Below are 143,725 nucleotides of genomic sequence, written 5' to 3'. Positions count from 1 at the left end.
TACTTTAATACTAAAGATAGATTCAGTGGTTGTGACTTCATTAAGATTTAGGATGGTGTGGCTTGTCATTCATGTACGCAGGGGTAGCACATGGTCCAGTATCCAGTAGGCTCTCCCTCAGAATTTACTGAGTGGAAAGACTGAAGAAATAGTTTTTCTCTTTGGAAAATTAAAAGATGAAAGAGACAGAACATAAAACCTGGCACCAAACCACATGTTAAGATACATAATTTGAGTGTACAAATGGATAGATGCCTAACATACTGTAATAACTATAACGCTCATATCTTTGCTATGCAATTTCTTAACCCAAGGCAGGAATTCCTGAGTGTAAGAAATGTAGATATGGGCCTCAAAATCATTTCCAAGGAGCTTATTTTTCCTCAGCCACAGATTGTGCTTTAATTTTGAAGGAAAAGGAGCAAGTCCTGTCCAACTTGGTCATACATCCGTCCTGCTGGATTTCTCAGGGGGGTGACTTCATGATTTCTCAGAGCCTTCTTGTCTCATTTTTCAGAGGCACATTTATAGTTTTCACATAAATTTTAATGGCTGGAAACATCTGTCCCCACCCGTCACGATCTTTTACATTTGTATAGATGGTGGCTGAGCACAACCACGTTAGCTGTGTCTTGGATGCTTAGAAAAATAGTGTAGATCAAGGACAAAGAAGCAGAGAGGACAGACGGGGTTGGAGAGGAGAAAGGAGAGTGCCCACAAGTTGGGTGTCTGAGCAGGGCTCTCTCCCTGAGTCGGCTAAGGTTTGGGGACAGCTTCCTGGCTGCTCCTGCTGCATCTCAGGCTCCCCTGCGATCCTGCACCCTGGAAAGAAAGCAGTCAGTGGCTCTCATGAGCCTCTTAGCTCCATGTATGGAGCTGCTTCCTCATAAAAATTGTGAGTACGTCCTGGCCCTTGTATGGGAAAGGGTGGCTGTGTACTTGTGCGTTCTGATTCCCGCACCCACTGAATCTTAAGACCGACACAGCTGCTTGTCCCTGTTTGCTTCCGACCACCCATTGCTTCGGCTCTTGCTGGAACTTTGAGTCACTGGTGTGGGACTAGACAGAGCTCAGGATTTTCCTTCTATACCTCCGTGTTCGTTTCTGGCTCTCTTTCTCTCGTTTCCCCACACTTGACCCTGTTCTCCTGCCATCCGGAATAGACTTTGCGGGTACTACTGCAGCTCCTGTCCGCGTGGTGGTGTGTGAACAGGCATAGGACAACACGGACACATACAACACCTCCAGCACATGCACACGCAAGCACGCTCCCCTGCCGGTTTCTACGTATAAAAACACAGGAGTGACTCAAGTTTCTCTGTGAACTTTCCTCCGTCTCCCTGAAGCGGTTAATCATCCCTCTCTTGCTGCCTACACTACTGTGATACACCCATCTGTGATAGGATCTGTCGTGTCACTCTGCAATGGTGGCTTTGGATATAATAGCTCCCACTCTGAAGTCAAATTGCTTGCACACAAATTGTGACTCTGTCACCGAGCTTTGAGACCCTGGATCACAGACTTAGTATCTCTGTGTATTGATTTCCTGATTTATAAAACAAACATAGTCATTATTAAATGATCAAAATTATTGAGACAATTAAAAACAGATGATACAAGTACATAACTTAGTGAAATTCTGAGAAAGGACACCTATGAGTATTATTAATTGCTCAGTTTCTTCCCCAGTCATCTGTACTGGGACTGTCTCTTGTGTATCCTTATATTCCTAAAGACGAGCAAGTCATGAGTGTTTGACATCTGTTTGTCAAATTTAATTGTTGAATTGATGGCTCCCAGCAGCCTATTAACACCAGGCTTTCTGGAATTAAAAAAACTGAGGTTCAAATTACCATTTTATGCCTGTGACTTCCTATGTTTCAGTTTACTCATGTATAAAATGTCAAATATGATGACATCCAGCTCACAGGATAGTTGTAAAGCCTGAAAAAGATGAACCACTTTCATAGTATCTGAAGTAACAAGTTGTATTTACTTTTCAAGGTAAGGAAAGAAAATCTCAAGGAAAGTTAGTTATGATTCTTATTAACAACATAAGTAATTTAAGACTCAACTACCACTGAAGCATTTTTCTTCTAGCTGAAACAATCTTATGCTACATTTCATCATTCAAAATAATTATTAAATATCAATTATAAGCCAACCAGTATGCTATACACTGCCAGTGCTGTGGAAATAAGTTATGTATGAGCCATACTCTCTTTCTTTCTTTTTTTTTTTTTTTGGTGCCAGGAATTGAACTCAGGACCTCAGGAAGGTTCTGTGCCACTGAGTATATTCCCAGTTCGCACTCTGCTTTCATAGAAGTTGGAGTCTGAGGGAGGGAAACTCAGAGTTCTTAACCCATACTTCGGAAGAGAGAGGAAGGTAAGGCTGTAAAAGATATTTTATTTTATTAGTGAGGAAATTGTTGTCTAGGAGCTTTCAAAGAGACACCTGTGGTGGTCAAAACAGGATCATGTGCCCTTGGCAAGGGGGGTGGGTTTACCTTGGCTGGCTCAGACCAACGGTGACCCATTCTCTGATGCTGCCCGTTCTCCATCTACCTCTTAGAGGGAGAGGCGGGGAGAAAGGACTCTGGAAGGCTGCCGTGGAGACAGCCACACTGTTCCTACAGAGCACACTGCAGGGCTCTCCCCACCACGGCTGTGTGCTGCTGGGGAGAACAGCAGCAGCCAAAGGAATCAGCCATCCGAGAGGCACCCTGGCCCCAGGAAGGCGGAAGGAAGGGGCCTGATTTCACCCATTCAGTGGTGCCCTGCTGTCTCCAATCAGAAGCAGTGTGTATGGGGAGGGGAGCGGGCAGGTGGTTTTCAAGCTGATTTTCCCAAGGAAAAGGAGATTACGCCATGCCAGAGGGCAGGCACGGCTGTCCTGCAGGAGGGGGAGCCATGTGGTCCACCACTTTCTGTCATTCCCTGTGTCACATCTGGCATAACATCTCACCTCAGGCTGCGTCAGAACACCTGCTGGGTGTACACATCGCTGTCCTCTGGATCCTGCACCCCCTCCGGATCGGGCCTTACAGCCCCGCTGTGTGCCTGCGTGGCAGCTCCCACACATCCTGGCACACAGTGAGGGCCCAGCACACGGGTGCTGCATCGCTTAGCTCTACGGTGTGGGATGGGAGCACACAGCTTCCACAGAGACTCAGCTGCTGCAGGCCACTGTGCAATACCGGACCAGGGAATTTGCCAGAACTGATGCCATGAGCTGGGGTGCATGCTGCTCATTTATTTAGTCTTCAGCAGACACACTGAGAGCTCAGTGTGTACCAGTTTACTCCCAGGAGCTGGGATCTGGAGGGGCACACGGTATAGTCCTTCTTGCCAGTGGCTCCCTGTCTCGGGAAGGAGGGCGACCTTTATGTGCTACGTCTGTGTTTACAAATGCAGTTTTCTGATTTCCCCCTGACTTCCTGTGCCCATAGGGTGAAAGCAGTGCAAGTCTTTGACTTTAGGAGCTGTAGACATCTTCGCATCTGGCCAGAGCCAGAGGTAAGAGACAGAATCTGCCAATTCCTGGCCACCTTTCAAATAATCTATTTCTGAATCTGTAAAAAGGGAGCATTAGTGGCAAATACTGTGTAGGTGAGTGTGAGGGTGAAGTTAGATAACGCACGTCAGCGCTGGCACACGTGTCCTCACGGCTTTTACTCCACCTCTTACCTTCCTGACTACCAATAAACGCTCCATTCTGGGAAGACGACCACATTGTGCAGGCAGAGAACACATAACACAGCATGTTAGCCAACGACTGTTGCTAGATTATAAACAGACTGTAAATAAATCTCTAAAACAATGAGCTTAGACTTCCAACATTTCATCAACTAAGGTTTTGATTAATTTTTATTAAAACATTTTGTATGATATTTGGTTGAGGAGTTAAGCACATTATTATACCAAAACCAAAAATTTTGTTGCCTATTGGGTATTGGAGAAACCATGTAATCATTTAAATATTCAGAAATCAGGAAATGAATAAGATGAAGGGAAAATAACAGGCAAAGGGAAACATTAATGACCATGTATGAAAGGTGTCATCAGTCCAGTTGTTCATTCCGTTGGCCTTTCTATATCTGTCCCTGAAGAATCTTTGTATCATGATAATTTGCAAAATCAAAGCCTTTGTTTTTGATTTTAGCCTCAATTTTGGTTCCATTCTGAAGTCAGTGTGTATTTTTCTCATCCACATTATTATACTCTAAATACGTATTTAACCATAAAATAGTGTGGCATTTTAAAAGATAATATAAATCTTAGAGAGAGACTCAATTTATAAACCCAACTTATAACCTGCAATTTATTTTTTCTTCAGACCACCTTTATGGTCTTGGTATTTATCTGTAGTAATACAAAGTAGGTCTATGCCGCTGATCTTCACTGCTGTGTTATATTTTGTTGTATAAGTGCACCACCGTGTATTTACTCACTGATGATCACTGGATGGTTTCTGATTGCCACTTTTCCCAGGAGTGCTTTCATGAATATCCTTGTTTTCTTGTGCATTATATGAGGCATATTTAGAAGTGGAATTTCTGGGGTCACAAAGGATTGATGATTGACCTCTAATGTAGCCATGTAAGTTTATTCTCCCACAGCTGGGTACAAGAGCTTCTTTTCTTTAAATTTTCACTCAACAGACTTCTCCAGTGTTTCTATCTCCTTTTTTGCTGCTGCTGAAACTAAGGCTGAAAGGTGGCATGCCCAGAGAAAGTGACTGAATGAATGGAGACATGCGGTGATGGTTTAACTAAGTAATCATTTCTTCCACTGGAACAGAAGTTCCATGAGTCTTAGGGCCTTACTCCCAGCGCCCAGAACAGGTCCTTGAGTAAACTGGATGCTCCACAGTTTTCTTCTTATTGAATGGGTGGACGAAGTGGGGGGTGGGGATGAGGGGAGGAAATGTTTGCTTTCTCCAGGAGGCTCTGCTCTCCGGTCTGAGGCACGTTCTGCACTCACCCTGCAGGACTGCAGAAGGCAGGCTCGGGCTATTCCTGCTGCTGTAGCTGTGGAGGTCTGCAGCAGGCTTGGCTAACGGGAGGGTGATGGGGTGCGAGCTACGCACTTTTTCAATGGGAAATTAAATCTGCTCAGCGGGAGTCTGGTGAGAAGCTGGGGGCTGGTCTGAAGCAGTAGGCAGCTGGAGGAGCTGCCCATCTGGCTCTTGCAGGCCTCGGGTTCTTGAGAGGTTATTCTTAGCCTTCTTTTTCCAGTCTTTATATTCTCTTAATCAGGGCTCCCTTACTTTGCAATTGGAGCCTCCGCCTTTCCTTCTGTAAAGCATTGATTTTCCATATAGTAATTGTTTCCCTCTTTAGACTTTCAGAATGAGTGGGTGGTTCCTTTTGTGCTCACACACTTTGCACACTGCTTCCCACCCAGCTCCTTTCTCCAGTATTTTTGAGGCTGTTGGGGACCTATTATATGCGCTGGGAATGTGGCCCCCATCTCCTTGTTTGTTTACAAAGAACTTAACCATACCTCTCTCCTTGCTAATTATTTTTTCCTAGTAACATCTAACGCGAGTACATTTGCTGCCCTTCCTCCTCCCACCTCATGTTGTGAATTCTGCTGGATTGATTTTACCTGAGCCTGAAGAGGCAACAAAACCAAGGGCAGGTGACTGAACTCCAATTCTTGGCTGCTGCATCAGAGTCACAATCCCTCCCATCAGTGCTGTTCTCTGTGGTTAACAAGCTCACCTACATCCAGGAGGTCTTTAGTTCCCAGAACAATGGAAGCCAAGGCGTCAGGAATGCAGTAACACTCTCAGCATCACAGAGCTAAGAAGAGACAAGGTCTAGGTTTGAATTTGATTTTTTTTGATGTTAAGTCCCCTATCTTTTTTTTCAGCCCATGTTGGGATCAAAAGAAAGGGCAGGTAGAGAATATAAAAAGAGAGGTATCATTGGAGTAGAAGTGTTAGTTATTAGGAAGAACTGTGGGGAAGTGGAAGGTGTATTAGTTGGGTTTCCTATTGCTGAGACACAACACCCAAACCCACAATTTAAAGGAGGAGAGATTTATTTTGGCTCACAGTTTCAGAGGTGTTAGTCCATGGTAAGCGGGCTCCAAAGCAGGAACATCATGGTGGAAGACCTTGCTGTTGTGAAGCTGCTCACTTCTAGTTGGCTGAGGAGCACAGCACAGGAGAAAGAGTGCCAGTGAGTGATGCACCCTCTAAAGGCACACCCCCAGCGACCCGCCTCCTGCCTGGCCCATCGGAGCAGTGCATGCAGCAAAAATGTCAGTGGATTAACCCACTGATGAGTGTAACTATCTGACGATCCTCTCCAGGAGTCTCAATCCAGCAAGTTGACAAATAAGGTTAACTGGTGCAGAGGACATGTCTTGCCTAAAGGTATTAGTGCAAAACATCTTGCACTACAGTTTGGAAGTTGCAACTCTTCCTAAGGTCCAGGTGGTAGAGGTTTGGTTCTCAGGGTGGTACTATCAGGAGATGGTGAAGATCTTTGAGTAGGTAGGTAGTGGGAGGTCCTTAGACCAGTAGGGGCGCTGGTGAACTCTGCATCTTGCCTCCTGCCTCATGTAGGTAGGTTTTGCTCTCCATATGCTCTACCATGATGGGCTGCCTTGCTAGTAGGCAAAAGCAAATGGGGCCACCAAAACTTGGGACTGGAACTTCCAGAACTATGAGCCAAAACAACCTTTTTCTCTTTGTAAGTTAATAGCCTCAGGTATTTCGTTATAGGGACATAATATTGACAATAAAACATTTAAAAAGCAACAGGAAAAGAGAAAACCAATGCCCAACCTGTAATCTACCTCTTTATTGTTGGAAAGTGGAGAGCATTAGCATAGTGCCATTGCCATTGAGTGGCTTTCCCTGATGGCATTGGAAAGCACCACCTTGGTTGTAGTACAGTAATTCTGTGGCGCGAGGCAATAGAATACATTAAAGATAAATAAGTGAATGTTTCTGTTGCTTTTAGGATAGAATTAGAACTTTTAGAACAGAATTACAAGTCCAGGCATAGGAGGCTCCTGGGCCTACCCACCTCTCTCCCCCCTAGAGTTTCTAAAGGGTGGTATTCAAAGTGACATGGTTGTGCAAGCCCCTGACACCTTTTCCACAACCTGGTCAAATGTTCTTCTCTCACCTCACCTATTTCCTCTCCCTGGCATTCCAGTGGTGGTTATGCAAACGGGCTGCTCATGTCACCATGCTGAAAGGCAGCGATCCTGGCAGTGAGCTGGGCAGCCACCTTCCCCAACATGGGGCCCCAAATTTGCCTCCTCACCCAGGGCTGGGCCTGTAGGACAGAGAGGGAAAAGAGTGGCCCATGCCTCTCTACGGAAGTGTGGCCCAGTGAAGGTTATGAGATGTGGTCAGTCTGGGAAGAAGACCTCGGATTCCTGGGGCCAATGTGGGAGTAGCGGCTGAAATGTGACGTCCTCTACACAGACCTGGGAGGTCTGTAATCCCGAGAGCACAGCTCTGTCGCTACCACCTGTTATTTACCATCATCCCGCAGCAGTGTCACCTGTAAGCTATGAGTAACTGCAGTGGGGTGAGGATTACTCGCAGTAAGGATGTGTATTGCTCAGTGCGAGGTATCTTTCTTGTTCTGCCTCCTTAAGCCGCTCAGTTTAGTGAGGACCTGAGGAAGCCTCCAAATGTTGGCAGAAAGATTAGGGAGAAAGCAATTCGTAGAACAAGAATTGACAACAGTCTGCCAATTTTTCCTCTTCAGAACTTGCCATTTGCCCAGATGCCCTGATTTTACCTTTTTTTTTTTCCTTCTGTCCACTTTCACATCCTCAGGTAGTTCTAGGCTGCTGGAATCCTGGACGACGTGGCTGGGATTCTGCTGGGTAGAATCTGGCTCTCAAATGTGCTCCTGGTGTGGTACAACTATGATTTCACTCTAACTCAACAGTTATTCGGTTGAGATTCTCTGTCTCTCTGTTTCTTCTCAGTTGGAGAATGAAGCCAGCCCTTTTAATTTTTATTTTGAGACGGGCTCTCACTAAGTGACTAAGTTGCCTAGGCTGGGCTTGCACTTGCCACCCTCCTGCCTCAGCCTCCCAGAGAGCTAGGGCAGTCCAGACTCTCCTTCAGTACTCATTTGCTCATATATCTTCATCTGGTTTCTTGTGGGACAAAAAATTTAAAATGTATTCAAACAGCATTGCAGTGGCACTTTCCTCTCGCCAGTCTTTACGTTCATTTCCTTTAGCATGTTTTACAAAAGGCAGTGAAAACCAGATCGTAGTAGGTATTTCCTAGACACAGAATTACACTCTTATTAATGCGAGATTCTTATCAACATGAAAAAATAGAGCTGACAGATAATGTGGTAGGCTATAAACACTGATTTATTCTTAGGTTTCACCCCCATTAATGTTTTTGGTGAGACCCATTGATAGGATAAAGGCTCAGCAAGGTAAAAGCAGGAACAGGTCTGAAAAAGCAGGTGATTTACAAATTTATCTCTCCTTTTTTTCCTCCACATCTTCAGCCATTTCTTCCTGGTTAAACCCAGAAGGAAGACTTGACAGAGGTGAAGGGCATTTTCCAGGAAATTATGACTCTGGATTCTAGCCCCAGCTCTGTATCCCTTTGCCGACTGATCACCAACGCTGGGCATGGCTTTCTATGTAGAGAATGAGTAGGTGGCTGGGCTGGACCTCGGAGACCACGGGGCTGTAAGGGTCATTGCTCTGCTGGCTGGGGGTCTGCAGGTCGCAGCAGCTGGTCACCCGGATAATCCCTGAAGCACACGTCCTGCAGTAGAAGAGCCTTAACTCAGTCACGCACAGTCTAGCCACTGTAATGGTCACCGGTGCCTTTGGCTGCTTCTGGAAGCCACCAGCCAACCCTGGGGTGAAGCTGGCCAGCAAAGCAGATGCGCATGTCTCCGAACAGGCCAACACTGTCTCCAAACACAGCGTCTTGGAAATGCCCATGTCCCCAGGAAGAGGTCACTGCGCCCATTTGCTTGGTGGTGCAGAGCAGGTGTCAGACACACCAGGTTTCGAAGACTGACCCGGCTGCGCACAGCAGCTCTTTGACCCTGGGCAGTCCTCCAGCATGTGCCTCACCGTCCTCATCCATGCAGTGAGGACAGCAGTCCGTCCACTTCGTGTGAGTAGGGTGTCTGCAGGCCTAACAACCCTGACAAGTGGGTCCCCGGGAGTGCTTAGTAAATGGCAAGCCCGAAGAGCAGCGATGAGTGTGTGCCCTTGTTCCCTGGGGCCTCTGTGGACTTGTGCTCGAGCTCCCCCTCCGCGGCTGGGCGGCCCGGGCACCAGGCCGGAGACCCAGCCGTGCCAGGGCGCCTGCTTCGGAGCTGCTGCTGCCAGGGATGTGATTAAACTTCCCGATGAGCAGCCTCAGTGCTCTGGCCCCGCGCCGGAGGGCTGGCGATGTTTGGCGCACTGCTTGGATCCCTAATTCAGTTATTTTTCAAAACTGCCCTTTTCAAGGTCTCGTCCCCTTTTCTCACCACTTTCTGGCCCCTTCTCTCTGGGTCCTGCCAGAGCAGGCGCCCCGCCTTCCCGCCCGGGGCGCAGGGGGCGCGCTCACAGCCCGGTCGCCGGGAGGCTGCGGCACCCTGCGGGGCACCGTCTGCGCCCGCCGCGGGTTCTGAGTCCTCGGCAAAGCCGTACGCAAACCTGTGCGAGTCTTCCTCTTTTATCCAGACAGCTCGCAAGCGCTCTCCCGGGAAGCGCAATTAAATCACATTGTGTGTGTTTTTTTTTTTTTTTTTTTTCATTTTCCGGTGTCCACCTGGTAAAAATAAAGTAAATAAAATAAAATAAAATAAAATAAAATAAAATAAAATAAAATAAAATAAAATAAAATAGTAAACCCAGGACCGAACTGCCATCTGTTTGGTGGAGGGGAGCGGGGTCACGTGACTGCGAGTAACCCTCCCCCCAGCTCGCCCCCGCCCGCCCCGCAGGGCCGCCCCGCCCGCGGCGTGACGTCACGGAAAAGCCCGGCGCGGCCCCGGCGCTCGCTATAAACCGCGGGCTGAGCGGTGCCCGCCAGCTCGGACGGCAGCTCCCGGAGCTCCAGGCGGTCGGCGTCCGCTTCCCCGCGCGCAGGAGCCCACCGGCAGGCCCGGCCAAGCCGAGTAAGGGGGCGTCGGGGGGGGGGGCGTGCCCGGCCCGCGGAACTTTCCAAGTTGAGCCTGGGGTCTCAGGAGCGCGCGCCCTGCGCCCGGAGCAGCAGGCTTCTAGGGAAGGATGCGCACCCCACCTGCAGACTCCCGGCTCGGCTCAGCTCGGGGAGGCCCCTGGTCCGCCCTCTGTGGCACTGTGTTAACCTGGTTTGCTGCACGTTGGCCAGCGAAGGGGCTACTTTGCGGTCTCCAAACTCGGTTGGGGTCCTTGATTCGGGTGCGGGGTGTGGGAGTGAGGTCTGTGTGTTCTTCGCTGCCACACGCGGATCTTGCTGATTCAAGTGTGAGTGATTCCACTGCATGTCAGACAGTCTGGGAGCACAGACTTCTGTGCCCGGTGAGGTGGTCTTGCAAGGCGAAAGTTGAAGCGAGTTGTTGAGTGTCATTTTTAGGAGAGTCTTTGGTCTTCTGGTTTGCTTTGAGGAGCTGGAGCTCTGAGTTGAAGTTACCCAGAGTAGATGTGGTGCGCCGAGAGTGAAGGCTTTCCCTGTAAATCTGACGGGTCTGCATGGGAGCAGGTCATTTTCCTGCCAGAATGACGGGGCGTGGGCCAGGGTGTTTTCAATGAAGTACCTGTGCACAGGAAGCCAGAACTGAGGCATGAACCCCCCACTGAAGTCACCCCCACTTCTCACATAATGGTCTCTTTGGGCAGCCTGAGAGTATCAGGAACAACTTTACTAAACATGGAAGTTGTTTTAAGTACTGTCCAGTTCAGGCAGGGCAGTGATGTAATTGCCACGTGTTTCCAACTGAGGCACAAAAGCCCGCAGGACGCTGGCACATGTAAGAGCCATGTTTAGACAAGAGCAGCTAACCTGGCCAGTGGGTTCCAGTGGCGCTGACTTGTTGCTCCTCCAGCTGACTCTGCAGGCTGTGGGCCCCTTCCGGCTGCCCCTGTGCCAGCTCTGAGTGGGGAGCCTGAGGCTTATTTGAGGATGAAGCAAGCTTATGGCAAGTGGGCGATATTAGCGGTATTTTTCTCTATGCAAATGATACTTTGCCAAATGCACTGGTTACTAAGAGTGTGTTCATGTTGTGTGTGTTCAGTTGAAAGCCTGGCTTGTTGGGGTTTGGGGGCTTTGATCGTTGCTTTGGTTCTGATACATCTAATAAGACAGATGCTAAGATGGATAATGGACCGTGTATTTGAGTCTCCTGAGCTCTCCCTCAAAGTTACTAATGATGGCATCTTGGTTGCTCTGTTCTCTAGGATCCCACGATGACTCTGAATAACGTCACCATGCGCCAGGGCACTGTGGGCATGCAGCCACAGCAGCAGCGCTGGAGCATCCCAGCTGATGGCAGGCATCTGATGGTCCAGAAAGAGCCTCACCCATACAACCATCACAACCGCCACTCGGCCATGCCCGAAGACCACTGCCGCCGGAGCTGGTCCTCGGACTCCACAGACTCGGTCATCTCCTCCGAGTCGGGGAACACTTACTACCGAGTGGTGCTCATAGGGGAGCAGGGGGTGGGCAAGTCCACCCTGGCCAACATCTTTGCAGGTGTGCATGACAGCATGGACAGCGACTGTGAGGTGCTGGGAGGTAGGTGGCCCAGCCCCGAGGGGCTTCTAACCTTGGCAGTGATCCAGGCAGTGACAACGAGGTCATTTCTCTGCAGAGTTGGGGGCTGAGGTTGTGAATTCTAAGCACTGGGTGGGCAGGTGGAGTCCCCAGAAAATCCTGCCACAGGCTCCAGGACAAGAACATGGAAATGTCTGTAGACCAGACCAAAATCTGTTGAACCTGGGCCATAAAGGGAATTTCTGAGACTTTCAGTCCAGAGCTTCCAGAGGAGGCTGCTTAAGGAGAACAGAACTGGAGGGAAGGATCCCACCCCTGGCTTTGGCCAGCTCTGACCTGGATCCTATTCCAGGAGCTCAGTGTAGATGTAGCCTTTTCCATGGTTGGTCTTAGAACCAAACCAATTGAAAAAACTGTTAGGAGAGTTTAATGGTTTATTTCTATTAAATATATCAATATTAGATGCTTTTTTTTTTTTTTTTTGCCTTTTTCCTTTTTACCGGTACCAGGGCTGGAACTCAGGACCACCTGCTTATATGGCAGGCACTTATGCCGCTGAGCTAAATCCCCAGCAATATTAGATGCTTTTATGGATATGTTAGTTCAACATCTGCATTTGAAATAGTACAATAATTTTTAAAAAATTTGAAATGAAACGATAAATACTTTGTGTAGAATACTTGTGTATGGTTTTTTAAAGATAATTTTCCCTCAATTCAATAAATGACTTATGCCATTTATTTATTGACGGCTTCCCTATTTTCAAAGCTGTCTTGAGGTGACATTATCTCTTGATATATTCCTCAACAACAAGTGAAGTACAGCCTTCTATCTATGACTGATATGAGGACCTTAGAAGCCAATAGATCCATTCAGTATCCACCTGTCCTATCATATGTGAGCAGGGTGGCCAGGTGTTCCCTTTACAGCTGTGAACATGAAGGGAGCACTGTCCAGTGCTCCCCTAAGTCACATGGTCTGTCTGTGCTCTCAGAGGTAACACATGGCTGAATCACAAACCTCAGAGTAGGAAGATGACTTAGTGGTGACTCACTTGTCCCCACTCAGTGCATGAATCCTGTCTTGACAGTAGCCCATTTCACCAAAAGGTTTTATTCTTCTTCAGTGTCTCAGTGTCAGGGGTTCAGTATTTCAGAAGCAGCTCAGGAGCTGAGCTATAAATCATGACTCATTGATGTAACATTAATTTCTCTTCTCACTTCTAAAATCCCAGGAGCCATAGCTAAGCAAGAGTTAAGGGAGAAGTAGGACCAAGTGTGGAATGTTCGAGTGTCTTTGTGAAGGCTGGTAGATGGCTGTGGCTAGAAGAGAAGGAAAATCTAACATTTGGGAGAAACATTTGTAATGGACATTAGCAATGGGGACACTTTGTGTGTCTTATATTTGCTGTTGTTTACTTTGATCCTCACAAAACTCCGGTACTCATGAATGAATGGAGTTTCAGGGAGACCAGTTGGCTGACATAGAATCACCTGATGGGGCAGCAGCTTTCGAGTTTAGGATTTTATGACTTTAGTTAAGTGCTATTCCCATCTGTGGGACATCCATTCTCGCATTTTCCCATTTATGGAACACCTGCTATGTGCTTTATTCGCCGCATATATTTTTGGTAATGTAAGAATGGAACCAATATTTTACAAGTGATGGATTGGATGTTTACAAAGTCCAGAGACTTTCCCAGGGTGAAAAACCTATCCATAGTATGGTTGAGAGTCAAACTCAAGTCCCCTTGTAGTGGATTTAAGTTCCAAGTACTATTAGGTACACAGCACAGCAGTTGGTGTAGCTCTGGAGATCTGGAGGTGGACAGAGTGCGCTGTCCTCCCAGTAAGAAACTCAGTGTCAGTGGCTCAGTGTCAGAGCAGGGTGCAAGTAAGGAACACCTAAGTAAGAAGAAAGTGCCTTGAGGATTGACATAAAGAAGAGATGAACTGTGAGTCTAGAGGTTGTTCTTTATCCTTTCATTTTCTCCAGGCCTTTGTGCTGAGCTATACCCCAGCCCTTTTTATTTTTTATTTTGAGACACTAAATTCAAGGTTGGGCTCAGATTTGTAATCCTGCAGTCTTCCTGCCTCAACCTCCAGAGCGCTGGGATTACAGGCATGTGCCACCATGCCTGGACTTTTGTTTGTTTTTAAGAAAGAGGAAACACAGTTAGAGATAGTACACTTTTAGAAACTTTGGTCCATTAGAATGGGCTGGTGTGTATCCAAAGGGTGGTATCTCGTAGAGATTGTAGAGAATTAAGACCAATTCATATCTGGAATTTGAGAAGTAGGCTTCTCTATTTGGGACAGCTTTTTGTCGAAAGACAGGGAGAGGAGAGAGTAAGGATCTTTGCCTTACCTGCTTAAACTGAATCTCTGGCAATGAGAAACATCTCGAGTGACCCATCTGTGCCCTAATTTATACCATATCGAATCATATCCCTTATATTGTAGGTACTGTTTAGAATCATGAGTTGGCTTTATGTTTCCCTAGAGGAAGATTTTCAAGTTAACACCCCTGCATTGTCTTTTTTTTTTTCCAGCATTAATCATAAGAAAAAATCTACACAATATTTTCATCATTGTCTCTAATAAAAATGGATGTTGTTACCATTACTATCGCGATAATCTTATGACTCTCCGTACACACTTAATGCCATCCACTCATCCATGCATACATTCACTCATCCATCCATTTGTTCCTGTGCAGACACTGAGCATACACTACTGAACTTGGTGAGGTCCTGTGGGCTGTGCAGAGTCCTGGGCCATGTCCTTAGAGGGGCTCATAGTGCAAGGAGGTCAGACAGACGCCATGTATAGATCAAGCGAGGACGTGATGAGTGTCTTGAAAGAGTAATGGAGAAAGTGGAATTCGGAGGAGAAAAGAGTTCTGGGTGTGGAAATCAGAGAAAGCCTCATGGAAGCAGTGAGGTGTGAGTTGCACTCTGTGGACAAGCGGAGTTTGGAATCTTGAGCGAGGCCAAAAGGGGGTCTGAACTTACACAGGGCAGTACAGGAAAGAGCATTGCTCTTGGGCCCGTCTTGTCGACTTAGACCTGCCGTCTAAGAAAGACGCAGACTTTCTTGGATGCTCTAGCCCGTGCCACTTAGCCCCCTGAGGCTTCCTCACGAGTACAGCTGGGGTGACTCTAGGCTGTTACAGGGATTAAACATTAAGCGTGTGAACAGCAGTGTTGGCTCATAGGAACTTGCAGAATAGACATTGCTTACTGCCAGTTGGAGAGGCACCATTTCCCTTCCATGAGCTTAACTACCAGAACTGTGGTTTTATTTCTCTTGGCCCCTGCCCTGTCTCCATTCCCCTTCCCAGCCCATCACTATTACTTGGACCCTTTCAGAGGAGATCTGAGTGAGGAGAGAAGAGGATAGTATCTTAGTGGATGCATTTCTTCCAGGGACCCCCTGAGGCCTGCAAGCTGAAACCAGGTGAAAGGGTTTGGGGGTGGGTGGATGATGCTGGAGCTTCAGCCTCCCAGTGCTGCAGGAGACAGTCCCAGCGTGAGACACTTGTGCAGGTTCCCCCTCACATGAGCCAGGTTTGGATCTGAGAGGCCTCCAGGCACAAGGAGAATCAAGGAGAGATTCTGGGGTAGGAAGACTTTATTCAGGGTGCATGCAGTAGGCATCAGGGCTATTGCAATAGGAGAGAGATTGGGCTCAGCTCCAAATACAATAAGAACAAGTGGTGATTTACAGCCAAGGAGCAGGTTGGGAAGATCTGAGGATGGAAAATTACTAACACAGGACATCAAGGTTAGGGGGATTCTTGCTAAACCAACAATAGGAGTCTTGTTGAAGTCAGGCCAAGGACTGAGACCTCAAAGGTGGGAGATGAGGAATTGGATCAGATATCATTGCAAGAGTGGGGAATTCTCTCTACACTGACTCAGCAGGGTTCTGGCAGGATTCACTAACCTGGATGGTCCAAGGGCAGACATGGAACTCAAGGTGAAGCTGAGTGCAGGAGACAGCTTGTCCCGAGGCTGATGCAGGTTTGGTCAGGGAGATAAACCTAGTGCTCTAGCTCCCCACATCTCACACAGTGGCTTGTGTGCAGAGGTCAGGTCAGATAGAATGACCCCATCAGGAAATTCCAGAATATAGAGCATCTTGTTTCTACTTTCACAGCTGACTCCTTAGACTTTTTCTCTAGACTTTTCTTATCTCTGTTATATTAAGAGAAAGTAGAGTTCACCTTGCGCCTCAGCTGTTGAAACAGCGTGTTGCTATGTGAACTGTGGGTCTCTTCAGCAAATCCCCTGCACGCATGTTTTGAGTGAAGAGTGGTGGCTGAGGGCAGAGGAGGTGTTCTCGTGAGACTTCTGGGTGCAGAGAAGGGTTTTAGCCAAAAGGATGAAACTCTGGTAGCCCCGGGCAGTCAGTCCTGCCAGGCTCGGCCTGTGTAAGTCTGCGCGCTGAGGCCCGGCCCTGCCCCTGGGAGTGCGTCCCCCTGTGGCCTCCGTCACGCAGCATACTCTGTTGTGGACACAGAAGCAGGATGGACACCGTAGGCTTCTAATCCCGCGGGCAAGCAGTTTCCTCTGCAGAGAAGAATGACACTTCAGGAGGTGGGGAAACGGATGGATACAGAGAGGGCCACCTCTGGCTAACGTTCTTCTCCTCTGTCTGTGTTCCTTTCCTTTTCCTCTCCTGATTGGTTTCTTGGTGAGGAAACACTGAACTAGCAGCATTGTTCCCACGAACCCCTCACTGTTGCAAAGGCCCCCTCTGCCTGGTTCTCCTCCCCCAGCACCTAGAAGCTAGGATTTCCCTGGAGAAGGAACGGGAGGATGGCAAGGGCCAGTGTCTCATCTAGCAAGTGAGGGCAGCAGCCAACATGAAATTTCTACTGTGTGCCCAGGCTCCAGATGTGTGGGTGGCACTCAGCTCTGAGGGGTGGGTACTGTCACCAGTTCCATCTCACAGACCAAGAAAACTGAGCTGCAGGGACATGAGATAAGTGGGCCTGTGCCACATGATTAATAAGGGGTGGAACCCGGCTTCTGAGTCACATTGGCTGTGGTCGCAGCCACACGCTGTGTTTGTCATTCCTTGGTTCATTCATTCATTCACTGGGCACATTTTAAATTAGCGGTTAAACTGTTTCAGGTACTGTCGTGATTCCTGGGGGCCATAGTGCACAGCGCAGATGCAAATGTCTGCACTAACATTTTGGGAAACAGGAGAAGCAAATAATAAAATAACTTTCATGACAATAGGTGCAAAGTTTTGAATCGATGGCCAGGGGACACCTTCCCCAGAAAGCAGAAAGGGAACAGTCCTTGCGGATATCTGAGGGAAGAGATTCTAAGGCAAAAGGACCAAGAAGAAAAATGATAAATCACTAAGAAAGTCATCACTTTTAAATATTCAAAACAGGAAACCTCACTTTGAAAACACAGTAGGACAGGGTTCAGTGGTTTGGGGTTGATGGGAATCCTGCTTGTAGAAATCCCAGGACACTCTGTTACCCCCACATCCCCCCCAGTTTTCCAAGCCGCAGCTGGGGCCCCCTGCACTATGCTAACCCTTCACCTCCACTCACTATGAGCTCAGATGCAGGGAAGAAAGTTTCCATTGCTGTGGATGGTAGGGATGGGGGTGGGGTGCACTACCTTGCTACTCAAGATGGAAAAACAAGCCCAGGTAGTCCTAGGGAACCATGTTAATGTTTATTCCAAAGGAAGAAAAGTAAGCCTGATGAGAGGTAGGCACAGGATGTTTTTCTTGTTCTGCCCCAAAGAGGGGACTTAGCTCTGCACTCAGAGCTCCTGAAATTAGCGGTGAGTGTTCAGGAAGCTCCTGCTGAGAGGCACAATGGATTTCCAGGTAAAGGACATGAAAACGGAGCTCGCAATTAGGGCTTACTCAGAGCCTCATCTGTTGAATGAGTCAAAAGCTCTTAAGTGAGTTTCTCCTCATAAATAGTTTTCCTGCATAAAAGCTGCAAGAATGGTGGCAATGAGTAACTTTGATTCAAGCAATTTGAGAGGTTAGTACTGGAGGAATATGCATCATATTTGTTGAAGATGACAAGACTAGTAAGTTGTCTTTATAAATATCTGTATCTCTGCATAATTAGTTGCATAGTTAGTAAGTTTATTTTCTGGTGTAACTTTCTCTGTGACATTCTTATGTCAAAGTGTCCACTATTCGCCTGACTGTCACATCAATGTTCTTTCTTTTCTAGAAGATACATACGAGCGCACCCTGATTGTTGATGGGGAAAGTGCCACAATTATCCTCCTGGACATGTGGGAAAATAAGGTACGCAGAGCTGGCGTTCTTGGAGAATATTTGTAGGGCTTGCCTTTCCACAGGCTGGTGCCAGGGGGACCTTGTTTACATAGTGGCTGTTGCAGGTGTCCGGGGTTCCTTTCCTGGGTTAAAAGCATCTACTTCTGAAAAACAGGTCTGTTCTAAAGAGTGGGTCATTCACAGATGAGCTCTGAGTGGCAAGCAAGTTACAGTGCTTTGCCCTTTGTTCTTCTGGAAAAAAAAAAAAAACACAAAAAGTGTATTTGTTTTAGGGAAGGTTCAAATAGGTGGTATTTTCAGCCACATCAAACCATCGAGAATGAAGCTGACATTCTCAACACTAGTCTTCAACATTTGCTTTTGGATGTCTGAGCGTATATGCTAGACTTTCTGTTTACTGAGAACTCTGCTATCCTCGCAAAAGGATTCTTAATTTTATCCCTTGGGAAAGGCAAAAGGGAGTTTTTAGAAAGTCAGAAGAGGCCCATTTGGGGGTAGCTTAGACAGAAACGCTGTTAGTAGGCAGAGTAACTATGTAATTTTTCAACTCAAGCTGTAGAGGGAATTGGAAGGAAAAAAAAATTTGAGCATAGATACGATGCAGACTCACAGTCTTTATGTCCCTTGGACATCCTGTAGGCGTGAAGACCATGCATTTTGGGGAGCTCTAGGTGGCTCTCTTCCTTTCTATCCACCTCGTTTCCCAGGCTGACTTGAGCTCACGGAAGATCTTTCCGTCCCTTAGGGAGAGAATGAGTGGCTCCAGGAGCACTGCATGCAGGTTGGGGACGCCTACCTGATTGTCTACTCCATCACCGACCGGGCGAGCTTTGAGAAGGCTTCGGAGCTGCGGATCCAGCTCCGAAGGGCTCGGCAGACAGAGGACATTCCTATCATTTTGGTTGGCAACAAAAGCGACCTGGTGCGGTGCCGGGAAGTGTCTGTATCAGGTAATGTGCTTGGTGCCACACCGTGGCACGGGATCACATGTACTGGCCTGCACACAGGCGCGCTTCCCTTCTTTCCCAAAGCTGTAACCAGGGCCTTAAATATCGCTGCAGGGAGCTGTGTGGACAGTCTAACACCGTGCAGTCCTGGACTCCCTGCTGGTCGCCCTACCTTATCCATCTGGTCCCTATGGGATTTCAGTCTTCTGGCTCCCAAGGGGAGCTTTCCCAGAATTCTTTCCTAGAATTCTTTTAGGAAAAGATCACATGCAGGGATTTACTGGCCACCCCCAGGCTTTTCTTTGTCTTTTTATTCTACGAGAAGACCTTAAGAGTTTAGAAAGAGAGCAGAGGGACTATGTAAGAAGGATGGGGACCTATGATTTAGGGGAATTGCGGGAAGAGTTTCTCAACACCAGCTACCATCGATCCCTCTAGAGCCTGGACGTAGTGAACCCTCCTACTCTGCTCCCCGCCACCCCTTGTTTCCTAAATTTCAGTTACATCATCAATCACATGGTGTCATATTGTGTCATACTAGCTCAAGATTAATTGCTGTTTGCTTAATGGACCACCAAGTGATTTTAAGGCCCTTGAGATTTTATTGACCTAATACAGATACTGTCCCTGCTACAGTTGTAAAAATAAAGTCCAGCACTGCCAGGCCCTGTTCAGGAGGAAAGACGCCCAGTCAAGACTGCGTGCTTAACTAGTGGGGAATGTCTTACTGCTGGGACATCACTGTACAGTCTCCTCGGCTTCATCTTCATCTTCGTCTGTTTGAGACAGGTTCTCACTATGCAGTTTGGGCTGGCCTGGAACTCACTTTGTAGCTCAGGTTGATGTCAAACTTGCAATGATTCTCCTGCCTCAGCCTCCTGAGTGCTGGGATTACAGGCATGTGCCACCCCAGGTGGGCCTGGCTGGACAGTTAACTTCTTAAACACAAATGAATGTTCAAAATTAGGACTTTCCTGGAAAAGCTTGAATAATTTGATATAACTGCATTTGTAAAATTCGCGTTTTTTTCCCCAAAATATCTTACTGCAGCTTTAAAAAAACTTTTTTTTTTTATCGGTACCAGGGATCGAACTCACAGCTGCCTGCTTGCAAGGCAGGTGCTTATGCCGCTGAGCTAAATCCCCAGCCCCAGCTTTTTTTTTTTTTTTTTTTTAATTTGAATAGAGGAAAGCCAAGTAGTAGAATTCTAAATTCTTACTGAGGAAACTGAGTCAGGAGAAAGAGTTGGGCTTGAGAATTAAAGAGGCATGGATTCACTATCACATTTAGGCTGTGTGGAGGCCCCTCAAGTTTTTAAAAGGCCCCCCATTTTCCTCATCTATTAGAATGAGGGTCATAATTTATTTTCCATGATTGTTATGAACATTGAAAATAAAGAGCTTAGCCTAGTTCTGGCCCATAGTAAGTCTGTTATCAGTGAAGTTAAGGGTATAGCTTTACTGTTATAATTGATAACACTGTATTTGAAGACATTGGATCCTGCCACAGGGAATTAGTGATGGACCAGATCTATAGTCCATCTCTCCTGTTTCCAGGGTCCTCCTGGAAGACTTGTGCCCCGGGAGGGTGTGCGTGCTAGTGGGCTCCTCCACCCGCAGTGTATCCGACTGGGCTAGCGGTGCTTCAGTGCAGCCTTACACAGCAGTCACCCCGCATGGCCACGTGTGCCGTGCCGCCATACTCTGCATCCCCTCTGAGCCTCCTCTGTCCTTTCCCTCACCAGAAGGGCGAGCGTGTGCGGTGGTGTTCGACTGCAAATTCATTGAGACCTCGGCGGCCGTGCAGCACAACGTGAAGGAGCTGTTTGAGGGCATCGTGCGGCAGGTCCGCCTTCGTCGGGACAGCAAGGAGAAGAACGAGCGGCGGCTGGCCTACCAGAAGCGCAGGGAGAGCATCCCCAGGAAAGCCAGGCGCTTCTGGGGCAAGATCGTGGCCAAGAACAACAAGAACATGGCCTTCAAGCTCAAGTCCAAATCTTGCCACGACCTGTCTGTGCTCTAGGCACCCGGCACCACCCAGATGTCCTCTGATGGGCGTCGTCGAAGGCCACTGGGACCAGTAATCTATATTAGATTGGATACCTAAGTATTGTTAGATGTGGCTTCCCCCGTTGCAGCCAAGAACTAACACGTCAGCCTCATGGGCACCAAAATGCATGGGAAATGAAAGATGTTCGCAGAGTCAGTATTTATTTATAGGGTGGCTATCTGGACACCCACATTTTATTACCGGATCTATGGGTGTTCACAAGAATTTTCTCCTTTGGATAGTAAAGAATGGGAGCCTAGGAAGGAATGCCCAGGAGAGGAATTTCATCACTGAAATTTTACCCGGGGGTCTTCTGTGTGCATCGGAGGCCACTGGGTCATAAAGAGGCGGAGGAAAGCTGTCCTAGGCCTTGCTCAGCAGAGGATAGAGCTTCCTGCGTACGTTGTTTCCTGGAGCTGGAACTGCAGAGCTCGGCTCATCGTGGTTTCAAATATTATTGCTCCATCAAACTGTGAAAAGAAACGATGGACCGTGCTGGAAACTAAAGCTTCGCTAATAATTGTTCAGTCCCCACAGGGATTTGTAGGATTGGGAACCAGTATGTGTACCCCTTAGAGGTTCGAAACTGTATCTTATGTGTCTAATAATTTTTTATCTGCAGAGTATTATTCTCATCAAATCCTACTTAGTCAAACCACCTTTTATGTTTTGTTATTTTTGAGATCGTGGAGCCATCTGAATATATTTTAAAAGTCTGAATTATTCATAACCTGAAGTAAAAAATGCCAAATTTTTAAGGCTTGAATTTTTATAAAAACATGTAACATAAAAACTTCCAGTACTTTTGAGTTGACCCTTGTACATCACAGCTCTGCTCTATTTATTATTATTTGCAAAATAACCATTTTAACATTTGATAAAACATATTTATGAACATATTTCTTAATAAGGAAAATGTCCATTTTATTACCATTTTCTATCTTTTTCAAAATATGCAAGTTTTTATCTATATGTCTTACAATAAAAGAAATAAAATCTTTGAAAACAAAGACATTCTGTCTTCCTCCTTGAACACGATGGTTATGATTATTTTTATGTAGTTTTTAGAAAAAGCATATTCCAAAGAGACAGACCCATTATTTCATTTTTTCATCAGTAGCAATGCAGTCGTGATCTGGTTTACAGAGCATTCCTGACATTTCTCCTTTGGAGTCATGAGCACAGTAATGCAGTTATTTTTGGCTCATTCAGTTGGGAAGTACTTAGGGCCATCTAAATGCTATGCTATCGTCAGAGCCAAATTGACCTTTTACTTTGGTCTGGCAAATTCTTGCCTGAACAGATGGGCCTCACTTTGCTCCCTGAAAGCTCATGGTCTTTAGCTTGGTTAAGGCTTTAGGGGGAGTGAAGAAAGATTAGGGAGAGAAAAAATAAAAATCAAAAAGCAAAGTAGTGTTTTTCTGTCTGAGCTCTAGCCAGGCCAAGCTTTCTCCATTCTCTCTGACACTAATGCTGTCTGACATTACTCAGTGGGCATCTCCCCAGGGGCTGTGTGCAGGGACAGGGCCCCCTGCTGTTTACTGTCACATCTTCTTGCCTCTGTGTGCCTCTGTTTCACTTTTGCATCCCTGTCTGAGTCCATGGTCAGACACGCACCAATAATAACCATGGGACTTTGCACATTGTCTAAAGTGACAGTTTTAGAAATGATCTATTTTTTGGCCACTTCCTTTCTGAGTTGGGGGCAAAAGTTCCATCTCTGTGCACTTCACATCTTGGGTCTCTCAAGGAAACAGTACAGGTAATAGGACAGACAGGCATGAGGTTAAGCTTGGCTGTGCCATTTAGCATTGATGTGCCTTTGAGGGAAAGATTAAATATTCCTCATCTGCAAAATGGGCTTGCTAATACCATATAAAGTTTGAGATGAACATCTTTTGGTCTGCTGTGTAGTATGGAGCTCAAGAAGGGCTGTTTTTCATTATTCTTGTGCATCTTTCCTTCTGCATAAATTAGAGCTAGTTTTATATGTCTGCTTCTCCCATGCAAACTTCTCATGAGTGATGACCACTTTTCCTTCTTACTCCTGTACTCGTCAGTGTGGTGAAGACTTCCAGAGACTTTAGGAACAATTTCTTCTTGAATTGCATGGTTCTTCCCAGTTCCTTTAGGAGGGCAAAAGAATCTCATTTCGTAACAAACTAGTGCAAGCCCATAAGTGACTTAGTGACATTTGTTCAGGTGCTAAGAGCTGGGCCAGACGGGTCACCATGGAACTCCTGGTCATTGCATATTCTAGTTTCCAAAATGTTCTTAATGAGCATAGCCTTTTGCTTCCCACGTCACCCACGCAGTGCACACACACGCCACACACACATGTACCCTACACAGGCACATTATTTGCACTATTGTCTGTTTTCAGACCCAACTCTCCCCACTTGTGTTTCACACTCTGCTGCCAGTGGCCCAGGGATCCCAGGCCTCCTGGGCCGAGGTCTGTTCCAGTCACCATAGCTCAGCTCCTGGCTTGACCCATGTGTGACAATGCAGGCTGCTCTGCATCTGAAATGTCTCTTGGTTAGTAGCTGCAGCTCTGGGGTCAGACCTGGCCTTCAGCCCTCTCCGGGAGTGTGACCAAGAGTGAAGATCCGTGTCCCCTCCCAGCCTCGGCTTCCCCTCCACAGTGGGTGGACAACAGTAACGCCCGTCTCCTGGGGCTGGGCTCAGGGTGACGTGAGACCCGCCCTCGCACAGGCCATCTTCGGGGAGAACAGTGGCCGCTGCTACTCTAACGCAGTGTCTGAACGTTCACTTCCTCCTGCTTCTACAGATGGCGTTGGGCACCCAGGCGCTGACAGGTGTGGGGAATCAACGGTGACCAAGACATCACCCTTGGCCTCAGAAGCCTGAGAGCAGTAGATTTGTCCCCCAAAGCCAAAGATTGGAACTGGAATGAATTTTGTTTTTTTAATTTTGTGGAAGTATTATATTTAGAAGAGATAGATTAGTCATTAGATCAAATTCAAATAAAGGGAAAAATTAAAATTAGATACAGAAAAGTAAATTGGGCTTTAAAAATTCCATCTTTGGAGCTGGGATTGGGTAGTACACCGAACTTTTGAACCAATGGACTTGTCTACAAAATGTCCATCCCATGACATCAGGATATTTACTTTATTTTCTTTTATTTTAAAAAGAAAAAAAATCAAGAAATGAACAATTAAAAAACAACAAAGCAAAATGATAACACCACCAACAAAAAATAATAGGGATATAGGATCTCAGAACAAGGTGATAGGAATTTACTAATGGCCGTTATATTGCAGAATATGTAATCTTCTCAGCTGCATGCAGGACGTTCTCCAAAACAGACCAGAGAGCATGCTTAAATAAATGCAAGGGAACTAAAATTATTCCATGTGTATCATCAGACTATAGTGCCCCATGAAATTAGAAATCAATGACAAAAGAAACCACAAGAACCTCCTAAACATGGACATTAAATAGCATCCTCCTGAATAACCAATAGATCACAAATGAAATTAAAGAAGAAATTAGACTTCACCTATGAGTGTAATCTCAGGTTGTATCCATTTACCTACAAGTCTTTACTTTATCCTTCTTTATGGCTAAGTAGTGCTCCACCTTATAAAAAGACTACATCTTTTTTTATCCAATCCTCATTTGATGGGCATTTGGATTGGATCTGGCTATTACAAATTGTGCTGCTGTAAACATGGGTGCACATATTTCATTGTGGTGTGATGTTTTTAATTCTTCTAGAAGATGTCCAGAAGGGGAATAGCTGGGTTAAATGAGACCTCCAATCCTAGTTTTTGGAGGAATCTCCACACTGATTTCCACAGTGGTTGCACCAGTCTACACTCACACCAACAGTGGGGAAGGGTTCCTTTTCCCCTTCAGTCCCTCCAGCATTTGTTATTGGTCGATTTCTTAAAATAATAGCCAAATTCTTTCCAGTGATGGAATTTCAGAGTTCTTTAATTTGTGTTTCTTGAATGACCAGTGATGTTGAAAATTTCTTCATGTATTTATTTGCCATTTGTGTTTCTTCATCTGAGAAGTATGTGTATTCATCTCAGATGCCCATTTTTGGTTTGGGTCTTTTATTTGAGGGATCTGATTTTTTTGAGTTCTTTATATATTCTTGATATTAATCCTTTTTCTGAGGGACAGCAAGCAAATATTTTTTCCCACATTGTGGGTTTTTTCTTCATTCTGTTGGTGGTTTCTCTTGCTGTGCAAAAGCTTTAATAAGATGGGACCCCGGTTGTTGCTTCTTTATGACAGTTCTTATGCAACCAGGGTTTTATTCATAAAGTCTTTGCCTACACCAATGTCTTTAAGAGTTTTACCTATTCTGTCTTCCAGCAGATTTAATGTTTGTATTTTAATATTTAGATCTTTGATTTACTTCGTTTAGTTTAGTGCATAGTGAAAATATAGGTTTTAATCTTTGTTATGTAGAGTCAATTTTTCCAGTACCATTTATAAGAAAGGCTATCTTCCTTCCAGTGAGTGTGTTTGGCACTTTTGTCAAAGATAAGGTGGCTTAGTGTGTCTGGAGTTGTTTCCACATCTTCTAATCCGTTTCATTGACCTTTGGGTCTGTTTTTTGGCCAGTACCATGCTGTTTTTATCACTGTAGCTTTGTAGTATAATTTCAAGTTAGGGATTGTGGTGCCCCCTGCCTTGCCTTTATTGTCCTGAATTGCCTTTGCTATTCTAAGTCTCTTTGAGTTCCAAATGAATTTTAGGATTGTCTTCTCTCATTCTGGAAAATTCTCTGTTAAAATTTTGCTCAGAATTGCATTAAATCTGTATAACAGTATTGGAACAATGGCCATTTTCACTATATTGGTTCTTCCTACCTAAGAGCAAGGGATAGCCATCTATTTTCTGATGTGTTCTTCAGTCTTTTTCAGAGTACTGTCGTTTACATCCTTTGTTAGATTGATACCTAGGCATTTCATTTTTTTGGATGCAATTGTGAAAGGTGTTGTTTCCCTAATTTCTCTCAGTGGGTTTGTTATTTGTGTATAGGAAGGCTACTGATTTTTGAGTGTTGACTTTATATCTGTCTATGCTGCTGAATTTTCTTATTAAATCTAGCAGTTTTTAGTGGAGTTTTTGGGTGTTATGTCATCTGTAAATAATGATAATTTAACTTCTTTTTTTTCCTATCACTATTCCTTTTATGTCTTTATTTTGTATATTTGCTCTGGCTAAAGTTTCCAGAGTCATGTTGAATAAGAATGGAGACAGTGGACATTCTTGTCTTGTTCCTGACTTTAAGAGAGACAGCTTTCAGTTTTGGTCCATTTAGTATGATATTGGGGGTTGGTTGTCATAGATGGATTTTACTGGATTGAGATATAGATCACCTATTCCAATTTTAAAAATCATCAATTGGTGCTAGACTTTGTCAAAAGCTTTTTCTGTATCCATTGAGATGATTTTTGTCCTTAGCTCTGTTAATATGGTGTATTATATTTATTGATTTACCCATGTTGACCATTCCTGCATCACTAGGATGAATCCCACTTGATCATGGTGTATGATCTTCTTGATGATTTGCTGTATTCTATTTGCCAGTGTGTTATTGAGGAGTTTTACATCTATGTTCACTAGGGAGATTGCTTTGTAGTTCTCTTTATTGTTGGATCTTTTGGTATCAGGGTAATGCTTGCTTCCAGGAATGAATTTGCGAGTATTGCTTCCCTTTCAATTTCATCAAAGAGTTTGAGAAGTAGTGGTGTTAGGCCTTCTCTAAATTTCTTGTAGGATTCAGCAGCGAATCCATCAGGGCTTGGGCTTATATTTGTTAGAAAGTTATTAATTACATCTTCATGGATGGATATTGGTTTATTTAGAGTTTTTATATCTTCTTGAGTCAGCTTTGGTAGTTCATATGTATTCAAGAATCTGTCTATTTCTTCTGTCTTATTAGAATTTTCCATCTCACTAGAATGTAAATTTTCACAATAGGTGTAGATGATCTTTTGGGTTTCTGCAGGGTTCGTTGTGATTTTGCCTTTTTCATTCCTAATTGTGTGGATCTGAATCTTTTCTTTCCTTTTTTTATAAGATGGATAAAAGTTTGTTGATTTTATTTAATTCTTCAAAGAACCAACTCTTTGATCCATTGATTCTGTGCATTGTTTTAATCTCCAATGCATTCATGTCATCTCTGATCTTTCTAATTTCCTTCCTTGTATGAGCTTTTGGCTTAGTCTGCTCTTCTTTTTCTAGAAATTTGAGGTTGACTATTAAATAGTTTATTTGTGCTTGCTGTGTCTTCCTGACAGGGTACTTACTGCTATAAATTTTCCTGAGAACTGCTTCCACCGTAGCCCATAAGTTCCAGTATATTTACTGTCATTATCATTCTATTGTAGAAACTGTCTAATTTATTCTTTAATTTCATCTGTGACCCACTGGTTGTTCAGGAGGATGCTATTTAATTTCTATGCGTTCATGAACTACTCGTGGTTCCTTTTGCAAACATCAGAAAATGGGCCCGGAATTCTGAGGCCTGCAACTCAAGCAGTCGGTTAGCTTTTATTTGGCAAAAAACACAGTTAGGTATATTTAAAAGTAGTCATTTCTTTTTTTGTCAACATCAGGCCAGACAAGGCAATGAGGTAGGAGTAGAAATCCTATTAAACAAATCTAAAGGAAATGGCCTCATGATTCATCTATTTGATTATAAGATGGAGCTGGTGGCCTGCCATAATGTGTTTCAATATTTGGAAACAGCTTGCGAGGAACCTGGATTATCTGAGGAATGATTGGGCAAAAGTATTCTGAGCTGGAGTGGGAAAATAAAAATAAGAGAAAGCAGGGTCTTCAGATATCATCAGGATAGAATTACAGCAAAGGGACTGTGGAAGCCAAAGGGGGCAGACCCGTGCCCGGCCAGCCCCACACCTTCATGCAGTGCTGTATGAAGGGCTCATTCCGGTTGTCATGTGGAATGATCTGGGTCACAGCCAAGATGATGACATCGATGAGGGTGGAAGTGCCTAATGTTTAGTCAGCTCTTTGTCACATGGCAGCACATGCATGGGCTCTAAAGGATGACTCAAGCTTAGAGCCTGAGGGGTCCCGGCTCTCAGGCCCTCCTGTTCCTTACACAGAGAGGTATTGAGGCTCTGAAATGGAATGTGATTTGCATCAAGTGACTCAGTGGCTGAGCTGGTCTAGAATGCAGGGTTCCAGGTCCAGCTCATGACTCATCTCTCAGGAACACGCTGGCGTGTCACCTGGGTCCACACCATGGCATCATCGAGGAGCTGTGGTCACCTTGCGTAGGCCTGTGTGCCTTCTTCCTGGTGCATCTCCTGAACCTCACTTGTCCTAGGCTTTTGGCTTCGGCTGTCAGAGATGCTGACCTGTCCTGTATCCAGGGAGCACTGGCCCTGGAGTAGAGAGCTCTAGATGCCAGCCTTGCCTTTGCTAATGATTTGTGAGCTGTAAAATGCTCACATATAAAATAAGAATAATGGTCCCCACCTCGAGATGACAGATGGGGATAGGTAAAAGTGATTTGTAACCTCTGGGCACTGGAACCTCTGCAGGGTCATTAGCGTGCTGTGCACACAGGAGAGGGTACAGGGGTGTCTGCATCTCAGCATCTCAGCAATGTGAGGGAGAATCACAGGCTCCTTTCTGACCAAGCTGTGAAAAGACCTCCGGGAGTAGGCGGGTCTGTCAATGTCCACTGACCCCCTCCTCGTTCCAGGATGCGACAGACACTCACCTACTGTGCTCCATATTGGACTGGCCTTGATCACTGTCCCCTGCCAGCAAAAGACATTAGCACTTGGAGAAAAGCCAACACTCTCCTGGCAGCAAAAGAAGCAGGCTCTAATTTGATTTCCTTTATTGTCTTTTAGAATCTCCGAGCAGCCTGGGCCATGAGAAATGCCTTTTAGGTGCTGAAAACTCAGACTGAGGGTGAGCTGGTCCACTCCCCTGCTGGGCTGTCTGCTCTCACAGGTGTGTCTGGCTGGCACCGAGTATGGCAGCTGCAGAGAATCCACCTGCTTGGTGTCTGTGAGGAAGCTGCAGGCTGCGCAGCTGTGGAAGGGCGGCTGCAAAGCCGAGCTGAAGTGGCTGGGAAGGCAGTGTGTACCGGAATCCAGCTGCCAGGTTTTGAATCCTGTCTTTAAGAGTTCCCAGCTGGATAGCAGCGGTTACTTCATCTTCTTAAAGCTTTGGGGCTCTCTTCTCCCTCCTCCCCTCCCCTTCTCTTCCCTCTATGCCACCCCATCCCTCTCCCTATTTCCCGAGCCCTCTTCCTCTGTCTCCTTCTCCCTCTGTCTCTCCCTCTCTCCCTCCCTCCCCCTCTCTCCCCTGCTTTGCCCCCCATCTGAATGACAACACTGAGTAAAGGAATTTAAGCAGTTATCTACTTGAAGTCACGGTGGCACATGCCTGTAAACCACAGCACTTAAGAGGCCGAGGCAGGAGGATGAGTTCTAGGTCAGCCTGGGCAATTAAATGGGAAACTGTCTTCTCAGATTTTCCTGGGGAACAGACTCCCTGGCCAAAGGAGCTCCCCCAGAGCAGCTGAGAATGGCGTGAAAATTTCCAAAACTCTTTCTTAAATTCTGAGTTAGCAAAGCAACCCGTATTCTGTATGTACACAGTGTAGGTGTTATTAGCCTCCATCCTACCAAGGCATAAGTTTGGGGGAATATTGTCTCAGTTGCATTACCTGAATTTCTTAAGTCCAAATTTCTGAGCCTCCATGGGAGGGTTCCTACTGGAGCCCTATTCTGGAGCACCTCAAAAATGTCTTTATTTTTTTGAAGGTCTCACTCTGTAATTCAGGCTGTCTTTGAGCTCACTTTGTACCCCAGACTGGCTTCAAACTCATGGTGATCCTCCCGCCTCAGCCTCCCAAGTGCTAGGATTGCAGATGTGCACCACCACGCCCAGCAGTAGATGTCTTCTTCAGTGTGTGGCTGGGACTGGGGACTTGGCATCAGGACCCAGGGAACCGATGCCTCTCAGCCCCCCACACTCCCAGTCCACCTCTCTGGATCGTGGTTTGCCGAGGGAGACGCAGGCATCATTTTTCCCTCAGCAACCGGCCCAGCGTGTTCCTTCTCACCCTGGTGAGAGCCTCACCCAACTCCACCATGGGACTGTGTGTGCTTGAAGGTCCACTCAAAGGCCGCCTGGCAAACTGTCCCAAAGTGTGTTCTCTGGGACCCTTGCTGTGTGCTATTAACACGTGTTCTCCTGAAAAGGGGGACTCTCATGTCAAATATGTCCAGGGAAAATTAGGTTCAGTAGGAAATTGTATTGTGGTAAAATGTACCTAATATTAACATTTACCTCTTAAGCCTTTTCAACACATCTTTGGTATTAAGTGTATTCAACTGATATATAATCATCACTCTGTGGATTTTTTCATCATACTAAACTCTGTTGCTCTTAAACAGTAATACCCTGTCCTCTTCTCTTGCCAGCCTCTGGCAGCCACTATTCTGCTTTCTGCCTCTCTGAATGTGACAGCTCCAGGTTGATCATATAAGTGGGATTTTTTACCATTTGTCCTTTTATGACTCACTTCTTTCACCTAGAAGAGTGTCCTCAAGGTTTATCCATCTTGGACCATGGGTCAGAAGTCCCTTCCTTTTTCTGGCTGAATAATATTCCACTATATGTGCATACCACAGTTTGTTTACCCATTTGTTGGTAATGAATGTTTAGATTGCATCTGCCTTTTGGATATTACAAATAATGCTGCTATGAATATAGGTATAGAATACTTGTTTGAGTTCCTACTTTCAGTTCTTTTGAGGATATACTCAGAAGTAGAAATGCTCAATCATATAAATCTCCTTTTAATTTCCTGAAGAAGTACCATATTGTTTTTTATAGTGACACCATTTTATATTCCTGCCAGAAAGTACAAGAATTCCAATTTCTCTACATCTTCACCAAAACTTTCTATTTTGTTTGTTTTTAATTGTGCAATAACTGTTCATACTGTGTGTGAGGTGATACATCATTGTGTACGTGCACATGTGCGTTTGCACACTGGATTTGAACCCAGGGCCTTGCACACGCTAGGCAGGTGCATTATGACTATGGTACATCCTTATCCCTTTAAAGACTTTAAGATAAAATCTCACAAAGTTGCTAGACTGACCTCCAGCTTGTGATCCTCCTGCCTCAGCCTATTCAGTAGCTGGGAAAACAGGCTGGTGCCAACATGATAGGCTCTCCGTGGCTTTGAGTTGCATTTCCCTAGTGACTAGTGATTGGAACATCTTTTCATGTGTGTACTGGTCATGTATGCTCTTTGGAGAATTGCCTATTCCAGCGCTTTGTCCATTTAGAACTTTTGTTGGTCAGTTGTACTAGTTCTTTTCTTTTTTTTTTTTCTTTTTCCTTTTTATTGGTACCAGGGATCGAACTCACGACCGCCTGCTTGCAAGGCAGGCGCTTATGCCACTGAGCTAAATCCCCAGCCCCACTAGTTCTTTGTATGTTCTGAGTATTCATCCCTTAATGAATATATGATTTGCAAATGTCTTCACCTGTTCTCTGTGCTTCTCTTTTTCACTCTGTGGACAATGCCATCTGATGCATAGCAGCTTTTAATTCCATTTGCTAGTTTTTATTTTTACTAGTACATATTTGTAGTATATAATGATTACATTCCTCTTGGCACAGGTACATAACACATTTTAGTTCTTTCCCATCCTTTCCTCACCTCTTGGCCCCCTTCCCTTGGGTAAAGTCTTGTCTCCCAATTCCTACTATCTGGCTTTTATTTATATTTTGGGTTTCTCATATAAAAGAAACCATGCAACATTTAAGCTTGTGTGTCTGACTTAACATTATTGTCTCAAGATGCATTCATCTGCCTACAAATTACTCAAATTTATCCTTTTCTTTTGGAGATAGCATCTTGCTTTGTAGCTTAGGCTGGCCTCGAACTCACGGCAACCCTCCTGTCTCGGCTTCACTAGTGCTGGGATTGCAGGCATGCGCCACCATGACCTGAAAATTTATCCTTCTTTATGGCAGAGTGATCAGAATTTTTTTTTTCTGGAACCTTGTCAGCGTTTGTTGTTTGTGTCTGCTCTAACATTGCTAAGCATGCTGTGTATTTCGATAATCTCTGTAGTTATTTTGAGAGATTATTTCTGATTTCATTTTCTCCAGAGCCTCATTCAATTGCTTTGTTGTTCCTACTTCTGAGGGATCTGGTGGGGGCTTTCGGATTGTCCCATCTCATGGCCCCTGGGTTTGCCTCTGGTGAACTGGGTGTCTGGGGTTGTCTCTTGTTTAAATGTCTTCTCATTTCTTTGTTTTTTTTTTTTTTTTTTTTTTTTGTTTAACTCCTAGGGTGATGCTTGTGAACTGCCCATGGTGGGTTGCTTTATTAGAGGTATTCAGGGCACTTAGGTGATGATTACTCCTCCGAGGTATCTTCCAGGTGTAGCTGTTAGACAGTCTTACCTCTTCAGTTTGTTGGAGATGAGGAGTTGTTGCCTAGTCTCTGGTTGTTCGGAACAATGCCACAGCATTTTCTGTGGCCCTTAGTTAATCTGAGTCATGGATTATCAGCGTCAACAGCTGTTTAGAACAATTATTTCAATTTTGGCTGCAGTGGTACCCATAGCACCAAACACAGCCCATAAAACAACAGACTGAGCTAACCCTTAATCTGCAACTGTTAACTGTATGAACTAGATTTGTGATTCTATAACAAAATGTCAAACCAACCAGATGATTATATACAATATATAAGCCCGTAATGTGTCAATTTTTCCCTAAAGGTTAAAATTTAAAATGGATTAAGGAGAAAATAGAGAAGTAGAAAAAGAGAAAGAAATTACAAGTAAGGTTGGAAGACAAAAAGGAGTCCCATCAATTTGGGGAAACTGGTGTAGAAAGTTGAAAGAAAAGAGAGAGAAAAGGTAGAACAAAACAGAACCACACCCACAAAGAGGTTAGGAGCCACTCTCACACCTATAAAAAACCAATGAAAGAGAAAGAGAAAAGAGAAAACTGACTAAACAAAACACAGGAGACAGAGACAGAGACAGAGAGACAGAGAGACAGAGAGAGAGAGAGAGACAGAGAGAGAGAGAGAGAGAGAAAGAGAGAACAACAACAACAACAACAACAACAAAACAGCCCACTTCCTGGCTTCTCTCTGGGTTCACTAGCAGACAGCCTGTGGAGACGGAGTCCGGAATCATGCCACTGTATCCCAGCAAGCCAGCCATTGCCCTATGTTTGAGTAGTGGATGACCTTAGCAGGCCTGCCCTGAGCCCAGACTCACTGGGCTCCTGCAGACCAAGCAGTTTCCATGGGTCTGTGCTCTGCTAGGAGCTGCTGGAGGGATCTGGCAGCAGTTCTGGTTCTGGACTCTCTCCTGCAGGAGGACCTGGTCCTCTGTACTCACTGGCAGCCAGCGCAGTCCTCCAGGTCTGTCTACAGGAGCCCTGGCGTGTCCAGCCACCAGCATCACCACACCACGACCGTGCGTCTCCAGGCTCCAACAGCCTCTCTGGCAGAGTCAGTCCAGCTCCAGGCAAAGATGCCACCAGCTACTGCCTTCCTTGTTGAAGTTTTTCTTTTTGGCTTTTCCTCTCTCTGTGGGCTTCAATTCACACTTCAGATTCTTCCTGGGTCCGGGGGACCCACTCCCTCCTTCTTGTCTTCCTCATGCTGCTGTATTCCAGCATCCGGATGGTGTCTCTCAGAGAGGCTGTTTTCTCTGCCTCTACTGCTCCACCACCTTCCTAGAAGTCAGCACTTATTATTATTTGATTTCTTGATGATAGCCATTCATCAGTGTTGGGATCTCAGTGTTGTTTTAATTTGCATTTCTCTAGGAGCTGGAGAAGTTGAACATTTTTTCATATTTTTATTGACCATTTATTTCTTCTGAGAAGTATCCATTCAGTTGCCCATTATTGATTGAATCTTTTATTTTTTGAAGGGTTTAACTTTTTCAGTTCTTTATATATTCTAGATATTAGTCTTCTGAGAACTACCAGGCACTCCCTCCTCCCCATTCTGTACATTGTCTACAGCATGGTACTGCCTAAAAACAGACTTGTGGACCTTTGGAGTAGAATTGGGGAGCCACCCCAGGCAACAGGCACATTGAGCTCTCTAATCTCAGACAAAGAGCCAAAACATGCTGGAGGAGAGATAGCCTACAGTAAATGTTGCTGGGAAAACTGCAGAAGATTGAGCCTAGACCCATATCTCTCACCATGCAGTAAACTAAAATCAAAATGCATCCAAACCTAAATGTTAAAACAGAAATACTTAATCTGCTGCAAGATAAGATAGGTAATACACTTGAAGTACAGGCTTAGGCAAGGACTTTCTGAACAGAACCTCAATTGCCCAATAAAGATTTTTAATTTGAAGTCCAATTCATTTATTTTTTTCTTTTGATGATGGTCCTTTTGGTTTCTTATCTGAGGATTTGGGTTTTTGGGGGCAAGTCCAATATCATAAAGCTTTTCTTCTCAGAGTTTTATACCCTGAGGTCTAATTTTGGTCCAACTTCATTTTTTTGCATGTGGGAAAGAGGCTTCTTGTATCACCTAGAGTTCAGAGGTTACAAACAACAGAAATCAAGATAACTCAAGGAAAAAGAAATTATTGGAACAATTTTATATAGTTCATAGTAATTAATCTCTAGGTAAAAAGGATCTAGGAAAGGTTTAGGAATCTTCAAAACAGGAATTTCAGGACTGTTTCTAAAGGTGGTATGGGCTGACACACTCAGCTTTAATATTGTATATGTGTGTCCTTGTGTGTGTGTAATTCAGTAGTGAATGCCACATTTATTCATTTATTTATTTGGTTCCGGGGATTAAACTCATGACCTTGTACTTGCCTGGCAGGCACTTATGCTACTGAGCTAAATCTCCAGCCCTGTGGATGCCACATTTAGCAAAAAGCCCATGGGGAGCGTGTGTGTGTGTACGTGTGTTGCACGTGTATGTTTAGAAGAAGAGACAGCACTGTCACTACAAGGTCCAACCAGCAGGACCATATGAAGGGTTAGTGTGAATGGAACCTCAAAGAAAATTTGGACATTTACTAAAGGAGAGAAAATAGGCCAAACAGCAAATGTTCGCTGTTTTTATCCACCGAGAGATTGCCGTTGTGGTTTATATCTGGATGTCCCTCCAAAGCCTCATGCACTCATAGGTGAGGCTTTGGGGAGGTGACTGGACCACAGGATGTGACAGCTACCAGCGGATTAGTACAATGATGAGTGAGTTTATAGCTAAATGTGGTGTTGGAAGGCGAAGCCTGGTTGGAGGAGGCGGCCGCTGGGGGCGTGGCCTGGAAGGTCAGTCTCCCTCCTCCGCTCTTGATCTCTCTGCTTCCTGCTGCCTCGTAGTGGGCTGCCTCTCCTCAGCCAGGGCCCTTTGCCAAGCCACACTGCTTCGTAGTTAGACGACTATAAACTGAAACCTGTATACACTGATAGCCAAAATAAACACTTCCTCCTCTAAATTGTGCTATTGTGTCTCAGTGGAGAGAAAGTAACTAAGTCTTGAAGTGTTTGATATTGTTTTGTGGATTGCAGGTGAGGAAGAATAGATTTTGTACCATTTCCCATACTTATTTGTGAAAAATAAAAGGAAGCAGCCCCCCACAGGAACACATTAGAGGCTGAATGTTCCGGAGAGTATGTTCTGGCAGTGCTCTCACGTGCTTTTGAAAGGAACTATGTACTTGTACAAATGCCCAGGGAGAGTCCGATGGGGCAGGGCTAACCACGCTGGTGAGCGCTGGCCTCAGCCTGAGAATTGTTGGAGGTCAGAAGCTTGTCTCTTTCAAAGTGCAAAGGTAATCTTCCAACTCTGAAAATGGATACCGTACTTCTCCTAAAGCTGCAGCCACATCCCACCTAACTGATGTGATTCAGAACTTTTATTCTGCAACATGCAATTCATCCACTTCGAGCTGTGGTGTGGAAGTCCCTGTAAATATAAAGCAGGGAGTGTGGTGGTGTGGCACATATCAGCCTGACCTGAGCCGTGTACCTGGTTTATGAAGTCCTTTTAAGTTACTTTAATTTTCATCTTGTGAAGTCCTTTTAAGTTATTTTAGTTTTTGTCTTGTGGTGCTGGGGCTCAAACCTGACTCTTGCGCATGCTAGACAGAGGTCTTACCACTGGCCTTACCACCAAACCCCGGCCCAGCCCTTCCGGGCCCTGACTGTCTGGACAGCAGACAGAGAGCAACTGGGGCAGAAGAGGAGGAGGCAGGCAGGGGCCTGTGCCCCAGGCGTGGCAGTGCTGAGGTGGACTCTCCAGACTTTCAGAATTGGTGCTTATTTTCCCTTGATCAGCACCACACTTTGGGCTTCTCCAGATCACAAGCAGGCACCCCCCACCTTCCTGTATCCTGGGGTGTGGCTATCCTGAGACTTAGCTCTCTCACCAATGGCAGGTAAGGAGAGTGACCTGTATTTGTGTGTGTGTGTGTGTGTGTGTGGGTGGTATTGGGGATTGAACTACACCCTTCACATTTAGTTACATCCCTAATCCTTTTCTTTATGTCTCTTCCTCCTCTTCTTCTTCCTCCTCATATTTCTCTTTCTCTTTCTCCTCCTCCTCCTCGTCTTCTTCCTTTTGATAAAGGGTTTCTCTCTGTAGTTCAGGCTGGCCCTAAACTCACTAAGTAGCCCCATCTGCTCTTGAATTCCTGGTGATCCTCTTGCCTCAGCCTCCCAAAGTGCTGGGTCATTTTTTGAGACAGGATCTCACTAAGTCTCTAAATTGTCCAGGCTGGCCTTGGGTGTCAGCCTCCTAGATTGGTGGGATTACATGCATGCACCACCATACTTGTCTGGAATGACTTTTTGATTCCAATAGTTAGCGCCCTTTGGCAGGGTGGCTCAGGGGCCTGAAATGATGGTTTGGGGATGACAGAATCCAAACTTCCTGGGAGCCTCTTAGGGTTTGGAAGCAGCTTCCTAATCCCTCCACCTCAGACCTCAGACCTCAGACCTCTGGGGCTTTACTCCTTAGAAGTGGAAGCTAGGGTCAGTGGAGTCTCCCCTGGAGGGTGGTCAGGGGTGTGACCTAAGCCTGGTGTCTGCCTCAGCTCTTCCACAAATGTCCTGTAACCATGAGGCCCCTGTAAAGTGAAGACTGTCAGGTAAGTACATTAATTCAAAAGCAAACATTTGTTATACTTTAATTATACACCTGGCTCTAGCTACAGGGACAAAACAAGGCAGGCTGCACGCCTAAGGGAAGATGGTTTCCGGGCTCTGCTGGTCTTCTCTTCTATGAGCAGCCCTGGGTCAGTGTGCTTCCTGCTGTCCCCCCCACCCTCGCCGCTGCTGTCCTGCCTGTTGGTCTGTGGTCCATGGTTTCATTGTCCTTTGGGTCCTGCTGTAGACTTTCTCCCACTGTATGGGTGAGAGGAAGAATGGTGCTCATTTGGATCCACGTGGGGCTGTGCTGCCTGTGGAATCCCTGGGAGAGGTGGTGGGGAGGACAGAGTGGAAGGCTGCCCCTTTGGCAGGAGGAAGGGGAGAAGTACAGGAGAGTGCTGGGAATGGCTGCAGACCTGGGGCAGGGCCTGTGCTGGGGTGAGGCTCTGTGGGGTCCTTGGAGAGCTGCCATGGGCTCACACGGTCCCAAGGACTCCAGGTCCTATGGACCCTGGACCCAGAGAGAGGCTGCCATGGTGCAGGAGCGCTGGTGTTGTGCCTAAGAAGAGGTGAGGGTGAGGGGAACCTGCTCACCCCGTAGAGGCTCCCATGGGGCTGCTCCCTGGGTGCTTTAAACAAAGAACTGGACAAGACAGAAAAGGGAGTAAGGTGAGCAGATTGAAGGTGGAAATGGTGTGCACTCTGCAGGTAAAAAGGCTCACAGGGCATCTGAGGATAAGGGCCAAAGCAGCCTTTCACAATTCCTGGATTTTAACCGGGACAGTCATCCTATCACCCATTCATTCGGGATCACGCCCTAAGTAAACTGTCCTAGGGAAAACTGACTTGGATTCCTGCCATATGTAAATGAAGGATCAGGAACAGTGTCTTCTGATTGGTTGTGTCCATATACAAATAAATTGCAAAGAGTATCTTCTGACTGGTCCTGAGAGCACCAACATATTCAAATGGAGAATTGAAAGTAGCAGCTTTCTGATTGGTTCTGTGAAGTGATGATGGCATCACTGTATCTGGAGTCTCTCCCCATGGGAATGTCCCTTACCCTGTTGTCCAGTTTAGGAAAACTAGCTAAGGAGTGGGTAGACTCCCCCTGACCTGTGCCTGACTTTTCTGCTCACTCCGGGGCCCCAAAGGCCTCTCTGCTCCCTGCCAGCCTTGGACCCTGGGAACATACTGACCTCCAGCGGGCAGGGTTTCTGCTTAGCTTCATGTCATCAGGAGCAGCAGGAGAACGGCTTTCAGCGCGTGGAAATGACTCACCTCACTGACACTGCCCTAAAGAGCTGGCTGAGCACAGAGCGTTATCCTGGAGAGATGCAGAGTGGCTCCTGTGCACACTGTCCTACCTTTCCTTTCTTTTCAGATACTTAATCTCACCACCATCAGTAGGCAAGGCAGGTCCCAGGTCTACACTCTGCAAACGAGGGGTCTCGAGCTTGGAGAAGTGAAGTAAGTCAGCTAAGGATGCTCAGGCTAAAGGACGCCGGGCACATTTGAACTCAAGTCCCTGAGGGTCCTAAGCTAGGGCTCTTCCCACTAGGGTGCACTGCGCTGCTTCCCTCCAGCCCCAACCTTGAGATTTTTCCAGATTTGTAGGTTTCAGAGCAAGGGTGACAGTGAGGGAAGCCCAGGGATCCCTCAGGGCAGGCAGGTGGCTGGGGGTTGGGGCCTCAAGTAGCACTGAAAGCTGACCCGCAGACTCTGGCTTTTAATTATCTTGAAGTAGCCATGATAAGCTTGACTCATTTGTTAGCAGCAGGAAGTACGTGGGACATGCAGAGGCTCTGAAGGGACCTTTAAAGGTAGCCAGCAGCTCGGACTGTTATGGGTGGAGTACACAGAGCTGCCCAGATCAATTTGCAGGCCTCAGGAGGAAGTGAGGCAGGTCCCACAGCTTCGGGTGAGGTGGGGTGGCTCCGAAGTCCCCCTCGGGTGACAGAGGCTTAGGCTTAGAGAGATGAGCGGGATGCCTGCATCTGTGAGTCACCAAGGACCAGGACCACGCTACTTCCCTGCTGGCACCTGTCCACAAATGCAAGATTACTTTTTATGAAGCTCCTCACACCAGGGGGCTCCATGCTGGGCCCGATTGCAGCCTCCGGTGAAGGCTTCATGTGCCAGTAATTTTTGCCTGGCCTGCCTGGTGTCTTGTAGAGGGTTTGTTGTTGGGAGCCGCGGCCGAGCCCGGTCGCCTTACTTGGCGGACGTGAGGCCTGTAGGAAAGAGCAAAGCCTGAGCTAGATTACCCCTCCCATCGAGTGTGCTAAGATGGCGCTTATCTCCTGCTTCCTGCTTGGTAAACAACCCGCCCTGTAAGATCTCCTGCTTCACAACCCGCCCTGTAAGATAGTCTGCCTAGCAACAACTGAACCCTATAAAAGTGAGTGCCTCTCCCGCCAAGAAAAGAAGAAGAAGCAGAAGAAGCAGAAGAAGCAGAAGAAGCACGCAAGGAGCCGCGGAGAGCGGACCGGTAGAGGCTTCGGGACAGACTGTAGGGAGAAGCACGCAAGGAGCCGCGGGGAGCGGACCAACAGAGGCTTCGGCCGGGAGGATTCCCGGGGCAGGCTGTACGGAGAAGGAAAATAAAAGAAAAGGTTGTCCACTGCCAGACTTTGTTGTGTGTCCTTCCTGCCGGCCGGGAGTGACACCGACAGTTTGTGCCTGCTCTGTTCATTGCTGCTTGGAGCCTCAGGCTCCAAGCTCTGGGGAGTGGATGTGTAAGACAGGCCCTGAGCAGGTAGTCAGGGGGATAATGAGCTTGCCTGTCCTCTTTCCCAGCCTCCAGAGACCTGGGGAGTAAAACCAAGCCTGTTCTCTTGAAATTGGAAAGGGAGATCAGGTGGCAGTTATCCCACATCCCCAGATACTTCTAAGGGGAAGATTTTGAATGAACACAGATTTTTTTTTTTTTTTTTTTTTTTTTTTTGTTATGGGGGATCCAGCTCAGGACCACATGCTTGGAAGGCAGGAGCTTATGCCGCTGAGCTAAATCCTGGGCCCCTTACACACAGAAAACTTTGACCCACACTGGCAGGAGTGGGACACTGTGCATAAGCTGTGGATGTGAGTTTCTGGGTTCCTGATGTTGGCTATGACCTTAGCATGACTTGCTTTCCCTCCTTACAGCACAGAAAATCAGTACGTGGCAGTGGTATGTGGGGTTAGCTCCACACTCTGAGCCATGCACAAGGCTGGCAGAAGGGATGTGGTTGTGGGGTGAGCAGGGAGTGTGAATGCTTCTCTCGGTCCTCAGCTCCTTGTCCAAGGCACTGGTTCAGCCAGGTGGAGGCAGGACAGCATGGTCATAGGACTCGGAGGCCTCGCTGCTGATGAGAACTGTGGAGAGGATGGAGGGGGCTGGTGGGATGGTTGTTGGTTGGTTCCAGAGAGAGGCATGTGACAGCAGCCTTGGGACCAAGGGTTTTGGGATCATTTTATTCAGGCTTCAGATAAGACAGGATGCAGGAGAGACCTGAGAGTTTAGAGTCAGCAATACATTTTCCAAACTCTTTTAAGTTAGTTATATCCAGAGAGCTTGAGTCACACTAGTCTGGTTCCACCTGTTGAGTCATCATGAGGAGGTGGCCTAACCTCTCCCATCCTGTGTTTCTCATAACCTGAGGGTAATAAACATCTTCCTGTTAGGGCCGACCTGAGGGTCAGGTAGAATCACAGCAGTGTGCTGGAGGGCCGCTGCTCAGGGGTTTCTGAGCCTCCATCCCAGAGAGCTCCCTTTCCCTTAATGTCCCACAGGCCCTTTGCACACCCCGGGGCCTGCTCAGGCTGCCTGGCTTCAGAGCTCAGACTTTCTGGGGGATTCTGCTTTCCTCCTAAGAACCTCTCCTATGCTACATCCTCTTGCCAATCTCCTCCTTCAACTGACCTGCCATTTCTTGCCTCCTTCCTTCTCCCACTTCATGCAGTAGGAAAAGCATCAGTTACACAGTCCTGTGCTCACTGAAGATTTGTGCCTAGTTGGTGGTGGCACGAGGCAGTTTATAGCACAGAGCAGACAACACCCAAAGCTGAGTATTAGATGTGACCTCATTCTCTTGTCTCTCAGTCATCTCAGGAATCAGCTGAGTGGTGCTTGATCTTTCCAGGACTCTCACATGGCCTGGCTCACAGCTGGGACGCTTGCACTCTGATCCATGAGCTCTGACGATGTGCAGCAGGTTGGTGGAGGCTGGTGATGTGGCTGGGCTCGGGAGCCTGGGTTTGCACCCGCATTCCACTGCGTGCCACCTATGCGCCCACATTCACAGGATGGGGAGAAGATGCCACCTCCAAGTCTGCAAGGCCACAGTGCTGGGGGCACAGAGGTCAGAGGGGTGAAATACAGCAACTGTGTCTGCAGCTCCCTGCACCATCTTTCCCAGGCCCTCCTCCTGGGAGGTCTAGATCTCTTTTTCTCTGCCCATTTGTGGTCCTAGGCACTGAACCAAGGGCCTATGCACACAGCCATCTCCCTCTGTGGTAAACATTCAAATCCTTCTTTAGCTTTTTGGGTTATACAGTCACTAATAATAGTTGCCCTGCCATGTCACGGCGCCCTGGAACCTCCTCCTGTGCAGCCTCAGCTCGGTGCCCCGAGTCGGCCTCTCTCCTCATATTCTACTCTGCCCAGGCCAGGCTCTGGGAACCTCCACTCTCTGCTCAGCTCCTAGATCAACCCTTTTAGATTCCATGTGTGTGAGGTTATGTGGTCCTTGCCTCTCTGTGGCTGGCTTATTTTACTTCACATAATGATCTCTGTTTCCATCCATGGTGTCACAAGTGACAGGATTTCATTATTTCACTGTGATGCTGGAGATTGGACCCAAAGCCTTTGTAGTCAGCCACATTCCTAGTACTCTTCCCCCTTAATTTTTTTTGTCTTTTTCCTTTTTATCGGTACCAGGGATCGAACTCACAACTGCCTGCTTGCAAGGCAGGCGCTTATGCCGCTGAGCTAAATCCCCAGCCCTCCCCCTTAATTTTTTAAATTTTGAGACAGAGTCTCCTTCAGTCTCTAAATTGCCCAGGATGGACTTGAATTTGTGAGTTTCCTGTCTCAGCCTCCCAGTGTGCTGGATTACAGGTGTGTACCATCAGGCTCGGGTTGGATTTTGTTCTTTTTTTGTGGAGGATTAATATTTCACTGTACATATGTACTGCACTTTACCATTTGTTGATTGAGGGATACTTAGGTTGTTTCCATTTCTTGGCTAGTGCAGATAGGGTTCTAATAAGACAGGGGTGCCAACATACTAATTTCTTCTGAGTGTGTATGCTGTTCTGGGATTAAGGGGTTATATAATAATTCAAATTTTAACCATCTAAGTGTGTTTGACTAACATAAAATAGCGCTTCTCCACCTAAATAGGCCTCAGAGTCACCTGCAAAATTCTAAAAATGTACTGATGCCTAGGGTCATACACCCAGGCTTAGGGTGAGTTTTGGATAGTGGTATTTTTAAAAAGAATCATAAATTATTCTAGTATGTAGCTAGGTTTGAAAACAACTGCAACAAATAAGAGCAGAATGTATTGGAGATGAGTTTCACTTTCCTAAAATAGGGCCATCTAGAAGCTGTTTCTCTTTTTTGAGTCTTGATTGTACTTGACTGTTTATAAAATTTGCTTTACTTATTTCCCTAACCCAACAAAATGGAAAATAAAGAAGGGCTTTGCAAGCTAAGCTTTTAAGAGTCTGAATCGGGTGTCACCTAATGCACATGTACTAATGAAACACAATCTATTTAATTACCCACCTGCATTCAGTGCAAACAAACACAGTTGTAGAAGCTATTTATTTTTCTTTAAATGCGTGCTTTCTTCCTTCCTATGTGGTTGGTAAAATATCAACTGCATTTCAGGTCCTCACTGCATTCGGGTGATCAGGATCAGTACTATCACTGTCGTAGGAAATCGAAGGTAGTGGTGAGGGAGGAGGGTTCTGAAGACGAGCTGGGTCATCTCTCTCTGCTTCAGTTTTCTCATCTCTAAAACGGGGGCCATTAAAATAACCTACTTCATAAATCAACGTGGGGTTGGTCTGGGGATTAAATGTCTACATGACTCACTGTATTCACTAAACAATGGCTAGTGTATAATTATTTTATTCATTCAGTGTGCTGTTGTTTACTAAGCTCACTTTCAGTTTGCTTTCCCTTGGGTCCAGTTTCTAAAGGAAATATGACAGTGACAATGAAGAAGACAGCAAGGTGGTTGGTACCCTGACACTGGGCTGGGACATGATCATATTGGAAGAAATGCATATGAGAGACACTTCCATTGCAGGGGGAGCCCTCTGCTCTGCCAAATCCTGATTAATAAGAGCATTAAGAAGGTTCTCTGGCAAACCAGGATCTTCTTTTTCTCTGCCAAGTTGACTTTTCTTTAGCCACATATCATTGTAACAGAGGCAGCCTCGAACTTGTGCAATTATTGGAGTCGCTGGCCTGTCAGCTCAGTTCAGCTGTCCTGCAGACAGTAGATGACAGTAAAGATGCACCAATCTGCTGGCTGCTTCCTGGGCCAGGTTGAGTGCCAGGCTGGGGGCAGGCAGAGGTCTGCTGAGAGATGGGACAGAGTACACCTTGGAATCACAGCGATAAGGCAATGGGACCTTCTGACACATAGATGCGCACACATGGCAGCAGAATTCGGAAGAGGTACATACCAAACTATGCAAATGTAGAGCATGAACTGGGGAAATCATGGGAGTGACAGCTTGCATTGTGTCCATCCTTGGGTTGGGTGTCATATTTAAATGGTATTTTGCAACTCCCAGAAGCAGGTAGTATGGGCTCCTCATTGCAATTGAAGTTTAGAGGTGCTCCAATGCCCAGAAAATAGGTGAGGTCTCCATAATAGAACAGTCTGGGACACTAAAATGTTTCAGGCATTGGAATGGCATTTAAAAAAATAACTCTTTAAATCTCTGCTCACCTTGGAACAGACAGCTCAGTTACCTGCAAGTTGAGGTACTCTCCCATGGGATAATTTTAGGAAGACCCTGAGTTAAAAAAAAAATCTCTACCAAAATGCCAAAACCAGAAAACCCAAATCTCACCTCAGTTTCTCCTCATCTTGTTCATGAGTACCTGATTTACAATTTTAATTTCCGAGGAGATGAAAGCATTCATCAAAGAAGTTAAAAGTTACTGTGACCTAAAAGAAGGAACATAATATAGGGGAGTGGATTTGGGCTTCAGTATCTAGTAGTGTGATCTCATATTTCAAATAAACTCCCTGGGTTAAAATCAGCTAATCTAGTAAAAGTCATATAATTGTGTAAGTTATGATGAAAAGTCAGGGATAAAAATCTTATTTGGTGGAAAAATAATAAAACATTAAGAAAACATATAATTTTATTATGGTAACAATTATAAAACAATATGTGTGATATTGTTCTGCAAAATAAGATGGGGAAATAAATCTTAATGGGCCCAAGAGTGCCTCCCACGCATGGATGATTTTGTAACTGGACTGCAAAGCAATACAGTGATTATGCTTTTAGGAGACTTAGGGTTTAGACTGCCTGGTGGTACCAGTTTGCTAGCTGAGTTACTCTGTACAAGTTTACATAAGCTCCCTGACCCTGAGATTCCTTATCTGGAAGATAGTGAGGAGGAGCCGATGTACCTCAGAGGGTTGTTTTTAGGTCTGAATGAGTTTATGTGTTACTATCCTTTTCCTGGTGGGCCCTTCTCTTTACATGAATCCTTTCAAAGCTATTGCCTTATTGGTAGTAATATGGTTTTGGGATTAAAGCAATTATTTTCCTGGTTTTTTGTTATTTTCTTAGTATCAAAGTGTGATTATAACCTAATCCTTGCACATGGCTGGCTTCACATAGACTGATCTGGCATTGTTTCTCGACTTGGCCATGATTTTCAGAGCTTTGGTAAATGTACCTTGGCCAGTGGTTCTCAGCAGGAGGCACTGGGGAGGAAGGCCAGGCCCTCTTGGGTCACTCTCACCGGAAGGTGCCAAGAGAGGCCCAGCTGGACCCTGGGTCCCACTGAGTCACGCACCATGGACTGGCAGCTGATTTACAATCACATCAGGCTCTCTTCCATGCCTGGGTCCCTGGTTTTCCGAAGGTCAGATTGAAAACTAGGGAGGAAGAAGATTCTCTTTCCCTTTTGCTGTATGAGATGGTGGGTGGGGTGTGGAGGTGACACACAGGGTCAACACAGGAAGTAGGCCTCTTTCCGAGCCCAAATTCCAGGACAAACTTTAAAAGCAAACAGCACATTGCTTCTACAACAGTCACCTCTCCTGTTTTCTTCTTGTCCTCTGAATACACAGACACAGGCAAGGGCAGCTCTGAGCAAGAGCCAAGGACATGGTCTCCAAGGGGACCCTGGAGTGGGTCACCTTGTCCCTAGGGATAAGTGGGAGATCAACAGGTAGCTTAGCCCTTGGCTGCCTGCACCTCGTCAGCTCTTTGGAAAACCTCTGCCATAGACTACAAGCAAACGTTAGCGTAAGTTAGGGGCCAGCAGAGCTCAAATTGCCCTTGGGGGCCTGTCCAGTGCCTCAGTAACAGTCTCCAGTAGATGACAACTACCAGGAGAGTGGTGGGTTGGGTGTGTGGGCATCCATGTCTTGCTACCCAAGGCATCCCAAGACTCTTTAAAGGACAGTTCTGGTTTGCAGGCCACCAGCCTAGGCATACACCTGTCAGAGTGCTACTTGCCCCGTTTCCCCACCCAATGGAAAACCAAAAATGCTACACTTTACCATCATCACAGGCTGCTCCAAACACAGACATCTTCCAACCTTCTTGTTTCTCTTCCTCCTGGAGACTGTGAAGAGAAATCACAGGCGTTATTCGAGGACCTGTGTTCTTCCACCCATTAGCTGATGGATGTGAGGCAAGCCACTTAGCCAAATGCAGTTTCTTCATCTGTGAGATGGAGGGATGGCAACATTTACTTTGGAGGGTTTAAAAAGGGTGTCTTCTATACATGAGGTCCATTTTCAGAATCAGTGGGTGGCTTTTCTCATTAATGAAGAGTTAAGATTCTTCCCTGGAACTGCCACCCAGGGCTGCTCTCCTCAAGCAGGTGGCATCTGTGCAGGGTCCCCATAGCCTGTGTGCTTGTCACTGACACCTGGGTGCCTCCTTCCTTGCTGTCACGAACCTCACTCCTGTGAGTGAGAAACAGAGATGGCGATGTTCATTTCATGTGTCTCCTGGTTGGACCGTGCTGTCCCGAGAGACCGTCAAACGCTACTCAGGATATTTCTGTGAAGATGTTTCTGGGTGAGGTGATTAACACTGAAGTCAGTGGTGGAGCAAATTGTCCTCTCAGCATGTGGGAGCTTCATCCAACCTATGCCGCACAAGGGTGCCCTCCCTGAGCAGGAGTCGACCGTGACCTCAGCTCCTGGGGCTCCAGCCTGCCTGCCCAACCTGCAGATTTTGGATTTGCCAGCTTCCATTATCACATGAGCCCCTCTCGAAAAATAAACCTTTTTCTGCAGAGCTCACACCTGATTGGTTCTACTTCCCTGGAGAGCGCTGACTCATCCAGAGGTGTGGAGCCCTCAGGAGAGGCGGGGTCCTCTGAGACCTTCTCTAGCCTGAGGGGTCTCACAGGACAGCTGGGCTCCCAGCTTTCCAAAAATAGCCATTTTTGTTTGTTTCAGGCCTGCTTTTCATCTATTTGCTTCACTGTGACAAATGGGAAGCAGAAAATGGGGGATAGTATGGTGATCATTAGATTTTCCTGCATTTAAGTGGATCTTAACTCAGATGAAACCTAAAGACATACGCTCTCCTCTTTTGAAGACAAAATAATCACAAGCCAATTTCTATCAGCCTAGCTTTATAATAACATAGTACATATGATCATAGTCACAGTAGCTGCCACTTAGAAGCCCTCGCTGGTTATCGGATGTAAACAGGTGCATTAGACACACTATTTCTTAGGCATAACTTAAATGGGACAGGAAACCCCAGGTGCCCCAGCTGTAGTGCTAACTTTCCCTGTCAGCAACTTGGAATTATGAAAGAAAGGGCTGTTTTGGGGTCATTTTCTAGCACATTCTTTCCGGTCCATTTCTAAGTCTAATCTCTCCACTATCTGTTTTTAAATTTTCATCTCCACTATCTTTGAGTGATGGGGTAAACAGGAAGGACACAGGGGTTCATATTTATCCTCATCCGGTGGCAGAAAGGCCAGTGTGCTCCAGAGATGTGACATGGGATGATCAAGTACACTGGCTTTATGATTCTCAAATAACCATGTGTGGCTGAGCAGTTGTCAGATAAATTTAATTTAATAAGATACATTTAACACTCTGCCTCTCTGGGATATAATTGCATCTGGATGATGAGTCACTCATAAACTTCTTTAGAATATCTGGCCGTCTTGGGATCATGTTTGTGGTTATCAATTCTTATTGGATGGTATCACTGCTTTCTAATCAATAGGGTGCTAAATAAATTAGCTTTTATTGCATTACCTGCTACAAGGGACAACAGAATGCATTTGTCTAAAATATCACTCGCAATCTATTTAAAAGTGATAGAAGGTGATGGGGAAACAGAGCTGGGAAATATACTACCTCTTTTTGTTCCCTGGCAGGGCCTGCCGGGGGCTCTGCACGCCCATCTAGATTTGCTGTCAGGCAAATGGCGAGGTTGCAGCTGTCTTGTGAACTCAAGGGCCTTCCCAGTGGTGCTGGCGTCTTAGTTGCCAGGATTAATTTTACCAGGAAAGCTATGCATGGCTGCCTTAGCGATACCAGCCAGTCATGTCCTAGGGTGCTACCCCGAGGCTCCCTAAACCCAGACAGTAGAGAAAGGTTTTCACCTGACTGCCCTGGGTTAGAGGAAGAGCAAGGTCACTTACCAGCTGTGTGACCCCAAGCAAGTTGCAAGTTGTGTGACTTCTCTGAACCTCCTTCTTATCTCATTGCAGCACAGTTACCCTTGTCCTGGGGGAAGCGGGGCTGTAAGAGTCAAAGAGGTAATTATTATAAAATGCTAGGATATGGCCTGGGATGATCATTCACAAATGGTAGCTAGAAATCGCTCAGATTCCCCTGACCCCTGGAGCTTTTCAAAAACTCTATAACCTCACATTGTGTTGAGAAAAGCTACTGACATCTGCCATTCCTGGGGCTCAGTCCCAAGGGGACAGTCCACCTTGTCCTCCTGCCTCATGCGTCCTCTCCTCACCCCACTGCACCTTCCAGGGCAGGATCCATTCCAGGTGACCGGGTCACACTATTCGATGCTGATAGTGCAGAGCGGTTCCCTCATTTCAATAAAAGTATTTTGGCCCTTTGACCTCCAAATCTACCCTCTAGCTCAGGAGTCCACATTCAACTTTTCTGTAAGGTCAGATCCCAAGTATGAATACGAAGATTCAGCACGTGGCACTGTGGCCACACAGTCTCTCCTCGGGGCAGGGTCCAGCTCGAATGTGTCCAGTACTCTAGGAGTAAGTGTCTTGGTTAGAAAAAATCGCCACTCACCCATTATGAACCTGGGCACACTTAAGAAAGTAGGGGAAGTCAGGGTGTGTGTGTGACTTGAATTTTCTCATTTTAATATATTCTTAATGGACAATTTAAAAAACATAAGGCAAAGAGAACTCTAATGAGAGGCCCCCATGCCATCCCCTGGAGCTGGGCACAGGCAGTTTGTGCACACTCTTCTTGTATCTGCCACCCTGGCAGCCTCCACCCTCCACCCCATGTGGATTCTTTGCAAACTGAAATCTTGTAGCCAGTATCACACATTAAAAGTGGTCAGTATCCAGTTTTCCTTTGTGATAATCATTTTTATCCTCCTTCCCTCCCTTCCTCCTTTCATTCTTTGTATTTTTCTTCTTCTCCTCCTCTTCCTCCTTCTTTTTTTGATCCTGGGAGTTGAATCCAGGGCCTTTGTACTAAGGTACATTTTTAGCCCTTTTTAATTTTTTTTTTTTAATTTTATTTAAGGAGAAAAGAAAAAAAAAGCAGGGAAAGGGTACAAGTTATACAGATTTACAGAAAAAAAATGAACAGTAGGAAATCACTAGTTAATGGATTACATATTGTCATCTTAGAAATAATTGTTCAAGTCACAAAATTAAAGCTTGTAAAGTGGACATTCCATCAATGATACTGCAAACAGTTCTGTTCATTGATCCAATAAAACTCTGTGATATCATTTTCTATCTTATACACTTAAATATACATGCAGTTATATAGTTTGGAGCACTTTCTTTTCCTCTCTTTTGTACCATGACTATTACACATTTTGGGTTTCATTGCTCCCACGGTTCTTATTACTTTTTTGGAAGAGAGTGAAACCAAATGTGACATAACAGAACAGAATCGGTCAAGTCAAAAGGGTGGACATAATAGATAATGTAAAAACATAATACAAGGTGATCAATAATGGTTACAATAATGCCTCCCGCTATCTCTAATAGAATTGCCTATATCACTAGTTATAATACGATTGAACAAAACAATAAAGAATAAAACCGACAAAACCAAAGCATTGGAGACATTGTAGGTCTTCAAAAGTAGATAAAAGTCAACAAGAATGGGCGTTATAATGAATCTCATTATCTTCACAGCTGATGCCTAAACTTTCGAACCTGATACTATCCAGCAAAACAGAATAGGGGAACATCAGTTAAAAACCAGATGGTGAGAGTAATACAGGGCTTTAAATCAAGGTAATGAAAAGTCAAAGTGGGTTACTATAATTTATCCTGCTATTTTTTTCCTTTAATTAAAAGGATAAAGATAAAAAAGTAAATAATGGAGTGGAGATTGAGATAAAAGAGGGCATAACAACGAAACAGCGCAGATCAAAACATAACCATTTAAGCAGAATAGTGTTTCACCACCAGATAATCCTAACCTAAAAGTAGTTACCATATTGTTTCTTTCTTTGAAATCCTTGAGTACAACTTCATACACTGTAGCATTAAGCATATCAAAACAATGTAAAACCATTCAAGAGAATGACAGCATTACAGAGTATTTAGAATTGACTAACAGAAAATGAACAATGGTTTCTGTATAATCTCCTTGTCTTTAAAAGGTTTTTGCTTTTACTATCGTACATAATAAAATCCAATAAAATACAGCCTATTTAGACCATTGGAGACAGAAGGACAAAAGCTAGATGAGACTTCAAAACAAGATGATACTAAATCAGTATTACCTATTAAGATGTCATTTTCTCCAAAGTAGCTGTTCCTATCATCCAATCTTCTCTGCCTCATTTCTGTTGAGCTCTTTTTCTGTCAGTAGCTGTCAGTTTGTCTTCTTCATTTTGTTCTCTGCTCCATTCGTTGTGGCCTCTCTGCCATTATTTCTGGATTCTTTGTATTTTTCTTTTTTTAGAATATCCTGCAATACTCTCTGTAGAGTTGAATTGGTGGTTGCAAATTCCCCCAGTTCCTCTTTATCCTGGAAGCACCTTGTTTTTCCATCAATTTCCAGGGACAGTTGTGCAGGATATCTCAATCTTGGCTGGAGATTATTATCTTTCAAAGCTTGAATTATTTCCCCCCATGCTCTTCGTAATTTGATGGTTTGTGCAGAGAAATCTGCTGTAATTCTGATGGGTGTTCCCTTGTAAGTGGTCTGTTTCTTGTCTCTTACAGCTTTTAATATTCTGTTCTTGTATTGAATTTCTGGAATTTTTATTATTATATGCCTGGGTGTTGCTCTGTTTGGGTTGTAGGTAGCTGGGGTCCTGTATGCCTCATACATCTGAGTATCTTTACCTTTTGCTAAATTAGGAAAATTCTCCTGGATTATTTCTGTGAGTAGCTTTTGTAGTTCACTTGTTTGTGTCCCTATTTCTTCTTTTATGTTCTTAATCCTTAAGTTATGGCTCCTCTTATCATCTTCTTGTCTTTGTATTATTGCTGTTTGTTTCTTTGTTATTTTTAAGAAGTTTTTCATTTCATTCTCCCATATTACAAGTCTGCCCTCCAGTTCAGATAGTCTGTCCATAGTTTCTTTCAAGCTGTTATGCCAGTCTTCGATAGACTTCTTAGTATCTTGGTAGTCCCTTTGAACCTGCTTCACGTATTCTATGCTTTCTCTGTTTTCTCCATCAAACAATTCTCCCCTTTTTTTCTGTTCTTCCATTCCACCACCTGTTTTTTCTTGGGTGGTACTTAGCATTTCTCTAACTATTCTGCATACTTCTAGCTTCAGGTCGTTGATAACTTCATTCCTGAATTGGTCTATGAGGCTCTCTATATGGTGCCTTATGTGTATTGGTGCGGTGTCTGCTATTGCCTGTTTCTCAGAATTGGGGGCCGAGGAGCCTTTCTTGTTGCTGCCTCTTCCCATGCTGCCTCTTCTTCTCTGTTCCTTATATATGCAAGCTTATATAAGAGGCCCAGCTTCTCTCCCAGTCAGCCACAGCCTGATCGAATTGCGCCAGTTAGGTGTTCCCGCTCACCGCTGCGCACCAGGGAGTTACGGACCAGGCAGCCTACGCGTCTCCCCTCCCGGCCACCGTCAGGCTCTGGGATCTGGGTTGGGACAGTCTACCAGGTCCGCCGGCAGTGTCCCACAGGCCAGGCACTTTTCACCAATCCCCCTCGAGAGGGGGATGTGTGGCTGGAGTCGCCAGCGCGCCCTGCTCTCGCAGGACTGCTTGGGCCCAGAAAGTCCTCTGCTGGAGTCAAACTGTGGTAGAGTGTCAGTTTCTCTCACTCACCTCGCCACAAGTCAGTGCACGCCTCCCTACCGTTCGCAGATTGCCGTTCTCAGAGCTTCTGCGCGTCTCTCTCCTTGCTGAGCAACTGTAGAGGCAGCCAGCCGCCACGCGGCGGGAAACCCAAATCACGGCTTACAATGGCGCAGGGTCCAGCCTCCACACTGAGGCTTTTCTGTTCCTGCTTTAGCACCAGGACTGCATTCCAAGTTGGTTTCTCTCAGCCCAGTTCGTTCCTGAGTCAGCAGAGCATATCTCCACCTGCTTATGTCTCCTTAATCCGCACCATTCCTGGCTTCTGAGCCGAGTCTTTCAGAGAGCCTCCGGTAGTTGCTGTTATCTGTCCGCCATGTTCTCCCGGAAGTCCCGCCCTTTTAAATTTTTGACAGAGTGTTTCCAAGTTGCCAAATTGCCTGATCTGTGCTCAAACTGTGATCCTCCTGCCTCAGCCTCCCAGTGTGCTGGGAACGGTTTTTAAAAAGTCCTTGTTACAAGAAGATTGGTTTCCAGCAGGCTCCAAATGTTTCTTCAATTCCTTCTAATGCATAGGTTTCTCCCTCCTCACCTTTTGCTTTTTCAGTTTATATGTGGAAGATACAGCATCACTTGTTCTATAGTTTCTCACTTTGCATTTTGTTGACTGTGGCTCTGAGGTGTCATATCCACAGCCTGTTTTTCCAACCAGCATTTTCTGTAAATTGTGGGCTCCAGAAGGGCTGGGGTGTTCACTTGGCAGCATATATACTAAAATTGGAATGGCCCAGAAGGGCTGGGATTATAGTTCAGTGAGAGAGCGCTTACCTAGCATGCATGAGGCCCTGGGTTCAGTCCACAGTACTGTGAAACAAACAAACAAACAAACAAACAAACAACCATGGTTCCTAAGTGGTCCTGCATCCGTCTCCAGGACAGCTAGTGACCTGAGGAGTATTTGTGACTGTAATACTAAGATGCTGAAAAACTAAAATAGTTAATTAAAAGATAGTTATTAGCAAAAATAGTTAAAAGGATAGTTATTAGCAGTATTGTCATTCTGGGCTGAGCTTGTCACCCTAGTAACCATGCACCAACCATATAGATTAACTGACCGCATCATCATGCTGTTGTGTATGTATCGTTTCCCCCCACCCTGGTAACTTGTTTGCTGTGTCAAACTTTGTTCCCTTTGGAAGAGACAAATGATGCTCTATCAACCATTGTTCCCTTTATGAGAGTCAAATGTTCCTGGAATTGGCAGACCAAGGGCTATGAATTGGCTAACCACCCACTGTGAAATGCCTCTGACCTCAAGCAAAGGGGAACAAAGGCCCACCTTGTTTCTGTTTCTCATTGCTACGTACTTAATGATCAATGAGCTAATCATAAATGAACTATAAAAATCAGTCAAAATTCTCAGTTGCACAGCTTTGCAAATATCATCTGCACTGTGTCGCTGGGCCAGCTAAAATAAAAGCACTTCTTTTAAAAATGACATCGTCTTGCCCTGTTTTTCATCATGGGGCCTTGTTTTTTTGGGGGGGTACAACAGTGATATAGCTGGCACTGACCTTTGCTTTGATCCTTGCTAAGGTTTAGAAGTGGTTTGTTCCATGAGGATTCCTGTGTTGGGAGTCTGGTCTTCATGTGGTGGTGTGGAGGTGGAAACCACAGCACTGGTGACTAATGGAAGGCAGTTACACGACTGGGTCATGGTCACCAAGGGATTGATTCTGTCTCATGGAAGAGTGGGCCACTCCATGAGCTTAGCCTCTTCTACATGTGGCTAACACTTTCTATTTCTCCACTAGGTTGTGATCCAGCTAGCGTTCCCTTACCAGGATACTAGAGCCATGCTGTTTGGACTCCCCAGCCACCAGAATCATGACTTCCTTACTTTATAAAGCACCTGGCCTCAAGCATTTTGCTATAGCACATGAAGCAGACTAATATAACCCATTATTTCAGAAATGGTAACAAAGTGGTAATATTCTAACTCTTTGATTCCCTTGTTTATTAGTTGGAAGGCTTCCATAAAGAGAAACTCTTCCTTACAAACTATTTGGGGGCTAGGGGTGTAGGTTAGTGGTGGAGCCCTTGCCACTTGCCATGAATGTGTAAAGACCTGGATTCCATCTCCAGTACCAACACAAATGAACAATCAAACACTCCCCACCACCACCACAATGGTGACAGCAACACTTTATGATTACCTTAAATTACAAGTTATACAGCAAGGATGAGTGAAATCCTTGATTCTTGGCCCATTTGTATGCTTTTGGAATACAAAGTTGGTTCCCTGACATCCTTCAAAGGTGGTTAATGCGTATATGTCATCATGTATAATTTATAATCGCATCGAATTTTTATGTATATGATGTGTTTCAATTTGCTGAAATAATACTCTGACTGATTCTCAAATTTTCCCAATTTTCGTTAGTGAGAGTCTCTTCTTGTTGGCTTCAAAATGCTAGATGCACCCCATCTATCAGTAACTGCCTTGCTGCCCTCTGTGACAAATACTCTTGGCACATGTTGTACATTTTGTGCCCTGAACAAAAACTTAGCAATTTCTTCAATTAGGCCTAGTTTTTTAAAAACATCTTTATTTCGATGCTATTTAAAATTCACAAGCTGGTTTTAGGGCTTCCCATTACTTAAGCAATGATTATTATTTCTAGCCTTTTTTCAATGACCAAATTACAAACAGCACATAAAAGAATATAAGGTATGAGTTCATACTAATATTCTGAATTGAGTTTAATGTTGCAGGGCTTTTACATTAATTTCTTTGTTTTTATATTTGTATATGGTTTCCCTTTACCTAAATTCTTGGTTCTATATAATATTAACATGATTACTTACTTGCCTTTGAACACAGATTGCCTTTCAGAATAATCTTGTTTTTATTGCTAACAGTATGATTTCTAAAAACAGTTTAATATTTTAAAAAAGTTATCATTTGTCATTAGGAGCTATCTCACCAGGGATATAGTTACGTAACTTTAAAATTACTTAGATTAATTCTTCAGTGACTATTGTCAATTCAGTGCACAGTGAACTTTATTTCATTTTTAATTTTTTAGGCATTTTTTTCTTTTCATTTTGTTTTAATGTGTTTTATAATTATGTAAATAATTTACCTTGTTTCAATGGCAAGTCTATACCATCAATTATATTCAGAGAAGTTCCAGCTTCTCTTTTGTTCTTTCCACTTGATCCCTGCTAGGTCTGCAGTAACCAAAGGAAAGGGTTTACCTTCTACTTTCTAAAGAAAAAGAAAGGAAAGGAAAGGAAAATGTATACAAATATGTGTGTGTAAATGTACATTCTTTTACATACACACATATATGTTATATGCTATGTATTATATATATATATAATATACATACATGTATCTCTTCTTTCTTAGGTACTGACAAATTATAACACATTGAATATATTTTTGAGGGTTTTTTTAGGCTGAGGTGTTGAACCCAGGGCCTTGTGCAGTCTTAGCACACGCTCTACCTCTGAGCAACACTCCCAGCTCGTACACTTTTTATACTGTTTTTTTTTCACTTAACAGCGTCAAGGTAACTGGTGACAACCATCATTTTAAATACTTACTATTTCTTTGTGTTGGGAGCATCTGAAATCTTACTACCTATTTAAAATTTACAATTAAATATTATCAACCATAGTCATCCTACTATGCTATAGAACGTTAGAAGCTACTCTGACTATTCAACTGTGCTCAACTCACCTTTTCTCCATCCCTTTTTGGCCTCTGAAACTTATGTAAGATCGACTGGCTACTTCTGCACGATGGGTACTTTTGGCTTCCACGTATGAGTGGGAATATGTAGTATTTGCCTTCTTGTGTCTGGGTTGTTTCACTTAGCAAGATGTGCTCCAGCTCCCTCCTGACCATCACGAATGACAGGATTCCATTCTTTTGTGGCTGATGACATTTGTGGTACACATCTGCTGCATTTCTGTGTCCATTTATCCATGCATGGACACCTGGGATCGTTCCAACAGGAGAGGCAGATATGTTTTCCCTGTACCGATTTCTTTTCCTTTGGACACATCTGACTTGTGGATTACTGCATTGTGCGGCTTCTCCACACTAGCTACGTGAATAATGGTTGCCTCAGTTTACATTCCTACCAACAGTGTGTGAGAATGCCCCTTTTTCTGCAACCTTGCTCCTCTTTGCTATTTTTTGTCTTTTTGGTTATAAACATTTCACTGAGGGTGAAACACTTAGATTGTGGTTTCGATTTTCAGTTCCCTGATGGTTTGCCATGCCAAGCATTTGTTCACGTACATGTTGACCATTTGTGTGCTTTCTTTCAAGAAATGAATATTCTGACAATTTGCTCATTGTTTGAAATTACTTTTTCTTCTGTGGAGTTGTTTCCTTATCCCCCCCTCCCCAAGCTGCAAACTGTCCACCAAGCGGACATATCCTGTTATTCAATCAGAACTGTATTGGTGGAGACTTTGGTGGCTTCCAGGTTTTTCTGGAAAGAACTACTTGCCTTAGTCATTTTCCCATTGCGGAGACCTAGTACCCAGCACAGTTGAAAGGAAGAGAAGATTATTTTGGCTCACATTGTCAGGCCATGGTCACCTGGCTCCTCCAGAAATGATACGGTAGAAGGTCCTGGCAGAGGAGCTGCTTATTTCTGGGCTGTTAGGAAGCAGAGAGAAGGGAGGAGCCAGGCACAAGAACACACGCTTTCCAGACAAAGTCCCCGTGTCTCACTCCATCCAGGCCCACGGGCATAGTCAATGCTATGGGTGCTCCTTAATGCTGGGTGCTGATGAGCACAACCCCCCTTACCCCCAGTTCAGTTACCTCCCCAACCCAGGAGCATTTGGAGGCACATTTTAGATCTAAACCATAACACTAGTGCTGCGACAAGTAACCCTGCACATGGACTTTGGTACTATCCCAGTGTCTCTTAGGATATTTTCCTAGAAGTGAGATTTTAAAGACAAGGCATGTGTATAAGTTTGTTAGTATTGTTAAATTCCCATCCTTGGAGTTGTATGATTATGCATTCCTGCAAAAAGCATATGAGAGGAACTCTTCCCCACAGATGCACTGCCATGACATGTAGTTTGAGTTTTTGTTAATCTGATAGGCAGACATTGTTAAAGATAATTAAAATTTTTTTCTTAGTATACATTTGCCGGATATAAATGCCCAGTGTGGGGCACTGGTGCGTGCCCCTGACACATCCTAATGATTTTACTTCCTTTCTCCCTCCCTTTGCTCCCCATTCCTTCCATCTCTGGGTCCCTTTCCCATTTACAAAAGGTGTACCTCCCTGTTTCATATTATCTAGCTTTTATTTTGGTCTTTAAGTCATTTGTACTTGGGGTTTCTTATGTAAGAAGAAGCATGAAATATTTAAACTTACGTGTCTGATGTATTTTTACTTAACGTTATGGTCTCAAAATGTATCCACTTTCCTACAAATGTCTCAAATATATTCTTCTTTATGGCAGAGTAGCGCTCTGTTATAGATAAATACCACATTTTCTTTATACATCCACCTCTTGATGGGCACATAGGCTGCTTCCAGAGCTTAGCGATTGTGAGTTGTGGTGCTATAAATATGGGTATGTGTGTATCACTGTAATTTAATGTCTTTAACTGTTTGTTTTTAAAGATGCCTAGAAAGGAGAATAGCCAGGCCAAAAGGAATTCCTATTTTTAATTGTTTGAGCATTCCCATAATGATTGTACTAAATTACATTCCCATCAATAATGTAGAAGGATTCTTCTCCACACATCCTTATCAGCATTTGCTATTTTTAAATTTCTTAATGATAGCCACTCTTGCTGGAGTAAGACAGAATCTCAATGTTGCTTTAATTTGTATTTCTTGAATGACTAGTAATACTGAACATTTTTTCATGTATTCATTGGCCATTTGAACCTTCGAGAAACATCCATTTCAGTTCATATTTTGATTGAGTCTTTTAATTTGGGGGGGTTTTATTTTTTTGAGTTGTTCATATATTCTAGACTTTAGTCTTTTGTCCAAGGAGTAGCTGGAATTTTGTTTTTCTTTTCTATAGGTGTCTCTTCTCTCTGTTGGTTGTTTCGTTGGCTGTGCAGAGATGTTTTCCTTTATAAGTGATCTGTCTTTTCTCTCTGACAGCTTTTAATAATCTATTCTTGTGTTGGATTTCTGGGATGGTGATTATTATATGTCTGGGTGTAGTTTTATTTTGGTTATGACTATTTGGAGTTCTATATGCTTCACTGATCCTGATGTCAGTTTCTGATCTCATGCTTGGGAAATTTTCAGCTATTACTTGGGTAGAAACCTTGGAGACATAGGAGTAGGTAAAGAATTCATGAACAGGACTCAAACCGCACGGGAAATACTTCCCAGAATCAATAACTGGGACCACTTCTTATTAAAAAGTTTCTGCATGTCAAAAGAAATCTCCAGCATAGTGAAAAGAAAACCCACAAACTGGGAAAAGATTTTAGTGAACTCTCTCTCAGACAAGGGCCTCTTGTCTAAAACATATAAAGAATTAAAGAAACTCAGACCTCCAAAATTCAAAGATCCAATCCAAAAATGGGCATCTGAGATGAATACGCAATTCTCAGATGAAGAAATGCAAATAGCAAATAAATACATGAAAAAATGCTCATCATCATTGGTCATTAGAGAAATGCAAATTAAAACCACACTGAGATACCATCTCACTCCTGTAAGAATGGCCAGGATCAAGAAAACCGACAACAAATGCTGGAGAGGCTGTGGGGAAAAAGGAACTCTCCTACACTGCTGGTGGGAGTGTAGACTGGTACAGCCTTTGTGGAGATCTGTCTGGAGATTTCTCAAAAAGTTGGGACTGGAAATCCCATTTATCCCAGCTATTCCACTTCTAGGCATATTCCCAGAAGAACTGAAAGCATCATACCACAGTGATATATGTGCACCTATGTTTATAGCAGCACAATTTGTAATCGCCAGATCTTGGAAACAACCCAAGTGTCCATCAACTGAGGAATGGATAAAAAAGTTGTGGTATTTCTATACAATGGAGTATTATTCAGCTATAAAGAAGGATCACATTGAGATATTTATCAATAAATGGGCGCAGCTTGAGACCATACTCATAAGTGAAATAAATCAATCTCGCATGTGTGAATACCAAATAGTTTCCCTAATGTAAATAATGATTCAAATATATAAAAATATGTGGTAATCATGATTCCCCATTAGGTGGCCTTGAAGCCTTATAAAGTTTTCACTCATTAATTAGAAAGGCTTTATTCTGGGCTTCTTGATATGGAAATATTTTAAGCTAGAGTATATGAAGTTTTATCCAAATAGTTCAAGGAAAAAGACATTATGGTAACTACTATTAAGTCAGGTTATAAGGTGGTGAAGTACTAGGTTGTTGAAACAGTCATGCTGTGACCTCTATTGTTATATTGTTATGTCCTGTTTTATCTCAATCTTCCCCTTATTGTTTTAAAAAAAATTATTATTTAGTCATTTCTTATGTTTGTCTTAATTAAAGAAAAAATTCAAAAAATTAGGATATATAAATAGTAACTCTTTTTGATTTCCTATTAACTTGTTTTGAAGGCCTGTAGTACTCCCACGATCTTGTTTTGACTGATTAGACTCTGTTCCATTCTATATGATAGTATCAAGTTTGAAGACATAGGCAACTACTTTGAAGACAATAAGATTCACTAAGATACCCATTCTGGTTTGACTATTGTCTTCTTTGGAAGTCCTGTAATGTTTACAATGCCTAAGTTTTATTGGTCTTGTTCTTTACTGTTTTGTCCAACTTTATAATATCTAATAAGATAGACAATTCTTTTTAAGGAAACAAGGGACAACGTTGATAACCATTGTTGATAAACTTGTACTCTGTTCTACACCATGTGCTATGTCTATCCTTGCTATTGACTGACAGCTTTGTTTTGCCATATTTGACTGTATTCTTCCCCCCCCCCCAAAGAAAGTAATAAGCACTAAGGAGTAATAAAATCCAAGATGTGTAAATTTTGTTGTAAAAAAGAGAGGGGAAAAAAAAAAAAGAAAAAGAGCTCTAACGGGTATAACAGCAAGTGTGTTTGGGGGTGTTAAAATAGCTGACTATATCAATGTTTTTGGATCATTGAACACAGCTGTTTGCAGTCTCCCTGTTTGAATGTCCACCTTGTGTTCTTTGATACTGTGATTTGAGGAACTATTTTCAAGATGATAGTGTGTAATCTACTAGCAGGTGATTTCTTACTGTTATGTTGGTTTTTTTTTTGTAGTTCTGTATTGTGTGTACCCTTACGCCGCTTTGGTTTGTTTTGTGTTTTTCTCTTTTTCCTCTTAAATAAAAAAAAAAAAAAAGGTAAGAAATCACCAGTTAATAGATAACATATTATTATCTTAGAGATAGTTGCTTAAGTCACAGTATCAAAGCATACAAAGTGGACATTCAAACAGTGAGACTGCAAACAGTTGTGTTCAATGATCCAACCAAAAACATTAATATGGTCAGCTATTTAACACCCCTAAACACACTTGCTGTTGTATCCTTTAGAGCACTTTTTTCCTTCTGTTTTTTACAACAAAATCTACACATTTTGGGTTTTATTACTCCTTAGTTCTTATTACTTTTTTTGTGTGTGTGATGTATTTTATTTATTGATAGCTATTGGGTCATGATGTATGATATTTTAAATACCTTGTTGCATTCTGCTGGCCAGTATCATGTTGGGGAGTTTTGCATCTATGTTCATTAAGGAGGTTAGCCTGTAGTTCTCTTTTTTTCTGGCGAGGTCTTTCTCTGGTTTTGAAATCAAGATAATACTAGCTTCCAGGAACGAGTCTGGCAGTACTCCTTCCCATTCACTTTCATTAGTCTGAGGAATATTGGTGTTCGATCTTCCATGAAGTTCTTGTAAAACTCAGTGGTGAGTTGATCAGGCTCTCGGTCCTTCTTTGTAGTTTTTGTTCTGCTTCAGTTTTATTGCATGTTATTAGACAGTTTTAAAAAAATCTTCTTGGTCCAATTTTATTAATTTATGTGTACTAGGAATCTGTTTCTTGTGGATTCTGTGATTTATTAGTTTCAGATTTTCAAAGTGGTTACTAATAATCTTCTGGATTTCAGAGACGTTGTCTGTGATTTTCTTCTTACTTTTCCACTTGCATTGACTTTTCCTTCCCTCTTTTGGTAAGTTTTGCTAAATATTTGTTTATTTGCTCAAGGAACCAGTTCTCTCATTCATTCTTTCTTTGTGTTTCATTAATTTCTGCTCTGATTGCTATACTTTGTTTCCTTGCACTAGCTTTGAATTTGCATTGTTTTTGTTTTCTAGTATTTAAGGTGCATCATCAGGTTATTTATTTACTTGAGTCACTCTGTTTATACAATGTGGCTATTCACAACTATAAACTTCTCTCTTAGGACTACTTTCATTATGTTTCATAGGTTCTGCCATGTCATATGAGCATTATTGTTTAAAAAGAACTGTATAATTTCTTCCATGATCCATTTATTATTCAGGAGTATATTGTTTAATCACTATGTGTTTGCATAACTTCATGGGTTTTTTTGTCATTGGCTTCTAGTTTCATTGCATTATAATCTGATAATGTGTGGCATAATTTTAATTCTTTTGTACTTATTTAAGTGTGCTTTGTGGGATAATATGTGGTCCATTTTGGAAAAAGTTTCATGTGCTGCCAAGAAAAATGTGTATTCTGTTGTTGCTGAGTGGAACATGTTGGTAGCTATTAAGTCCATTTGTTCAGGTCTGGTCAACTCTGATATTTATTTGTTGAATTTATCTATTTATGATATTGGAGTATTGATGTTTCTCACTATAACTGTGTAGGTGTTATCTGTTCTTTTATGTCTAGTAGTGTTTGTTTGTTGGAAGTTGCATATGCCAATATTCAGTGTATATACATCGCCAGTATGCAGTCTGGCACATTTACAGTTGTAATCTCTTCCTGATGAATTGTTACCTTAATCAATATGTCATAACCTTCTTTGCCTCTTTTGATCAGTTTTGCTTTGAAGTTTACTTTGTCTGAAAGCTATGCCTGCTTGCTTTTGGCTCCCATTTCACAGAAAGATGTTATCCATCTTTTGATATATAGTTTATCAATTTTTTGGAATACACATGTTTCTCATATACAGTATAACACTGTTTTTTTCCTAATCTGTCAATCTGTATCCGTTGGTTTAGAATTGAGACCATGCACATGCAGAGTTATTACTGAAAGGTATTAACTTATCCCTGTCATTACATTACCTTCCTGTTGTTGTCCCCGCTCTCCCCCAACCCCACCTAAAACTGCTCACCTTTTCTGCTATATTCATCCCACCAGAATTTTTTGGACAGTGTTTACTTTCTCCATCTATAATGTCCTTGAGAATTTTTTGGCATGCTGGTCATTCTTAAGGTTCTCTTTGTCATGGAAAAATCCTATTTTTCCATCATTTTTGAAAAATAGTTTTGCGGGGTATGTTAGTCTTGGTTGCAAGAACCAAGTCTTGGTTCTTTTAGGTCTTGAACATTACATCTTAGATTAGTCTTTGTGTCATCTAGCAGCCATTGGGATCATTTTCCATGATCTTGTGTTGTTTCAAGGCACTTCTGAGTATACCATCCCCTGCATCATCCTTATTTTCTAGATTTGTTACTCACTCTTTATATCAGTCACTTCCAGGGCCTATGCTTTCAATAGATTTTTGTTTTAAATCTATTGGCTTTCTGTTTGATACATTTTCATGGTCTCTAATTCTTTAAATTGTTCATTCTGTTTTGCTCAGTTCAGTTAGTTTTATATTAATGTCTTCTTTAAGCTTGCTGATCATTTTGTGTAGTGAAAAGAGTTCTTTATCTTGTCGCACCATGTACTTCAGCCATTTATTTTTGATTTCCTCCTTACTGATGCCCTGTGTGCCAGCTCTGGGGAAGTTAGGAGTTTTGGAGACATTTTATGGCCTTGTTTTTTTGTGCTTCTGTTGTTTGTGTGCTGAAGGTGTAGTGTCATTTAGAGTGAAAAGACTTTGTTACCTAGTATAGAAATCTCTTTAGTTAGTGTCTGCCTTCCAGTGATGTTATGTTGGCTTTGATTTTTGTTTTGGTATGTATCTACCTCTTTAACCTACTCAGTTTACTAGGAATGGGCTTCATCATGTTGTTGCAAATGAGAGACTCTCTGCTGGTCATAACAATGTCAACAGATCTGCCCATACATAACTCATGTACATTAAAACTTTTCCCCCATATTTTATACTTTTATTCATGCCTATACAGTTGTACTATATTTCTACGAATAAGAGGAGTGGGGTATGAAGGCGGGGTAAGAAAGAGAGAAGAGGAAAAGAAGTGAGTTAGTAAAAAGAGGAGAGAGGATAAATATCAATATATAAAAAATAAACAGGAGATCTGACTCATTGGAATTGTTTTTTTATAGCTGGAGTAAAGGGCTACTATAGTGTGTTTGAGTGAATATTTGTGGAAGAAGGTGGAGAAGGGGACCTAGGGAGAGGGAAGTGTAGTTGGAGACGGGGAAGTTGTGAGAATGTCAGAACCTGTTAAAATACTGGTAGTTAGCTTATGTTGGATCCTCTCTGCACAGTTGTGATGGTTACCTTGACTTGTCTATGAAAGTTACTCTTTAAATTAATGCACTTGTTAATTCTAATTCTTATTTGCACAAATACCAAGGGTGATCTGCCTGAATACCGTGGGCTATGGCAATGATCCAAACTGAGGCAGGTCCCTGATCACGCTGCCAAGTGGGGAAAGCAAACCGGCTGTGGGCAGGTTGTAGGTGAATCAAGCGCTCTGCTGTACTTCTGCCAGCACTTGCACCTAGCTCCATCCAAAAACCATACTTGGCTCCTGAACACAGAGGATGGGACCCTCCTGTGTTCCTGGCCTGGCCTGGGTCTGGAAGTCTCAAACTTCCAAGAGTGGTCCACGTTTAGCCTGTGCCCTCTCTGCAGCCGTCGCTTGTGGTCATCTCCCAGCCAGTTCCTGTGGGAGGATGACCCTGGAAACCCTAAAGTGTGATTGTTTTGTGGCTTTTAATTCCCAGAGTAGTTCAGTCTTAAACAATTAACTCCTTCCTAAAATGATTCCTGATTAATCATTCTCAAGTATAGTGGGCATGGCACTGGATTTCTTCTCTACCTTTAGTCTGCCATGTGTCAAGGGTCACTTTCAGAGTCAAACCCCACACTATATTTGCTGTTTACAATAACTGTGGACTTTTCTGGGGGCCAACACTGCCATTCTTCCTCTCTGGGACTGCTGACCTGCTCTGTGCTTACTCTATGTTTGTAGAGACAGGTCTCCCTTCACGGGGAGCTTGGATTAGCATTCCAGGCTGCTGTCTTCTTTCCCTTCCATTGCCTTTAGTTATTCTAACATCTCTGTGATTTCTAGTTTTCCTGTTGGCTTTTTCTTAATTCCTGGAGCTTTTCTCCCATTTCTCTTTGCTCAATTGTTTTCCAAGTGTTGACAGTCCTGGTCCTAGAGGCTGTAACATGCTGATGAATTTTATGTTGCCATCTTCCTAACTCTAGAATTGTTGTTTTTAATTTAAACCTTTTTTAATTTTAGTGAGGTACATTTTTTAAATTAGAAGCATTTGCATTTTTCTATGAATTGTTATTCTTATTGCTTGTCTTTATAGTTATATTTTTAAGGTTAAATTTTTGTGGTGCTCAGGATGAAACCCAGGGCCTTGTTTATCCTGGAAGGTACTCTACCACTAAGCCAAATCCCCAACCCTTTATTTACATTCTTTCAGAAGCTCTTCTATGTTAAATATATTAACCCTTTCTCTTTTATATGTCACATTTTAAAAATTGTATTTATTTATTTTATTTTTTTTGCTTTTTGGTGTTCATTGTCATGCGAAGAATTTTTAAAAATTTGTGTATATATATATGCTTTTTTCCCCCCCTTGAGACAGGGTCTTACTGTATAGCTCAGATTGGTCTTGAACTCAGTATGTAGCCCAGCCTGGCTTTGGATTAATGGGAATCTACTTGACTCAGCCTCCTGATGCTGGCACTACAGGCATGTGCCACCATGCCTGGCCAGATAAAGAAGTGTTAACATCATTGTCTGTCTTTTTATAGTCACTTCTGCTTCTCATCTACATGTGAGGGAAGTTTCAAAAAAATTCCCTGGTTTTAGAGTAATTCATCTATGCTTTATTCTAGATGATTCCTTTTTTTAATATTTAAATATCTGATCTACTTGAAATTTATAAAGGTGTATGGTATAATGAATGGGTATTTTGCCATATTCAGTCAGACTTTAGACCAGAACTGGGTGGGAGCTGCCAGGTCAAGGCTTATCTGTAAGTGATGATCAAAAATATGGTGAACTGTGAAATTTATTAAAGACAAATTGCCATCATTCCTCCTCAAAATATCTCTCTTAAAACATACTTGTCCCATCATTCTTGCAGCTTTCTGAAGCAGGCTTGGAAGTTCTGTTTGTTGAGTGTCTTTACAAGGTAAGATGAAAAATGCAGTGAACACTGCTGTGGAATGCCATCGATGGAAAGTCAAGCTTGCGTAAATGTGGTCTTTGTCTTCATCACCTTTATTCACAGGGGATGGAAACGCGTGACTTCGGGCTTTTCCCCAGAGTCAAGGTAAACATTTTGATTCTATTTAGGACACTGAGATAGTCACGACAGCGCAACTGAAGACATACAAAAGGTGGCTTTTAAAATACCACATGATGGGATAATTAGCTTCCTGGTGGCTTAGGCTAATTGCTGTGGGTTTCTGGTCTGAGTGTGGTTGGGAAACAAATGGGAAAATATTCAAGACAGAAGAAATACAGCGGAAGACTCAGAAAAGTAATTTATGAGCTGGATGCAGTGGTACATGCCTGTAATACCAGTGCTCTGGGAAGACGAGGAGGTAGGAGGATTGGAAATTCAAGCCTATTCTGGGCAACTTAGTAAGCCCTTGTACCAAAATTTAAATAAGGGCTGGGATGTAGCTCAGAGAAAGTTGGGTTCAATCTCCAGTACCAGAAAAGAACAAAACAAAACAAAAAGTTATTTATGGGAAATGTTAAGACTTGTTTTCAGTATATATTTAAGTAACTTGGTACCATTTTGAGACAAACAGGGTTCAGAGCTCTCTAACAGATCTCTGCATTTAGTTTCCTTCCTTGGACTGGACAATTGCAGCCATGAACTTGGGGGAAGGGATGTGATATGAGGAGGCTAGACTAAGATTTCCAAATCCATGCTGGTAATCAGTACACAGGTCAAAGTGTAGTGCTGAGATTGGGGTTCAGGTCCCCACTGGCCAGTCTCCAGAAACTGTGGTCTCAAACACATGCCTTAAAGAATTAAAGACTAAATTATTAGAAGTGTAAATCAAGATGGGAAAGAAAAGGTTCTCATAGCCCACATCAGGTTTGGGAAATCTACTGTGGACACTGAGTCTCATGAGCCCCCCATCATTCTCCCTACATTCCTTTGCCTTGTGACCAAAGAAGAAAGGGACCTCACATTCTAAAGATACTGGAGAATTCACCTGCAAATATCCAAGGTCCTTTGGAACAACAGTAAGTTCCACGATGAAGTCACATTGCTGTATTGGGAGCCACAGTCATAACACAGGAGACTGTGTTGAACCCCCAGGAGAGGGGGTTCAATACTGAAGGAGGGTACATTCTTGGAAATCCACTGAGGGGGTCTAATTCAATTACTGCTCACGCTGTGGTGCTCCTGGTTATGTAGAACTTTGAATAATCTTGGTGTGCGAGGCCTGGCGTGTCTGAACTGGGCTGTGGTGAGATGCACTGCTTCCTTAGCCGTGGGAGAGGATGACTTTCCTCCTGACCGCTGAAAATAGAGGCACCTGGTACATGTGGGTCAGGTGATGCTTTTCTCCTCCTGGATGAGGGTGGTTGAGAAGAGAGGTAAGGGTCTATCAGCTGGAGAGGAGGTCGAGGAATTCCAGCTCAGTGCGAAAAGGTGGTTGCGGGGCGGGGTGGTGGTCGTGGTGGTGGTGTCATCAGTTCAGGAAGTGACACCTGAGCAGATTCCTGTGCGGACAGAGCCCCCACTGGCTTCCAAGGAGGGAGCTCTCAGGAAGGAGCACGGAGGAGGGGTGGCTGGTGGAAAGCTGCTGGGGTGAAAACCTTGTTACTTTGACTGTGAGTCTGTAGGTCATCCATCTACTTAGTGGATGTAGGTCACAGCTGCCAGGTCACTGTTCCTCTCTGGTAAGTAGAGCACTGTTGGGAACAAGTTCAGTATCTGCAACTGGGGTCTGCAGAGGGTGGCAGTTAAATGCTTGGATTTTTATCTATTTTGTTTTTAGCCAGGCTTAGATTAAGACCCTAGAGAATTTATTTTTTCCTTATTCCTTAATGTATTTGTAAAGCAATAAAAATAACTACCTTCCAGTGTTGTGAAGATGGAATGAGAAAATACAGGCAGCAATTATGAAAGTGCTCAGCGCAGAGTAAGCATTTAAACCAGTACTCGCCTTGGCTTCACAATGGAGCCAAGGGGAAGTTAAAGACAGTGTCTCCAAAAACCAAATGAAAGCCCCTGGGCTAAAAACTTGTTTCTTTTCCTCTTTTTTTGGGTCTATTTTGTTTTTATCAGTACCAGGGATCAAACTCACAACTGCCTGCTTGCAAGGCAGGTGCTTATGCTGCTGAGCTAAATCCCCAGCCTCCTAAAAAGCTTGTTATTTGTACTCAGGAAACTTGTAAGTGTTAGAAAAGGTGCTGGAGTTTGGTTAACTTTTAGCCAAGTCTTGTGTTGTTAACTACCATGGGTCTTTGTTTCTTTCTTTTTTTCTTAACATGGTAGTTTAGAAAAGGCCCAGCTGTCTCTCTTTTGTAAATCTGGATGGATATAATCCTGGCTGTATTAAATTTCCTTTGTTTTTCATAACATGAACAGAATTGGGAAGATCTGGGAAACAAAACAAAACAAAATGACTCCTGGAGCCCTTCCTCACTGAGAAGCCAGTCAGTGTAACCAGGTTTAAGCCAGGAGAAGGGGCTAACTGGGACTCCAGTAATGTAACTAGGCCTCCCCAGGCTCTTTTATAAAGGGATCTGCGAGCTGGCTTTCCTCTTAGGTCCTCTGCTTGTTGGGCTGCGACTCAGACCTTCTTTGGCAGGAGATTCAGTGGCTTGAATTTGTGAAACTTCAGTTTGTGTTTCCTCATATAGCAATGGAAAATTTCAGTTTAACATAACATGGTTTTTCCAGAAATTCTCCTGGATTGTTCCTTGGACCAGGCTTAACATCCTTAGTGGGAAGACCCAAGGGAGAAAGGCCTGGCTTCCTTGTCTTCTGAGTTATGAGGTTTAGTCGCAGAGAAAGAAATCCCCGCTTGGAGTAAAGGGTTTATTTAGGTTGAACGGCCTGATTCAAACACTAGCAGGAACACATACTATTGATTTCTCCTTATCTTACAAGGGGTTATTGGAAGATATGGTGAATATTTAAATTGTAAAAAGCCTTTTACATTGCCAACAGTAATGGGATAAGTGTATTTCAAGTCAGTGGGAGTATTCTGAGGGGGATTAATAGCAATGTATCTTTAATACATTTTTAATTTAAACACTTACAAACATTTTTGTCATACTGAATAGTGCTTAGAGCAAAGATAATCTTCACGTCCCAAAATGTTTCTATGTGCATTTGAAAAAGTGAAACTCTACCGGCACAGAGAAAAAAAGAAAAGAAAAAAGTTTTCTTACACATTCTTCATGTCTCGGCTGAGGGGTGCTCCAGGGGTGTCTCAGCTCTCAATATAGTGCTAGATGAGTGCAAGAAGACCTGGGGTTCTGGAGGTGTTGTAGGAGCTTGGGAGGTGCTGTAGGAGCTTGGAAGGAAAGCTGAGCCCTGAGCCGAGCGCTCAGCCCCACAGGTCTCAGAGGATGCTGGTGCTATGGCCTATGCCAGGGCTTCCTGCCCTGACTGCTAGGTCCTCTGGTCTTGGATGTGACTGAAGCTCGACTGTGATCTGGACCCAGGGAAAGGCCTGGACAGGGGCTCAGTCAGGGACTCAGTTCCTGTCACTGCCAGCTCTCATGCTCTGAATGTACGGCCAGCTGGCTCAAGAATGAAGCTCCAGGTATTTGGAATGCAGAATTAGCTGCCTTCCTGTTTTATGAGGTCTCTGGGGTAGGTGCCACCTGGCCCTAACTGTATTTACAAGTCTGTCTGCTTTCCCACAATCAGGCCTGAGAGCTGGCACCTACTGCTAAAGTGCTGACCCCAGCTCTTCACCTCTTCTTGGCCTTCACAACACTGGCTAAGATGGGAGAGGGTTTGGGCAGGAGGTTGGCTGGGGCAGCATGGGGGCGGCAGCATCCTGTGAATCAGGACCCATAAGCCAGCTTTGTCTCCAGCATCTGCACTAAGCCTGCTGTCCTTTGCTTCTCTCCTCCTGCACCTGTTTGTCTCCTTCATCCGCAGGCTGCTGCCTTGGGTCTGGCTGCGTCTGCCCCTGGCTCAGGCCCTTGAGCTCCTGCGGGTTTTTCAGTCCTCTGTCTCTGGATTGGAGTCTTTGGCTCTGTTCTCCAGCATATTCATGGAGTTACGCTGCACCTTTTCCTCCGTCTCCACAATACCACCTTTTCCTCTTCTGGCAGCTTCTCAGCCCAGAAGTTATAACTTGGTACTCTGTGGTGTTGTCTGTCTTGAATGTGACTTCTGGCAGGCAGCAAGTGCTTTAGATGGACAATGAGGAGACGGGCAGGCCAGGTGGATCTGCTTCCTTTGCCAGCACTGAATTTCTTTCCATCAGCTGCTTCAGGTACTGCAGAGCCTTGGAAGTTTGAGTTCAGGGATCTCTGACCAGGCAAGGTCTGGCCGGTAGTATTTGTTTAAAACTTTTCTGACCTCTTTGCCTCCTCCTGGTCTCATAAGCACTAGTGAGTCTCTAACTGAATCTTGTCTCAGTTCATAGCATTGTTGAAGCACAAGGGTTCCTAATTTCAATGAAGTCCAACTTACTTGTTTTTTTTCTTATCGTTTGTATTTTTGGTGTTATGGCTCACAAATCATTTCCAAGTCCAAAATGAGAAAGATTTTTCCTTTGCCATATGCTTGTATAATGCATATCTTTGATGCAGTTTAATTTTTCTGAATAGTTGTGAGATAGAAATGCAATTTCATTCCTGTGGCTATATACCCTACCATTTGTTGAAAAGACTTAAGGGCAAAATTTCCAGAGGTACTCAGTGCTTTGGTGGCTTTAGTGAGAGATCCATAGATGGAGAAGGGAGATGATTATTTACTGAGAGCGTCACAGAGTACTTCCAAGCAAGAGTGACAAAACACATGCACCTGCATGCATGTCTACCTCTGTTTACTCAGGAGAAAGACTACTTATGAATTACAGCACAGTGTCTGGGTAATCTGTGAGTCTTCCAGGGCTTGCATAAAGGTGTAGTGTCCCAAGAGAAGCATGTTTTGGAGGAATTAGAACAGTACATGAGACATTTGGGTAGATCTGCACACTAGGTAGTTGGACATGGAAGACTAGAGCCCTGACCAGAGGTGAGATCTGGCTGGAGAGAGACTTGACTCTGGCATGTGGATGGAGGCCATCTCCCAGTGTGAGTGACAACATAATCTGGCATTTGGGGACCCATGGAGCCTGTCTTAGTTACTTTTCTCTTGTTGCTGAGACAAAATGCCTGGAGAAAAGTTTATTTAGCTTACAGGGGATAGAGGTTGCAGTCCATAATTGGCTGGATCCAAGGCAGGGTGGTGAGCAGAGGGGCGTCTCAGAGAAGAAACAGCTCATTGCAGCAGAAGACAGCAAGCGCAAACAAGCAATGGGAGAGACAAGCCTCTTTCTGTTCCTTATGTGGCATCCAATTTACCAAGATCGGGCTGGTGCCAATCTAATCAGGGGAGTGATACAACAATCACCCACTTTTAATCTCAGTATTCAATCTCAGCACTGTACACTTTAGATTCAGTCATCTTTGAAAAAGTCCCATGACTGCATGAGGCTTTGTGGGGCTATCTAGACACAAACCATGACAGAGCCCATGTGTAGGTGTGCAAGGGGTTGGCTTGAGAGGTAGAAGAAAAACCAGGGCACAATAATGGTGAGGAAGCCAGGATGTCAAGACTGATTCAAGGCAAGCTGTGGGTGGCATTGAATGCCGTGAAAGGCTGATAAGGTGCCAACTGGAAAGTGTCCTTTAGTTATCATGAGAAGGTGGTGGGTCACCTTGGGGAATGTGGTTTCAGTGAGCCAACAGAGGTGGAAGTTAGATGCAGCGTGTGTGAGGTGAAGAAAGCCTTGGCTGGTACAGACACAGAGATGGGAAACCAACAAGATTATTATCATTCCCTAGAATTTAAAGATAACCCAAGGTCAAATGAAAAGTTCAGCTGATTTTGAGAAAAATTGCCTGGGGAAGATGTGAATGTTCGTGTCTGCCAGATCTACCTGGTATGTTCAGCATCAGGCCACCTGCATTATTGCCTGAGACATTCTTCAGAAACAGAGCTCATGAGCTGGTGAAAAATTAATCTCAAGTATAGGCCTTGCTAAAGAATATTTATGGGCAGATAAATACAGAATTCTGAGGCTAATTTTTTTGTAGAAGTCCATGTTATCCTGCATCAGAAATCCAGGTTAGAAGCCCAGCAATCATGTGCTCAGTGGGCAGCTGGTGATGAGAATACTTACTCTCTAATCTCTTCATGTGTTCTCCATCAGTCTCATGTCATGGGGCCATGGCTGATGGCAGTTGCTTGGAGAAACCATCAAAACTACTACTAATTGGGTCCACTCTTGTCAGAGCAAACAGTGGACAAAAAAATCTTTCCTAATTTCAAGGTTCTTTGTTGAGTACTTTTAGGAAGAGTGCAAAGTGGCTATCAGCTAGGATTTTGAAATAGCATTATACACGGTTCAGTGTTTTTTACTGGGACCTTCTGATTTATTTTGTTTTCTAAGTTTTAGCTCTTTTAATGGTTTCATAAAGCAATTTGGTTTAGAAAATTGCCAAAACAGAAACAACTGATAAAAAAGCCATTGAACAAACTAAATATTCAAATCCAAACAAACCAGAAACAGAAACATAATAGCTACATGAAAGTGTGTAGTGTTTTGGTTAAATTTATCAAAAAATAAACTCTTTCCTTGTCAGGCACAGTAATTAGGGAAGATTCTGTCTCAGCCTAAAGTTCCAAGTAGCAGAAAGTTACTTTCACTTCATTCTATTAAATACATGCAGAACAAAACATGTGAACTCTTAGTTGGAGCATGTGCAGAATCATACACTTGATTGGGTTTTCAACATCCTTGATTGAACCTATATGTAAAACTGACAATTTAGAGCCATTCAATTAAGTAACTGAAGGGAGATCAATTCTAAGAAATATTACTAAGAACCAATGGAAGACAAAGGTTTTGCCATGATTAAGTTAATAAGTGTAGGGCTCATAGCAATTTAAAAGTGTCATATAATCCTGTTAGATAAGGCTTGTGCGCTGCTAGACTCCTGACAAAATGTTCTTCAAATATATATGTGGTATAATGGAAGTTCATATTAAATAAAAGTGCATAAAATATAAATTTCACTTGAGTTTTAAAAGATAAAATTAATAGAAATGTAACATGCTTTGAATTTTAAGAATAATTCCACAGATTCATAAAATTTTAGTCTGCATATCTATCCAGACTTTATCTCTTGCTAACTAGCCTTCTCCATAAATTAAACATCAATTATATATTTTCTAAGGCCAGTGTTGGAGGGATGGTTGAAATGTTATTATAGATAAGAGTACTACAATATTTTCACTCTTATGAAGCTGTTTAATTAAAACCCTTTTCCCAAGTCTTAACTGTTCACTTGTTTCCATCATAAAATTATCTTCATTGCTCTGAAAAAGAAAATCATTAATCTTTATCAACTATATTTTTCTTATGTTCCTTATTACTGAGTATTAAACTTCTGAGCTAGCATTCTCTCACTTTTGTATGTAGATGGATTCCTAAGAAGTGGTGGTGTTCACCCTGAAATTTGCATGCCCTTAATCTTTGGGTTTAATCTGGAAGAATGTGTAACCCATGGTAACAAATATAAAACAACTCTGAGAACCATGTGAACATTTATCCCAGAGGGTACAGGACAGAGTTTAATTCTGAAGTGCAATCACCTGTCCCCGCCTCTGATGGCTGATTTTGGTCTTTTCAGAGTTAAATCCACCTGATCTCTGAGTTAGAAGCCATGGCTAGAAGTGGTATAAAATGCACAGGGTGGCACAGGGAGGAGTGTAGCTGTCTCCCAGCAAGAATGGGCTTCCACAGCGGGACTTCGTCCCCGTGGAATTTTAATTTAGTAGGCTTAAAGTTATGTGAATTACCTGGACTTCACAACAGACCACTGATGGAGTTGTGATTTTTTTTGTCCCAAGTTGTATGACTTGGGCAAGATGTAAACCCTTTCTGTGCTTCTGTTCTCTACCTTTATGCTGGAATCTATCCATAGACATATCCTAAAGATTAACTGAAAAAAACATTTTAATAGATAAACTCATATGCCAGGAACATAGAAGTATAATGTTAATTAAAACACACCTAAAATGATACAAATATGCACTTTGTATCTTAAAAACCTTATGTGGACTCAAGATCCTTTTAACATTTATTAAGAGGCTTCCAGAAAAGTTGCAAGCTCCTTTCAGAGCAATGTCGTGAGAAGAGATGCTCTTGACTTTAGGAAGTGAAACTGAAGTGGGTTGATTTGGTACAACGGGGTTATGGGAGGGCAGGTGGTGAGAATTTGAAAAGTTCTTAGCCTCGCTGACCCCATTTTCCTAAACTGAGGAGTGCTGGCTGTGGGGGAAAGATCAAAGGACCTCCTGGGACCGATGGTCCACTGGGCATGCTGACCACTGACGTGCAATGGGTTGGTTTTACATTTTCTGTCCCCATAACGAACAAGGTCTTTTCTCATCAGTGGCTTAAAGCACATATGAAAGCTTCTCATGGGACCTGGGAAGGCACGAGGAGAGCAGACTAGCTTTGTACTTGCATTGAGCTGATTGCACCAGAGAGCAAAGGAAGGGTCCAGGCCAGCTGGGGAGAAGCCCAGAAAAAAACCTGAGAAGGCAGGAGAAGTGGGGCCACCTGATTCTCCAAAAGGCATCAATTCTCCTCTTCTAAAGTGAGACTTCTAAAGCGACTGAATTTGAGAATCAGGATTTTAAAAAAGACTTTGACTTCAGAAGTCTAGAGGTACTGACTTGAATGAGTGGGGAAAAAAATCCTTAGTTTTAGGTAAGTTCATTTTCTGAATTAGGTAAACGATAAAAACAACAATAACAGCCACAATTGGGGAAAGAATATTATTGGTTGTTTCATGCAAACTTTGAAGGGCATGCTTGAATTTCAGAAGGGCAAAGATCATACCTCCAGAGTCATTTTTGTCTCCAGGAGCTTGTTATCAATGACTTACATCATTTGTCAGACTTGGCGTCCTGGCCTGTACTCAAAGTCTTCTGTATTTGTCACAGAATCGCACAGGCATTTGTTGACCTGGTCTCCTTTTGTAGACATTGGCTCTGCTAAGTGTTGGGGTGTGCAAAATTTTAACAAAGCTGCGTTTGATGCCATAGACTTCACACTCTGGAGATATATTGTTGAATACACACAAAGTTTTTCTACTCTAACTTCTTGTCTTCTATGGTAATTTACTCATCCATACTAAAAAACATTTCAGCAACTTCTTTTGAGATGCACTTGATGTGAAGGCAAACTGCTTTTGGTGCACACACATTTCTTTCCTGGAATGAAAGTAATGATACCTTTTATGGTACCCAGTGTGTTCCAAAGATCAATAAAAGTGTTGGAGGTTAATGTTTGACTGAAGGTGAAGGGAGAGGCTGGAGAGGTGGAGCAGGGCAGAGGGAGTGTTCCCTGGAGATCCTCAAGTCTCAGCAAGTGTCTCTGTCACTGAATGGAAGAAAATAACTTTTAATCACCACTTTGTCATTTAAGAAAGGTAAGGTCTTCACTGTGTTGCTAACATATTCCTTCAAGAGTGACAGATTAGGTAGGGGAATACTTAAGATGTTAGACAAATTTATTCTTTGAGGCAGGTTACATACTATTGGGAAAAAATATTTAGTCTTCATGTGATAAGTTGCTTTCTTTGTGGTTCCTTTTTATTGGTCTGTATTTTGGAAATCAATTTTTATGAAGTAGCTTTGGTTGGACCGAACTTGGTAATGAGATTTTAAAAAGAAAGATTGGGTTTTCTGATGTTTAAACAGGTGTTACACCCATTCTTTGTGATTAATATAAAAATGCCTGGGCTTACAGTGTTCTGGGGCTCTTATATTCTAGGAATTGAGGCTGGTCTCACTAAGTGTGGCCTTGTTCAGGTGTGGGCTCTAAAGGCTGAGCATTCTGTCTACTCAGCACGACTCTGCTTGGGGTCTGTTGGATTGTCTGGGATGCGGGGGAGGGAGATACCAAAGAGAGAAGAAATCTTGTAAAGAAAATACTGGGAACTGGGATGGGGAAAGAAGAAAAGAAGGGAAAGGGAAAACACAATAGTTAAGATGGTTATACTACTAATTGCTTTTAGTTCATTGACAGGTTTGTGCTTATATTGTTTGATCCCTTTTTCATGCAATGTGCTAATCATTTTTACTCTCCTAAAGGCTTATTTTGAAATTTTGTACCATTGTTTTTATTGTTCATTTTTCTTCAAAAGAAAAGAAAATACTGGAGTAAGGATAAATGACGGAAAGCCAGACCTGCTTTCACAACTGGGAAAGGCAGGCGGTGTGTATGTTACCCATTTCTGGGTGCTGTGTTTGCTTTGGTTGGTGGATAAATCTGCTAATGGGTGTTTACTTTGAGATATTAAGTCATATATTGCTTTCTGGAGATTTTGAAGATCCAATCTTTGCCTCTGTCTTTTTCTTCCTTTTCCTGTGGTAGCTTGAAGAGGATACATGTCCTCTGTGGTAGAGGATTTCAAGCAGAAAAGGCAAATGTGATTTCCGATATTTTCTTGACTTTATTTTCCTTCAAAAACTTAAATAGTAACTAAAGGCAAAGCATTTGAAAGGTGCATGTTTGAATGACAAGGAAAATGGGTGACATTCAGCTCTTGGCAGGAAACAAAAGAGTCCTTCCAAGTGAGGGTTTACGGTGGATTGTGGGGCACGTAGTTTATGAGTTCTCAGGGTTGGTCAGACAGGCCAGGCCAGATTCCTCCTTTACCAGGCAGCTGGCACCAAACAGGGTGCTTTAGCTCTCCAAACTTTAATTTCTTTTCATCCGTAAAACACGTAACTTGCCTAACGAGGTAATTGTGAGAAATAATTAGGTGAAGAGATGACTATATAGCTTGGCATATGGTAGACATTCAATGAATCTTAGATCTTTTTTTCCATGAGAAAGTTTATGTGGGTGATTCAGATCAAATTGGGAAATATGGTTCATTCTGTTAAAAAAAGACCAGTAAGGCCCCAAAGATATCATCTTCCATTGCATAAGAGCAGCTAATACTATGCCAAAGGAAAGTTATCCAGCAATATGAAAAGAGGATGATAAATCTCTTGGGGTTTATTAGAGTTAGAAGCCCCTCTAGTGATTCCCATATAAATCTTCAGGTATGGTGTGGGGATGGGACCTTTTGAAACTCACTAAGAGGAGCCCTAAAAAAATTCAGTGTTATTCAAGGTAAAAGTTTCTAGTGTATTCTTTCTTTCCCTATAGAAGGCAAAATATGGCGGGGGTGGGGGGGAGAGACATAAATTCTTGTTCAACTGTCAAAGAAAATTTCTGGGGAGGAAAACATGCCCCCACTTTTCTTTCCATGTTAAGAAAGCTGGGCATTAACAGGCTCTTTCTCTGAAGGCCTACAGACCAGTGCTTGTGTGGGTGCTGGTTTACATGGGTAAAAATACAGCTTTATGTATTGGCATAAAGTTGCATTCATTCAGAAATTCTTGGTGTCTGATTTAGTCTGAGGCTAGTTCTTCTATGGCCTACTCATTGATGAGGGGAATACGTATTTACCTGCTTGTTACTTGTGAGAACAAACAGAAATGTTTACTTAAGTACAAGAAATACTGACTTAAAGCAGATATTCACCCAGGAGCTGAAATATTAATTACAGTAGGGCTATTTTTTTTGTTTTTCTTCCACTTAAGCATTATGAAACAGACTAAGCTATACTTAGTGGTTGCATATATGTAGTGCAAAGAAAATTTAATTTCTCTTAACACTGTTTATAAGGCTTATATCTTGAATTTGCTCAACCATGATATCTGAGTTAATATATTTCTGCACATGTTTTTATTTTATATTTATTTTATATTTGATATTTGATATTTTATTTTATATTTGAACTTGTAGTTCATGGGTAAAGGAATCAAAATAATAGTGCCTTTAAAAAGAATGCTCAAAGATAACCCATCTTCACCAGGAAGGTCTCCAGCCTGTAGGTTCTGTGCTTGGGTTCTGTATTCAGATTCATACCCCTTCCTCTACTTTTCATGCTTAGTTTCCTGCTCTGTAGGATAACAGAACCCACATTGTAAGACTGCTGTATTATTTAAATGAAATAAGTTCCCCAAAGTTCAATTAAAAAAAAAAAACCAATTCATGATGAGATTTCATAGTGGTGGGCATCCTTTATTAGGTAGAATTAAATTCATTTTCTTACTGTCCTGTGCATCTCTACCATCGCCTATGATTGAATTACAGAAACCAGAGGTAACCAGCTACTCTTGGGCATGACTGCATATTTTTTTTTGCCATTATAACTGTTGCTTAGGGTCACCTTGTAAATGAGCTACTGTTACAGCAAGTGGCTTTTTAAAAATTTTTAAAATGCTTTTATGTCTAAACTGTGCGATTCAGAACCTGATTTAGATTTACCTCCTACTGAATTTCTAAGGCCAAAATGTGTGATCTTATCTTGACAGAGTGCTCATCCGTGCACTTTATTCTACACGGGGAAATGTTGTATAATACACGAAACACTCTGTCAAAAGTAATTATGCTACCTTGTCTGAGAAGTAACGATTCCCATCTCTTCTGTAGGTCAGGGAAGGAAGACCTTGGGAGGCTGTTCTGCTAGGTGGGGTGGAAAGAGAATCCTTCCCCATCCTCCCTCCTGGGTTTCTGAGCCATGAGCCTGCCCACTGAAGGTTATTTGGTGCTGTGGCCTGCTGTCCACCTGCTTAAGATGTTAGGTAACACAGGGCAGAGGCACTCTGTCCCCCACACTGGTGTCATCCATCCACTGGGGGCTGGCGCCTGCTGTGAATCCATGAGCTCCTGCTAACTATAGGAATAATTATACTAGTATTTAATATTGTAATTGATAATATAAATTTAATCTGTTCTAAGTTCTCCTGGGGACCCCTCCCTCCTCCTATGAGCTCATCTATCTGCCTTGTCACAGACCTAATGATAAGTAATGATCACCAATTTTGCATATGTGTAAATCCAGGTTTTCAGGTTCTCAGAGATGGTTACATCTATGTTGTAAAGTTCAGCAACAGAAAGAATTGCTTGCATTTATATATGTGTAGGTGATGGGGTGGAGATTTCTCACCCCTTTCTTCTCAACTCTTAAAAACATCAGGCTGGCCCTCCCTCCTCAGTGGAGTAGTTGTTTTGAATGTGGCAGCAACCCAGATCTTATGCCCGTCTGCTTTATTTCTAGCTTGTAAGAACCACTCTAATCCACTCTTAATTTGTCAAAAATACAAATTGATCAATGACTCCTGTGGTTTTCTAACCCTTCAGTGATGTAATTGGGGTCAGTGATTTGTGAGTGAGACCAAAATAGGCGGGTATGCTTCATCTCCACAGTACTTGATGGACAATAGTGTGAGCCAGGTTTTTTTTTTTTTAAATAGTATTATTTTATGATAGTCACCCAGAGTCAAATACAAAGAAAGTGCAGGAAATCTGTCCACACACAAAGGCCTAGCGAATCTAGCCGAGGGCCTCCATCCCATGGCAATAATCTGCATGAGTTCAGCTGAAGACCCAGAGCCCATGACAGTGCTTCCCACGAGTCCATCTGGAGGCCTAGACCCACGACAATGACTCATGCAAGTATGTTTCACGGATCTGCGCTGGGACGGCCCAAGGGTCAGCGGTGGAAGCTAGAAGGTCTGTGTCAGGTAGATGAAGGATCTGTGCTAGCAGGCTGAGGAGCAGCTAGGAAGTAATAATGCTCAAAGTAAGGACTGGAGGGTAAGCGAGCTTTTAATCTGACTTTTATTCATATCTGGCTTTTGCTTTATAATTTATGTGGTTCTTAGCAATATACAATGCAGGTGCAAAATAAGTGTTCTGTCCTCATGGTATTATGAATTCTAGTCGCATCCTGTCCTGCCCTCACCGCCCTATGATGTTTAGAAATAAATTTTGCAGTCTTTGCATCTTCTTTGTTCTATGTTGCACTGTGGCTCAACTTTACCATCAGCTGAATCATTTTAGTGGAAAGTCCTTAGTTTCCTCTTCCCTTTTCTTGCTTTCCCTCTACTCTTTAAAATGCAAAAACAAAGCACAAACAGGGTAAGAAACGTACCTAGCATTTAGTTTTTGCAGGGGTGGGGGGTACAGAAAGCAATGTTTGATGTTATTTATCTGTAGGTTTAGTGATCTGGGACCTAGAAAATTTCTGTCCTTACTCAGATAAATGTGGAAATGGAAAGAGTCTCTAAAAATGTCTCAAAGACTCTTGGGGGCATTGGAGCTGGCATGAGAATCAATCAAGCTTCAGGTACCCTTTCCCTGTTCCTGAGGATGCTGTGACCACAGAATGTATAATAGCAGGGTGAAGCTCCCTTAGAGGCCACTCCTGTCCTGGCTTGGCTGTGCTGTGGGTCAAAACCAGAGTTGTTTGATCTATTAGTTTGCTAGAGCTACCATAACAAAACACGATAGAATAAGTGGCTTAAATGACAGAAATGGATCCTCTCATTGTTCTTGAGCTAGAAGTCCAAAATCAAGATGTCTGTAGGGTTGGTTCCCTGTGAGGGCCATGAGGATGGATCTGCTCCTGGCCTCTCTGCTGGTCTTGGAGATGACCACTTCACCTCCTGGGGTGTTCTTCTGGTGTATGATTCTGTCTCCAAGTGGTCCATCTATAAAGGTACCGTCATATTGAACGGAGGTCCACCCTAAAGACTTCTTTTTAACTTCATTACCTCTGTCAAGGTCCCAAAATAAGGTCACATTCTGGGGTAGTTAGGATTCCAACATATGAGCTTGGTTGAGTGTACATAATTCAACCTGTGACACTTGGCTTAATTAAAAAGGGGAGACCCTTGAGAGGAAGCTCAGGGGAAATGACTGTGCAGCACAGGGTTACACAACACACACACACACACACACACACACACACACACACATTTTTTTCTCTACCACAGAAACAAAACCTCAGGCTGATGTAGCCTTTGCCTCTGGGTAGTGTGTGTGTGTGGGTGCGGTCTTGTTAGTGTATGCAGAGAAAAATCATGAAATAAAAAACAAATGAAGCTTGTTTGAATTTTTGGAATGATGCAATGGATGAAGTGATACTTGGTATCTTATTATGAGATACTAACTTTAAAAGACTGATCATTTTTTTCAGAGATGGAAGAATATATAATGAAGAGCCCAGGCATGGAAATTTACCAGTGTGATCTTGAGCAAGTTTTTAAAAAAGCTTCTTTGACCCTTACTTCTTGATTTTGCATGTTTAAGAGGTAGATTGTGGTTGTACAGGGTTCTTCTGAGAAGTTAGAGCCATAATTTACCAGAAGTCTCAGCACGGCTCGTGGCACACAGTGCTCAGCCCAGTAAATGTGAGCTACCCTTGTGTTGTGATCTGGTTGGATACGGTTTGGGCCATGCAGGGATTTCCACATTTTCTGGGCTGCTGTGAAGCTACCTGTGCTTGACACAAAGGCCGGCATCCCTGGTCCACTAAGCCCTAGTCCACGGAGAAAGCAGTAGTAGTGGGGTTGTCTGCTAGGCGAGATGCAGCCGCTTGTCTGAGATCTTTCCCTCATCAAAGCTCCCTTTTGAGCAGCGCCAGCTGCCTCCGACCTGTGTTGCTAAGGACATGCTTGGCTTCTCAGATCATCGCCATAGGAATGGCATGAATTTATTCCCTGTACCTGAAGGAGACCCTGACAAATAGCAACAATTCCAAGGAGATGACTGAGTCAAGTATTTCAGGCAGCGTAGGTGAAATATCACTGAACTGTCTGCCGTTCTTTTCAAAGTCTTTCAAGCAGTAGTTGTGAGGAGACCTATCTTATGTGGACGGCTTGGCAGTTTTAGACAATTGCAGATATAAACGATGACATCCTGTCCACATCCTAAGGACCTGGTGTGTGATATTCATTAGTGGATCCTGTCTCTGCGAAGAGGAAGTAAAAGCAAGTCTTGCTTGAGAGAACAAAGTCCTTGTTGGGCAGAATCCTAGCACTGGTGTGGTTTGTTGTGAATCATTAGGGCAAGGCTCCCCCTTGATTGGCCACAAGGAGGTCATTGCTATGGAAGTTTCTTGAATGGTCCCCATAGTGGAGGGGTGGAGGGTGGGCGCTGAGCAGGGAGATGAACTGGAGTGTCTCATTTAGAGTTCAGACTGAGTGGATTTGGGTGGCAGAATGACTTTGACAGACACTGTCCCCAGTATTAACTCATTGGGTCCCATAACTCTCAAATGTGGCTACTAAAATCATCCCTGTTCTACAGATAAGTAAACGGAACCAGAGGCATTAAGAGAATAGGACCCTAATTCTAGTCCATGCTCCTAACAACAGCAGGGGTGGTAGATTTGTCCTCAAATAAAACATGGCACTTTACACATGGAAGTAGAAAACGATAACTTCTGTTTTCCACTGGAGACACTTTGGTAAAACTAAGTATAAATGACAATATAAAGGATAAATACATTTCTACTAAAACATCTCAGACCATAGCCTGCCCGAACACTTAACCAAAATAAAGCATTCATTTAATTTTTATTAGCTTTTCTGTCATTCAATTTATTCATCTTTGGAAGCTTAAAAGTGCTAAGAAAAACAGTTCAAGGAACGGTGATATATTTCAACCATTTCTCAACTATTTACTGAGCAAAAATCTATAGTGTACTTAAAAGAGACAACTCTTTTCATCAACAGTAGAAATCTATGATTGTATTTTGCCCCCCAATACTGCTTTACATCTTGAATTAATTCCTTTTAATGTGTAATTATTCTGAAAGCTCTTCTAGACAAGAACAAATTAATAGGATGTCCACGTTAGCCATGAATATACGAGAGTTTCACAAGCATGTATTGAGGGCTTTATACCACATAAAGTATAAAGAGCTTTGAGAGTTAAAAACAATTTAAATGGAGCCCTTGCTCTGATGGATTTTATCTTTTGGTAGTGGCAGTAATACCAACAAGTAAGTAAGTGGTAAAAATTAAAATATGGGAAGAACGAGTTTCAGGAAGAGTCCTCTGGCTGGAAATGAAGGAAGATCATGAAAGAAGTAGGGGCCAGGTGTGGTGGCACATGCTTGTCATCCCAGCACTTGGGAGGCTGAGGCAGAAAGATTGCTGTAAGTTTGAGGTGAACCTGGGCTACATAGTGAGACTCCGTTTGAAGGAGGAAAAAAAAAAAAAAAAAAAAAGAGGTAGCACTGGCTTCATGAAGGTGCCTTTAATTTGGCACCCCAGTATCTGGCACATAGAAAAAACTTGATTCAATGTTTTTCAGATAAATGAATAATTTGGAGCTAGATGATAAAATATGAGAAGCAGGAGCAGATATGAAGAAGCATAGTCTCGATTCAGCTTCATTAAGAAAACACTCACTGTCCATTATCTCTGGGCCAGGCCCATACCCGGTGGTCAGAGCAGCAAGTGCCAAGGTGCAGGTCCCAGAGTGGAGCTGGGGTGAAGGGCACGGCGGAGGCTGGGCGTGTGGTGGAGCAGCAGATAAATTTGCGGGAGCTGGGAGCTGTGTGTGGATGATGTCAAGGCCAAGGAGATCTCCAGATGGGTAGTTTTGCCCATTCATCTGTAGTTTTATGTCTTTTAAGCAAATATTTTTTGATACCTGATCACGTATATTTTGTTAATATAAAAATAAACCTGGTCAGATTAGGAATTTCACTTATTTATATATACAGTATTTCTCAGTATTCATATGGACTAGGTCTAGGTCCTTCAAGAACGTAAGTCCTTTATATAAAATGGCCTGGCATTTGTGTAAAGGCTATACACATCCCCCTGGATACTTTGTTACTTCTAGATTACTTATACCTAATACAATGTAACTGCTAGGCATGTAGTAGTTCCTGCTCAGAGAGTAAAGCCTGTACACATTTTCAATCCATGGTTGGCCAAATGTGAATGTGGCCGTTTCCTCTTGCAGACTGCTGGGACATGGGATTTTAATAATAAAAATTATTATTTTTATGTTGTTTCCAAATCAAATAAGCAGTCAAGAGCAGAAAAATGCTTCAGAGTAATGAGTTAATTCTAAAATGACATTTGGACATATCAACCAAATTAATTTTGTTGCAAAACTGATTTTTAATTCATGAATCTGATTCCAGAGGATTTTAATCCCATTGCCCTTAAAATGGCTGTGGAAACTTAGAGTGTTAAATTTATATAGCATGTATAAGCAATATATTTATGTATGTCTTTATAACGATGCCTACATCTATACAAACATAGCTGTCACAGTACATAAAGATGGTTTGGAGTTTGGACTCAACATCTGACTGTGTCACTTCTTACTATGCGTCTTTAGGCAAACTGCTTAACATTTAAACTTGAATTTCCTTATCTATAAAGTCAGGAGATTTGTAACTCATTGTGTCTCTGAGAAAATCATAAGAGCGTACATTTATTACTGAGCAATTTCTAGGTATTTTCACCTAGGAAGGGGAGGGACAGAGTGATGTAGTCGTTCTCCCCTGGCTCCTGCAGAGATGGTCACAGCCCGGTGTGTGGCTCAGAATCGTTCTCTTCACCATTCTGCTGGGCCGTTTCTAAAGGTCTCTGCAAATGCACTTCCAGGGTGACTTATTTCTTTGTCTGCCATGGCATTTATGAGGCTGAGATGGGACAGCACTTTCATCTTTGTGAAGCGCAGATAATATTTATGCAAATTTAAGGCATCTAAAAATGGCAGGGTCTAAATTTTTAGAGTGGCTAGAATTTTCATAGCCATTTCCCATACTGGTTGTATAATATATTTTATGTGCAAGAAACTTTTTAAAAAGATGAATTAAACCAGGATCATTCATGATCCCTAAAGATAATAAATGGTTGGAGTTTTAGTGAAATGAGTACATTTTTTTATGTCCTCAGTTTTTAAAAACTTGTTGTTCAGCAGTTCAGTATTATGACCTAAGCAACAAATATGCTTTATGCGCCACACGGAAAATTTATCTCACTTCTTAATATGAGTCACGCTAAGTCTCAGGGTGAACGTTATAACTTTTAAGAAATGTGAAGGCTTGAATTGAAGAGAATGTGGGAAGAGTTGGGATTCTTATTCAGTTTCTTTTCGAGGAATAGGTAATACATTTTTCCTTTGTGTTTGTACACAAGGTCCCATAACAATATTTAGAAGATCAGAGAGGCAGCTGGTGAGATCTTTGAATGAAGGCTCATAAATATTCTTTTGTTCTTTCTACTTCAGGAATCTAATACATTTGCAGCTCTGAATCAGAGCGACTAAATGCTTTTTACTTAGTTCTCCTGGCATTTGCCAAGACATGTCTCCCCTACCCATAAAACAAGTGAAAATTATTTATAAAAACAAAACAACAAAAAAAGTGAAAATGACAGCTACTTCTGAATGTTTAAGACCTTCAAATGAAGGTTACAATAGAATGAAACAGTTGAAGAAGTAAAATTACCGAGATTCTTTCAGAGATGTTGACTTGGGCCTTGCCATAGATGAGGGATCAGGAAGGTTCTGGAAGGCTAGGCTGTTGCTCATGGAGGAGAGCTAGCCTGTTCCAATCCCATTTGACTCGCAATATATATTAGGGTATCACCTTGTGATTCTTACTGGTTGCAGACACATGATTTTAACAGACTGGCAACTAATCCCTTTTATCTCTGGTTTATTCACAGGAGTTTGAGTAAGAATAACAGGATGACTCCAGCCCATCTTCACTCCCTGTGTCTTCTTATACTTTATTTGGTAAGAGGAGAGAGTATGTGACTCTGCTTATTTACTAGGTATTTTCTGCCATCCTTCTACTGTGTACCAGGGAAGGAATAGTTCCCATTACTTAAAAAAAGGTAACCTATGAAAATTAAATTATTGTATAGAATGGACACTGTGTTCTGATATTCTGTTTCCAGTGAAGTGGCCACAAATTATATGTCTGTCCTTCAACTGGAGGAGACAATTTTTTCCTAGTTCTTCCAAGCCCGTAACCCCTAATGAGCAAGGTTTAAAACAGATGACCTTAGGGAATCTGGAGAGAAATTATACTGATACATATATTAGCCTTTATCCTTTAATCTTGACTTTTTTATTTTGACCATCAAAATTTACTATCAAAACACAGCAAGAAAAATCATTTTCTCTGTTTTTAGCTCTTGTGTATTTTCCCCCCCATAAATAGGGTTTTTAAGTTAAATTTGTCTTCTGTTATTTGTTGAGTCAACCCCATTGATTTTCAGGCTTCTAGAGGTTGGAGCTGGGTGGGATGTGGAGGCTCAGCCTGGGTAGAGAGTAGAGGGCATCCTTGCTCTGTCCACGAAGATCCCGAGGTTTGCAAAAGTGGCCAAAATTTTCTTGTGTAATGAAGGAGGCTTATGGAGATGTACTTGCCTTTTGCTTAGAAGGAAACACCTAGATCCTCATGATTTCCATCTTGTTGTCTTTCTTCTGCAATCCAAAAATAATACACCAAGGCCTATAAAGTCCCCAAGAGCCCATATACTTTGAGAGTTTTTAGAGAGTGAAATACAGTCAAATTTGTGGAACTATAAGAGCTTTCTTCCTAGGGTGAAAACTGCGATTCAGACTTTGAGGCCATATGTGTCCTCACAGCCCACGAATACAAAGCTTGTCCTTGGGCTTGGGAAAGAGCTGGCTTTGCTTTTGTATGCATGTTCTCAAATGTCTTTTCCTACTTAGGTTATCATAGTGTGGTCATGAAGACAGAGCTGGGTTCAAACTTGTTGCTGCCCCTTACTAGGGATAGCAATTTGACTGAGTCATGGTGGACTTGAAACTCAAATTTTTCCCCTTTTAAGTGGGTTTGATAATGATACTTGCCTTATGGGATGTTATTGCAGTTAAATAAGGTAATGTATTTATAAAGTTCTTAGATCAGTGACTAGCACAATCCCAGAGCACCATAAATATTCTAATGGTCTTCCTACAACATTTTAAATGTTCAGTGTCTACGTTCATCTGGACCCTAACCTCTGTGATGAAGAGACTGTGTTTTAGTCACCTTTAGGTTAGTACCTAGCAACTACCATGAATGAAATAAGTGATTATGGACATATATTGGGAAGCCACAATGACAGAGAGGGAGAGAGAGTTCACTCGATACTTTGCTTATTAGTGGGCTCATATGCCTCCTGTGGGAGAAGAGGGTGTATGTTTTTGTTCCTGCCTAAAAGGCTTTCTTTCCAGTTTCAACCACCCCATCCTGCTCAGTCCTGGTGGTGTGGCTTGATGACTCAGAGGGTGCACATGCATTTTGAAATCTTTATGGCCCCAATAGACATATTAATGGGCAGGAAGAGAGATTTGCTACTGTGATATGAGGATGCAACTTTGAACCCTGGAACTGCAACCTGACACTCCTTTCCTAGAGGTGAGCCTGCCCAGCTCCATAGAGAAGACACAGCCTTGCTCTTGAAGTTTCTGGCGGATGCAGTTTCCACTGTTGTGATCAACTGCAAGGCTGACCTCGCTGGGCACAAAGTGATGAAGATAATTTGATGTTGAGCAGTAGCTGGGCAGAAAGCACAGTTCTTGTTTTGGGCCTATCGTGGTGGCATATGGACATCTGTACCCAACTCCTGTGCTCTACCTTCCAGAATTAATGGAGGTAGACAAGATGTGGAAAAGCAGATGGAAAAAAGAGTTCCCAAAGGAAGTGAAACTAGGATAAAGGAGATGGTTAGAAGTCTGTGAGTTAAGAATTCTTTTAGCTACAATTAATTGGAAATTTGACTTTAGTGCCTCTTAACTAGAGGTTTATTTTCCTCCAATAACAGGAAGTCTGAAGTGATCTATTCAGGGCAGGTCTTGATGTTACCAGACTCTTGAATTTCTTTTTTGCCCTACCATCTTTTGGGCTGCTTTGTTCCTTCATGGTTCATGATAGATGCACCAGCTGGAGATGTGAGGTCCATTGTGTCAGCTTGAAGGACACAAAGGACAATGCTAACCACATCTGTTCCTTTTCATCAAGAAAACAAAAGTCTGACACCCCAAATCCATCTAGGCACTGCAGATTTTCCTCTTGTTTCATAGACCTGAAGTGGGTGACCTGGCTACCATTCTAGCTGCAAGGGAGCCTGGGAACAAGCTGATTGGACTTTCCAGTCTCGGTGGGAGGCAGCAAAGGAGAAAAGCTGGCAGTGACCCAGGGACAGCTGATTGGAGTAGTAGCCAGAACTCTGGTGCAGAGATCAAATTCAAAGTCCTCTGTTTCTGTTATTGACATTTACAGATGACAATATTAACTTAGGAGGGACATAGTATGGGACCTCTTCCCCTCTTCACTCACATACTGGTTATTTTGGGTGATTCCCAGCTGGCATCAGTTTACATGGCCTGTGCTCTCATTAAACGTAAGTGGGAACAAGTTCTTTTTTCTCCATCCAGTTCTTACCTTTTTGAGTTCACTTCTCTATCACATTGCCCTTATGATTCTGAATCTAATCTAACCACCTCTGATTTCTATCACAAATGGGAGACCCAAAGGGCTACCGAGGAAAGGGAAGAGGCCTGGCCAGCATCTGACCCGGGACACAAGGTCCCTGGTCCTAGAGAGCATCCCTCCAAGGTGTATTGCTGGCTGCCCCTCTGTGCCCTGCTCCATTTCCTTTGGATCTTCCTTCAGGGGCGCCATCATTATCATGGTGTGTGATGATGGGATGGCAGGGCTGCTGCTAATGCTCCTATCTCTAGGACTGGGAATGGTGGGAGTAACCTTTCCCTCTAGGTTGTCTTGGCCACGTTGCGCTGTCTGGTGGACAGTGGTGCTTAGCAGCTGAGAGGGTAAATTCCAGAGTGGACGGATTTGATTCCTTCTTCCACCCAGACCTGGACAATTACTTCTCTACATTTTAGTTTCACTGCCTGTAAAATGGGGCTAACAGTAGTAATTTACTCCAATAGGTTTGTACACAGGATTACACGTGCTTAGGACAGAGCCTTACCAAGAACAAATTCTTCTTACTGTCTCAACTGCTCCTGCCGTCTTCCAGTCTGGTGGCTGCAAAGGTGGCTTGGCTTCAGGTTTAAGGTCTTTGGAGTTTAGAACCATTGTGTGGTCCCTGCTTGAAAGAAATAAGCTGTGTGATTTCATTATTTTTCTGAGTATGAAGTATTAAATGTTAGAGCAGCAAGCTTTTCTTAGTTTTAGTTCAAATTCAGATTCCTATTTGACCACAGTTTACCATATTAACTATGTTCCAAGCAAGCACTATACTAACTCTCCCCACCCCATAAATTCAGCTGCCCTTGAGGTTGAATTTAGTGGCAAGAGGTGTTTTAAGAAACTGATACAAAACCCTGCAGAATTTAGAAAGTGGCTCAGTGGGACAAAGTATGTGTGCTATCTCCACTTCTGGAGTTTATTAGAGGCTGCATGTCTCTAGGTCTCATTGTAACATGGAGGTGCTGATATCTTTCCCACAGAGGAATTCTCCAGTGGCTAAATGAGAAAAATAATGAAAACCAAGGACATTTTAGACGCTTTTCTGTGTTTTGACCGCATTTTCTGTTTTCAGCTACGATGGAATCCTACTGTTCATAGATTGTTTCTGGACACTCCCAAAAAGACAGCAATGCTTGTACAGATGCTTGTACAGCACATACGCTTGTAACAGATGCTAATTTTTCTCTCTGTTTGTTAACAGGCAATGGGAAATGGCCAAGATGGAAAATTTAGTGGACCCCTGAAGCCTATGACATTTTCCATTTATGAAGGCCAAGAACAACATCAAATCATATTCCAGGTAAAGGCTACCCTCACTCACTGGCATCTTGATTTCTCAGAATGTGAGTGGCTCTTATTTCCTTCTATACTACACAATGGGAAATAAAATAGAGGCTTGGTGAATCTACCCACCAAAGATGATTTCAGAAGTTAAACACAGATGGATGGTGCCATATCAGGAGTCACACCTGACATCCACATCCAGACTTCCTCAATCCTGTGTGGAGCCAGGGCTTCCATCCTGTCCTGTACAGGGAGCCTGTTATCTGTCAACCTTCGGGTGCAAAGGGCCCCTATGTGTAAGGCTGTCTGGTCAATGAGTTTCCTTGTGAAACTTTGTGAGGTGGGGCTTCTCTGGAGCTGGTGCTGGATGAGTTTCTCTGTATGGCCAAAGGTCTGCCTTTTCCTCACTGTCAGCTCTGAGCCCAGGCCTGGCCTCACTGATGAGATGGCCATGGCATGAGGGGAAGTGGTCTTCTTATCAGTTACATAACTGGGAAAGCACAAGATTGAGGGATAACCTGCAGGAGGATGAGGCACTTCAGCTACTGAGGGCCCTGGAGTAATGCTGGAAATGTCAGGGAAAGGAAAACGTCCTGCTGCATTTACCAGGCATTCCCTCTGAAAGCTGCTTGGCCCTAGAGAGTGGAGGCGCCTGATGAGCCTTTGGGGGTGTTCATTGTCCCTCCCCCTGCCAAGCACCAGGGTTCTAAACGACCTTCTAAGGTAGATAGATGGCTGTCATCAGCTGCTGCATGTTTATTTTGTGGCATTTGTCTACGGAGGGGAGGCTGTGAGCTGCCTCTTGGCCTTCTTCCCATTGGTACCAGATGAGCACAAGCATGAGCAGCACCTGTCCAGCCAGCAGTGCTGGGCAGGGAGTTAGGCGTCCCTTGGGCTCTCCAAGCAATAAAGTCAGGCACTGAACAGGAAGTGAACACACTGAGAGCTGAGGCTGCCAGGAAGGACGAGAAGAGTGTTCACAGACACAGCAGGGACAGCTGCCCCATGCGGGAGGGGACAGGGCACTGACTGTGACCATTAGGAGGCCACATGGCTGGGCAGGACAGAGCCAGGAGAAGAGGGTGGGAGAGGAGGCTGCAGAGACCAGAAGGCCCTGTCCCCTGAGGCGCCGCAGTTTCCTCCAAAGGGTGGCCTGACTCGGACTCCCTGTCTGAAAGACCCCTGTGGCCACCGCTGAAGGGGGCAGGAAGGAGGCAGGGCTCCCAGGATAGATGATGTCCTCCTTAACTCCCTCTCTGCCTTGCCTGGGAAGGAGCGCTTGGTTGTAGGTTCTCTCTGATATGTTTTCTTGTTTCATTCATGTACTGTGCTTTGCAAGCCTGCACAGACTTCATTTTCACACTGCATTTTTTAACCACAGATGGGGTGGCCCTTGTACAGGCGGCTCTGCCCTGGGCAGTAGGGACAAAGGTGAAAGCCAACACGGAAACGAACACATGCACCAAAGATTCTGATGGGAGTTGGGTGGCCAAAGGGCAGGCAAAGAAAAGGAACTGAGTATTTGTTTTTTAAATGGACAAAAGCTGTACATGTTTATAGTGTGGAAATGTTCTTTAAAAATATTCATTGTAGAATGGCTGCACTGAATAAGTAATACATGGAATCATTTCCCATTCTCATCATGTGTTTGGTACCAAGAAGCTCACAATTGAAGAGCTACTGTGAGGATAACACTGAACTGAGTGCTGAAAGGTGGCCAGGAGCTCAGACTCCAGTATTGGAAAGCGTCGTTGGGGTCGAGGATAGGAGATGGTGCATGGGCAAACCCTGCTTCCTTGCTGAGGTCAGTGCAGACTGGCCAGCCCTTCCTGCTGGGTAGGCTGTTGGGTGCCACTGGAGGGCTTCAACAAGGAATGTCCTATGTAGATCTGTGCGAGCCTATTCTGATATAGTGAGCATTGAGTTGAAGGGGAGAAGGCCAAAGCCAAGTGGGGTCTTAGCTGAATTTTTGGTAGTCCAGTCAGAAGAGATGGATCTGCTCTAAGTAAAGGCCGAGGGCATGCCAGGGTCTGAATGTTGATGTCCTGCAGATTTGCATGTGGAAACCTAGCCCTCTATGTAATAGTGTGAAGAGATGGAGGCTTTAGGTCATGCAGCCAGAGCGCCCTTAGATGAGATTAGTGCCCTTATTAAAAAGGCTTATAGGAGCCTATATGAGGACACTGGGAAGATGCCATCAAAGAGGACAGGCCTCCTCTCCTTCCTTCCCTCCCTTCTCCCTTTCTTTCTATTGTACCAGGAAATTAACCCAGGTACTTCCTACTTGGGCTGTATCTCCAGGCCCCACCTCAGGCTTCCTTTAAAACCTTTTCTTTGGATAGGTTCCCTTAAGTTGTTAAGTTGCCCATGCTGGACTTGCTTGGCTCATTTACATTTCTGCCAGCATTGTATGAAAGTTTTACACATCCTCAACATTTATTATCTGTCATTTTTATTATAGTTAACCAAGTGTTTATGAAGTGGTATTTATTTGTACCTTTGCTTTGGATTTCCCTAATAACTAATGGTGTTGATCTTTTCATGTTTCTCATAATGCTTTCTCCATATTCTTTGGTTAATATTTTGCCTATTATTTAATTGGACTGTTTATCTTTTTATTGTTGTAAGAGTTCTTTGGATATTTTTGCATGCCAATTCTCCCTTTGGAAATATATCACTAACAAATATTTTCTCATATTTTTAAAGGTTAATTTTTTAACCTTTTTGGTAGTGGCCTTTGAAACACAATTATTTCTTTTAATTTTATGAAGTCCCATTTATTTTTTATTTTTTATTTTTTTTTAAAAACTCCAAGTTGAAATATCACTGCCAAGCTAGTTTGCCAAACCCAGCTGCAGGTGACGCAGCAGGCTTTGATTGGCATGGTTTTTTTTTTTATGTCTTTTTCATTTTTATCGGTACCGGGGATTGAACTCTCGACCACCTGCTTGCAAGGCAGATGCTTATGCCGCTGAGCTAAATCCCCAGCCCCGTCCCATTTATTTTTTTCTTTTGTGCTTTTGATATCTAAGAAACCATAGCCTTCTCTAGGACCATAAAGGTTTATATTATATTTGGTGTGAGGGATCCAATTCATCTCTTGCCTGCAGATGTCTAGTTTTCTCAGAACCATAGTTGGGAAAACACTATGGTTTCCCCATTATCTTACCACTCTTATCAGAAATAAGTTGGCCAGAAATGTAAAGATTTGTTTCTGCACCCAAGTTGATTCCTTTGACCTACTTGTCTATCTTAAACATTACACTGTCTTACTTACGGTTTTATGGTTAGTATTATGTTCTACAGCTTTGTCTTTTTATGATCATTTTGACTATTCTGGGTTCTTTTCTTTTCTGTATTAATTATAGAGTCAGCCTGCTAATTCTTTAAACAAAGCAGATATAACCTTAATAGGGATTGTTTTGAAGCTACAGATCAATTTGGGATTATTGCTCTCAATAGTATTAAAATTTCCAATCTGTAAGCCTGAGATATTAAGACATTTAGATATTAAGACTTGTTTATTAAAGATGTTAAGAGTAAATATTAAGGAGATTAAGGATATTTATTATGGATATCAAGACTTACTTAGATCTCTAATTTTTCAACATTGTAACTTTTTTTTGATGTTAAGAGTAAATATTAAGGAGATTAAGGATATTTATTATGGATATCAAGACTTATTTAGATCTCTAATTTTTCAACATTGTTTGTAACTTTTTTTTTTTTTTGGGGTACTGGGAATCGAACTCAGGACCTCATGCTTGCCAGGCAAGTGCTACACCATTAAATCCCTGGCCTTGTAGCTTTCATGTTACAAGTCTTGATTGTTTAAATTTATTCTGAACTATGTTATTGTTTTTGATCCTCTCTTAAATAGTATGTAAGAAAAAACATTTTTTTTTTTTTAGATTTTATTTAAGGAGAAAAAGAAAAAAAAACAGAAAAAGGGTACAAGTTATACAGAATTTCGGAAAAAACAAACAGTAGGAAATCACTAGTTAATAGATTACATATTGTTATCTTAGAAATAGTTGTTCAAGTTACAAAATTAAAGCATATAAAGTGGACTTTCAAACAGTGAGACTGCAAACAGTTCTGTTCAATGGTCCAACAAAACTCAGTAGTATGGTTTTCTATCTTATACACTTAAATATAGATGCAGTTATATCCTTTAGAGCACTTCTTTTCCTCTCTTTTGTACAATGACAATTACACATTTTGGGTTTTATTACTCCCACAGTTCTTTTTTTTTTTTTTTTTATTTAAGAGGAAAAAGAGAAAAACACAAAACAAACCAAAGTGGCGTAAGGGTACACACAATACAGAACTACAGAAAAAAAAAAAAATAACAGTAAGAAATCACCTGCTAGTAGATTACACACTATCATCTTGAAAATAGTTCCTCAAATCACAGTATCAAAGAACACAAGGTGGACATTCAAACAGGGAGACTGTAAACAGCTGTGTTCAATGATCCAAAAAACATTGATATAGTCAGCTATTTAACACCCCCAAACACACTTGCTGTTATACTCGTTAGAGCTCTCTTTTTTTTTTTTCCTCTCTTTTTTACAACAAAATTTACACATCTTGGATTTTATTACTCCTTAGTGCTTATTACTTTCTTTGGGTGGGGGGGAAGAATACAGTCAAAAATGGCAAAACAAAGCTGTCAGTCAATACCAAGGATAGACATAGCACATGATGTAGAACAGAGTACAAGTTTATCAACAATGGTTATCAACGTTGTCCCTTGTTTCCTTAAAAAGAATTGTCTATCTCATTAGATATTATAAAGTTGGACAAAACAGTAGAGAACAAGACCAATAAAATTTAGGCATTGTAACCATTACAGGACTTCCAAAGAAGACAATAGTCAAACCAGAATGGGTATCTTAGTGAATCTTATTGTCTTCAAAGTAGTTGCCTATGTCTTCAAACTTGATACTATCATATAGAATGGAACAGAGTCTAATCAGTCAAAACAAGATCGTGGGAGTACTACAGGACTTCAAAACAAGTTAATAGGAAATCAAAGAGAGTTACTATTTATATATCCTAATTTTTTGAATTTTTTCTTTAATTAAGACAAACATAAGAAATGACTAAATAATTTTTTTTTAAAACAATAAGGGGGAGATTGAGATAAAACAGGACATAACAATATAACAATAGAGGTCACAGCATGACTGTTTCAACAACCTAGTACTTCACCACCTTATAACCTGACTTAATAGTAGTTACCATAGTGTCTTTTTCCTTGAACTATTTGGATAAAACTTCATATACTCTAGCTTCAAATATTTTCATATCAAGAAGCCCAGAATAAAGCCTTTCTAATTAATGAGTGAAAACTTTATAAGGCTTCAAGGCCACCTAATGGGGAATCATGATTACCACATATTTTTATATATTTGAATCATTATTTACATTAGGGAAACTATTCGGTATTCACACATGCGAGATTGATTTATTTCACTTATGAGTATGGTCTCAAGCTGCGACCATTTATTGATAAATATCTCAATGTGATCCTTCTTTATAGCTGAATAATACTCCATTGTATAGAAATACCACAACTTTTTTATCCATTCCTCATTTGATGGACACTTGGGTTGTTTCCAAGATCTGGCGATTACAAATTGTGCTGCTATAAACATAGGTGCACATATATCACTGTGGTATGATGCTTTCAGTTCTTCTGGGAATATGCCTAGAAGTGGAATAGCTGGAATAAATGGGATTTCCAGTCCCAACTTTTTGAGAAATCTCCAGACAGATCTCCACAAAGGCTGTACCAGTCTACACTCCCACCAGCAGTGCAGGAGAGTTCCTTAGAAAAAACATTTTTAGGGCTCTCTTTGCTACTATGCAAAAATACAGCTGATTTTTATATATTGATATTTTATTTTGCAAATTTCCAGAACTTATTAGCTATAATAGTTTTTAAAAAAGATTTCTTAGGATTTTCCATTTATAAAATCACATCTTCTGCAGATGGACATAGTTTTAGTTTTTTCTTCCAAAAAACTAAACTAACTTTTGTTTGTTTTTCTTGATAAAATTCTTCTTGCTAGGATCTCCAATACAAAGTTCAGCAGAACTGGCAAGACTGGGCATCCTTGTTTTGTTCTTTGTTAAGGGTAAAGATTTCAGTCTTTCACCAATAAATATGACATTAACTGAATTTTTGTAGATGTCATTTATCAGCTTTAGCAGTTACATTATATTCCTAGTGTGCTGACTATTTTTATTATGAAAGGATGTTGGATTTTTCATATAATTTTCTGCCTCTATTGAGATACTCATGTGGTTTTTGTCCTTTGTTCTATTGATAAAGAATATTAATTGATTTTCGTATCTTGAACCACTCCTGCATTCTGAGGTAAATTCCACTTGGTGATTCTTTTTATGTTGCTAGATTCACTTTGCTAGAATTTCACTGAAATTTTGTGCCTGTATTCATAAAAGATATTGGTCTGAAATTGTTATTTTCTGATTTGGTTATCAGGATAATACTGGGCTAAAAATGATTTGAGAAGTGTTCCTTAGTCTTCTAGTTTTTAGAGGAATTTGGGAAGGTATAATGTTAATTACCTATTACATGTTAGGTACAATTTACCAATGAAGCCCTCTGATCCTAACCTTTTCTTTGTGAGATTTTTTTGGATTGCTAGTTCACATTCTTTTCTTGTTGTAGTTCTATTCATTTTAAAAACTTACTTGTGAGTCAGTTTTTACATTTTTGCCTGTCCAGGAATTTACCCATTTTCCTTGATTGTCTAGTTTGTGGGAAAATAATTGCTCATAATATTCTCTTAAGTGTTTTTATTTCTGAAAGAATAGGAGTTATATGCTCTATTAGTTTCCTGATTTTTCTTGAGTCATAACTTTTATCTTGGTCAAGAGAGCTGATAATTTGTCAGCTGTGTTGATCTTTTCAAAGAATCCACCTTAGCTTTGTTGATTTTTCTCCTTTCTTTCATGTTATATATTCTAACTTCCACGCTAATCTTACTACTTTCTTTTGGTTGTTTGGGGATGATTTATGCTTCTTGTTCTATTTCTTTTCTCTTTTCTGTTTTCTTTTCCTTCCTTTTTGTTTATTTATTTGTTTTGAGACAGGGTTTTGCTGTGTAATTTGTTGTGAGCTCATGACATAGCCCAGGTTGGCCTTGAACTCAGTGATCGTTCTGCGTCAGCGTCCCAAATGTGGCGATTACAGGCACGCACTGCCGTGCCCGCTCTTTGTCTACTTTCTTAAAGTGAAATACTAACTTACTGTTTTGAGATTCTTCTTTATAAATATAAGCATTTATATCTTTAGATCTTTTAGTACTGCTTTATCTGTATCATATATGTATGTTATTTTTATTTTCATTTATATCATTATTTTCTAAATTTACATTGGAATTTCTTCTTTGACCTGTTGGTTAGTAGAGCATAATTATTTCCATATATTTGTGTGTTACTCAATTTTCATCCTATTACTGGTTTTTAATTTCAATACATTGTGTAAGAGGACATATTTCATATGATTCCAGGCCTTTTAAATTTATTGAGACTTGTTTATGGCCTCACATAAATTCTACACTGGAGGATTTTCCCATAATTGGCTTTTGTTGGATGGAATATTCTGTTGATGGCTGTAAGATTCTGTTTGGTTTATAGTGTTTTTGAAGTCTTGTATTTCCTTGGTGATTCTCTGTTCTGTACATTATTGAAAGTTACTGTTGAATTGGTGTGTTCCCTTCAACTCTGTCAGTCTCTCGTGTACTTTGGAATCTATTGCTAGGCACATGCACAATTGTTACATTTCCTGCAATATTGATCCTGCATCATTACAGAGTGTTATTTTTGTCAGTAACAATCTTGTCCTAAAGTTTGTTTTATCTGATAGTAGTATAGTTAATTTCATTCTCATTTTGAAAGATAGTTTTGTTGGATTTACAGCTCTTACTTGGAAGCTTTTCTCTTTTGGCACTTGGAATTTGTTGCCTTCTAGCTTCATTGAGAAATCAGATATTAATGTGACTAACAAGCCCTAGTATGTGATGAGTCTCTGCGGCTTTAAGATTTTTTTGCTGCTTTTAAGGTTCTCTTTGCTTTTCAAATATTTGATTACAATGTGTATAGGATTTGATCTCTCAGTTTCACATGTTTGAAGTTCATTGATTTTTTTGGATGCGCAGATTTTTGTTTCCCCAAAAGTTTTTGTCTGTCTTCAAGTAGTGTTTCTTCTCATTTAGTTTTTCCTGTACTCCTGGGTCTCTTAGTATGCATGTGTGTATTTGCTTTATGGTGTTCCTGCAGTCTCTAAAGTGTTACTCATTTTATTTTTTCTTTCTGTATTTTAAGGTGAATAATATCAATAAATCTAGTTTCACGTTCACTGATTTTTCTAGCTCATATCTGCTTTCAAGCTCACTTGAAAAATTTTCCATTTCAGTTAACATACTGGTCAGCTTCTGAATTTGTTGTTTAAAAAATAAAGTTCCTTTTCAGTATTTTCTCTTTAGTGAGACATTATTTTCATCCTTTCTATTCTCTAGAGATGATTTCTTTTAGTTTTGAGCTTATTTAAAATAGATAATTTAAAATCCTTAGTAAGTCACCTTTAGGCTTCCTCAGGAACTACTTCTACAGAATGATTTTTTGCTCTTGGGTATGGGGCTTAGCATTCTTATTTATTTGTGTATTTCATAATGATTTCTTGAAAAATGGACATTCCAAACAATATAGTGTAGCAACTTTAAAATCATTTCCTCCTTTTCCCAGGGCTGGTTACTATTTATTCAGTAACTTTTATAAACTCATTCTTTAAAGTCTGTATTCTTTGTCATGTGTAGTCACTGGAGTCTCTGCTCAGTTACTTAGTGCTTGAGTAATGACCAGACAAAGATTACTTAGGTGCCTTAAACCAATAAATGTCCCCACCTTTTCCATGCTGTTCTGCTAACCATAAAGCACACTTTCATCTATATGGCAGGGAGTTTACAGCTCTGCCTTAGCCTTCACTTCCTGCTTGCGCAGAACCTTAAAGTAGCCCTGCCCATCAATGTGGCCTTCTAGATTCTAGTAATTTCCAAAATCTCCTATGGAAGGTTTACTCCCTAATTTTTGCTTTAAAAGTCTTTTGTTCAGCATTTATTTGCTTCAGGTATTGTCATCACAGGTCTGCAATGCTAAACAGTTGCTGATGATTTTCTTCAACACATGCTGCAGGAATAAAATTATAGTGAGTGGGCTCTGAGTCAGTCTAAATGAAGTCTAGTCCTTCTAAGTATTTCCTGGGAAATGACAGACCAGATAATGATGGTTCTCTGGTAATGGGTTTTTGGGAAGCTCCAAGCTAAGTTCCCTCTGTAGGACTGTGCTTGTGATGCTGTTGGTTTCTAAGGCTACTTCAGATTTTGGCAAAGAACAATGGCATTAGGCAAGTTAAAAACACCTCAAAGCTTGGTTCTTACTGATGGTCACATTTGTTTTTATTAAATGACCTGGCATTTAGTTAATTCCTGAGATTCTGAAAATGTTAATATTTATACCTTTTTCAGTGTTCCTTGCTTTTATGGAGGAGAAAGTCTTTCTCTTTTCCCACTGGGTTCTGAATTTTTTTTTCTTAACTACATAACTGTTCACTCTGAGTGTCACTCAGGCAGTGCATTTGTTTAGGTACTGACTATCCCGAGTATCAGGCAGGTAGGTGTCAGATCAACTAGTTGATTCTTGTATCAAATAAATTTGATAAAACTATCATTTTGTATTTCTTGTTATATTATAAAAATTAACAAAAAATATGAAAATTTGGTCATCTTGTATTTAAATAATTGAACTGGTAAGTGGTTAAAACATAAATGGCAACTCTTTTATATAAACAACAAAACAATAATAAACAAACATGAACAACAACAACAAAAACCCTCTTCTCACCCTTAGAATGACTCATTTAACAACTTATCATCTCTTAACATCTGAAGAAATCCCATTTCTTGCCTATTGGCATGCACATTTTTCATACTGTTACAAACAACCTAGATTTACCTTATATATATTCTTTTAAAATTTGTATTATATCATTGTTTCTTATATCTCTATATAATGAACCCTTTAATGATTAATCTTCTATCAAGTTTGTATGCTATAATAATTTAAATATATTATAAAAATTTAGGAGTTTTCAACTGTATCAATCTGATAAATGTGTCTTATTCTACAAACATGTAGTTTGCTGAATTAAATTTTTAAAAGGCAAACTCTGTAATGTTTACTACCAAGGCTACATTGTATTCCTTATTCCAAAAGGATTATATGAATTATATTTCCTTACATCCTTACTAACATTGGCCTTATTATTTTTCAATTTATTAATATGAATAAAAATTTAAATAAAATTATTAATAAAAATTTAAAATTATTAAGAAGATTGAACTTTTGTGTTACTAGTGTCATATAGAGTTTTATTTTTTACTGACTCTATAGGTGCTATAGTTATTCCACAAATAGTGGTTGATATTTTTTACTTCTGAAAAAGTAAATGAGAGATTATTATATAACATAGCATTAGGTTGAAGCCATTTATAAATTGTTTTCCTTAATATTCTTAATCTTCGTTAGTTTTTGGAAGTATTCCATAGCAATCTTTTATTCTAGCAATAAAGCTACTCTTTTTAATGTTTTTGAGATACTTTTTGAGTAGTTTTCAGATATTCCAAGAAACTTCCCTTTAACCCCAGCTACAATGGAAAGTGTTAATGGCTTTTATCAATGTCCTGAATTGTACATTGTCTCTTGAGGAAAATGTATTTTGAATATTGCTAAAACAAGGCACAGGCATACTTATAGAATGTACCACTTAAAGGACTCAGATTTCTTATTTTAGTGATTGCACAAATAGAAACAAAGCTTGATATTGGTGACTGTACAAAATCCACAGCATTATTATTCCTTAAGACCTAATCCTTAAAAAATATTTTCTTTTATTTTTCAATTTTGTTTTCTTTTTCCAGTTTCAGGCCAATCCTCCTGCTGTGACTTTTGTACTAAATGGGGAGACAGATGGTATAATTAAGATAGAATCCAATGGACTTCTGTATTCCATCAGCGCTCTGGACAGGGAAACAAGAGCCGTTCACCATCTGGAGGTGAGTCAAGACCAGACAAAGGGATTCGACTCCAACCTCTGCAGCACCCTGGGCCCTACAAGCCTCATTGGTACTTTCCCTGCACCCCATTTCAGCTCTCCTAATGTTAACTTTGTAAACCTCTTGTGAACATTTTTTTACCAACTGCAGAGAAGCATATAGCAAAGATACCCTCTTCCTTAGAATTTTTTTTTTTTTTACCAAAGTAAGCCAATTTATAGTACCAAGACCCTCAGATGGCCTTACTCATTCAAATAAAGCCCAGTTCAGGCACCAGAACCCAAATCAAGCCATTGCCTCATTGATGATTTTCTGCCATCTGCCTGTGGCTGTTAAGTGGGCTCTAGACCTTACTGAAGTCAGTGTCAGTGCGAGGATGGAGCTCTTTTGGGCCTTGGAAGGAGCAGAAGGAACCAAAGGCCAGGGGCTGACTACAAAACCCTATAGTTTTGTGGGTGATGTCTGAATGTCTAAGAATGGCAGAGAGCTCATGCTAAAGAATGGAAACCAACAGCTTCCTGTCCAGCATCTTCTGCAGGCTAATCCATCACAGTTCTGTGACACACAGGACCCCTCAAATGACAAAGTGCTCTCGCTTCTCCACCTCCAGCCATTTAAAACAGAAGCATGGTCAGTGTCCAGCACTGTGGAAAAGCTACTGCCATACTGAGCAGACCGAAAGACTGGATGCCTATTTAACAGTTCCCAATGTGGTCTCTTGTGGGTTCCTCTTCTCCAGCCATTAGGATGTTGGTTCTTTGAACTCTGATTTCCTTCAAGTGACTTCTCAGTATGTGGTATGAAGTCTGGTCTCACCAGAGTGGTTTGTTTTCCCTCACCATCAGATCACAGCCCTGGATGCTCAAGGAATGACGGTGGAGGGTCCAGTCCCCATCACCATAGAAGTGAAGGACATCAATGATAATCGTCCCATGTTTTCTGAGCGAAAGTATGAAGGCTCGGTGAGGCAGAACTCTCGCCCAGGTGAGAGCAGGGCCTGGAGGTGGTCATGGAGAGATGGAAGGCTCTCAGGCAGAGTAGCCGGATTTAGCTGAGGTTATTGCTTATTAAACATTTACTAGCTTAAATTCTGGTGATCTTCTGGGAGTTGCTTTATTATCTCTACTGCTGTAGAACAGCATTTCTCATCCTTGGTACTGTTTCTATCTTGGGCCTGATGATTGTGTTTTTGTCAAGGCCTGTCTTGTGCATTGTAGGATATTTAACAGCATCTCTGACCTCTATTTATAGATGCCAGTGATACCCTTGCCCTGAGCTGTGACAATAAAAAAGTCTCTAGTCACTGTCAAGTGGGAGTGGAGGCATCATTGTTCTGTGGTTAACTTTAAAAACCCTAGAGCTCTAGAATACCCTAGAACCATCCAGAAAGGTGAAGCCACTTTCCCAATCCAGGCAGGAACCTACGTTATCACAGTCACTGCTAGTTCCTGTTTGTTTTCTTCTCTTATATTCATCTCTCAGCCATGGCTGGTCCTTTATGGTACACTAACTTTCTACCCTTTGTCTCTACAAAAGCCCTTCATCAAGGCATAAGTGTATGTGGTAGGCACCTCTGATGAGTATCACGTCATAACCACACAGAACAAAAATAAAAATTAGACTTTTAAGTTCCCCAAAAGACTCTTACCTATGCACATCAACTCACCATCAAATATTCCTCTATGATACTCAATCATTTCCTTTTCCCATTCTTCAGTGCCCATCACTAGTGAGTCAAGAAGCAATATTCCTTCCCCTTTATTACGTGGAACAGTTCTGCTGTCCCTGTGACTGCACACCAAAGACTCTCACTCGTAGACTCTGCTACACAAAAATCCTCCAGGCTGTACTTCCCCCCTCTTCACCAATAGAATCTACTAGAGAACTGGCTCGTAAACTTATTGGCTTCAGGACTCTTCAAATTGTTTTTGAGTGCTTCAGTGAAATTTTAATCACATGAGTTATAGCCAGTGATATTCTGGGCAGTGTTTAACAGTGTTTTTTGTTTGTTTTTTTACCATGAGGCAGAGCCCTAATTCATGGCATTTGTGAATTTCCATCATATAAAAACTCTCATCACGCTTATTTCAAGCTGCCAATGATATTAATAATTTACTCATAAAACTTCTTAAAATTCAGAATTGATTCTCACTAGCTGACTTCAGTCCATTGCTGGTTATATCTATTACTATTTACAGTGTTCAAAATTTTTAAAAAACTTACTAAATCATGTAAAAACACAAAGAAATATCATAATGAAAACTATATTTTCAAGACAAAAGTAATTTAGTAAAAGTGGCAGTGCTGAAAAGAGAGCCATCTTCTTAATCTTTGCAAATTTGATGTCTGGATTAAGGGAAAACAATTGTTATTTCTGTCTCTACATTTATTCCACAGCCATGTGCTGTTTTGGCTGAAATAGTTCTCTAGTAAAAATCAGTCTCACGCACAGATACCTAGTTGAAAAAGAAAGGAACGTTTTAATAGTATTTTCAGATTGTAGAGTCTTCTGATATGATACCAAAATTTAACAAGTGATAGTTTCTTCAACATTCATTGCAGTGCAGAATTGGAAACCACATCAATAACATATTTATTATTCCTTAACACTAAACTTCACTGAATTATCTTGTGCTTTGAAGGAATCTTCTATGTATGTGCACTTCATAGACACCTTGAAGTAGACTGAGTCCCTGAGAGGTCTTTTGACCACACTTAGAAACTGTACTCCAGGGGAGAAGAGAACAGTAAGGATTTATTTCTTACTGATGTGAATCCATGGCATCTTCCCCGATTGGAGCTCTGCTTCCTGGAAGGCAAAAATGGTTACAGTTGGTTTGGTTTTCAACTATCTTTTTTTTTTATTTGTTTGTTTTCTGTTTTTTTATTTGTATGTTTTGTTGAACAGGGAGACCTTTCATGTATGTCAGTGCTACAGATCTGGATGATCCAACCACTCTTAATGGCCAGCTTTTTTATCAAATTGTCATTCAGCTCCCCAAGATCGATGATGTTATGTACTTTCAGGTCGACAACAAAACAGGAGGAATATCACTCACCCGACAAGGTGAGTTAAAGGGTCCACATGAAACTGGGCCAGAGCAAGAAACAGGCCTGTCACTTGCAGTGACATTTCCTTTCTCCTGTGTGTCCCACAGGGGCTAAGGAACTGGATCCTGTGAAGAATCCATCCTACAACCTGGTGGTCTCAGTGAAGGACATGGGAGGTCAGAGTGAGAATTCCTTCAGTGATACTGTTTCAGTGGATATTACAGTGAAGGAGAACATTTGGAAAGCACCAGACCCTATGGAGATTGTAGAAAACTCAACGGATCCTAACCCAGTGAAAATCACTCAGGTAGTACCCAAGTGGCACCTAGAACCTACTAGATAAGTGGCCTCACTTATCTCATGTTCTTCACAAATGTGTTTGTGTCATATAATTAGAAAGCAAATGAAGCAATCTCTGACCCTAAGTCTCTGGAGTTCATCATCATGAGAAAAACTTGGATTCAGATGTATATTTGAACTTTCAGAAAGAATTTCTCCCACACTCACCTTAAAAGTAGACATGAGGGGACGTTTGTAGTCTGTTGTCAGTGTGAGGGACACAGCTGCTTTAGTGAGGCATCTATGGTAACACATCATACGCGTGGCTTGAATTTAGGGTTGCAAATATTTTTAAAAACCTGCTGCTAGATCTTGGCAGGCATGGGGAGGTCTACACCAGTGGGCTCATGCTATCTGGAGAGTGTACTCCCTCGTCTCCGGTTTGCACGTCTCCTCTTCATCCAAGTGGCCTTCTGTCCCCTCCATAGAGGGTGCTCTCACAGGGGATCTTCCCAGCTTAGCTCCTAGAAATGCAGCCTGGATCCTCCCAACATCTGGTCTTCTCTGAAAACCCAGAAGGTTTCTTTGTAACATGAACACTGTGAAGAAGGTTGAGAACCTGGATTTGGAAGCAAACAACCAAAACCAAGTTCCCATTACTTTAATGACTGATGATAAGCTGTATAATTGTTCTGAGCCCCAATATCTCATTCATAAAATGGAAACTCTGACTTTTCAGAGTTATGGTGACAAGTCATTGACATAGTATCTGTGAAAGTGAATAAAAGTTAATTTTAAAAAGAACGCAGATTGTAGTTCCCTAAGATATTTAAAAACATGATGCTATTGTTGCTAAAGGTCCCTGAGTGGCTCATCCTGTTATATGTATTGTCTGACCTAATGGGACTTTAATGAATGTTGAATTAATGAATATTACATTTACGCAAGAAAAAGAATGAAAGAGAGATTTTGCTTTGGAAACTGAGATAGCATGCCAGTATACATTACCATGAGGGTTTTAAATTTAGATGCTGGATTAAAGCTTTTCTGTTGATTACCCAGATTATCATATAGAGATCCATACATGTTAGAACTCATATGCTTAGTTCTTATTAAAGGGAAGAAATCCTAGGGACCCACACCTAGTTCTGAGGCCTGGAGAAAGTGCTTTGGGTGTTCTGAAACCCGTGAAGACAGCACAGCTTAGGGAGTAAGAGTGTGGACTGAATTTTAGGACATAGGATGAGCTCACGTTAGAATGAGGGACACGACCCCAAGTGTGGACTTGGGTAGTGCTTACATAACTGGCAAGGGACAAAGTTTCCACCTAGTCCAGGAGAATGGTTTCCTGTGAAGTTTCAACTAACTCTAGGATCTTGGACAAGTCATTTAAGTTTTTGCAGTCTAGTTTCTTTGTCTATAAAATTGAGCTGTCAGTAGCTTCTATTTCATAAGACTGAAGATTAAGTGAGATAATTAATAAAAGTATTTAGAATTGTGCATGACATCTAATAATTCCTTCTTGAGTATCATTAAAACAATGTAAAATATAAACTATTAATACTTTAGGATATCAGAGAAGCCAGGTTCTGTCCAAAAATTTAGCTGGTCTTATTATGGGGTTTATTTGTTTTTTTTAAAATTAGGTTTATTTGAAAATGACTTCAGGAGTTTTCAGTTACTCTTTTCCCTGGAGACCATAAGAATGTTTAGGGAGGACTGTGCCTTATTTATATAGCACTTATCTTTCCTTAATCACATGGAGAAGAGTTGGAAGTGGCTCCTACTGCTCTTACTCATCTGCACCGGTAAGTTTTAGAAGCTTCTCACACATCAAGCTACCAAGTACACTTCATTTCATATAAAGTCTTCATAGTCACGCTTGTGAAAGAAAACAGCCCATAAAGTCTTTAGGAGGTGGTTGGTTCATAAAGAATGGCTTTAGAGAAGAAAAATTCCTCTGGTTTGCTTTTTTTGAGCAACACAGTTTTTAAAAATGTCTTATTTTAGGTTGTAAGGGAAAAATGTCACTCAGTTATAAGAAAGTGCTGACGTTCAAAGGTGTTTCCCATCGGGAACCAGGTCTCTTGCACACGTCCGTCCTTCCTCACTGTTCGCTCTGGGCCCTGCAGGTGCAGTGGAACGAGCCAGGGGCACACTATTCCTTAACTACAAAGGAGACGCTTCCAAGATTCCCATTTTCAATTGACCAGGAAGGAAATATATATGTGACTCAGCCCTTAGACCGAGAAGAAAAGGATTTGGTAAGTAAAACAGGAAGAATTTCACAGGCGGCAAGACAAAGATCTATTATGTACTTAATGTTGAGAACAAAATCAATTCTACTTTTTAAAAAAATCTGTGTTCCAGACCCCACCATATTATCGGATCTCAAAGATTCGATAATTTGATCTGTGGCCACCAGTCTGAGCCACTGTTTCTCATTTCCCAGTTCCAAGTAAACTGAAAATAAGACCTAGAAATAAAACAGCAATTTTCTCTGAATTTTAAGGGGGCAATGAAGGAATCTTGTCTCAAACTCTGACCTTCCTGTTGTAGTATGTTTTTTATGCAGTTGCAAAGGATGAGTATGGAAATCCACTTTCATACTGGTTGCAAATTGAAGTGAAAGTTAAAGACATTAATGACAACCCACCATCATGTCCATCTACAATGACTGTATTTGAGGTCCAGGAGAATGAAGCATTGGGTAAGAAATGGGAGCTGGTGAAAACTGTGTGGCTGTCCTCCATGTGTTAACTGTGTAGCTCCTTGCTCCACTCTGCCTACAGATGGTCAGTTGTCCATGTCTGGCACAGTACAGAGATCAAATGTACCATGAGAACATATAGGTAGAAGACTCTTGGTTCAAACATTATCTGGGCAGTGTTCTTAAATTGGAGCTTTTATAACTACTGACACGACTAGTTATAGCTTCTGTTATCTCTACTATAACCTTGCCATTATCACTGGTAGCATAACCACCCCACCATTGTCCTGCATACATACATAGAGGCATTTCATTGGTAGAGCTTTCCCATAAATTATCTTATTTGACCTCTACTTAAACTAACTTCAAAGAGATAAAATAAACACTAACTCTCCAAGTCAGATACCTTGAAATAAGTAAAACAATGCTGATAGAGTTGGATTTGACCTTTGAACCTCCCAAGTCTCTAGGAAACTGATAGTAATGCAAGAGGCTGGTGGATAAGGTTAAGCTCCATCTGTTTTTGTCTTTTCTTTCTTACTTTTTAAAAAATCGTGTCTCATTATAACTTCTGGTTCTGTACAGGAACAGCTACTGTAAGGACATTCTGATTTCGGGAATCTTATGACTTTCCTGGACTTTGGGAAAACCCTTGCTTATTTTCTATTTACTAAGCTGGCTGGATTTCTTAAAATGTTTCAGTCTGTTGTGCTGTGTAAATTTCTGAGGCTTACAAGCTTAGCAGCCTCTTGTGACTGTCATCTCTGGGGCTTTGCTCCCTTGTGGTGAGATCCTTGATTCCTCACACACATTCTCATGGTTTTCTTTTGACTGCTTTACTCTTGAAACACACCACTGGCAAGACAGCTACTTTCCTGGTGGCCTGGTGGGTGTGCTGGCAGTAGCTTTCTTGCTCTATGAACATTGTTTTTCTTTGTGCTCTCAGGTATCCTACAGAGACTACTTATTGTCAGTATATTTTTCTGAAGTCCTTTATGTTTCATTTATTCTAATTTTTACTTCAACAAGAAGAGTTAAATAAAAAATATATTGGAGGGTTTGGTAAATTAAGACTGTTGTCATGGTGACATCATAATAATGCAATGCATAACAATAGCCAACACACACTTGTGGTATCATCCTTTATGGCAATCAGGGATGGTCTGATGCTAGGTGAAAGTGTGAAACCCTTGAAAACCTTTCTAGATAGTACTTCAAGTCTATTGCATTGGGCCAAGCATATAATATGTTTGTTATCTAGTGCTGTATAAAACATTAGTCATAAACTTAGCTTAAAATAACAAACATTTATTATAGTTTTGTGAGTCAAGGATCTGGGTGCCTTGCAGCTGTATGCCTCTGATTCAGATACACACACATGCAGACTCAGGAGGAGATGGAGCGGGAGGGAAGATGAACCATAAGTGAGTGACATTCTCTGTGTGACCTAATCTTGGAAATGTCAGCTCATATTCTACTTATCAGAATCAAGTCACTAGGCTCAGCCCATGATCAAAGGGAGAGGTCATGAAGAGCTACAAAGCTTGGGAGATGAGGCATGTTGGGAACCATTTTGGAAGCCGCTCATCTCACTGGGGAAGAAGATGGTGCTAGTTTTCTGAAAATGATAACTTATTGTTGGTAGACTCAATCATGTAGGGGCTCAGTGTGCTACAGTCTCACTTTTAAAAGTGAGAATTTATTGTTAAAAATACTTCATAAAGTCTTTAATGGACTGAAAATTCTTATAAAGCAATTAAATACATTCTGTATGTGTGGTTTAAAAGAGGGACAGGACAAACCCCTGCACTTTGGAGGCTTACTATCTAGATGACGTGTCAAGATATGCAGAGATGAAAATGCTAACAAAATACTGGCTCACTCCTATTTTATTTATATTCTCTTTAGTCTTGTATTATCCAATATCTTATGAGGCTTCTTTATCCAAGTCTTACAATACCAACATTAATGCTTGAATCCCACTTCCAGGAAATTTGACTCTCGTGGCATCCCCATCTCCCTAAAATATTCCGAGATGCCCCCAAGAAATGCTATGCATTTCCTTGAATCAGCTTGGCCTGTCACTTGTTCCTTAACGATGTGGTACTTCTTTCACTTTGGGTTCACACATATTTCTCTGGCTTCCACTGGGGTGTGTCCCCTGATGTCAGTGGTCCTCATGGTGCCTCTGATGGCTGGAAGCCCTTAGTTGGGAAAGGTGCCCTTATTTGTTTTGTCCACTTGCTAAGGGGAAACATCCAAAACAGGGCTACTCAGACACCAAAGGATCGCAGATTTCAGCAGGGCACTCTTCATTCCACCAATCACCCTTTTCATACAAGGACATGTGCCTGTGACAAAAGTAACTAAGATGCAGTGGATTCAGAAACAAGCAGTGACATGCTGGACACATTGTTTATATCATGTTGTTCAGGGTGGACCCTGAACCAGGTCCTCAAGACACAGCTATATGAGTCCTATTTCCTTGTAGACATAATACAGGTACTTACCTTCCCCACTATTCCTTGCCAAAATCTACTAAGTTTCCACCTAAGCCAGTGGAGGCAAGCTCACTGGGACAGGCACAGAACCTACATCCACAATGCAGTGGATTCAAGTCACACAGAGCTAACAGAACAGAGTCACCCCCTGACTTCTGGAGCTCCTTCACTGAAACATCCACAGGAATACAGTTCTTAGGGCTGCGAGCCACTGCACGAGGACGGGGGTGAAGGGGGCCAGGCCTGTTATTTGCCCTGCATTGTCTTTAGGGTGGGATCAGGCTCTGCAGTTGTTCCATAAAGTTGGTTGGAAGAAAACCAGAGTGGGTTTCTCCTTGTTGGATTATACCATTTACCACATGTACTTGTGTCCTGAGACTGTCATAATGAATCACCACAGACATGGGTCCTTAAAATAAAAGCAACAACAACAAATTAGTCTCTTGTTTTGGAGGCTGAGACTCTGAAATCCAGAGGCCAGAGCCTGGGGGAGAATCCATGTCCTCTTTGGCTTCCACTGGATGCTGGCAGAAGCATAATTCCAATTCTGGCCTCTTTCACATCATCTCTGCCTCTGTGTGTTCCAGCATCCCCTCTTCTTATAAAGATGTGAGGGCTCCTCTAAACCAGGATGATTTGATTGCTATCTCCTTAACTAGTTACCTGCCCTATGAACCTCTTTCCAAATGAAGTTCTATAGTGAGGGTTTAGGTGGCCAAAAACTTTTGAAGGGCACTCTGGCCCATATTGTATTCCTCTCAAATTTATATTTGGAAGTCCGAACCCTCTGTGTGGGTTGAATTGTGCCACTCCTTCATGCAGTAAAGTTCTAATCCTACCTCATAATGTGGCTAGATCTGGAGATTGAGTCAAGAGGGAATTAAGATAACATGTGGTCCTTACTGTGGGCCAACATAACTGGTGTCTTCCTCATAAGAGGAAATTTGGACACAGAGAACATGATACAAAGTCATAGGGAGAACAACTTGCCCAAGCAAAGGAAAAAGGCCTCAAAAGAAACCAGCCTGCCAGCTCCCAGCCTCCAGAACCATGTGGAAATAAATTTCTGTTGTTTAAACTACCAGTCCAGGACACTGTTTGATAGCCATGGATAGTGAATACACAGTAGTAGTTAACAAATTAAACTATGGGGAGAAAAATAAATGTGAAAGCCATGGTCTGCTATGTAAGATTACTTAGTGCTCTCTAGGAATCTGCTTATTGAATGAAACCAATCTAAGATAACATGGGGCCTGTAGGAATGGATTTTCTTTTTCCTTCTCCATAGGGAAAAGAATTGGGATCTTTACTGCCTATGACCTGGATGAAGCAAACACCGTCCACAGTGTCTTACGTTATAAAATTGTGCAGCAAACCCCTGAATGTCCTGTGGATGGACTCTTTCTGATTGAAGAGTATGAGGGAAAGGTCCAGTTAGCTAAACAGTCCTTGAAGAAGCAAGATGCTCCTCAGTACAACTTAACAGTGGAGGTATCTGACAGAGGTTGGTATCATACCTGCAGTCATGGTTACAAATAATTGTTTGTCTTCTGATTATGATGCATTGGGTTCCTTAACCCTGGATATGTTCAGAACTCCGCCATCTTTGTTTCCTTTATGAAATACATGCTTTCCAGAGTAGTAGCTCAGACCACATTGCTGGTTTTTCTGGTGCTTCCAAGAAGTACAGGCCAAGAGGGGATTAAACGTACATCTCCAGGGGATGTCTCGAGAAGTGGAGAGATGAACATTGCAGTACAGGCCTGACCCTAGAGGAAGGAGAGAGGAGAAAAGAGTGTCCTAGACCACCAAAGAGTCTAAGGCAAGCTCACTGTAGCTGTCTGGGAATACCCCACCTCCAAGAATGGGTGCACTTTAGCATTACCACCCTATGTAATAGCTTGGGGCAGCCCATGGAAAGGAAGCCTACGTGCAATTCCAATGTTGAATTTCATAGCACAGCATGGGAGGGGACATCATCAATTAATATCCTAGTTGTCACAAGTCTGCCTGGCATGTTCTGGTGGTCACTACAGTCACAGACAGGAACATTAACTGCATCTCCCAATTCTTGCTTTCAGACTCAAACAGCCTTCCCTATGAAAGTTGAGAAATGCACCTGGGGGGAAGGTCTGACTTCTTCTGTCAGATTCTAGCCAACCTTTTGACAATATTAGGAAACATTGTCCCCTGCTTCTTACATACTTCTAAATTAGCTGGTTCTTAATCTCTGTTGGGTCACAAGACCTTTTGGGAATCTGATGAAAACTATGCATTTTCAAATGCACTTGCACAATCTTAAATAAATGTATACAGACACACAAAAATACACTTATTCAGAGAGAGGCCTACTTGGGGGCACTTAGACTCCTAGGAGGTTAGAAAGCATTGAGTTAACATAGGTTACTAAACAAGTCAGTGTTTGCTGTGCTGGAGAGCATAGGTTGCATAGGCATGGAGGGGTAAAAGGCACCTTTCCACACTGAGCCTCGCATTTCTCTCTCTTCCGTGGATGTTAATATATTGAGGGAATTAGATTTTAGCAAACTGCAAGTGCAGAATGTTGAAATTCTCTAATTTGGCAAATACTGAGGATCTAACGTTTGTTTTCACATTATACTGAGGTACAGTAATTAATCGTGTCTGTCCATGATGGACTGAGTTTCATATTATTAGCTGTCTATTCTTTCAGCAAGCAGTTACTGAGAATTTACCTCGTTTGACATCCACAACAAGGTATTAGGGCTACACAGATGAATGAGACCCAGAGTCTGTCCTCAAGGAGTGCTTGCTCTGTAGAGAAGACAGACATACGAATTAGTAAATTGCAAGAATGTAATAGGTAGCGGTGGAGGCCTGACCCTAGAGGAAGGAGAGGGCAGGTAAGACTTCTGAAATGGAAGAATGGAAATTCCATATGTAAAAACATTGGGATGTGAAGAAGTTTGAAGTTAAAAGCTTGTAAAGTGCAAAGCAGATTACAAATTGTTCGTGTGTGTGAGTACAGAAAACATACTATACTTACACACTACTTGCACACTATAAAATATAGTTAGATATAAATATGTGTATGTTGATGGATTAAGCATTCAGTTGTCCACTGCAGAAAATCAGAGACCTGGCTATAATTAACATAATTTTCTATAAAATCAAGGAAGGCCTGTTAAGTAGAAGCCCACACCTGACCCAAAAAACATATTTGCAGAGAAACGAGCTAGTGAATTTGGGTTCTAGGTATAGGTACGTTTTCCTGTTGCTGGGATACAGTACACAGCCTCAGCCTATAGGAGGAGAGGCTTAGTTTGGCTCATGGTTTCTAGGGTTTCGGCTCTTGGTCAATTAGGTTCAAAGGCAAAAATGTCACAGAAGAAAGGTGCAGTAGGGCAAAGCTGCTTGCTTTATGCTGGCCAGGAAGCTGAGCAGAACAGAGCCAGACAAAAAGGGGTGAGGGACCAGATATAGACCTGAGGGTCATGCCTCCACAACCACTCTGGCACCCCATAAATGTCCTTTGCTAATCACCTAGGCAGTTTTCAAGTCAAGCAAATTAACAATTGAACTTAATTGTTACATCCTGGGGTGACTCCATTCTTATGTACAGATGTTCTGGGGACCAGTCACAACTTTAATTACTATCTGCTTCTTTATAGTGAAATTATCGTTCAATTGCATCTGCATCATGTTCGGTACATTGAGCAGAAGCTGTTGAGTTAGACTACATGGGTTTATTAGGATCCCAGCAGGAGATTGGATGGCCCTCTCAAAAGGGTGACAAAAAGGAGAAGCAGGGGGATCATGAGTTTGAACCAAGTTTGGGTGACTTAGTAAAACACTTTCAAAAAAAAAAAAAAAAGCTATAGATGTAGCTTGGTGCAAAACACTGAATTCAATGCCCAGTACTTCCAAAAACACACAAAGGAGGATTTGTAACAGCCACGGGCAGAGTCAAGGAAAACCCAACAAGGAGGTGTGGAGTAGAGTGTGCAGCTTTTACTGTCTGAAGCCTGGAGAGCAAGACCTGTGCCAGTAGCCAGTAGAGAGGGGACCCTGACCACTTTCCTCCTGCCCTTCCTCTAATCTCCTGACAGTCTGCCCACTGGCAGAACTCAGCTCTTACCCACAGGGCACAGAAGTCTACTGATGCTGTTGATAAGGGCAGCCCCTGGGCCCCAGGGAGGGTTGAAGAGCAGACAGGAGATGCGAGAGGACAAAAAGAGTGCATGGATTTGAATTCTGGACCCCATTAGACAGCTGTTACTTTGGGCTGGTTACTTTTCTATTTCTTGGATCTCTTATTTAAACACTTAGTATAGTTCCTGGGACATAGACACCATGGATAGTTTGTATTATGATCAAAACCTCAGTTCTGTTACTATTCACATCTTGTAAATAAGCTGACCAAGATACTGAGACATTGAGTGGTACTTCAAGGTCTTACTCCTTCACTGAGGGGAGAACCAGATTCAACCTATGGGATCTCAGAACCCATACTCATAACCATTGTACCAAATAGCATGTTGTGTCTTGAATGATGTCGATCCCAATAAAGAATGTGACATCTGTTTCTTGTTGTGGCTCTCTTTCCAGGCACTCCATTCTCAGTTAGATCTGAGATCAGTTGTGTCTCCTGGTCTCTGGACCCTCAGACCTACTGGTCAAAGCCTGTGCCATTCTATGAGCTACCTTTTTAGTGGCCCTTAAAGGAGGCTAACAGTACCCTACCTCCTTTACTCAGAAGAGAGGGAAAAGGAGCCCCCAGCCTCTGCACTGTTGAGGGCAGATGTGTTTGAATAAGGAAGCCCAGCCCAGGGGCTGTTCAGGAAGGCTTTCTGGAAGGTTAGTTTTGCCCTGGATTTGATGACTGTGTAAGGTTCAGAAAAGGGAATGGGCCTTCTCTCGGCAAGGGCAAGGCAGGTGCAGGGCGAGGGGGAATCCTGAACACTTCCCCATCTGCCTGCATCTCACACCTCCCTCTAAGTGACCTGCTTGTGAGTGCAGGAGGGGAGCAAAGGATCCTCTCCCCAGAGGCACTTTTTGTTGTGAAGTTGTGATATGGTTGTCACTTTACTTGCCGGTTTCTCCTTACAGATTTCTAATTTTAATGTGTGATTTAACAGTGAAATTTCTCTAATGTAACTTTGCTTTTCAGATTTCAAGACCCTCTGTACTATAGAAATCAATGTTATTGATATCAATGATCAGATTCCCATCTTTGAAAAATCAGATGTGAGTAGTTTTCACCATGTTTTTTCTTTATTTTGTTCATATTACTCAACCCCCTACTTCTGGAGCATAAAACCAGACAATCGTTCAGAAAAATGCCAGACATAGCAGGTAGCTTTGGTCCATGAACCAGTAACAAGCCCAAATGCCATCTTTAGTGGAAACCTTCGGGGGACAATAGCATTCACTGTTACAGTATTTGGAAATTTGTGTTTATAAACTTCTGCCAACATCGCATTTATTTCAAGGATTGCTTAAAACCTACAACATCATCTTTGTCAAACTGAACAAATTTGAGGGACCACTTACAGTTTGTCATAGATTTTGTGTATGGCTTAACTGCTACATCTTGAGCATTTTGAGTTAAATATTTAATATTTGGATTATTAGCAACTTTAAATCATTTTGTAATTAATTGGATGAGAGGAAAGAAAAATGAGCCTCTGGTTTAAGTTGAAGACAAAATACACTCAAGACATTTGCAAGCATTAGAAGAATTAGACATAAGGAAAAAAACTTAGAACATCAAGAAAGCAAATTACTGTTTTCTTGTCTTTAATACAGGCTTTAGACTTGGTGATGGGTTTTTCACTGCTTCCCTTAGAAGGGACGTCTAGCTTTATTTAGTTTGAAGGAGAGAGAGCCCATTTAACCAGATTGGTTTGTCATGTTTCAAATCAGTGATGAGGCAGCCCCAAGCTCTCTGATGATGATCATAAATCAAAATAGAAACCAGGCTGTGACAAAGGAGGGGACTGATTTATGGTAAGGCTCGGAACAGTAAGAGGTGTGAATAAATGTATGGTGTGTAACAGGGACCGAGGCCAAGCAAGTGTGAAATAAAGAATCCACCATTTCTCAGCCTTCCTTCTCTTGGGCATTTTATCCTTACATATACCAGTGTTGTGGTCTCCCTGCATCAAGACAGAAGTTTTTAGATGGAGGATAAGAATCCTGCTTTGCAAATCTCAGAGTTTAGAAATACAAATTAAACTATAGCAACCAAAATCCAGTCTTGTGTACTGCTGTGGTCCTCGCCTGAGCCCAGTGACCATTGTGACGATCACATGATCTGGAGGAGGGCTTTCAGGGGAGTGGAAGGTGCTTTAGGCCAGTGATTAGGGGCACAACTTTGGAGTTGGACACATATGTGCTCGAATATAAATTCTTTTTTTTTTTTTTTGTCTTTTTCGTTTTTACCGGTACCGGGGATCGAACTCACAACTCCCTGCTTGTAAGGCAGGCACTTAGGCCACTGAGCTAAATCCCCAGCCCCTTTGAATATCAATTCTATGACTCACCAACAGTGTCTTCCTGGGTGAGTTTAACCTCACCTGCTTTGCTTCCCTGTTAAATGGAGAGCGTATGTAATATAGCTGTTCAGTACAGTGTTTTATTTCTTATCTTTACTGAGCACTGACTACAGACCAGACACGCAGGGCCCTCCGTGCATTAGCTCTCTTAATCCCCACAGCAAACAGGAAGTAGGTTCTTTTATCTCTGTTAACCAATGATTAAACTGGCACTTACAGAAAAGAGGTCCTTTGCTTCAAGTCACAACAGACAAATGGCACGGTTAGCACTCCTACCAGCTCTTTGACTCTAAAGTTCAAGCCCTTAATCTCTATTCATTTTTGATTTATGAATTAATTAAAATAGTTTATGTGGAATGCTTCTTACATGATAGATACATAATACATTTTAGCTATTTTTTACATCATTGAACTATAGTATTTGTAGCTATTCAACATATTGGATATGTGAGGGGAAGTCCTCTTAGGCAGGTCTCTGAGATGTGTGTTCCTCTATACCAGGGATTTTAGTTCATGACTATGATTGATGTTAAGTCAACTGCGCCATATTCATAAATAGATAAAATATGCTTGGTACATATTGACGCAGACTATGATCTGTCCATTCCAAGACAAGTGTACCCTTTGGCAATTGTGCTTGATGGCCGGGCATTGTCATTGTGTCCTTCCCCTGTTCCCTTCTCAGTATGGAAACCTGACTTTTTCTGAAGACACAGCTGTGGGGTCTACCATTCTAACCATCCAAGCCACAGATGCCGATGAGCCATTTACTGGGAGTTCTAAAATCCTGTACCGGATTACACAGGGGGACAAGGAGGGAAGACTGGCGATTGACACAGATCCCCATACTAATGCAGGATATGTCACAATTAAAAAGGTAAATAGCCCATTAAATGAACTTGTCTTTTTGGTGTATTAATTTATTTATGATTGTGCAAGGATCTAAAACTTGTATTAACAGTGACTTCTCGGGCATGGCAGTGGTCTCTTGGTGCACGCTGTCATTCCTATCCTCCTGATACAAAGTCAGAATTCTAGTCCTGTTCTGTAACCAATTAGCCAAATAACTTTTACAGTGAGAAAAGACTGCCACATAAAATACAGGCTGAGTAATTTTTTGGTATAATATATGTTCTATGCACTAATTGACACATATACCAGAAGTTGTTTATCTGAAGTTCAAATGTAAGTAGGTGTTCTCTGTTTTAATTTGCTAAATCTGGCAATCTTTGTGGAGGACAGGGGTGGGCCTCAGGGCTTCACTCCCCCCTTTGCACACATGGGGAATTCAGGTAGATGAGCCTTCCCCTTACTGTTACCTTTCGAGTATTGCAAAGCACATTGGCTCTTGCTTTGTCCCTGTCTCTTTACATACAAGGTGCCCTGCAACCAAAGTATTAATTCATAATTCCCATTTCTTTTCACAGGATCGCACTAACCCTTCCTCACCCCGTGCTGGTCCCCCATGCATGTGAGCCTTGACTTTTTTCTCCGTAGCTGCTCAGAGTGTGTACAGGGTTTCCCACATGACTCATTTGTCACCCATGCTATTTCAGAGCTCCAGCACCTTCCATGGGGAGAGAGTAGGACCTTCCGGTTAGAACAGACAGAGAGGGGTGGAGCAGTAGAGAATCTGCATGTGTGGTTAACTGGGAAGGATTGCAGTGCAGTGGTCTATAGGCTGCAAAAGAAGGTTCTAGAGGACTGTTTTGAGCCAGAATACAGGAAGCTGGAAGTGGAGGCTAAAAGTGATGACAAAAATGGAATCATTCCAAAGGGAGTGGGCAACGGCAAAGCAAATAAGTGCTTATGTGCGTGACCTTGGGCTGTGACCGCCGTGTTGCTGTATATGGTGCAGAGGGTCTCCCTGGGCTTCAGCAGAGAGGTCCATGTATGACTAGCTCAAAGCACAGCATTTTATCTGAGTCTTAGAAAAGGCGCCATTACAACTTCTGTGCCTGTCTGTCTGTGTGGACAGAGGCAATGTCAGAAGTAAGGATAATGTGGGGTAGATTTCAGAGTTTGCAGTGGGTGACCAGGCACCAGGCTGGCAGGGTGTTATGCTTTTATACTGGTGGGCACAGATTTTTTCCATTCTCTCCAAGGATCAGAGCTCTCTAGGAACAATCTTCCCGCTGGGAAGATGGGAAAGGACGTTGAACAAACTCAGTGTTTCCTCTCTCAGGCAGGATATAAAGGAAACAGCCAAACAGGATCCTGGGTGAGGGGCTTCGGACTGCAGAGGACAGGGAGCTCATTCATTTGGGGTTAGAGGGCGGGGGTCAGGGAGGCCAGTGAGGAGAGGACAGCCTCAAGCCAGCTCCTTCAGGTGTCAGGAAGGGAAGGCCGAGCTAAGGCAGCCAGCCTCGGTTTCTCTCTTCATGGGTGGATACTGCCATTTATGTATCATTTGTGAGAAACTGATATAAACTAAGGTTAAGTCCTGGGTCCTCCAGAACAGGGAAAGTGAACATTAGGGGTGTACCGTCCACTATCCATGATAGATCTTTGGCACTTTGAATTTTCTCTCTCATATTTCTGAGGTCATGAATCCCTTTGAGAATCTGATAGCAGCTACACGCCCTCTCTCTATGCATTCGTATTTGCACATGTATACAGCATTTAGATTTCAGCCCCAGGGTTTAGAGATTGAGAGCCCTTGAGCCTGCGCAGGAGCTGCCCACTGCCAGGCCCCGGCAGAGGGGTCCGCTGTGGACTCTGCATCGCAAAGGTCCATAGCACCAGCTCCTTTTGTGGTAGTGAAGCCCTCTCTGTGCCATCACATGTCAGTCTAACCTTGAAAACTTCCAGAGCTGGGAACCTGCTTTGTTGTTTTAAGTAACTCCATCTTAGCTGAGCCTCGTCAGTGCTTCTCATACTAAACCAGTGCTGGTTATTTATTTACTGATTTGTCTTTTTGAGACAGGGTTTCACTATGCCATCCAGGCTGGCCCTGGACTCACAGTGCCCTCCTGCCTCAGCCTCCTGAGTGCTGGGGTTATAGGCATGCACACCAGGCCAGGATACTGATTGTTGGATTTTCCTTCCTGGTTCCATGTGGTGTGGGCTGGAAGCAGAGCAACTCTTCTGCCTTTGGTCATCTCTGCCTACTTCTCACACCCTCCGTGAGCTTTTTATCAATGTTTATTTGTACACGTTTGTGACATATAATGAATGCATGCATCACGGACAGTAGGTACACACACGTATTGCACTTTGATCCTTTTTACTTTCCCTTCCTGTCCCATTTCTCTTTCCTTCCATCCTTTGCCATCTATGTTTTCTTTCATTTTGCTCTTATTTATTTTGGGGCTCTCATATAAGAGAAACTATGCTGTATTTAATCTTCTGTGTCTGATTTATTTTACCTAGTACTATTGTGTCAAGATGCATCCATTTTCCTGCAAACCACTCAAATTTCTTCTTTATGGCTGAGTAGTACTCCATTGTGTATAGATACCATATTTTTTTGTCCCTCTTTTGGCAGACAAGCTGTTTCCATGCTTTAGCTATTTCTCCACGAGTATAATGTATTTTATTTTTGTGGTTTGTCTTCTATAGCTAATGGAAAATCATTCTCTACACAAATGCAGAGATATTTGCAGTATAAACAGTTCCCAAGCTTTTCTTTGAGAATGGTCATGAGGAAATTAATTCATTTCTTCTGAATTAAGGAAATGTCCCAGGGTTAAATTAATTTGATAATTAGTCCTCTTTTAGGAAAGTTAAAATGTACATCAGTGCATTAAAAGTTCTGATAAGTCCTGCAGTGGGGGGGGGGAACCTTTTCCACGATTCCATTATCCTGAGAAGTAGATTTTGCTGACACTGCATTAAGAACTGCTGTTCTGAGTTTTTAAAGGTGTTTAGGAAATAAATCTTTTAAAGGAGCTCATCACTCCAAAATCAATTTTTCCCTACTTTATTTTCCTCCACAGCCTCTTGATTTTGAAACAGCACCTATTTCCAGAATTGTGATCCACGCAGAAAATCCCGAGCCTCTGGTGCCTGGCGTCACGTACAACGCGAGTTCTTTTGCCACCTTCGTTCTCGTGGTGACAGACGTGAATGAAACACCAGTGTTTTCCCAATTTGTCTACCAAGCAGAAGTCAGGGAGGACGTGGCTGTGAACACCAAAGTGGGCAATGTGACTGCCCGGGATCCTGAAGGGCTGGGCATAAGGTACAAGAGCGCAGGCAGGGCAGCCTGTGTGCTGCGACCTCACCAGAGGGCAGGAAGAGGGCCGGGAAGGTAGAGGAGCTGGTCCTCCTCTCACGGGGCAGCAGGCGGTCTGAGCAGGGTCTTGTTTGGGCCTCGGCTCCAGCAGGCGTTCAGACACTGGGAGGCCGCTTCTGCAGGGCCCAGGAGAGCGGGTGACGTCAGGGCGTGGTGTCAACCTCCTGGAGCCCAGCGAGAACTGGCGCTCTGGACGGACAGCAGGAGGCACAGGCCCAGGCAGGAGGACAGAACCAACTCGCAGGGCGAGGGCATCTTGTGGCTGAAGGAGGCTCAGTGCCCTTGGCTCGGCTCTCCGGAGAGCTGGTCTGGGCCAGTGGGATGCATTCCACAGCCCACACCTGGAGGGGCTGATGTTCAAGCTGGGTGGCTGGGCACAATGGGGAAATATTTCCAGTCCTTTTCAGTTCAGTAGGATGAAAATATGCATACATAATTATTTGAAAATATGCAATGACCGGACATTTAAAATGTGCAGTGTACTCAAGATATATATATATATATATATATATATATATATATATATATATACATACATATATATATATATTGATATCTGTATGATACCTATAAAATCAGGTCTCTATAGCTAATAAGGGCACAAGTAGGACTTGAACTGAGATCTTTTGCTTCTATTGTGCAACATTATCTATTTGGCATGTGATATAGTAAATGTTTCAGGATGGCTTAAATCAATGTTAATGATAATTGCTTAAGTTTCTCTAAACATATGAAAGGAGTCTTGCCCTGTCCTTTAGAAACTTTAGTCTTAAGTCTTTTTGATTGTCATGTATATTGGTCTGTTGATCATGATTGTAAAATATGTGACTTAATAAAGAAATGTTTATTTAGGTCACATTTCTGGAAATTCAAGTATCACCAGATGGGGTCTGGGTGTTACTGGGCATGGTCCCAGAGGTCCCCCAAAGATGAGAGAGTGATTTAGGTTTTCCTTACCCACAAGCTAGAAAAGAATTATGGAACATCTCAGTGAAAGGCATAGAGAGATTGTCCTGGGCAGAGTTAAAGAAGTGTACACTCAGAGTACAGAGTGCAGGCTCTCAAGAGAGGGTACAGATGATCGGGTTTCAAGGTTCTATGTGGTCTTTGGGGTGTCCTCAATGGCTGAATTAGGTTGTGTGTGCCTCCTGTCTGTCAGGTTACCCATCTGGTGGGCTGGGTGAGAGTGCAAACCACCTGCATGGGTTTGAGCTGCGGAGATAATGCTGCTTCCTTGAGGGTGAAAGTCTGGGCTTTGGGAATCTGTATCTGGGTATCAGAGGCAAAGTGCAGGCTCAGTTTACAGGTTGTCTTAGTTACTTTTCTCATTGCTGAGACAAAATACCCAACACCTAAAGTTAAAGGAGGAAGAGTTTATTTGGCTCACACTTCATCGAAGCTTCAGTCCATAGTCGGCTGCACCAAGGCCAGTGGCATGGCGGAGGGACCTCACAGAGGAGGAATGGTCCATGGCAAAAAAAGGGCAGGCAAAGGCGGCAAACATGCAACAATCTACAGCCCTTTCTGCCTCATGTCTTGTCCAGACTACCTGCTTTAGGGCAGACAGCGCTCACTCCCAGCTGGGCCCCTTTAATCCCGCCCTGAACTATGCCAAACCAATCACTGGACTAATTTAGTATTACATACCCTTGATCCTAGTGTCCCATGTGCTAGATCCAGACACCTCTGAGCACCTGTGACGACATGAGGCTGTGAGTGGGTGGCAGCTAGACACAAGTGAAAAGCACAGGCCCAATTTACAAGTTTGTTGCATTTTTGGGACCCTTAGAGATTTTTTTGGAGGGCTTTTCCTAGAAAGGAGAAAGGTATTGTTACTTTCGGTAACTTTGGGTTTTGAAGCCGCAGTGTTCTTAAAAGTATAATTTAGAAATTATTTTCCTTGTCTCCTTCCTACTTAGTTTTATAGTTTCCTACATCACAAGGTCATGGCAACCCCACTAACTTAAGGACACCTCCCACTGAGCCCCACCTCCCTGCATGGCCATACATGTCCCCTGGGGGACCAAACTCAACTAATCCACACTGTAGCAAGGAGCAGTTATCATGTACTGCTTTATGCTCTACTTACTCTAGTAGAGAAGAAGAGAATACTGGACTGGTTGGGGTTTATACTGTTTATATGGATACTATCCTATATACCAAAGTCATAAATTATGTTGCGATATAAAAATCTCTAAGTTCTACAGCCAGTTGTTGTCTAACATGCTTATATTTTACTTTCTTCGTGAAAATGAAGGAGGTAAAAAAAAATCTAAAATTATTGGTCAAAAATATGTGAATACAAATTTTTATTTTATTTTAAACAGGATAAAAGCAAGGAAAAGAAAACAATAAAACCAATCAAAATAAACTAGTGTAAGGGATACAGGACTTCAAAACCTTACAAAATCAGCAATAGTTACCATAATGTCTTTTGTTGTCTTCAAAATAGCTGCCAATACCTTCAGACCTAGTAAAACTCGAACAGAACAGAGTAGAAAAAGTAAAAACAAACAATGAATGCAATAAAGGACTTCAAAGTAAGCTAATAGTAAATTCAAAACGGCTGCCATAATATATCTTGCTATCTTTTAAATAGCTGCTTCTGCCATTGGATTTAACATAAACAAAACAAAAGAGAATAAAACCCAACCCAAGAAAAATGAAAATGATATGGTTTCCAGGTAGGAATCATCTTCTTGTGAGGCCTGGTTCTCTCCCCCTGCAGTCTGCAAACGGCACTCCCAAATTTTAATTTATAAGTGGACAAAACAAAAGCATTTCAGGACATTTCTTTGATCCATCAAGGGAAAGATGTAATGCGTACATCTGTGAGCTGCGGGTAGCAGATGAGATTGGCAGGATGGATTGCGAAGAGGCCTCCCGTAGACACAGCTCTGGAAGACCAATCAGAAAAAGTATCTCAGGAGAGAGGCATGGCCAAGGAGCCCAGATGCACGTCAGTTAAGAATTCAGGGTGCCATCAAAGTTTTGGCCTGAACAGTTTCATTCTCCAGCTCTACATATTTAGAATCAATCAGCAGAGATTATGCATTGTTTCACCGAGGTATCCAGAACCCAAATGCTGCTCACTGCACCAAGTGTGGTCCCAGCCATCACATCTCTGTTCTGGATGGACCCTGCCATCCCTATGTGGCTCTGAGTTGATTCAGCACGCTGCAGTTAGAGTGAGTTTTTGTAAAAGCAAATTAGATTATCCGACTCCACTTCTAAAGCCTTCCAAAGGCTAGTTCCTCTTTCATGGTGAAGGCCTGAGCACAAAGGATTTTTTTTTTTTTTTTTTTTTTGGTCTGACACTGCTATACCCAATGCTTGGCATGAGCTATATACTGAAAATGACAACTGAGAAAAATTACTTTAAATAGTATAATCTTAATTGTTTTTTTTTCCTGAACATGTAACTTATTTCCCGTATTTATCACAGAAAATATTTTGAGTGTATGTAAGCATGTAATATGTAACTTCTATATCCATTTACTTAGGTAAAATTTCCCAGAGTTGGAATATTGAGTCTAAAGACACAGACATCTTTCTGGCCATAATGGGGTGCTTCCCAAAGGGCCGAGTCTGTTAGTTTTCCTGGTATTTAAATCTTGTCTCAAGTTCATGCTTCACGTACCTGCCGAGTTCCACTGAAAGCACAAATATGGCTGGGCTCCCTTGTACTGCTTACCCCACCCCTGGGGCCTCTTCCCTCTCGGGGTCTGGTTCCTCAGGTCTCTGCTGCTGTGCCTTTTGCCATCCACTGCTTCTCAGGTGGCTCCCAACACCACTGAAGTGTGTGACTACACCCAGCGAGCTGTCCCTTGGCCTCTCTGCTCCAGCTCGTGCACCTCCTTCTGCTTAAGGAGGATGCCTTAAGCCTCCTCAATGCCTGCATAACACTTCTTCAGCAAGACATCTCTGATTCCTATTAATGTCGCAAGGATCCTGGAGGGCCCAACCCGACCCAAGTATTTGCCGTACTTTTATTGACATTATCTGAATATGTCTGTCTCTTCTCCAGGCCCGAGGGCCTGTCTATGTAAGCTCTTCGCAGGGCCTGCTGCCTTGTGCAACTAAGCATTCAACTCTTGTTTGTTGGATGAGGAATTCACTAAGCCACCATGGTCTGTGATTATCCACCTGTCTTACCTGGTGTCTACCTCTGAGAATTTAGGTTTTCTTAGAGGGGGAGTATGCTGAGAGGTTTCTAAATATATTTCCAGATGGCTTTAATTTGGATTCTTTGATATTCTGGAAACTTTAGCTTTTCTTGTAGAGTTTGTGACTCTACCCTTCCAATAAAAAAGCATAAACACTAAATTGTAATGATGCACAGGTTCTTTGGAAGATAGAGGATGTGAAAATAAAAATTTACCATGAAATAATGATCTTTTAAATAAGTTGTAATATACAAATGCTGTGATGTGCACACTGTATTTTGTTTTTATATAAGGTAACGTATGCTTTCTTCTGTTATCTTTTCATGAAGATATTCCCTGAGAGATGACACAAGAGGTTGGCTGAGAATTGACCCCACCACTGGTGAGATCTTCAGCAAGGCTCCCCTGGACAGGGAAACCGAACATGTGTATCAGGTACAAGTGGTGGCCACTGAAGTAGGTGAGCAAAAATCATGGAACATGTGTTATGATGGGCAAACTGGTAGAAACGAGAGGGTGGGTGAGGAACTTGAAGTCAAAATGTCAGAGTGGAGCTGCTTTAAAGTAGGAGCATGGGTGGGTCGGGGGGCTGGAGGTTTAGCTCAGTGGCATAAGCGCCTGCTTTGGAAGCAGGCAGTCGTGAGTTCGATCCCCGGTACCGATAAAAAGGAAAAAGACAAAAGAAAAAAAAAGTAGGAGCATGGGAAAGGTACACAAGTATGGGGCAGAGTCCACGCTTGGTTTTCTGAATGATGAGAATTACTTGTGGTCCTGAGCTGGGTTGTTTCTGAGCCCGGAGGCTGGCCAGGTTTCAGGGGTGCCATTTGCTCTGTGGTGTTTTTGAAGGAGCTCCTGCCTCTTCCAGGAATCTTGCAGTGCCTGTATCTGTGCCACCTCCCTCCCGCAGCATGGTCTATCTTGGGTTTTTCCTGGGAGCAAGGTCAAACCAGTGCCCAGTGACCTAGCCTCTCTGGGCCCCGCCTGCTCCTGGAGCCTCACCCTGCAGTCCTGTCAGTTCTATCCTTTTGGAAGCTGAAAAGTTTTATGCAGAGTTCTCCACCTTGATATGTGTAAGAATCATCTGGCGAGCCTGCTCACTGGTGATCCCAGGAGCCTATTCATGGAGATTCTGATTCTGTAGGTTTTCAGGGACTTGGGCATCTGGGTTTAGATGAAATAGGGTAAGCTTTGGAAAGAAAAGACTATTACACAGGTAAGCCCAGGATGTTTGAATAATCCTTGCATGTAATTCAGTTGTGATGAAATATCTTATCCAATGGCTCGGAATGTGGAGTCCCAGGGAATTTTTCAAATTAAAATAAGCTTGCAGGAATCATATTCTTACCAGTGATAAGGCTATTAATTAAAACATTGAGTTTTTTTTGCATTTAAATAGTTTTCCAACCCGTAGTAGATATCTGCTGATCTTAAGCGGATCAGAGGTTCTAATAAGCTGGTAGATGTATTTCTGGTTTACCAAGAAAAAAACATTGAACAAATTACTAAATAAATATATGTACTTTTAGACCAATAAAAAACAACTTATTGGAGGCTAGAATGGGGAACAGAAAAGGAAATTAAAAAATGTTCCCCATATATAAAAAGATTAAGAAAAACAAAGTTACCACAGTCAAGTTAAGCCAAAGTAGGCTGAAATACAGAACTGTGGTGCCAGTTTCAAAACAGCAGTGTGAGCGGATGGGCTGGCCGAGATGTGTCAAATGCATTCTGCTCTCACATTGTGTACACTTAACTCATGATTTAAAGACTCCCAGTTAATCAGCAGGGCGTTCCTGGCTCAGCCTCCATGCTGCATGTGCCCTGTGTCATTCCACAGGGGTTAACACTTCTCTGTGGACACATTCAAAGCACATCTCATATGTGAGAAGTTTGACGAATCAAGACCGCTGTCCAAACACAGGTCCATTTTCAGTTGTTGGCCCTGAAATAATGTACACAGACAAAATGACTTCAAGAACACCCAGTGGATTTTCTCCTTTAGTTTAGAGTAGTCAGAAAACAGTTGGGAAAGAAAACAGAGTTGACAGGAACTGAAGCAGAGTCACATTATAGGAAGAGTGTTTGACGCTGAGGAGAAGATAGTCTGTGTTTGCTTGCACTGACAGCCTGCCCTACGCACACAGTGCGACCACTTCCTGGTCATACGGTGCTTGCTGTATGTTCTATTACTGAGCAAAATTTGTAAAGAAAGAAACCAAAGCATGGAGCAGTTAAGTAACTTGCCAAGATCACACTATAAGGTTCTCCCCACAATAGTATAATGTGCAACATTTGTGCAGCCTTTTATTGTTTTCTAGAACATTCAGTTATATTTGGGACCCTCACCAAGCCACGTTTTTCAGCTGGAGAAAGGTGGCTTAGGGTCTGGGCTGTCATTTGTAAGGCAGTGGTAAGGCATGATGGAGAATGTGAGCACTGGCTAGACCTCACGGCGTGGAAACCTGTTTCTCACTGTTGTGTGACCTTGGGAAATCAAGCAACTTTTCTGAGCTCCAATCTTACCTGTGAATGCGTGGCAGCAGTTTTGAAGCAATAGTTTATAGATCTTTGTTAGTGCTCTCATTAAGACTTTAGGGATAAAATGAGGTCTTTGACCCTTAAGACTTCTACTATCTCAATAGACCTAAGTGCTTGTATATTGAAATTGTTTTTAAAGAAAAATATTCTTTGGTATTAACATGCCAACACCATGTTTCAATCATTCCATTTCTCAGGTGGCTCCTCCCTGAGTTCCACATCACTTTTCCACCTGACCCTCAAGGATGTGAATGACAATGCCCCACGGCTGGCCAGGGACTACACGGGTTTGTTCTTCTGCCACCCCCTGCGGACCCCAGGAAGTCTGGTGTTCGAGGCCACGGATGATGATCAGCAGACACTGCGGGGTTTTCACTTTTCATTTTCCCTTGGCAGTGAAAGCTTACAGAACGACTGGGAAGTGTACAGAATCAATGGTGGGTTGTCAAAAGTACATCCAGAGAAATACTGATGGTTGATGAAGTTAGGCTTTATGTATCTAGGCAATGGGGTGGTTTGTGTTACAGAACTCAACACTGGGCTTTCATCTGTGCTCAAGGAAACTTATATAAAGTCTCCAAAGGGACGAAGCCCCCGGCTGTGGAGAGAGGAAAGGTAGTTTCCACACAGGATTCCCTTCAGTGATGTAGAGAGTGAGCTGGTTAAGCTGAGCATTCTGTGCAAAATTTCCAGTGATTGCTGGAAAACAGATTTCACAAGTCTTAATACTTTATTCAGATATACTACACATTCACAGTATACAAGTACGTAAGGATTGGTATATGGAAAAATTACAGAAATCATCAGTACAATCATGTTAATGAATATTTCACTGTGCCTAAAAGTTTTTCTTATGTTATTGCACCTCCCTTCTCCCTAAGCAACCATTGACCTGCTTTCTGATACTATCAGTTAGTTTTCATTTTCAGTAGTGTTATGTAAATACTCTCCTGGGTTCTTCCAATTAGCATAATTATTCTGAGGCATGTTATTGGATGTACCAATACTCCGTTCTTTATGACTGAGTCCTAATCTGTTACCACTTGCCTGGCAATCATGGTATTTAGTGTGTTCACAAGTTTTGCTATTACATGTAAAACTGCCGTGGACATTTGTGAATGGGTATTTTGTAGGGATAGGCTGTTTTCCTTTTTCCAAGGTTAAACATGAAGGAGTGGAATGGACAGGTTGTATGACAAGTGTATGGACAAATTTTTAAGAAAATATCAAATTACTTCCCAAACTTTTTTTTTTTTTAAACATTGTACCTTCCCACAGGTATGAGCTTCAGTTGCTCTGTATTTCCCCGACACTACTATACACAGTTTAAGTTTATTCCTTCAGATGTGAACAGTAGTATCTTATGGCTTTAATTTGTATTTCCCTAAAGACTCACGTGTTAAGCATCTTCTCATGTGCTGGTTGCCATCCACACACCTCTGCTGGTGAAATGTCTGTTTAGATATTGTTCCCTTTAAAAACTGAGCTATTCAGCTTCTCTTGTAAGTATGTATTTAAAAATACATACTTTGTTCAATATATCTTTTGTAAATACTTTCTCCTAGGAAATTCCATTTTCATTTTTAGTGTCTTTTAAGAAGCAAATTTTTAAAAAAATTGTTAAAATCCAACTTGATTTTGTATAATCTGATTTTTAAAAAATGTTTAAAATTTTTTTGCCAAATTAAAGTCACTAAAAATTTTTACTGGTTTTTTGTTCCCCCAAATTTTATAGGTTTAGCTTTTACATTAGTTCTGTAATTGAAGTTAATTTTTGTATAGGATGTGTGGTAAAATCAAGGTTGATTTTTTTAAAAATATGGCTTCTTTTTCCTCACACCATTTATTTAAAGCATTATCTTTTTCACATTGTCTTGGCAACTTTGGCAAAACTTAAGTGACCTTATATGTGGATCTCTGAACTTTTCTATTCCATTGATCTATGTTTGTCTTCCTATCAATGCTACATTGCTTTGTTTTGTAAGTTTTGTAAGTTTTGTAAGTTTTGTAAGACTTGATATTTGGTAGCATGATTTTTCCTTTTTTCAAAAATTTTTTGTCACTCTGAGGTGGCTTGTATTTCCATATTTCAGAGTAGAGCTTGTTTATTTCTTTTCTTCTTCTTCTTCTTTTTTTTTTTTTGGTGGTCCTGGGGATTGAACTCACAGCCTCGTGCTTGCCAGGCAGGTGTTTATGCCGCTGAGCTAAATCCCTGACTAGCTTGTTCATTTCTACCAAAAGCAGCCTGCTGAGATTGTGAATGGATGCTGTTGAATCTATATGGGAGTTGGGGGTCTTCTAAACATGAAAATGAGCATGAACATGGTGTGTGTCTCCGCCTTACTTTCTCTCAGCAATCTACTTTTGCAAAGTTTCCCCTAAGCATTTTATATTTTGATGCTCTTTTAACTGGTCTTTTAAGATTTGTATTTCCAAATATTTCTAGCATATAAGAATCTATTCATGATTTGGGAATGCTGATTTTATATCCTATAACCTTGCTGTCTTCACTTCCTAGTTCTCATATTTTGGATTCTGTGAGTTTTCTACATTGACAATCATGGTATCTGTAAACAGTGACAGTTTTGCTGTTTCCTTTCCAATGTACTTGCGTGTTGTTTAGTCAGTAGAGGTAGGGACAGCAGAAATAGAGTACTTGACTAATTCCTGATCTTAGGGAGAAGGCATTCAGCCTTTCACCATGAAGCATGTTAGGGATGGGCTTCTTGTAGTTCATCTTACTATGCTGAAGACTACACTTTCTATTCTTAATTTGCTGACTTTTTTTCTTTTAAATCAGAAATGGATGTTAAAAGTACTTTTTCTGTGTTCATGAGATAATTTTATGGTTAATTTTTTTAGTCTGTTAATTGGTAAATTATATTGGTTCCATAAAATCTTAAGGGCTACTTGATGATGAAATATTATCATTGTTATATTATTATGAGATTTTTAAAATTCCAAGAAATTTTTACATGTGAATTCTTAAGTGATCTTGGCCTGTATTTTTCTTATGTCTTTATCTGGTTTTAGTATGAGTAATATTGGCTTTATGAATTAAGAAATGCTCTACCTCTTCAATTATTTGAATGTGTGTAAAATTGGTATATTTCTTTTTTAGTTTGAGAGAATTTACCAGTGAAGCCATTGGAATTTGAAGGTGTGTGTGTGTGTATGTGTCAGAAGTTTTAACTATAATTTCTTTTTTTTTTTGGTACCAGGGATTGAACTCACGACCTCGTGCTTGCCAGGCAGGCGCCTACACCGCTGAGCTAAATCCCCAGCCGTATTTAACTATAATTTTTTTTTATGGAACTTCAAGTTTGTGAAGCTTGTATCTTTCAGATAATTTACCATTCTATTGACATTCAATTAGTCATATTTTATTCTCTTAACATCTGTAGACATGGAGTGCTATCATTGAATTTGGTACTGGTAAATTATATTTCCTTACTTCTGATAAACATGGCTGGAATTTATTGATTTTATCAATATTCTTAAAGAACCAGCTTTTGGTTTCGTTGCTTTACTGCTTACATTCATTGACCAAGTCTGTTTCTTTTATCTTGTTTTGTTTCATTTGTCCTTTTCTCATTTTTAGTAAGGTAGACACTTTGAGACCTGATTTCTTTATAAATGTAAGCACTTGGTATAAAAAATTTATTTCTTAGTATTAGTTGGCTGCATTCCAGAAAGTTTGACATTGTGTGCTCATAATTAACTTCCCTTTATATTTTTTCTGTGATCTATGAATTATTTAAAAGTGTTAGTTTCCAAATATTTGGGGAGTATATCCTATGTCTGTCTTATTCTAATTCTATTGTGACCAGAGAATATGGCTGAACTACTTTTAAATTTATTGAGACATTTCTTTTGGATTTTAAAGATAATTCTATGTTCTTATTTGCATTGTTTCTTCCATCATTTCTTTGTTTCCTTGGAAGTAATGTCCCTCCTCCCCCAGGATGCTTTTAAAATAAGTTTAAGAAACTTGATTATCTGCCATGATGTAATTTTGCTTAAAGTTTTGTTAATTTTTTTGAGTCTGAGAGTTCAGAGTTTTTATCATACTTGCAAAAACGTTTAGGTCTTATTTCAAATACTTTCCTCTTTCTACTCTTTCTTCCCTTTCAGGGATTCAGTTACACATAATTAAGTCATTTGAGGTCTTCTTAAACCTCATTGATCTGTTTCCTTTTGAGTGAGTTCAATCCCTTGATCTGTTTAATCCCTTTGATCTGTTTCCTGTGTCCACCAAATTTTGTGCCTGATGAGACTAACCCTATATTTACCATAGAAACAAAGGTTTAGTATTTGCTAATTCAGCATTTGGGGCAAAGTTATAAATAACTTCTGGGAATAGTTATAACTTAATTTAGTGTTTAGTATTTATTTCCACCAAGATATCACAAATTGAGAGTTTCGCCCTTGTTTACAATATGAGGAGTTTTTTATTTTCATTTCATTTTTTCACTGTATTTTATTGTTGATAGTTTCTATGTCTTAAAATTCATGGCTTTGGGGCTGGGGATTTAGCTCAGCGGCATAAGTGCCTGCCTTGCAAGCAGGCAGTCGTGAGTTCGATCCCTGGTACCGGAAAAAAAAAAAAATTCATGGCTTTTTTGTCTTTTGTTATTTTGCCATTAATTCCATCTAGTAATTTTTCATATCAAATTTTATCATTTTCATAATGATGTGAGTGAATCTATATGTTAACTGGGGTCTTTATGTCTTCCATGTCTGTACTTAGCACACTAAATCTTTCTTCTAGGTTCCTGAACATATAGCGCATGACTACACAATTTTCTTGTGTTTGATAAATATTAATGTCACTTCTGAATAGGTTTCAATTGGTTGATTTTTCTTTTTCTGACATGTTTATTTTCTAATTAAATGGTAGGCATTTGGAATGCCAAATCTTTTTTGTCCCCATAAATATTCTTGAAATATTTTTGAGCCTTATTCTGTTTTTTCTTTTCTTTTCTTTTTTTTTTTTTTTTTTTTTTTTTGGTACTGGATGGAACTCAGCACCTTGTGCTTGCCAAGCAGGCACTGTACTGCTGAGCTAAACACCCTGCCCCTAGAGCCTTATTCTGGTTCTTTTTTTTTTTTTTTTTTTTTTTTTTTGGGTACCAGGGATTGAACTTATGACCTTGCACTTGCCAGGGAGACACTTATGCCACTGAGTTAAATCCATGGCCCCTAGAACCTTATTCTGAAATGCAGTTAAGTTACTTGGAAATAGTTGATGCTTTCACTGTTTTTACATTTGGTTAGGTAAGGCCAGAGTAACATTTATTTTAGGGCTAATTTTTCCTCACTGCTGGGGCCAAAAATCTGTTTGTGATCTGTACCTGATGCCCCATGAACTGGGAGATGTTCCACTCCGACTCAGGACAGGAATGGTTCCTGGCCCTTTGTGAACACCGAAGCTTTTTCTGCTTACCTGCTCATGCAGGTTGTTGTTTTCGCATGCCTGGGTAGGTCCCTTATGTACACGCTCTGCCCTGTGCTCAGCTAATAACGTGGCAGATCTGTACAGTGTCTATGTGAGCTCTCTCCTCTGCGCTCTGGCTGTCTTGACTTCTTCATATTCTAGCTCTGATGCCTCAACTTGGGCTCTGCACTAGACCTAGACAAGTAGTAGGAACTTGCATCTTTTGTCTTATTTCAGGGATTACTGTCCTTTATCTAACGTACAGTGTCTTCAAAACCATAATTTCATGTATTTTTCTCAAGTTGGTTTTGATGGGGTGATAAACCTGATCCCTGTTAGTGTATCTTTTCTAGGAGTACAACAAATGTAAGCCATAACTTTTAGATCTGAAAACCTTTCCCCAAATTCTGGAGAAATTCTAGGAATACACATTTATGGGATGGTATCAGAAGAATGAGTTGCAATAAGATCAAAACTATTTTCAGAAATTGAGATTTAGTGCAGTGCTTTCTAGTGTTCCCAAGTGCAAAAAGGCTGTAATGTGCCTTACAGAGAAAATAATATTAGATCAGCTGTGTTCAGGCAGGTGTTCTAGGGCTGCTGACTCTGGGATCAGAATTAACAATATATGCCAAATAAGGCATCTTTAAAGAGAAACACACAGGAAACAAGCATATGTGTCCACCAAATTTTGTGCCTGATGAGACTAACCCTATATTTACCATAGAAACAAAGGTTTAGTATTTGCTAATTCAACATTTGGGGCAAAGTTATGAATAACTTCTGGGAATAGTTATAACTAAATTTAGTATTTAGTATTTATTTTCACCAAGATATCACAAATTGAGAGTTTTGCCCTTGTTTACAATATGAGGAGTTACATGGAAGGATGCAGGTGACATTTTGAGTAATTTAACATGTAGTTAACCCTTTCCCAGTCAGCCTGAATATATAACGCAAAGATGAGTTTTATTTCTGCTGATCCAGGAGTTTGAATCTGGGTTTTTGTGTCATTCATGCTTTCCATATTCTGCCAGGCTCTTTTGCCAGACTTTCCACCAAGCACACAAACTTTGAGGAGAGAGTTTATACAGTTCCAATCCGCATCAATGATCAGGGGTGGCCACCCTTGGAAGGGACAGTCAATTTACCAGGTAGGTATTTTGCTACAGGCAACCTAGGTTAGTATCTGTCACTCAAGAAGTCTTAGGGAATTCTGATTTTGATACGGGATTCTGCAACTATTCACCTGAAAATTGATCCTACTAAGTGCTCTTCTGTTTTTTAGTTACCTTTTGCACCTGTGTGGAAGGAAGTTGTTTCCGGCCAGCAGGTAGAAGAGAGGGAATTCCCACTGTAGGTATGGCAGTTGGCACACTCCTGACCACTTTGCTAGTCATTGGTGAGTATAATGTCTCGACTTTGAGAATTCCTATCTCTGGCTTCAGAAATGTGAGCTCATGTCAGGACCCGTCTTCAGGGGTTGGTATGGTGGCTGCTCACATGGTGACCAAGGCATTAGTCAAAGACGCAGACCACCAGTCCACTACACCACAGTCACTACTCTGCTATACCAAAGAACCACCTCTACCTAGCTTTGCCTTTGAAGAAGCTTTCTGTTAGTCACTTTTTCTTTACTCTATTGAATACTTGTGATAAATAATTTGTATTGTTTGTTTTGGCCCATGGTTTCAGAGGGTCTGGCCCCTGATTGCCCTGTTTCTTGTGGGTGTCCGGCAGGCAGCACATGGCAAAGCAAAGTCATTTATCTGATATCTGGGAATATACAAGAGAGGATGCAATTTCCTTTTAAGTATTCTTGATTATTGTATTTAAGCATTCTTTGGATCTTTTTTATTTTTTTTGTCTTTTTCATTTTTATCAGTACCAGGGATCAAACTCACGACTGCACACTTGCAAGGAAGGCACTGATGCCACTGAGCTAAATCCCCAGCTCCTGGATCTTTTTTTTTTCTTGTGTGATTGAAACTGTCACATGGGGCTCTAATTCATGGGTTGAAATGGGGTCTCCTTTATACCCTTTGGTTCAAACTCAGGATGGGAGGGCCTTTGTGACATGGCTGCTACACATCCTAAATGCATGGCGATGTCCTGCCTCCCTGAGAACCACCGTATACCACATACCTTTCATATAATTCAAGTGGTTAAGATTCCATTCACTCACCATGCTCCTTTCTATAACTTTTATCCTTTTGCCTACCCATCTTGAAAGGATTTTTGAGTTTATATACCAAGTAGCTATTTTTTTAAACATCTCATTTAACCTCATAAATTAAATAGTGAATGGGTGGGGAGATATATAGAGGTAAAACTAATAGGATCTTACAGTTTCCTACTCTTTTCAGAATAAGTTTGGGATTATTAAAAGACTCTTAATGGTCTTTTGGGCAACCAGTCCTTTGTGATGATTCCTCCTATGATCTTGCTGATAAGTTCAACTCTGCTTTTCACAGTGGGCTTTGGTAACACATATTTAGTGCTAGGAGTCAGTGTAATGTTGGTAGGAGAAATCAGAACTCAGGCAGTCTACTCAGGGTCACTCGACAGTGTGTGGATGCTGGAACCACTAGGAAGCTATCAAAGAAGATGTAGATTTGGGGCGGACACAATGAAAGTAGGCCTTAGGAAGGTGAATAGACCAGAACTGCTCTCTGGTGGTTCTGATTGGACTGTTCTGGGGGGAGAATCAATATTTGAATATGTACAAAGTTCAGGAACTTTGTCAGTGCTTATGTAGTCAATGGGTATAGGACGTTAGGTCTTAAAGTCCATGGCAGAGGTGCAATGACAGCCGTAAGATTAAGAATGACTTGGGACTTGATACATACCAACCAATGACAAGTGATAAGCTTACTTCTCCAAGAAAGCCAGTACCTGTATCCCTTAATTCACTAGCACAACAAAACTTGGTTGAATCATACATAAATATAAAATTCTGAGTCAGTTTGTCCTAGCATGATACTACTATATAAGGGACTAACAATACACTTGAAGAGTCCATTTATTTGACACAGAGTTTTCTCTTTCAGGTATAATTTTAGCAGTTGTGTTTATTCGCATCAAGAATAATAGATCCAGTGATAAAGTGGAAAATGCTCAGGCATCTGAAGTCAAACCCCTGAGAAGCTGAATTTGAGGAGGAATGTTTGTGTTTATATTACATTAAGTGCTATTTCAATGACACAACTGTTTAATCTCATAATTTGAGTTTTCATCCAACATGTGTGCTATAATTTTTTACAGATATTCCCTCTTGCCCTTTAATATTTTACTCTTAGATATTTCATGTACCATAGACATTAGAAATATTTTCCATTTTCCCATGACATTTTTCCCCTCTGTAAAGCCTCAGCTACTTAACCCAAACTAAAAATGTAAGTATTCTTCCCCTTTGGGGAAAGGAATTAATTAAACATTCTGCACATTTTTTGCTTCATCAAGGGGAGTTATCAGTTATCCACCATCGAACTTTCTGGAGTCTATGAATGCTTCTTCTGATTCCAAACTTTGTCCATACTTTTACTGAACTACAAAAGAACAAAGGTCTCCAGAAGACATGAAACGGCAGCCTTGCCCCTTGGTATGAACAGAAACTCTTCTGTGTTATTCATCATCCTTAACCCAAAGTGGTCAGTGCTGCTGCCCAGCTTGGGAATGACCCAGAGCCCTGGAAAATGCCCAGCACAGTTGCTCTGTTACCGCAAAGGCCTTCTTCACACCTGGGGGCAAAAACCAACCAGCCACCCGGTTGACTCTTTCCCTCCCGTGCTTACATGCTGCGCATGTTTTCTTTATTTGTATATTAATAAAGTTTTGGTTTTTATGTATTTAACATGTAGGAGAAAATAAGAAAGCATAAAAGTGATGGCAAAAATCAAGAATAAAGGTCAGTTGTGGTGGTTTTGTTTCCCTGATCTCTGCCTGGTTCTTTTCAGTCCCTGAGGGTGGGGACTGGATAATAATGGCTCTGGGTATCTACTGTTTACTGAAATTGCTTCCCATGCAGAATCAGTTCAAGAGGGAGGGCTTGACAGTAAAATAAAAATCACTACTCACATTATTGTGGATTTAGGTGCTTCACGTAGGGACACTCAGAATTTTTGAATTTTAAGAGTTTTGGGAACATTTCTAGGCCTGGGGTGGCGGATTGGGTTCTGGTTCTAATCTCGGGAGCGGTTGACAGCATGGTACCTCTGCGAAGCCTTGGGCAGGAAGAAGTTGGATGTGCCAGGATGCTCGCAGGCTGCTGCTGAAGCTGGCTGTGGGCTTGTGGTTTTCATAATATAAATTTCTATTAATTGCCTTTCTGTGCCAGCCCTATTTCAATTTTTAAATTGAATTTAAAATTTTCAAATTCTGTTTCACAGGCCTCTGTCTTGCTTCCTTCTATTACATTTTGCCTCCAATGAGGTCGTTTTCTCTTTTTTCACATAGAGTTCACTGGAGCTGCAAGAAGGGTAAGGGTCTCTCCCATCTCATTTCATGTTAAAAGACAACAACAACAAAAAAATCCAAGAACAGACAAAGCAAATTTATCTCAAAATTAAACCCCAAGGTAAATAATACTCTTTCTCAGCCCTATAGGACTTCCTTTCTTTTTTAAGGAAATTGAGTTTTGGTATGTTTCCAAGGCTGGGCTCAAGGACTCCTTCTGCCTCAGCCTCCTGAGTAGCTGACACTATCAGCACGCACCCCTGCACCTGACAGTGATTTTAATCAAAGAGTGATGTGATTTTTAACTCACTTAAAAATAGATTCTTAATTGCTCTGCTCATTTTTAGGAAAGCATAGCATTACTAAAAGTGTGCTGAGGTGAACTCAGACTTCTCCTGCTCAACTCCGCACTGTCCTCCCTGGGACACCTGCCATTGCCTGATAACAGGCTGATCACACAGAACTTTCCCATCGGAAGTCACTGATTAGCATTTATACCGCTCATACTGCTCATACTGCTCCCCAGTTGGGTCCTTGTTCTCAATCTTCTCATCCTCCCACAAAAAGTCCTACTGGGTGTTAACTTCCTTTTCAACACGGGCCCATCTGGGAAGCCTCCTCTCATTTCCTCTGGGAGACCAGGGCATCCTTCCCCTGCTATGGTGAGGAATGGTTTCCATGGCCAGCAGTCATTCTCTCCTTTGGTAAGAGCCGTTGGGTTTCCAACTGGGAAACACGTCCCCTGCCCCTTGTGATACGGTTAAGTAGAACAAACCTCTTGTTCCTCCATTCTTTTTTAGCTCTAGAATTAGCACTTTGTCTCCATAGGATTCACTTCTACAACTTTAGTTGAAGGAAAGTGTTCATATAAAATATTCCAGTTATCACAAGAGGTGTCTTCTCTAAAATGAAGTCAATCGTCAAGAGATAAGGAAAAAACAAATGAAGATACTTCGTATCTGGATCCAACAGTGTTTGAAGGCAACTTTTTCCTGGACTTCTTTCATCCTGAGATAATTCCTTCTTCACTTATAGTGCAATAGGTTTCTGCCCCTGGAAAACAAAAGAATGGCTATTTGTGCCTTGTAAATGGCCTTTCTCATGAACTCCCTTTTGGTGTCCATTTGATCTCTCCTAGGACTTCCCAGAAACTCCAGGCTGCTGTTTGAGCACAGGTCTTGGCTTGTAATGGTTCCTCCATAATTTGGTAGGGAATGAAAATATGAGTTGGCTGATTCATCTTGACCATTTAGGTGCAGCCCACTTGACAAAATCTGAACTAAAGGAATGGTAAAATGCTCATCCTTTGTATTCACTTGGAGTACCCTCAAATACCCCTGAATTCCCACCTCTTGAGCCTCTTGCTTTCTATAAATAAACCCTGATGCTCCTCTACTCAAAATTCCCAGAAGGGGCTGAAGTGAATGAGGCCTGTGCTTGATAAAGGTATTCTGATTCTGGGTGGTTAAGAAAGAGCTGGGAACACTAAGGTACTTTATTTTTGACAAAGAGGCCAAACATCTTTACTGGAAGAAAAGTAGCCTCTTTAATAAATGATGCTGAGAAAATTTGCTTTCCCCATGCCAAAGATTAAACCTAGACCCATATCTCTCACCATGCACTAAATGAAAATTGAAATGGATTAAAGATCTAGATATTAAACAATCTTCTGGAAGTTAGGATAAGTAAAACTTTTCTAAATATAGACATGGGTATGGGTAAAGACTTTAAGGACAAAATCTGATCAAACAGGAAATACTACAAAGAATCAACAACTCGGATCACATCAAATTAAAAAGCTTTGCACAGCAAAAGAAATCAACAGAGTGAAAAAACGACTCATAGAATGGGAAAAAGTTTATCAGATACTCCTCAGATAAAGGACTAGTCTCTAGAATAAAGAAAGAAAAAAAGAACCACACACTCTTGATTTAAAGACCTACTCTAAAAATGGGCATCCAAAATGAATAGATACTTTTCAGATGAAGAGGTACAGAGAATAAATATATAAAAATGTTCAACATCAATGGTCATTTGAGAAATGCAAATTCAAACACTGATATTCTGTCTCACTCCTGAATAAATGACTATTATCAACAGATCAGCTGATAACCAATGCTAGCAAGAATGTGGGGAAAAAGGAACCCCCCCGCCATTGTTGGCGGGGGTGTACACTAGTACAACTACCATGGGAATCAGTATAGAGATTCCTCAAAAAAAGTAAAACTAGAGCCAGGGATATAGTTCAGCAGCATAAGTGCCTGCCTGGCAAGCGCATGGTTGTGAGTTTGAGGCTCAGTACCAAAAAAAAAAAAAAAAAAAAAAAAAAAAAAAGTCACACTAGAGGTTCCACTTCACCCAGGTATTCCCCTCTTTCAGAGAGTTTAAAGTTTCTTACCACAGTTTATATATGCGTACCCATGTTTGTAGCAGTACAATTTATGATAGCTAAATCTGGGAAACAGCTCATATGCTCATCAACAGATGAATGGATAAAGAAAATACATATATAATGGAGTACAACTCTGCTAAAAAGAAGGATAAACTCATGACATTTTTAGATAAATCGTTGTACCTCAAGACCATACTTTTAAGTGAAACAAATATAACATACAAATTTAAAAGCCATGTTGTTTCTCTGGTGTGAGAAATCCAAAGATTACATAAGGAGCAAAGTGGAGGACAGATATTGGGAAATAGGAAAAACTTGGTTAAATGGGAAAGGGAACAAGAGAAGTGGGAGGGGAAAGGGAAGGAGGGAAAAAGGGATCCAAAAAAGAATGGAAGGGAAAATGGAAATGCAGCTTTGTAGATGTGAAGTGGAAGCAGGATCGTAGGCAGGGGGAGGGGATGGGAAAAAATTTACCATATATACAAATTCCCTATTATGAATATACAACAAACACATACTACTAACAAAAACAGAACAGCTGAGAGACCAAGCAGGTTTTAGGTAGGGTGGATATAAGTGGCAAGTCTTATAGAAACTGCATACAAAATATCAGGTGCTTCTCCAGACAGTAAATGAAGAGTGGCATTATGAAGGTGTCAGCTCATGGTATAGAAAATCCACCAGTGGAAAGCCAAGATCACTTCTGAACTAATGCACAGGGACAATTTGCCTCCAGGGTTCTGTGCAATGCAACATATATGTAAAGATAGGACCATACAACTACACAATGTCTGTGTTCTTTAAATGTCATACTGTAAATATATCACCCCCAAAGTTCTCAAAGTTTGTCACTTTCTGCCTGAGCTCAAAGGATTAAAGGCATGTGTTGAATGACCAGCTGTCTAATTCAGGAGTTCTCAATGGGCACATCATTTTTAAAAGGTAGGGCATACTTTTTTAAAACATTAATTCCAGGATCCCACTTTCAATTGAATTAAGTGTCTTTAGGGATGGGGCCTTCACAACCACAATTGAGAATCCTTGTTCCAGACAGTCCCTGGAAGACCAAGTTATGCAGCATGATCATTTTTAGAGTCAGCTGTGGACTTGGTTTTGTGCCACCAAAATGCATGTGTTAAAGCCATAATTTCCAATTCAACTGTATTTAGAGTTTGAGTTTTTCAAAAGTGCTATAGTTTGAATCTTAAATGTTCCCCCCAAAGGCACATATCATACCCTGTAGTGAGACTGGGAAGTGGTGAAGCCTTTAAGAGGTGAGGCCCAGTGGGAGGTCTTTAGGTCACTGGATGTGTGCCTTGTGGGACCTCGGTTTCTCCCTCTTTCTGGCCATAAAGTGGGTGACTTTGCCTCTCTGTGTACTCCTATCACAACGTGCTGCCTTACCACAGGCCCAAAACAATGATGCCAATTAGTCGTGGGCTGAAACTTCCAAAACTGAGCCAAAAATCAACCATTTTTCTTTATAAGTTGTTTATCTCAGGTATCTGTGATAGTGATGGAAAACTAACATCCAGGGTAAAGTTAGATGCCATTGTAAGGGTGGCGCTCTAATCTGACAGAACCTGTATTTTCAGAAGAGAGTTGCCAGAACTTTCTCTACACACACAGAGGGAAGACTACATGAGGACACAGAGGCAACAGAGTCAGAAACTGGCTGAGCTGAATCCCAACTACAGCATCTAAATTGAGAGAAGCTATGTGTTCTGATGGCTGTTCAGTCTGCAGGAATTCCCTAGGCAACCAAGTAGACTAATATGAAATCCTGTTGGGGTTCTCCTTCAGGACAACACTGGCTCCCCAACCCTCCTCAATCTCAGCTTCAGGAGCACCTCTGACCCCCACTTAGTCTTGCCCGTATTTGTCCCCCAAAGCCCACAAAGACTGTGACTTAGCACTTGGGGCCAGTGGGAGGTGCCACTGCCAGGAAAGCCATTCCTCAGCCCACAGAGAGCCTTCACAAAAGCAGCCCGGGTCGCTCTGCCACCCTGTCAGAACCTGTGGATGCCACCAGGAAGCTGAGAAGCAGCAGCTGGTTCTTGCTTCTGGGCTCCCTTGAGGGCCAGGGCAGCAATGTGTCTGTTTTCTAAAGGCAGTGCCCAAAGTGGCCCTTTTGTTCCAGTGCTTGGAGAGTTGGCTATTTAAATTGATACAATGTACAATGTAAGAAAAAAGCCCCAACATTTTATAATATAATTACTTCCTGTGTTACTAGTTTCCACATCCACAGTTTTACATACCAGCATGGCACAATCTTTACTTAAAACTACAAAACAGTTTCTTGCATAGATTCTATGTTGGCCATTGGTAAGCCATCTGGGCCCTTGAGGCAAGGAGGATGGCCCCCTCTGGAAGCCGAGGGTCTGCTCTGCAATCCACAGACCATCACGTGAAGGGCTAAAGCACAGTCGTGCTCCAGGCCTCCACGTGTTCAATTGTCTCCAAATAGTCATTGATTTCTTTGGCCAGAACCCAAATCCCATTTTTCCGCGTGTTGCTCACCCCGGGAGAGCTGGCCGAGAGGACACTGAGGCGGGAAGGTCAAGGGAAGAAGAGGCGGGCTGCTGCAACGAGTGTCTCTCGGATTGAGGGAAACGTGTTCAGTTTTTCCATTGCAACAGTTCGGCTGATGTGTGAGTCTGGGATCTGATGGCTGCATTTGGAAGAGGGGGAGGGTGGGCGCATGGGAGGTGGGATAGAAATAGTGACTGTGTTTACCCAGAATTTTTAGTTACTCTTTTGAATTAAGCATAGGACTGAGAGGAAATAGAATATATTTTTGGTAGCAGAAGACAAAATTGGGCCTCTTTGGCTCCTGGCCAAGAACAGATCGCAAAGGCCAAGAGATTCCTGGGGCTTTGCTCAGGCACAGCTATGGTCAGTAGTGGCCTTGTTTCATGGTGGATGCAGAGAACTAGGGAGAAGGTTTTAGAGTGACCAGGTCAGTGGTGGGGCAGGACAAGGAGTCCTTGGCTGAGGCTCTGCCTTCTGCAGGGTGGACGTCACACAGCCATCCTGGGACCTTCAATAGGAGGGGACAAAGATTTCTGTGTAAGCCAATGTGACGTGGTAGACACTTGGGGAAAATCCTGGCACAGTTGAGTGAATCTGGCCCCTGGGTTTAGGCTCTTCCTGGCTGTTCCTTCTTCCTTTCCACACAACATCTCCTCCTGGCAGGACTACACTTATTCAGGCAGGAAACAGAGAATTGCCCGGGCCTAGGGAGGCACAGGTGAGGTTCTCGGAGGCTCACTAACAAGTCAGTTAGACCCTCCCTGAAGCAGAAGTCAGGAAATAATTAGATGGGCAAGAGTTTTATGGGGAGCTGGGGAAAAGACCTGTGAAAATAAGTGGGATAGAACAGAAGGACACGGGGAGACACCCCTGATCATGGTGGAAATTTAATGTGGAGGGGAGAAAGAAGGGATGATGTCGATCTTGGGCCATTATGCAGCTCTAGAAAAGCCCAAGCCAGCTGAGGTGGAACCCCAGAGCTAAGATGGTCTGCTGGGATCCCCATTTGTTTCTGGGACACACTGAGCTCTGTCTCTGCTGGGAGCAAGATCCTGTGACCACAAAGATACAGCAGCCAGAGGCCCCAGCCAGCCAGCTCCTCAGCGGATTGGGCCGCCCTGAATGTCAGTTTGCTCTTTTGCTCTTTAATTAATTCATTAGATACTGGACCCCAGGCACTGAGCTGGTCACTGGGAACATAAATAACAAGAACAAACATACAATGTTTACAGTGTGTTATGTTCTCTTTGAAAGGCTTTCCAATACGTCACGCCATGAAATCCTTGCAGGGACTGCATAAGAGACCGTTAGCAATGTCTGTTGTTCAGGAGAGAAACTGCCACCAGGGAAGATAAAGTATGTCACTTTCTCAAGGTCACACACTAAGTGACCCTGGAAGTGTCTCTCTGTAGCCTACTCCCCAAAGCTATCGTATTTCATTCAACTTAAGGCACTGCCTGAAAGAAGACAGGTTGCAATTTTAGGTGACATTAAGAAAAATGTTCCAGTTAATCCTCTTGGAAACCCCGAGAAAGCCCTAGCAGACTGTTTGTAGGAGAGGAACCTGAGGTTCAGGTTGACTGATGTATTCCCCAGTGCAGCTGGTGGACAGGGAGCCTGGGGAAGGATCCTGGCATCTCAAGTCTCGGATGTGCTCCATGTGCAGCCCACCTCTCAGAAGGGTGTCAATGACCGTGACACAGAAGGCTCACCGTGTCACTCTCACTGCTCCATCCCTGGGGAAAAGCCTGAGCGAGGGATGGAAGTAGCCCAACAGAGGGCTTGGCTCATGTTGAAGTCGCCCTGGGAGGTGCTGGCCATTAACTGGGGCCTCTGGGTCATTCTGACTGTCCAGTATTGGTTGGAAGTTCACTCTGAGCAGAGGTCCGTGCTGGGCACCCCACATGCGATTGAAGTGCTAGGCTGAGTGCCACCTGTTGAATGACTGCATGATGACGTGGGGGTCCCCTTGCTGGCCTGCCTGATCTGCTCTTCTGTTCTTTTCTCTCTCTAACCTCATTTCCTGCCTCTCTCCGGTGCTCACCAACTTCAGTCACCTGCCATCTGCCATTTCCTGGAGGAACTCAATCAAGCTCCTTTCATTTCTGTTCCTTTAACCACCTTGGCCTGAACATTCTCCTACCTGGATGCCTCTTTTTTTTTTTTTTTTTTTTTTTTTCTGGATGCCTCTTTTATGTGGCTGGCTTTTCTCTTGCTTTAGGTCTCAGTGTACAGGTTGCCTCCTCTGAGACAGTCTTCCTGCTATTTTGTACCACGGCTTCTTGTTCATTTCCTCCCCAGGACCTTCCACAGTGTACCACGGCTTCTTGTTCATTTCCTCCCCAGGACCTTTATTAGTTTGCATCTTTGGGGACAGAGGCTTTGCAGATAGATGCCTCCCACAGCGAGCATGGTGCCTGTCACATGGAAGGAGCTCCAATTTTGAATGAAAAAGAGCTTAATTGAGAATCTAATTACAGAGTCAAGATGCACATCTGACAACATAATGGAGTGCTGAGTTGCTCACAGAATGCGAGGTCGATGTGGGCTGTGAGCTTTGAGAGTTCGAGATGGGCAGAATTCAGAGTTTGGGATGACCAGGGAGGAAGAACCAGCAGGAGGGGAAAAACAAGACAGTGAGAGGACAGAAAACAGTCTTCTGTTCCTGATGGC

General features: G+C 42.2%; 2 protein-coding genes and 2 long non-coding RNA genes across 7 annotated transcripts; 3 read left to right on the top strand and 1 right to left on the bottom strand.

The window, feature by feature from the left end:
• Positions 1-9,986: 9,986 nt before the first annotated feature.
• On the top strand, positions 9,987-22,005 carry Gem (GTP binding protein overexpressed in skeletal muscle). The gene is made up of 5 exons (XM_063257567.1): positions 9,987-10,129; positions 11,391-11,730; positions 17,932-18,008; positions 18,745-18,949; positions 20,691-22,005. Exons 2-5 carry the CDS (start codon positions 11,400-11,402, stop codon positions 20,966-20,968), a joined length of 891 nt encoding a protein of 296 aa, XP_063113637.1. The 5' UTR covers positions 9,987-10,129; positions 11,391-11,399; the 3' UTR covers positions 20,969-22,005.
• A 13,795-nt stretch (positions 22,006-35,800) lies between these two features.
• On the top strand, positions 35,801-39,784 carry LOC134477782 (uncharacterized). Its single transcript, XR_010049973.1, has 3 exons — positions 35,801-36,443; positions 38,540-38,625; positions 39,578-39,784. It is a non-coding gene; the product is annotated as an uncharacterized LOC134477782 (long non-coding RNA).
• Positions 39,785-44,232: 4,448 nt separating this feature from the next.
• LOC134477918 (uncharacterized) lies at positions 44,233-68,976 on the bottom strand. The gene is made up of 4 exons (XR_010050228.1): positions 68,606-68,976; positions 48,029-48,128; positions 45,909-45,973; positions 44,233-44,330 (listed from the first exon to the last, which is right to left on the bottom strand). It is a non-coding gene; the product is annotated as an uncharacterized LOC134477918 (long non-coding RNA).
• On the top strand, positions 66,922-135,608 carry Cdh17 (cadherin 17). Of its 4 annotated transcripts, none has more exons than XM_063257563.1 (18): positions 66,922-67,105; positions 85,002-85,071; positions 88,989-89,087; positions 100,084-100,218; positions 101,064-101,202; positions 103,127-103,285; positions 103,377-103,576; positions 105,681-105,812; positions 106,108-106,258; positions 110,048-110,263; positions 113,909-113,985; positions 115,981-116,172; positions 119,234-119,478; positions 124,028-124,158; positions 126,434-126,673; positions 132,711-132,827; positions 132,962-133,075; positions 134,724-135,608. In XM_063257563.1, the coding sequence occupies exons 2-18, from the start codon at positions 85,024-85,026 to the stop codon at positions 134,822-134,824; spliced, it is 2,496 nt and encodes an 831-aa protein (XP_063113633.1). In that variant the 5' UTR covers positions 66,922-67,105; positions 85,002-85,023; the 3' UTR covers positions 134,825-135,608. The 4 variants fall into 4 exon arrangements, with proteins under 4 accessions (XP_063113633.1, XP_063113635.1, XP_063113634.1 ...); XM_063257565.1 differs by lacking the exon at positions 66,922-67,105 and adding an exon at positions 74,136-74,160; XM_063257564.1 differs by lacking the exon at positions 66,922-67,105 and adding an exon at positions 74,793-74,884.
• Positions 135,609-143,725: the final 8,117 nt, after the last annotated feature.

This window comes from Cavia porcellus, unplaced genomic scaffold (assembly GCF_034190915.1).
Source record: "Cavia porcellus strain 051 isolate PalLab524CR breed Dunkin Hartley unplaced genomic scaffold, mCavPor4.1 scaffold_10, whole genome shotgun sequence".
Classification (NCBI taxonomy): domain Eukaryota; kingdom Metazoa; phylum Chordata; class Mammalia; order Rodentia; family Caviidae; genus Cavia; species Cavia porcellus.
This window is presented reverse-complemented; position numbering and strand designations above follow the sequence as displayed.

What these genes read in the sequence shown, in the direction of transcription:
- Gem (XM_063257567.1), top strand. Translation starts at nt 11,400, where the DNA reads ATGACTCTGAATAACGTCACCATGCGCCAGGGCACTGTGGGCATGCAG. An exon ending in CGACTGTGAGGTGCTGGGAG is followed by an intron (nt 11,731 to 17,931) that starts GTAGGTGGCCCA and finishes TTTCTTTTCTAG; the next exon opens with AAGATACATACGAGCGCACC. An exon ending in TGGACATGTGGGAAAATAAG is followed by an intron (nt 18,009 to 18,744) that starts GTACGCAGAGCT and finishes TCCGTCCCTTAG; the next exon opens with GGAGAGAATGAGTGGCTCCA.
- Cdh17 (XM_063257563.1), top strand. Translation starts at nt 85,024, where the DNA reads ATGACTCCAGCCCATCTTCACTCCCTGTGTCTTCTTATACTTTATTTG. An exon ending in AACATCAAATCATATTCCAG is followed by an intron (nt 89,088 to 100,083) that starts GTAAAGGCTACC and finishes TTCTTTTTCCAG; the next exon opens with TTTCAGGCCAATCCTCCTGC. An exon ending in CCTGAAGGGCTGGGCATAAG is followed by an intron (nt 119,479 to 124,027) that starts GTACAAGAGCGC and finishes CTTTTCATGAAG; the next exon opens with ATATTCCCTGAGAGATGACA.